The 144179-nt window shown below is 47.0% G+C and overlaps 5 protein-coding genes and 5 long non-coding RNA genes across 40 annotated transcripts in view; 5 read left to right on the top strand and 5 right to left on the bottom strand.

Annotated features, from left to right (window-relative positions):
* gtf2f2a (general transcription factor IIF, polypeptide 2a) overlaps positions 1-13320 on the top strand; it is a 23574-nt gene extending 10254 nt beyond the window's left edge. For 2 of the 4 annotated variants that reach the window (XM_052512583.1, XM_052512584.1), the window contains 5 exons: positions 3367-3426; positions 5660-5741; positions 6277-6376; positions 6523-6666; positions 12528-13320. In XM_052512583.1, coding sequence (XP_052368543.1) covers positions 3367-3426; positions 5660-5741; positions 6277-6376; positions 6523-6666; positions 12528-12662 — 521 coding nt within the window. In that variant the 3' untranslated portion in view covers positions 12663-13320. The remainder of the gene's footprint in view (positions 1-3366; positions 3427-5659; positions 5742-6276; positions 6377-6522; positions 6667-12527) is intronic. The other 2 variants (XM_052512585.1, XM_052512586.1) reach the window with 1 other exon arrangement.
* LOC127926954 (uncharacterized) lies at positions 6514-9464 on the bottom strand. 3 transcript variants are annotated; one of them, XR_008125664.1, is made up of 3 exons: positions 9404-9464; positions 8524-8761; positions 6514-6639 (listed from the first exon to the last, which is right to left on the bottom strand). It is a non-coding gene; the product is annotated as an uncharacterized LOC127926954 (long non-coding RNA). The 3 variants fall into 3 exon arrangements; XR_008125663.1 differs by lacking the exon at positions 9404-9464 and adding an exon at positions 9134-9194; XR_008125662.1 differs by lacking the exon at positions 9404-9464 and adding an exon at positions 8914-8974.
* A 3074-nt stretch (positions 13321-16394) lies between the features above and the next one.
* Positions 16395-24602, bottom strand: LOC127926956 (translationally-controlled tumor protein homolog). The gene is made up of 6 exons (XM_052512587.1): positions 24435-24602; positions 23926-23999; positions 23501-23688; positions 22075-22180; positions 20913-21029; positions 16395-16615 (listed from the first exon to the last, which is right to left on the bottom strand). Exons 1-6 carry the CDS (start codon positions 24460-24462, stop codon positions 16613-16615), a joined length of 516 nt encoding a protein of 171 aa, XP_052368547.1. The 5' UTR covers positions 24463-24602; the 3' UTR covers positions 16395-16612.
* Positions 17626-18720, bottom strand: LOC127926957 (uncharacterized). Its single transcript, XR_008125665.1, has 3 exons — positions 18365-18720; positions 17898-17955; positions 17626-17661 (listed from the first exon to the last, which is right to left on the bottom strand). It is a non-coding gene; the product is annotated as an uncharacterized LOC127926957 (long non-coding RNA).
* On the bottom strand, positions 21623-22061 carry LOC127926958 (uncharacterized). Of its 2 annotated transcripts, none has more exons than XR_008125667.1 (2): positions 21908-22061; positions 21623-21775 (listed from the first exon to the last, which is right to left on the bottom strand). It is a non-coding gene; the product is annotated as an uncharacterized LOC127926958 (long non-coding RNA). The 2 variants fall into 2 exon arrangements; XR_008125666.1 differs by having other exon boundaries at positions 21623-21818.
* Positions 24603-41989: 17387 nt separating the features above from the next.
* Positions 41990-95030, top strand: rbm26 (RNA binding motif protein 26). The gene is made up of 21 exons (XM_052512591.1): positions 41990-42146; positions 42496-42614; positions 43551-43693; positions 43957-44045; positions 45163-45380; positions 45604-45873; positions 52169-52420; positions 52681-52806; positions 54889-55032; positions 57275-57380; positions 59405-59588; positions 59889-60104; positions 63136-63330; positions 73474-73596; positions 74131-74205; positions 78582-78749; positions 86275-86379; positions 87444-87647; positions 88365-88451; positions 91553-91666; positions 94294-95030. Exons 1-21 carry the CDS (start codon positions 42088-42090, stop codon positions 94381-94383), a joined length of 3087 nt encoding a protein of 1028 aa, XP_052368551.1. The 5' UTR covers positions 41990-42087; the 3' UTR covers positions 94384-95030.
* LOC127926962 (uncharacterized) lies at positions 63339-64796 on the top strand. 2 transcript variants are annotated; one of them, XM_052512589.1, is made up of 2 exons: positions 63339-63925; positions 64710-64796. In XM_052512589.1, the coding sequence occupies exons 1-2, from the start codon at positions 63428-63430 to the stop codon at positions 64734-64736; spliced, it is 525 nt and encodes a 174-aa protein (XP_052368549.1). In that variant the 5' UTR covers positions 63339-63427; the 3' UTR covers positions 64737-64796. The 2 variants fall into 2 exon arrangements, with proteins under 2 accessions (XP_052368549.1, XP_052368550.1); XM_052512590.1 differs by lacking the exon at positions 64710-64796 and adding an exon at positions 64316-64464.
* On the top strand, positions 83216-85833 carry LOC127926964 (uncharacterized). The gene is made up of 5 exons (XR_008125695.1): positions 83216-83308; positions 83345-83482; positions 84173-84400; positions 84651-84716; positions 85767-85833. It is a non-coding gene; the product is annotated as an uncharacterized LOC127926964 (long non-coding RNA).
* Positions 95031-100146: 5116 nt separating the features above from the next.
* Positions 100147-102818, bottom strand: LOC127926960 (uncharacterized). 24 transcript variants are annotated; one of them, XR_008125685.1, is made up of 6 exons: positions 102620-102818; positions 101875-102549; positions 101708-101842; positions 101553-101626; positions 101199-101505; positions 100147-101120 (listed from the first exon to the last, which is right to left on the bottom strand). It is a non-coding gene; the product is annotated as an uncharacterized LOC127926960 (long non-coding RNA). The 24 variants fall into 24 exon arrangements; XR_008125692.1 differs by having other exon boundaries at positions 100147-100986; positions 101039-101120; positions 101407-101626; XR_008125689.1 differs by having other exon boundaries at positions 100147-101016; positions 101095-101146; positions 101355-101626.
* A 2662-nt stretch (positions 102819-105480) lies between these two features.
* Positions 105481-107623, top strand: LOC127926959 (uncharacterized). Its single transcript, XM_052512588.1, has 3 exons — positions 105481-105499; positions 106003-106959; positions 107274-107623. Exons 1-3 carry the CDS (start codon positions 105481-105483, stop codon positions 107279-107281), a joined length of 984 nt encoding a protein of 327 aa, XP_052368548.1. The 3' UTR covers positions 107282-107623.
* The last annotated feature ends 36556 nt before the right edge of the window (positions 107624-144179 follow it).

The raw sequence follows: 144179 nt of genomic DNA on the forward strand, positions 1-144179 counted from the left end.
TCTCTCTGCCCCTTCCCGTCTCTCTCCATCTCTCTCTGCCCCTTCCCGTCTCTCCGTCTCTCTCTGCCCCCCTTCCCGTCTCCCTCTCTCCGTCTCTCTCTGCCTCCGCCCCTTCCTGCCTCTCCCGTCTCTGCCCCTTCCTCTCTCTCCATCTCTCTCTCTGCCCCTTCCGTCTCATCTCTCTCTGCCCCTTCCGTCTCTCTCTGCCCCTTCCCGTCTCTCTCCGTCTCTCTCTGCCCCTTCCCGTCTCTCTCTCCATCTCTGCCCCTTCCGTCTCTCTCCATCTCTCTCTGCCCCTTCCCGTCTCTCTTCCTGTCTCTCCCTCCGTCTCTCTCTGCCCCTTCCCGTCTCTCTCCTCTGCCCCCTTCCTCTCTCTGCCCCTTCCCGTCTCTCTCCATCCTCTTCTGCCCCTTCCCGTCTCTCTCCATCTCTCTCTGCCTTCTGCCGTCTTCTCTCCATCTCTCTCTGCCCCTTCCCGTCTCTCTCCATCTCTCTCTGCCCCTTCCGTCTCTCTCCATCTCTCTCTCCTTCCGTCTCTCTCCATCTCTTCCTTCCGTCTCTCTCCATCTCTCTCTGCCCCTTCCGTCTCTCTCCGTCTCTCTCTGCCCCTTCCCGTCTCTCTCCATCTCTCTCTGCCCCTTCCTTCCTCGTCTCTCTCCTCTCCTCTCTCCTCTCTCTTCTCCATCTCTCTCTGCCCCTTCCCGTCTCTCTCTGCCCCTTCCGTCTCTCTCCGTCTCTCTCTGTCTCCTCTCTGCCCTTCCGTCTCTCTCCATCTCTCTCTGCCCCTTCCCGTCTCTCTCCATCTCTCTCTGCCCCTTCCGTCTCTCTCTCTTCCGTCTCTCTCTGCCCCTTCCCGTCTCTCTCTCTCTCTGCCCCTTCCCGTCTCTCTCCGTCTCTCTCTGTCTCTCTCTGCCCCTTCCCGTCTCTCTCCATCTCTCTCTGCCCCTTCCCGTCTCTCTCTCTCTGCCCCTTCCCGTCTCTCTCCGTCTCTCTCTGTCTCTCTCTGCCCCTTCCCGTCTCTCTCCGTCTCTCTCTGCCCCTTCCCGTCTCTCTCCGTCTCTCTCTGCCCCTTCCCGTCTCTCTCCGTCTCTCTCTGCCCCTTCCCGTCTCTCTCCATCTCTCTCTGCCCCTTCCCGTCTCTCTCCATCTCTCTCTGCCCCTTCCCGTCTCTCTCCGTCTCTCTCTGCCCCTTCCGTCTCTCTCCGTCTCTCTCTGCCCCTTCCCGTCTCTCTCCATCTCTCTGCCCCTTCCCGTCTCTCTCCGTCTCTCTCTGCCCCTTCCCGTCTCTCTCCATCTCTCTCTGCCCCTTCCCGTCTCTCTCTGCCCCCCTTCCCGTCTCTCTCCGTCTCTCTCTGCCCCTTCCCGTCTCTCTCCATCTCTCTGCCCCTTCCCGTCTCTCTCTGCCCCTTCCCGTCTCTCTCCGTCTCTCTGCCCCTTCCCGTCTCTCTCCGTCTCTCTCTGCCCCTTCCCGTCTCTCTCCATCTCTCTGCCCCTTCCCGTCTCTCTCTGCCCCTTCCCGTCTCTCTCCGTCTCTCTCTGCCCCTTCCCGTCTCTCTCTGCCCCTTCCCGTCTCTCTCCGTCTCTCTCCGCCCCTTCCCGTCTCTCTCCGTCTCTCTCTGCCCCCCGTCTCTCTCCATCTCTCTCTCTCCCCTTCCCGTCTCTCTCCGTCTCTCTCTGCCCCTTCCCGTCTCTCCCCGTCTCTCTCTGCCCCTTCCCGTCTCTCCCCGTCTCTCTCTGCCCCTTCCATCTCTCTCTCTCTCCATCTCTCTCTGCCCCTTCCGTCTCTCTCCGTCTCTCTCTGCCCCTTCCCGTCTCTCTCCGTCTCTCTCTGCCCCTTCCCGTCTCTCTCCGTCTCTCTCTGCCCCTTCCCGTCTCTCCCCGTCTCTCTCTGCCCCTTCCCGTCTCTCTCTGCCCCTTCCCGTCTCTCTCTGCCCCTTCCCGTCTCTCTCCATCTCTCTCTGCCCCTTCCCGTCTCTCTCCGTCTCTCTCTGCCCCTTCCCGTCTCTCTCTGCCCCTTCCGTCTCTCTCTGCCCCTTCCCGTCTCTCTCTCTGCCCCTTCCCGTCTCTCTCCGTCTCTCTCTGCCCCTTCCCGTCTCTCTCCGTCTCTCTCTGCCCCGTCCCGTCTCTCTCCATCTCTCTGTCTTTGTTGTGGGCTGCATGTTGCCACAGCAGAACAGATGGAGGCCCTCTGCGTGTCTCAGTAACTCCGCTGGCTGTCTCTGAGATCGGATCAGAACCGCTGTGAACCAATCAGCTCCGTAGTTCAGATGTGATCTGCTACTGGAATGATATCTGGAGCTTGTTAATAACATAAACAAACCAATCAATATGATGGTATTGATCTGGTGGTGGAGTGTTTTGGTTTGACGTCATGATTTGTGCAATGATCTTTATGCCTCTTCTAATGTGCACGTCCTCCTCTCCTCTCCCTCGGGGGTGTGTGTCAATGTGAAGATCATGGTTTATCCTTGTGTGTCAGTGTGAAGATCATGGTTTATCCTTGTGTGTCAGTGTGAAGATCATGGTTTATCCTTGTGTGTCAATGTGAAGATCATGGTTTATCCTTGTGTGTCAGTGTGAAGATCATGGTTTATCCTTGTGTGTCAGTGTGAAGATCATGGTTTTATCCTTGTGTGTCAGTGTGAAGCTCATGGTTTATCCTTGTGTGTCAGTGTGAAGATCATGGTTTATCCTTGTGTGTCAGTGTGAAGCTCATGGTTTATCCTTGTGTGTGAGTGTGAAGATCATGGTTTTATCCTTGTGTGTCAGTGTGAAGATCATGGTTTTATCCTTGTGTGTCAGTGTGAAGATCATGGTTTATCCTTGTGTGTCAGTGTGAAGATCATGGTTTATCCTTGTGTGTCAGTGTGAAGATCATGGTTTATCCTTGTGTGTCAGTGTGAAGCTCATGGTTTATCCTTGTGTGTCAGTGTGTCAGTGTGAAGCTCATGGTTTATCCTTGTGTGTGAGTTGAAGACAGTATATAAAGTTCTGTTTTGAGATACTTCCTGGTTTGAGTGTGAAGCTCATGGTTTATCCTTGTGTGTGAGTTGAAGACAGTATATAAAGTTCTGTTTTGAGATACTTCCTGGTTTGAGTGTGAAGCTCATGGTTTATCCTTGTGTGTGAGTTGAAGACAGTATATAAAGTTCTGTTTTGAGATACTTCCTGGTTTGAGTGTGAAGCCTGGCCACCGTCAGCTGTGTTGTTCTGCAAGGCGTTTGAAGACCAACCGTCGTTGCCGAGCAGTTCATCTCCGTGGTTACTGCCTCTTCGCCAGAAAGCAGCTATTCTAAACCCTGGTGTTATTTCTTATCGGACCACCCTCTCCTCCCTTTCCCCCTCCCTCCCTCCCCCTCCCTGTAGGCCAGTCAGAAGAGAGATCTGATGGCAGCACCTCGGTTTCGGGGGCGGGGTCAGGCCCAGGTGAGTCCCCTCAGTCTCTTCCCAACTGAGAGGTGTGGAGCCTGGGCATGAGGCTGGTGGAGGTTAGGCCTCTGTCTGGTGGAGGTTAGGCCTCTGTCTGGTGGAGGTTAGGCCTCTGTCTGGTGGAGGTTGGGCCTCTGTCTGGTGGAGGTTAGGCCTCTGTCTGGTGGAGGTTAGGCCTCTGTCTGGTGGAGGTTGGGCCTCTGTCTGGTGGAGGTTGGGCCTCTGTCTGGTGGAGGTTGGTGAGATGTAGAACCTGGGCAGGAAGCTGGAGGTTCGGACTGTCTGGTGGAGAATGTTGTTCTCCTGTTAGACGACCCTAGAGATCAGTTGGTCTCTCTTCTCCTTTTAGACGACCCTAGTGATCAGTTGGTCTCTCTTCTCCTGTTAGACGACCCTAGTGATCAGTTGGTCTCTCTTCTCCTGTTAGACGACCCTAGTGATCAGTTGGTCTCTTCTCCTGTTAGACGACCCTAGTGATCAGTTGGTCTCTCTTCTCCTGTTAGACGACCCTAGTGATCAGTTGGTCTCTTCTCCTGTTAGACGACCCTAGTGATCAGTTGGTCTCTCTTCTCCTGTTAGACGACCCTAGTGATCAGTTGGTCTCTCTTCTCCTGTTAGACGACCCTAGTGATCAGTTGGTCTCTCTTCTCCTGTTAGACGACCCTAGTGATCAGTTGGTCTCTCTTCTCCTGTTAGACGACCCTAGTGATCAGTTGGTCTCTCTTCTCCTGTTAGACGACCCTAGTGATCAGTTGGTCTCTCTTCTCCTGTTAGACGACCCTAGTGATCAGTTGGTCTCTTCTCCTGTTAGACGACCCTAGTGATCAGTTGGTCTCTTCTCCTGTTAGACGACCCTAGTGATCAGTTGGTCTCTCTTCTCCTGTTAGACGACCCTAGTGATCAGTTGGTCTCTCTTCTCCTGTTAGACGACCCTAGTGATCAGTTGGTCTCTCTTCTCCTGTTAGACGACCCTAGTGATCAGTTGGTCTCTCTTCTCCTGTTAGACGACCCTAGTGATCAGTTAGACGACCCTAGTGATCAGTTGGTCTCTCTTCTCCTGTTAGACAACCCTAGTGATCAGTTGGTCTCTCTTCTCCTGTTAGACGACCCTAGTGATCAGTTAGACGACCCTAGTGATCAGTTGGTCTCTCTTCTCCTGTTAGACGACCCTAGTGATCAGTTGGTCTCTCTTCTCCTGTTAGACGACCCTAGTGATCAGTTGGTCTCTCTTCTCCTGTTAGACGACCCTAGTGATCAGTTGGTCTCTCTTCTCCTGTTAGACGACCCTAGTGATCAGTTAGACGACCCTAGTGATCAGTTGGTCTCTCTTCTCCTGTTAGACGACCCTAGTGATCAGTTAGACGACCCTAGTGATCAGTTGGTCTCTCTTCTCCTGTTAGACGACCCTAGTGATCAGTTAGACGACCCTAGTGATCAGTTGGTCTCTCTTCTCCTGTTAGACAACCCTAGTGATCAGTTGGTCTCTCTTCTCCTGTTAGACGACCCTAGTGATCAGTTAGACGACCCTAGTGATCAGTTGGTCTCTTTTCTACAGTTAGACGACCTAGTGGTCAGTTGGTCTCTCTTCTCCTGTTAGACGACCCTAGTGATCAGTTGGTCTCTCTTCTCCTGTTAGACGACCCTAGTGAGCAGTTGGTCTCTCTTCTCCTGTTAGACGACCCTAGTGATCAGTTGGTCTCTCTTCTCCTGTTAGACGACCCTAGTGATCAGTTGGTCTCTCTTCTCCTGTTAGACGACCCTAGTGATCAGTTGGTCTCTCTTCTCCTGTTAGACGACCCTAGTGATCAGTTGGTCTCTCTTCTCCTGTTAGACGACCCTAGTGATCAGTTAGACGACCCTAGTGATCAGTTGGTCTCTCATCTCCTGTTAGACGACCCTAGTGATCAGTTAGACGACCCTAGTGATCAGTTGGTCTCTCATCTCCTGTTAGACGACCCTAGTGATCAGTTGGTCTCTTCTCCTGTTAGACAACCCTAGTGATCAGTTGGTCTCTCTCCTCCTGTTAGACGACTCTAGTGATCAGTTGGTCTCTCTTCTCCTGTTAGACGACCCTAGTGATCAGTTGGTCTCTCTTCTCCTGGCTGTGTGGCGTTGTACTGCCACTGTGGATGTCTCACTGAGGAATATCACATTAAAATAGATTAAATGTTGCCATGTGGGAGAGTGAGTCAACACACACAGAGACGTCACCGGTTCTCCTTTCTAACAGAGAGAATCTCCCTGGAGGGCCTGGTGGTGCAGAGAGCAGAGTGTCGACCTGCCGTCAGCGAGAACTACATGAAACTCAAGCGGTACGTACCTACACACTCTCTCTCTCTCTGTCTGTGTGTCTCTCTGTCTCTCTATGTCTCTCTGTCACTCACTGTCTATCTGTCTCGTCTCTCTCTCTGTCACTCTCTCTCTGTCGTGTGTCTCTCTGTCCTCTCTCTCTGTGTCTCTCTGTCTCTCTCTCTCTCTCCGTGTCTCTCTCTCCGCACTCTGTCTCTCTCTCTCCGCACTCTCTCTCTGTCTCTCTCTCTCTGTCTCTGTCTCTCTCTCTCTGTGTCTGTCTCTGTCTCTCTCTCTCTGTCTCTGTCTCTCTCTGTCTCTCTCTCTCTGTCTCTCTCTCTCTGTCTCTCTGTCACTCACTGTCTATCTGTCTCTCTGTCTGTTTCTCTCTCTCTGTCTCTCCGTCTCTCTCTCTCTCTCTCTGTCTCTGTCTCTCTCTGTCTCTGTGTCTCTCTCTCTCTCTCTCTCTCACTCTGTCTCTGTCACTCATTGTCTGTCTCTCTCTCTCCGTCTCTCTCTGTCTCTCTCTCTGTCTCTCTCTCTGTCCCGTGTCTCCAGACTGCAGATAGAAGAGTTATCCAAGCCAGTGAGATTGTCTCAGCAACTAGAGAAGGCTGTTACCACCAACTACAAACCAGTGGCCAACCATTCCTACAACGTAAGGAGCCTCGGCTGCCTGCACGACGATGTGCACTGTCTGTACACATTTTAGGCCCCCTCAACAACAACAACAACAACAGCCAGACATTTCCTCCCCTGAGCTGGACTAATACAGAGTGTGTGTGTGTGTGTGTGTCCGTCCAGCTGGAGTACGACAGGAAGAAGAAGGAGGAAGGTAAAAGAGCGAGGGTCGACAAACAGCAGGTGTTGGACATGCTGTTCTCAGCTTTTGAGAAGCATCAATATTACAACATCAAGGACCTGGTAGACATCACCAAACAGCCTGTGGTGAGATGCTACTATATACTACTGTATACTACTATATACTACTATATACTACTGTATACTACTGTATACTACTGTATACTACTGTATACTACTATATACTACTGTATACTACTATATACTACTATATACTACTATATACTACTGTATACTACTGTATACTACTGTATACTACTATATACTACTATATACTACTGTATACTACTATATACTACAATATACTACTATATACTACTGTATACTACTATATACACCTGGTATTACGACATCAAGGACCTGGTCGACATCACCAAACAACCAGTGGTGAGATGCTACTATATACTACTATATACTACTATATACTACTGTATACTACTATATACTACTATATACTACTGTATACTACTATATACTACTATATACTACTATATACTACTGTATACTACTATATACTACTATATACTACTATATACTACTGTATACTACTATATACTACTATATACTACTATATACTACTATATACTACTGTATACTACTGTATACTACTATATACTACTATATACTACTGTATACTACTATATACTACTGTATACTACTATATACTACTGTATACTACTATATACTACTATATACTACTATATACACCTGGTATTACAACATCACCAAACAGCCTGTGGTGAGATACTACTATATACTACTGTATACTACTATATACTACTATATACTACTATATACACCTGGTATTACAACATCAAGGACCTGGTCGACATCACCAAACAGCCTGTGGTGAGATACTACTATATACTACTGTATACTACTATATACTACTATATACTACTGTATACTACTATATACTACTGTATACTACTATATACTACTATATACTACTATATACTACTGTATACTACTATATACTACTATATACTACTATATACACCTGGTATTACAACATCAAGGACCTGGTCGACATCACCAAACAGCCTGTGGTGAGATGCTACTATATACTACTATATACTACTGTATACTACTGTATACTACTATATACTACTGTATACTACTATATACTACTATATACTACTATATACTACTGTATACTACTATATACTACTATATACTACTATATACTACTATATACTACTATATACTACTGTATACTACTGTATACTACTATAAACACCTGGTATTACAACATCAAGGACCTGGTCGACATCACCAAACAGCCTGTGGTGAGATGCTACTATATACTACTATATACTACTATATACTACTATATACTACTATATACTACTGTATACTACTATATACACCTGGTATTACAACATCAAGGACCTGGTCGACATCACCAAACAGCCTGTGGTGAGATGCTACTATATACTACTATATACTACTATATACTACTGTATACTACTATATACTACTATATACTACTATATACTACTGTATACTACTATATACTACTGTATACTACTATATACTACTATATACTACTATATACTACTGTATACTACTATATACTACTGTATACTACTATATACTACTATATACTACTGTATACTACTATATACTACTGTATACTACTATATTTGTAAGTCGCTCTGGATAAGAGCTCTGCTAAATGACTTATGTAATGTATATACTACTATATACTACTATATACTACTATATACTACTGTATACTACTATATACACCTGGTATTACAACATCAAGGACCTGGTCGACATCACCAAACAGCCTGTGGTGAGATGCTACTATATACTACTGTATACTACTGTATACTACTATATACTACTATATACTACTATATACTACTATATACTACTGTATACTACTATATACTACTATATACTACTATATACACCTGGTATTACAACATCAAGGACCTGGTCGACATCACCAAACAGCCTGTGGTGAGATGCTACTATATACTACTATATACTACTGTATACTACTATATACTACTGTATACTACTATATACTACTATATACTACTATATACTACTATATACTACTGTATACTACTATATACTACTATATACTACTGTATACTACTATATACTACTATATACTACTATATACTACTGTATACTACTGTATACTACTATATACTACTATATACACCTGGTATTACAACATCACCAAACAGCCTGTGGTGAGATACTACTATATACTACTATATACTACTATATACTACTATATACTACTGTATACTACTGTATACTACTATATACTACTATATACTACTATATACTACTATATACTACTATATACACCTGGTATTACAACATCAAGGACCTGGTCGACATCACCAAACAGCCTGTGGTGAGATGCTACTATATACTACTATATACTACTGTATACTACTATATACTACTGTATACTACTATATACTACTATATACTACTATATACTACTGTATACTACTATATACTACTGTATACTACTATATACTACTATATACTACTATATACTACTGTATACTACTATATACACCTGGTATTACAACATCAAGGACCTGGTCGACATCACCAAACAGCCTGTGGTGAGATGCTACTATATACTACTATATACTACTGTATACTACTATATACTACTGTATACTACTATATACTACTATATACTACTGTATACTACTATATACTACTGTATACTACTATATACTACTATATACTACTGTATACTACTATATACTACTATATACTACTGTATACTACTATATACTACTGTATACTACTATATACTACTGTATACTACTATATACACCTGGTATTACAACATCAAGGACCTGGTCGACATCACCAAACAGCCTGTGGTGAGATGCTACTATATACTACTGTATACTACTATATACTACTATATACTACTATATACTACTGTATACTACTATATACTACTATATACTACTGTATACTACTGTATACTACTATATACTACTGTATACTACTATATACACCTGGTATTACGACATCAAGGACCTGGTCGACATCACCAAACAACCAGTGGTGAGATGCTACTATATACTACTGTATACTACTGTATACTACTATATACTACTATATACTACTGTATACTACTATATACTACTGTATACTACTATATACACCTGGTATTACGACATCAAGGACCTGGTCGACATCACCAAACAACCAGTGGTGAGATGCTACTATATACTACTATATACTACTATATACTACTATATACTACTATATACTACTATATACTACTATATACTACTGTATACTACTGTATACTACTATATACTACTATATACTACTGTATACTACTATATACTATATACTACTATATACTACTATATACTACTATATACTACTGTATACTACTGTATGCTACTATATACTACTATATACTACTATATACTACTGTATACTACTATATACTACTATATACTACTATAAACACCTGGTATTACAACATCAAGGACCTGGTACATCACATCACCAAACAGCCTGTGGTGAGATGCTACTATATACTACTATATACTACTATATACTACTGTATACTACTATATACTACTATATACTACTGTATACTACTGTATGCTACTATAAACACCTGGTATTACAACATCAAGGACCTGGTCGACATCACCAAACAGCCTGTGGTGAGATACTACTATATACTACTATACTACTACTGTATACTACTATATACTACTATATACTACTATAAACACCTGGTATTACTACATCAAGGACCTGGTCGACATCACCAAACAGCCTGTGGTGAGATGCTACTATATACTACTATATACTACTGTATACTACTGTATACTACTATACTACTACTGTATACTACTATATACTACTGTATACTACTATATACTACTGTATACTACTATATACTACTGTATACTACTATAAACACCTGGTATTACTACATCACCAAACACCAGTGGTGAGATGCTACTATATACTACTATATACTACTGTATACTACTATATACTACTATATACTACTATATACACCTGGTATTACTACATCACCAAACAACCAGTGGTGAGATGCTACTATATACTACTATATACTACTATATACTACTATATACACCTGGTATTACTACATCACCAAACAACCAGTGGTGAGATGCTACTATATACTACTATATACTACTGTATACTATATACTACTATATACTACTATATACTACTGTATACTACTGTATACTACTGTATACTACTATATACACCTGGTATTACAACATCAAGGACCTGAGGTGTCGACATCACCAAACAGCCTGTGGTGAGATGCTACTATATACTACTATATACTACTGTATACTACTGTATACTACTATATACTACTGTATACTACTATATACTACTGTATACTACTATATACTACTATAAACACCTGGTATTACAACATCACCAAACAACCTGTGGTGAGATACTACTATATACTACTATATACTACTGTATACTACTATATACTACTATAAACACCTGGTATTACAACATCACCAAACAACCTGTGGTGAGATACTACTATATACTACTATATACACCTGGTATTACTACATCACCAAACAACCTGTGGTGAGATACTACTATATACTACTATATACTACTATAAACACCTGGTATTACTACATCACCAAACAACCTGTGGTGAGATACTACTATATACTACTATAAACACCTGGTATTACAACATCACCAAACAACCTGTGGTGAGATACTACTATATACTACTATAAACACCTGGTATTACAACATCACCACACAACCTGTGGTGAGATACTACTATATACTACTATATACTACTGTATACTACTATATACTACTATAAACACCTGGTATTATAACATCACCAAACAACCTGTGGTGAGATACTACTATATACTACTATATACTACTATATACTACTATATACACCTGGTATTACTACATCACCAAACAACCTGTGGTGAGATGCTACTATATACTACTATATACTACTATATACTACTGTATACTACTATATACTACTATATACTACTGTATACTACTATATACTACTATAAACACCTGGTATTATAACATCACCAAACAACCTGTGGTGAGATACTACTATATACTACTATATACTACTATATACTACTATATACACCTGGTATTACTACATCACCTGCTGCCATCTATGTTTCAGTCTGAGGTAGAGACGGATGCCTAATGAACGGGTCGTCTGAGGTGGTTTGTATTTCAATCTGAGGTGGATTTTTATCTGGTCAAGTTAGTGATGTAATACTTTACACAATATTTCCTTTTGTACATAAAGAGATGAAACAGGGAATTCAAGACCAGACTGGAAACTCAACACTCTTTCCTGCTCCCTATTCCTGTGTGATAGTAGTCTATTATAATACAACACCTTAACTCTCCCATGTCCCCCCGTCTCTCCTCCTCCCGTCTCTCTCTCCTCTCCCTCCCTCTCTCCTCTCCCTCCTCCTCTCTCTCCTCTCCCTCCCCCTCTCTCCTCTCCTCTCCTCTCCTCCTCTCCCTCCTCCTCTCTCCTCTCCCTCCTCTCCCTCCCTCTCTCTCCCTCCCTTCCCCTCCCTCCTCTCTCCCTCCCCTCTCTCTCTCCTCTCTCCCTCCCCTCTCTCTCTCCTCTCCCTCCCCTCTCTCCTCTCCCTCTCCCTCTCTCTCTCTCCTCTCCCTCTCTCCTCTCCCTCCCCTCTCTCTCTCCTCCTCTCCCTCTCCTCTCTCCTCCCCTCTCTCTCCTCTCCCTCCTGTCTCTCTCCTCTCCCTCCCGTCTCTCCTCTCCCTCCCGTCTCTCCTCTCCCTCCCCCGTCTCTCCTCTCCCTCCCGTCTCTCCTCTCCCTCCCGTCTCTCCTCTCCTCTCCCTTCCCCTCTCTTCTCCCTCCCGTCTCTCTCCCCCCTTCATTCAGAGTTACCTGAAAGAGATTCTGCGTGACATCGGCATCTACAACGTGAAGGGAACCCACAAGAACACGTGGGAGCTGAAGCCCGAGTACAGACACTACCAGGGAGGAGAGGAGGAGGAGAAGGAGACCGACGACTAGCCTGGTCTGGGACCTCCAGCCTCCTAGAGAGCTCACCACTAGGAGGACGACTAGCCTGGTCTGGGACCTCCAGCCTCCTAGAGAGCTCACCACTAGCCTGGTCTGGGACCTCCAGCCTCCTAGAGAGCTCACCACTAGGAGAAGGACGACTAGCCTGGTCTGGGCCCCACTAGCCTGGTCTGGAGCCCCACTAGCCCGGTCTGGAGCCCCACTAGCCTGGTCTGGGCCCTCCCTAGAGAGCATCGTTTTGGTTTTTATAGACGCAGAGCAATAAAGTTGTGAATCTGATGTGTTGAGTTGGCCAGTTAGGACCCCGGTCCTATACTTCATGTCGGTCAAGTCACACCCTATTCCCTATATAGTGCACTACTTTAAACCAGGACCCTGGTCAAATTTAGTGTACTATTTAGGGAATAGGGTGCCACTTTGGGGACACGTTTGAAGGATTCCTACTATTCTGAACAGTGAGATGCTTTAGGTTCATCTCGCCTGGGCCACTATGTATTCCTGTGTGTTTGTGGGATCTGACCGATCCTTCGGAAGTGTTCGGTTTACAGACACGGCTACCAAGGATCAATACGTACAAGTTGTTTATAAAAATATGATTTTAACGACTTTTGGAATTAAAATAAAAATGTTTTTGTAAAAAAAAAAAAAATCTACCAGTCTACTTTTCTCTAGAAATTAGGAGTTACTCTTGTTGAGATGTGATCTCACTAATCTGTGTGCAGTTGGATAACGGGAAGGTCCTGAGCAGAAATATGACTGAGGTCATCTGTATCAAGTGTCTGACTGGGAGTCCTGATCTAGGATCAGGTTCCTGATAAGCCACCAATAGAACCAGAGGTCAGCTGTATCGTGTCTGATCTAGGATCAGGTTCCTGATAAGCCACCAATAGAACCAGAGGTCAGCTGTATCGTGTATGATCTAAGATCAGGTTCCTGATAAGCCACCAATAAGAACCGGAGGTCAGCTGTATCCTGTCCTACCGACTCTAGGAGGTTCCTGATGGGCCACCTCTAAAATCAGAGGTCATCTGTATCTGTCTGGATCCAGCCCTAGGGGTTCCTGATAAGCCACCTAGAACCAGAGGTCATCTCATGTCTAAAACTAGGATTTAGGTTCCTGATAAGCCACCAATAGATTCCTCTAAAACCAGAGGTCATCTATATCTGTCTGGACTTGGGAGTGCTGACCTAAAACAGATTTATATCCATGGAAACCCCCCAAACTGATCCTAGACCATGGGATTCCTCTAAAACTAGAGGATTTATATCTGTCTGGATGAACCCAGCCCAGAGGGAACGACAGATGGTTCCTCTAAAACTAGAGGATTTATATCTGTCTGGATGAACCCAGCCCAGAGGAACGGCCGAATGGGATTCCCTCTAAAACTAGAGGATTTATATCTGTCTGGATGAACCCAGCCCAGAGGAACGGCCGAATGGGATTCCCTCTAAAACTAGAGGATTTATATCTGTCTGGATGAACCCAGCCCAGAGGGAACGGCCGAATGGGATTCCCTCTAAAACTAGAGGATTTATATCTGTCTGGATGAACCCAGCCCAGAGGGAACGGCCGAATGGGATTCCCTCTAAAACTAGAGGATTTATATCTGTCTGGATGAACCCAGCCCAGAGGGAACGGCCGAATGGGATTCCCTCTAAAACTAGAGGATTTATATCTGTCTGGATGAACCCAGCCCAGAGGGAACGGCCGAATGGGATTCCCTCTAAAACTAGAGGATTTATATCTGTCTGGATGAACCCAGAGGGAACGGCTGTGTTTGAGAGCACCAACACTGATGTATCATGGGTAAATTGTGACTGACTGCTGTACATAATGTCGAGCAGATAAATATACACGATGCAAGATGATCAGTCAGTTGACTCACCTTTAAAGGTCGGCCTCCATGCCGAACACAGTATGGACCCAACAGAACCAAATGTTAACCAACAGTATGGACCCATCAGAATAGGGACCAGAACCCAATGTTAACCAACACAGTATGGACCCAACAGAACAGAGACCAGAACCCAATGTTAACCAACACAGTATGGACCCATCAGAACCAAATGTTAACCAACAGTATGGACCCATCAGAACCAAATGTTAACCAACAGTATGGACCCATCAGAACAGAGACCAGAACCCAATGTTAACCAACACAGTATGGACCCAACAGAACCAAATGTTAACCAACAGTATGGACCCAACAGAACCCAATGTTAGCGACCAGAACCCAATGTTAACCAACAGTATGGACCCAACAGAACAGGGACCAGAACCCAATGTTAACCAACAGTATGGACCCAACAGAACAGAGACCAGAACCCAATGTTAACCAACAGTATGGACCCAACAGAATAGGGACCAGAACCCAATGTTAACCAACAGCATGGACCCAACAGAACAGGGACCAGAACCCAATGTTAACACAGTATGGACCCAACTGAACAGAGACCAGAACCCAATGTTAACCAACAGTATGGACCCAACAGAACAGGGACCAGAACCCAATGTTAACACAGTATGGACCCAACAGAACAGAGACCAGAACCCAATGTTAACACAGTATGGACCCAACAGAACCAAATGTTAACCAACAGTATGGACCCATCAGAACAGAGACCAGAACCCAATGTTAACCAACACAGTATGGACCCAACAGAACAGGGACCAGAACCCAATGTTAACACAGTATGGACCCAACAGAACCCAATGTTAACCAACAGTATGGACCCAACAGAATAGGGACCAGAACCTAATGTTAATCAACACAGTATGGACTCAACAGAACCCAATGTTAACCAACAGTATGGACCCAACAGAACAGAGACCAGAACCCAATGTTAACAGAGTATGGACCGAACAGAACAGAGACCAGAACCCAATGTTAACCAACAGCATGGACCCAACAGAACAGGGACCAGAACCCAAGGTTAACACAGTATGGACCCATCAGAACAGAGACCAGAACCCAATGTTAAATAACACAGTATGGACCCAACAGAACAGGGACCAGAACCCAATGTTAACACAGTATGGACCCAACAGAACAGGGACCAGAACCCAATGTTAACCAACAGTATGGACCCAACAGAACAGAGACCAGAACCCAATGTTAACACAGTATGGACCCAACAGAACCAAATGTTAACCAACAGTATGGACCCATCAGAACAGAGACCAGAACCCAATGTTAACCAACACAGTATGGACCCAACAGATCCCATCAGAACAGGGTTTCCTGACCCTCTGCCCAGGGACCAGCAGATATGTCACACATCTGTTGTTGCCCCACGGGCTTGATAAGTGGACCAATGGAATCATGTGTTCTGGTTCAGGGCAACAGCTATGAGACGTCTGGTGCCCCCCGAGCAGAGAGGTCTGGTGCCCCCCGAGCAGACGTGACCCCCGAGCAGAGACGGGGGGACGGGAGGTACTGTATCAGAGTGAACGAGACGGCACACAGAGGACGGTTGGACGGCCAACAGGCCCATTTATTTCACAACATAGTGTCAATGAGTCCTTTACAGTTGTGTGAGAGAGCAAGGTGGGAGCTTTAATGCAGCTGGACATCTGATGGGAGTCAGCGCACACAGCAGCCTAACCGGCCATCCACGGTGGTGGGGGGCGGTCCTGACCGACGACCGTCCGTTTAGAACAGGGCCTGGCACTCTACCCCGGGAGGTCAGATGGGGGACGAAGAGAAGGTGGGGCCCCCAAAAAAATAAAAACTTGGGATTAAAAGAAAGACAAGTCTGTTCCAGGTGTTGGGAGGGATACAGGCAGGGGGCAGTCTGTCCATGATCAGGGGCGGCGGAGACGGTAACAAGCAGGCAGGGCAGGGGTCAGTCTGTCCATGATCAGGGGCGGTGGTAGCTATGGTAACAAGCAGACACGCTCCCTCCGGTCCAGAGGCACTTCTGTTAGACGTCCGGATGGTTTACTGCAGAGAGGAGACAGAGGAGACACTATTACCCACGTGGAGATGGACAGAGGAGACACTATTACCCACGTGGAGATGGACAGAGGAGACACTATTACCCACGTGGAGATGGACAGAGGAGAGACACTATTACCCACGTGGAGATGGACAGAGGAGAGACTATTACCCACGTGGAGACGGACAGAGGAGAGACTATTACCCACGTGGAGATGGACAGAGGAGAGACTATTACCCACGTGGAGACGGACAGAGGAGACACTATTACCCACGTGGAGATGGACAGAGGAGAGACACTATTACCCACGTGGAGACGGACAGAGGAGAGACACTATTACCCACGTGGAGACGGACAGAGGAGAGACTATTACCCACGTGGAGACGGACAGAGGAGAGACACTATTACCCACGCGGAGACAGACAGAGGAGAGACACTATTACCCACGCGGAGACAGACAGAGGAGAGACACTATTACCCACGTGGAGACGGACAGAGGAGAGACACTATTACCCACGCGGAGACGGACAGAGGAGAGACACTATTACCCACGCGGAGACGGACAGAGGAGAGACTATTACCCACGTGGAGACGGACAGAGGAGAGACTATTACCCACGTGGAGACGGACAGAGGAGACACTATTACCCACGCGGAGACGGACAGAGGAGACACTATTACCCACGCGGAGACGGACAGAGGAGACACTATTACCCACGCGGAGACGGACAGAGGAGACACTATTACCCACGTGGAGACGGACAGAGGAGACACTATTACCCACGTGGAGACGGACAGAGGAGACACTATTACCCACGTGGAGACGGACAGAGGAGACACTATTACCCACGTGGAGACAGACAGAGGAGACACTATTACCCACGTGGAGACGGACAGAGGAGACACTGATTACCCACTATCCATACAGAAGTGAATCAGTGGTGCCAAGTAAACACCACGGTCAGAGGAGAGACGGCCCTCTGTCTGGGCAGTACCACCTCGGAGACCATGTCATCCTCTCCTCTATCCATACAGCCACTCAGTGGTACCACCTCTGGTAAACACCACTATCCATACAGTGTGGAGACCAGAGGAGAGACACTCTCCCATCTATCCATACAGCCACTCAGCCACTCAGTGTACCACCTCTGGTAAACACCATACCTCTATCCATACAGACAGAGGTACCAGTAAACACCATTGACCCTCTCTATCCATACAGCCACTCAGTACCACCTCTAAACACCATGTGTTCCTCTCCTCTATCCATACAGCCACTCAGTACCACCTCTGGTAAACACCATGTGTTCCTCTCCTCTATCCATACAGCCACTCAGTGGTACCACCTCTGGTAAACACCATGTGTTCCTCTTCTCTATCCGTACCCACGTACCACCTCTGGAAACACCATGTGTTCCTCTCCTCTATCCATACAGCCACTCAGTGGTACCACCTCTGGAAACGGACAGAAACACTATCCATACAGCCACGCGGAGTGTTGGTAGACACTCTCCTCTATCCATACAGCCACTCAGTGGTAGACACCTCTGTTAAACACCATGTACCACCTCTGGTAAACACCATGTGTTCCTCTTCTCTATCCATACAGCCACTATCCAGTGGTACCACCTCTGGTAAACACAGGTGTTCCTGTGTTCCTACAGCTATCCATACAGCCACCAGTGGTAGCCACTCAGTGGTACTGGTAAACACCATGTGTTCCTCTTCTCTATCCATACAGCCACTCAGTACCACCTCTGGTAAACACCATGTGTTCCTCTCCTCTATCCATACAGCCACTCAGTGGTACCACCTCTGGTAAACACCATGTGTTCCTCTCCTCTATCCATACAGCCACTCAGTACCACCTCTGGTAAACACCATGTGTTCCTCTCCTCTATCCATACAGCCACTCAGTACCACCTCTGGTAAACACCATGTGTTCCTCTCCTCTATCCATACAGCCACTCAGTACCACCTCTGGTAAACACCATGTGTTCCTCTCCTCTATCCATACAGCCACTCAGTACCACCTCTGGTAAACACCATGTGTTCCTCTCCTCTATCCATACAGCCACTCAGTGGTACCACCTCTGGTAAACACCATGTGATCCTCTATTCTATCCATACAGCCACCAGTACCACCTCAGTAAACACCATGTGATCCTCTCTCTATCCATACAGCCACTCATGGTATCACCTCTGGTAAACACCATGTGATCCTCTCCTCTATCCATACAGCCACTCAGTGGTACCACCTCTATGTAAACACCATGTGTTCCTCTCCTCTATCCATACAGCCACTCAGTACCACCTCAGGTAAACACCATGTGTTCCCTCCTGAATCCATACAGCCATCAGTACCACCTCTGGTAAGACCAGAGCCCTATAGAAGCCACTCTTCCCGGGGAAAGTCAAGGGAATATTTTCATGTAGCATCCTTTGCAAACCCAGAAGTCACGGTGAGGAACCCAGGTCTATCAGATGAATGCATGGGCTTAGTATTCAGACCAGGTGTGCCTAGAACCTTATATAAGTAGCACCCTATGTATAGTACCAGAGTCCTTTGAACCCTATTCCCTATATAGTACACTACTTTAGACCAGAGCCCTATAGAACCCTATTCCCTATGTAGTGCACTACTTTAGACCAGAACCCTATATAGTGCACTACTTTAGACCAGAACCCTATGGAACCCTATATAGTACACTACTTTAGACCAGAGCCCTATAGAACCCTATTCCCTATATATAGTGCACTACTTTAGACCAGAGCCCTATAGAACCCTATATAGTGCACTACTTTAGACCAGACCAGAACCCTATAGAGTACACTACTTTAGACCAGGGAACCCTATATAGTACACTACTTTGGACCAGAAACCCTATTCCTACTTTAGACCAGAACCCTATGGAACCCTTTATAGTACACTACTTTAGACCAGGGCCCTATAGAACCCTATTCCCTAATATAGTACACTACTTTAGACCAGGGCCCTATAGAACCCTATTCCCTATATATACACTACTTTAGACCAGTACACTACTTTAGACCAGGGCCCTTTAGAACCCTATTCCCTATATAGTACACTACTTTAGACCAGGGCCCTATAGAACCCTATTCCCTATATAGTACACTACTTTAGACCAGAGCCCTATAGAACCCTATTCCCTATGTAGTACACTACTTTAGACCAGAGCCCTATAGAACCCTATTCCCTATGTAGTACACTACTTTAGACCAGAGCCCTATAGAACCCTATTCCCTATGTAGTACACTACTTTAGACCAGAGCCCTATAGAACCCTATTCCCTATGTAGTGCACTACTTTAGACCAGAGCCCTATAGAACCCTATTCCCTATATAGTACACTACTTTAGACCAGAGCCCTATAGAACCCTATATATAGTGCACTACTTTAGACCAGAGCCCTATAGAACCCTATTCCCTATATAGTGCACTACTTTAGACCAGAACCCTATAGAACCCTATATAGTACACTACTTTAGACCAGAGCCCTATAGAACCCTATTCCCTATATAGTGCACTACTTTAGACCAGAGCCCTATAGAACCCTATTCCCTATATAGTTCACTACATTAGACCAGGGCCCTATAGAACCCTATGTAGTACACTACTTTAGACCAGAACCCTATAGAGTACACTACTTTAGACCAGGGCCCTATGAAACCCTATTCCCTATTTATAGTACACTACTTTAGACCAGGGCCCTATAGAACCCTATTCCCTAATATAGTACACTACTTTAGACCAGGGCCCTATAGAACCCTATTCCCTATATAGTGCACTACGTTTAGGACCAGGGCCCTATAGAACCCGATTCCCAGGGTTATAGTACACTACTTTAGACCAGAGCCCTATAGAACCCGGGTTCCCTAATATAGTACGCGCCAGACTACTTTGCCAGACCAGGGCCCTATAGAACCCTATTCCCTATATAGAGCACAGACTTTGGACCACGCTGCCATATGGGACAAAGTGATTCAAAATCACTGAGGGTTCTACGCGCAGACTAATAGGTTCTACGCGCCAGGAAAATCCTGGGTTCTACGCGCCAGACTAATCCCAGGGTTCTACGCGCCAGACAAAATACGCGCGCCCCCGGGTTCTACGCGCCAGACTAATCCCAGGGTTCTACGCGCCAGACTAATCCCAGGGTTCTACGCGCCAGACTAATCCCAGGGTTCTACGCGCCAGATAAATCCCAGGGTTCTACGCGCCAGATAAATCCCAGGGTTCCCACAGAAACAGCCACGTCAGTCAGAGGGGATGGTAAACTTACGTATTTCTCGATCTCGATGCCGTCCTTGAAGAAAACGAAGAAGGGCGTGACCCCGTCCTCGCGGTAGTCTAGCAGGCCGATGGCGCCGTCACAGTTCATGGACTCACCGGTGAAGAACTGAAGAAGAGGAGCAGGTCACGTGATCAACAGGACGTACAAGGAGACACTGTTCAGTCATCGATTCATACAACGAGGAAGAGATTCCTTCTTTTGGAACAAACCACACACACACACACCAAAGCGTAAGCAAGCGACTTGACAACGTACTCCAGTAAAATACAGATGTTAGTGTCATAGGTCACAGCCTCTAAAGGTGTCCTGAGATCGTCACTGTTTCATTGGTCACAGCCTCTAAAGGGCTGAGACCTAAACCAGCCCTGAGATCATCAGTTTGTCCAGTGGCTATTTTAACCAGACCTCATCCATCCAATATAAAACAGTGTCCATTTTAACCAGCCCTCATCCTCCAATCATCCATTTTTCCAATATAAAACAGTGTGTCCATTTTAACCAGCCCTCATCCATCCAATATAAAAAAACAGTGTGTCCATTTTAACCAGCCCTCATCCATCCAATATAAAACAGTGTGTCCATTTTAACCAGCCCTCATCCACCCAATATAAAACAGTGTGTCCATTTTAACCAGCCCTCATCCATCCAATATAAAACAGTGTGTCCATTTTAACCAGCCCTCATCCATCCAATATAAAACAGTGTGTCCATTTTAACCAGCCCTCATCCATCCAATATAAAACAGTGTGTCCATTTTAACCAGCCCTCATCCATCCAATATAAAACAGTGTGTCCATTTTAACCAGACCTCATCCATCCAATATAAAACAGTGTGTCCATTTTAACCAGCCCTCATCCATCCAATATAAAACAGTGTGTCCATTTTAACCAGCCCTCATCCATCCAATATAAAAAAACAGTGTGTCCATTTTAACCAGCCCTCATCCATCCAATATAAAACAGTGTGTCCATTTTAACCAGACCTCATCCATCCAATATAAAACAGTGTCCATTTCCACACAGCATCAGCCGTTGGGCACATCCCAAATGCCTCCCCATTTTCCCTATATAGTGCACTGTATATGGACATTGGAAAGGGGGGGGCATTTGGGACCCGGACATGTGGTGGTGGGGGGGGGGATTCTCTCACCTGGTATTTATCGAGGTTTCCCAGGATCATCTTAACAGCTGCTGGAGCGCCTGCCATGAAGGCCTGTACCCTCTTAGAACCCTGCTCCTCCAGCTTGGCCTTGACCCTGGTGGGGGGGACGGACGGACAACTGTGTTACATTCACTACATTCCCCATCAGGCTGCCTGATACTCCCAGAAAACAGAACCCTGCTTGCTCACTTGTTAGTTTCATTACCCATATTTTACCTGGGTAAGTTGACGGAAAACATTTTCTCATTGACAGCAACGACCGGGGAACGTTCACAGGGGAGATTCCCAGAAATGGACTGAACCATGTCGACCCGTGGGGGTCGGACAGGTATTTACACCCCTTTAGACTGGACTGAACCATCAGGCCCGTGGTCTAACAGAAAACAGAACCCTGACCCCTGTTAGTTTCAACAGGTATTTGGACTGAACCATGTCGACCCCTGTGGTTTAACAGGTATTTAGACAGAACCATGCCGAACCTGTGGTTTAACAGGTATTTAGACTGGACTGAACCATGTCGACTGTCCCTGTATTTAGACTGGTTTAACAGGTATTTAGACTTACCAGGTATTTAGACTGGACTGAACCATGTCGACTCCTGTGGTTTAACAGGTATTTAGACTGGACTGAACCATGTCGACTCCTGTGGTTTAACATGTATTTAGGTGAACCATTACTCCCTGTGGTTTCCGGGTTTAACAGGTATTTAGACTGGACTGAACCATGTCGACTCCGACTCCCTGTGGTTTAACAGGTATTTAGACTGGACTGAACCATGTCGACTCCCTGTGGTTTAACAGGTATTTAGACTGGACTGAACCATGTCGACTCCCTGTGGTTTAACAGGTATTTACACCCCTTTAGACTGGACTGAACCATGTCGACTCCCTGTGGTTTAACAGGTATTTAGACTGGACCATGTCGACCCCCTGTGGTCTAACAGGTATTTAGACTGGACTGAACCATGTCGACTCCCTGTGGTTTAACAGGTATTTAGACTGGACTGAACCATGTCGACTCCCCGTGGTTTAACAGGTATTTACACCCATTTGAGACCCATAATGGAACGATCCGATGAGTCATAGCAGGCCATGTGTGTATCAGTTACCAAAACCCCTGGGTGTCACCGGAGAGAAGTTGCCCAGGCTTGTCAACATGCATTTTAAAATAGACAGTTGAGTCGGATTTGCCGTTTAAATATCACTCTCGTCCTGTTACTGGCGTTGGGACAGTAAAAAGGTTGTTGGATCAAATCCCCAGAGTTGACAAGGTAAAAGAAATAAGAGTTTTTAAAATGTCATTCTGCCCCTGAACAAGGCAGTTAAACCCACAGTTCCCAGACAGGTCATAGGTGTAAGTAAGAAATGTTTAATTAAGAAAAACATGTGTTAGATGAGATGCCAGAGACACTTACGCCTTCATATAGCCCTTGATGTAGCTCTGGTAGGCCTTCTTGTTGTAGGCCGAGGTCTCCTGCAGTTTGCTGTTGAGCACAATGTCGACTCCACTGACTGTGGACGCTTCGCTACCCTCATCGCCCCCCTCTGCAGAGGCGTTGGCGCCGATTAACGCACCGTCGACGTCCTCCGATCTGGAAGTGAGCTGAAACGGGAGATCCTGGTTTTAGGCGAGCAGGCTAAACGGTACACCGGTATCAACACGTCACCGTAGTCAACTAGCCCAAAGCCGAAATGACGTTAACATAACCCTCCTGTATTTTGAAGTGAGTGAAATAAATGGAATAGCTTGACAAGTATGCTAACAGCTAAGTAAGATTACCGTTTTTTTTTCTTCAAATACAGTTAAGTAACTTAATAGTGGACGGGATTATTAACGTACCTTTCCCTGGACCTCGTACAGCATCCCGTCGCAGACCTCCGTGATTTTGTAGACCTCGGTGAACAGCTCATCTCCTGAAATACATCATTATTAAACCAACGCATACCCAAAACGTGGGAGTTGAAACGGTAGATAACTAAAAATCAGCTGTTTACGGTAGAAAAAAACAGGACATTTAGTACAACTTGTTACCTAGTAACGCCGGTAGGCCTCGCTAACTAACTAGCAGGGAAATGCTAACTCTCCGGTAAAGCCTAAACACAGTCTATCGGTTTACTCCGTTATACAGTACAGAGAAAATGTACAAATTGGATCTATAACGGTACAGAATACCATGGAGGAATTACGAAGTTTGTTATTTTTATAAAGTAATTTCCACATCGTTGGCACAAAGGGCGGTAGACACTTCCGGTAGGCCCCAAAAACTAAAAACACAAATTCAGACCAACACAAAATATATTTATAAAATAAATAATAACAGAATATTGATAATATAAACGTTAGATTACCGGTGATGATATCCTTGTAGATGATCATTTTTGTTGGGTTGTGAAAAGCGCCGTGACACGGGAAGATGTTTTTGGATCCCTTACCCGTCTCAGGACTCGTTAGGAGGGAAAAAGGACAGAAAACAGCCGTTCCTCAACTTAGATAGCGGCGGGCGCTGGTGACGTCACATCCGGTCCCCGGCGCCCCCTCGAGGACACGTTGCAGGGTGCCGCTTCTCCCCGGGTGCCTTCTCCAGCCTGCGCTTTTTATTTTTTTTGTTTAGTCTTATTATATATATATATATTGTTTAAAATATTTATTATTATCTTTATTATTTTATAGTTTTTTTTTTAAACGTTTGTTTATTTATTTATTTATATATGTATTCTTTTGTTCCCCTTTATTCTTAAATTATTTTTAAAAAATCATTTAAATTATTTTTTTAAAATCATTTGAATTATTTTTGTATCTTTGGTTTTTTTGTCTCAGGTTTTAAGCAGCGTGGTGTTGGCGGGTTTACGTTGTGTTGGCCACCCCTTTTAATTTATTTATTTATTTTTATTTCACCTTTATTTAACCAGGTAGGCCAGTTGAGAACAAGTTCTCATTTACAACTGCGACCTGGCCAAGATAAAGCAAAAGCAGTGTGACAAAAACAACAACACAGAGTTACACACAAACAAACATACAGTCAGAGAGCTTCTGGTCAGCGGGGTGGTGGCACCGGGATCCTCATCTCTCCCAAGTGGTCTTTCTCTCTTTCTCCCTTACCCATCTGTCTATTGCCTCCTTTGAATTCCATGCTGTCACAGTTACCAGCCCTTTCAAGCTTAACATCCTTATCATTTATCGCCCTCCAGGTTCCTCGGAGAGTTCATCAATGAGCTTGATGCCTTGATAAGCTCCTTTCCTGAGGACGGCTCACCTCTCACAGTTCTGGGCGACTTTAACCTCCCCACGTCTACCTTTGACTCATTCCTCTCTGCCTCCTTCTTTCCACTCCCCTCTCCTCTTTTGACCTCACCCTCTCACCTTCCCCCTACTCACAAGGCAGGCAATACGCTTGACCTCATCTTTACTAGATGCTGTTCTTCCACTAACCTCATTGCAACTCCCCTCCAAGTCTCCGACCACTACCTTGTATCCTTTTCCCTCTCGCTCTCATCCAACACTTCCCACACTGCCCCTACTCGGATGGTATCGCGCCGTCCCAACCTTCGCTCTCTCTCCCCGCTACTCTCTCCTCTTCCATCCTATCTTCTCTTCCCTCTGCTCAAACTTTCTCCAACCTATCTCCTGATTCTGCCTCCTCAACCCTCCTCTCCTCCCTTACTGCATCCTTTGACTCCCTATGTCCCCTATCCTCCAGGCCGGCTCGGTCCTCCCCTCCCGCTCCGTGGCTCGACGACTCATTGCGAGCTCACAGAACAGGGCTCCGGGCAGCCGAGCGGAAATGGAGGAAAACTCGCCTCCTGCGGACCTGGCATCCTTTCACTCCCTCCTCTCTACATTTTCCTCCTCTGTCTCTGCTGCTAAAGCCACTTTCTACCATTCTAAATTCCAAGCATCCGCCTCTAACCCTAGGAAGCTCTTTGCCACCTTCTCCTCCCTCCTGAATCCCCCCCCTCCCTCCTCCCTCTCTGCAGATGACTTCGTCAACCATTTTGAAAAGAAGGTCGATGACATCCGATCCTCGTTTGCTAAGTCAAACGACACCGCTGGTTCTGCTCACACTCCCCTACCCTATGCTCTGACCTCTTTCTCCAGATGAAATCTCGCGTCTTGTGACGGCCGGCCGCCCAACAACCTGCCCGCTTGACCCTATCCCCTCCTCTCTTCTCCAGACCATTTCCGGAGACCTTCTCCCTTACCTCACCTCGCTCATCAACTCATCCCTGACCGCTGGCCACGTCCCTCCCGTCTTCAAGAGAGCGAGAGTTGCACCCCTTCTGAAAAAACCTACACTCGATCCCTCCGATGTCAACAACTACAGACCAGTATCCCTTCTCTCTTTTCTCTCCAAAACTCTTGAGCGTGCCGTCCTTGGCCAGCTCTACCGCTATCTCTCTCAGAATGACCTTCTTGATCCAAATCAGTCAGGTTTCAAGACTAGTCATTCAACTGAGACTGCTCTTCTCTGTATCACGGAGGCGCTCCGCACTGCTAAAGCTAACTCTCTCTCCTCTGCTCTCATCCTTCTAGACCTATCGGCTGCCTTCGATACTGTGAACCATCAGATCCTCCTCTCCACCCTCTCCGAGTTGGGCATCTCCCGGCGCGGCCCACGCTTGGATTGCGTCCTACCTGACAGGTCGCTCCTACCAGGTGGCGTGGCGAGAATCTGTCTCCTCACCACGCGCTCTCACCACTGGTGTCCCCAGGGCTCTGTTCTAGGCCCTCTCTTATTCTCGCTATACACCAAGTCACTTGGCTCTGTCATAACCTCACATGGTCTCTCCTATCATTGCTATGCAGACGACACACAATTAATCTTCTCCTTTCCCCCTTCTGATGACCAGGTGGCGAATCGCATCTCTGCATGTCTGGCAGACATATCAGTGTGGATGACGGATCACCACCTCAAGCTGAACCTCAGCAAGACGGAGCTCCTCTTCCTCCCGGGAAGGACTGCCCGTTCCATGATCTCGCCATCACGGTTGACAACTCCATTGTGTCCTCCTCCCAGAGCGCTAAGAACCTTGGCGTGATCCTGGACAACACCCTGACGTTCTCAACTAACATCAAGGCGGTGTCCCGTTCCTGTAGGTTCATGCTCTACAACATCCGCAGAGTACGACCCTGCCTCACACAGGAAGCGGCGCAGGTCCTAATCCAGGCACTTGTCATCTCCCGTCTTGATTACTGCAACTCGCTGTTGGCTGGGCTCCCTGCCTGTGCCATTAAACCCCTACAACTCATCCAGAACGCCGCAGCCCGTCTGGTGTTCAACCTTCCCAAGTTCTCTCACGTCACCCCGCTCCTCCGCTCTCTCCACTGGCTTCCAGTTGAAGCTCGCATCCGCTACAAGACCATGGTGCTCGCCACGGAGCTGTGAGGGGAACGGCACCTCAGTACCTCCAGGCTCTGATCAGGCCCTACACCCAAACAAGGGCACTGCGTTCATCCACCTCTGGCCTGCTCGCCTCCCTACCACTGAGGAAGTACAGTTCCCGCTCAGCCCAGTCAAAACTGTTCGCTGCTCTGGCCCCCAATGGTGGAACAAACTCCCTCACGACGCCAGGACAGCGGAGTCAATCACCACCTTCCGGAGACACCTGAAACCCCACCTCTTCAAGGAATACCTAGGATAGGGTAAGTAAGGGTAAGTAATCCTTCTCACCCCCCTTCCCCCAACAAGATTTAGATGCAAGTGGCTGTTCCACTGGTTGTCATAAGGTGTATGCACCAATTTGTAAGTCGCTCTGGATAAGAGCGTCTGCTAAATGACTTAAATGTAAATGTAAATGTCAATAACACCATAGAAAAATCTCCCAGTCAGGTTTGTGGTTCTCCCGGGTAGCGTCAACACACCATTTCCCCCTCCAATATGAGAATACACGGAGATGGTAAAACAATGTCTGAAAAATGTATTCGGATACATTTTAAATGAATTATACTTAAGGCCAGGTACCACAGGATAATAGTTTTTTCTTTACTCTCATCAGATTGAAACTTTACAGTTAAATACTCTACTAACAAAAAGCTGTTAGAATTATAAGTGTATGTCCCTTAAGGTCCTTGTGTAATTGTAATGTGATATTCTTTCATTCGATTTCAGTAATATGTTTGTTCCAGAAGAAAGACCCTGATTCCCTGATGTCCCGGAGAGATCTTGCTGATTCCCTGATGTCCCGGAGAGATCATGCTGATTCCCTGATCTCCCTGAGAGATCATGCCGATTCCCTGATCTCCCGGAGAGATCTTGCTGTTCGAAAATAAAAAGTTCCCTTGTTTAAGAATGTGTTATTACATTTCTCTTCCAGCAGGGGGAAACCTGTGTTCATCTATCTTGAAAATGGTCTCCAAAGCACGAATGAGATTTCATTAATTGAGTAAAGCCTGAAGGTATTGCTTTGCATACGTAATTACGATCCTTTATAATCTATAGGGAAGTTATATGTTTATAGGAACTTTGTATTGGAGAGTATATTCCCTTCTATATCAAATTTAAACTTTTATTTTTTTTAACTCGGCAAATCAGATAAGAACAAAATCCTATTTACAATGATAGCCGAACCTGGACAATGCTGGCTGGGCCAGTTGTACGCCGTCCTATGGGACCCCCAATCACGGCCAGATGTGATGCAGCCGGGATTTGAACCAGGGACTGCAGTGACCCTTTTTGCACTGAAATGCAGTGTTTAAAAAAAAATCGCAAATATAATATTTCTATCAAACCACTTAGGGAAGGATAAAGACTAGTTTTTAACAACAACATCTTTGTTTTTTACACACAAGTGTTTTTTTTATGGGGGAGAAGTTATGGACACAACATCGTTTCCAGGCTTAAAGGTTTGTTAGGGGCAGCAGCGTAGCCTAGTGTTGGGCTAGCAACCGGAAGGTTGCGAGTTCAAACCCCGAGCTGACAAGGTACAAATCTGTCGTTCTGCCCCTGAACTGTTCCCAGGCTGCCATTGAAAATAAGAATGTGTTCTTAACTGACTTGCCTGGTAAAATAAAATAGTGAAATTTGGACAGTTTGATGGGTCATTTTGCTGGAGAATTAGTTGCACTTCCACAAAAAATGTCGTAAAAAAATATACGACAAGGAATGACGTCCCATAAAGATTCAGAGCCAAAAATCTTCTTTAAAATGTTTAAATCCACTTTACGTTAAAGATGTTGTTGACATCAATGAAATCTAGTACATCAAACCCACCAGCAGCTCTTTGATTTGCTATTACAGACTTCTTACGTTTATTTTTCCATATAAACTCGAGGAAAAGGTTGTTGATATGGATAGAGTAGGGCAGACAGACCCTCTGCTTTAAGGCAGACAGACCCTCTGCTTTAAGGGTTGTTGATATGGATAGAGTAGGGCAGACAGACCCTCTGCTTTAAGGGTTGTTGATAGGGATAGAGTAGGGCAGACAGACCCTCTGCTTTAAGGCAGACAGACCCTCTGCTTTAAGGGTTGTTGATAGGGATAGAGTAGGGCAGACAGACCCTCTGCTTTAAGGGTTGTTGATATGGATAGAGTAGGGCAGACAGACCCTCTGCTTTAAGGCAGACAGACCCTCTGCTTTAAGGGTTGTTGATAGGGATAGAGTAGGGCAGACAGACCCTCTGCTTTAAGGGTTGTTGATAGGGATAGAGTAGGGCAGACAGACCCTCTGCTTTAAGGGTTGTTGATAGGGATAGAGTAGGGCAGACAGACCCTCTGCTTTAAGGGTTGTTGATAGGGATAGAGTAGGGCAGACAGACCCTCTGCTTTAAGGCAGACAGACCCTCTGCTTTAAGGGTTGTTGATAGGGATAGAGTAGGGCAGACAGACCCTCTGCTTTAAGGCAGACAGACCCTCTGCTTTAAGGGTTGTTGATAGGGATAGAGTAGGGCAGACAGACCCTCTGCTTTAAGGCAGACAGACCCTCTGCTTTAAGGGTTGTTGATAGGGATAGAGTAGGGCAGACAGACCCTCTGCTTTAAGGGTTGTTGATAGGGATAGAGTAGGGCAGACAGACCCTCTGCTTTAAGGCAGACAGACCCTCTGCTTTAAGGGTTGTTGATAGGGATAGAGTAGGGCAGACAGACCCTCTGCTTTAAGGGTTGTTGATAGGGATAGAGTAGGGCAGACAGACCCTCTGCTTTAAGGCAGACAGACCCGCTGCTTTAAGGGTTGTTGATAGGGATAGAGTAGGGCAGACAGACCCTCTGCTTTAAGGGTTGTTGATAGGGATAGAGTAGGGCAGACAGACCCTCTGCTTTAAGGCAGACAGATCCGCTGCTTTAAGGGTTGTTGATAGGGATAGAGTAGGGCAGACAGACCCTCTGCTTTAAGGGTTGTTGATAGGGATAGAGTAGGGCAGACAGACCCTCTGCTTTAAGGGTTGTTGATAGGGATAGAGTAGGGCAGACAGACCCTCTGCTTTAAGGCAGACAGACCCTCTGCTTTAAGGGTTGTTGATAGGGATAGAGTAGGGCAGACAGACCCTCTGCTTTAAGGGTTGTTGATAGGGATAGAGTAGGGCAGACAGACCCTCTGCTTTAAGGGTTGTTGATAGGGATAGAGTAGGGCAGACAGACCCTCTGCTTTAAGGGTTGTTGATAGGGATAGAGTAGGGCAGACAGACCCTCTGCTTTAAGGGTTGTTGATAGGGATAGAGTAGGGCAGACAGACCCTCTGCTTTGGACAATAAAACCCGTAATAGAGAGTTCACGTTGGAGCCAGTTATTTCACATGATCTTTCACTGGAATATTCTCAACAGATTGGTCATTTGAGTTACACAGGGACAATATTTCACATTTATTCACGTTAATTATTATAAACCAGGCATTTTTATTCTTGTTTTGCAGCTCAGTAAGTTTATCAGCAAAATAAAAACACACAAAAAATCTCTTATTTTGAGGTGTGAGAATTGTGTCCCTTTACACATTGAATATAATAAAACATGATGTAGTTTGGAGATCAATATAACTAATCTCCCATCGTTGGGCGCAGAACACGCTGTCATATCATATCATATCATATCATAAGACCAGCTGAGTGGTTAAACCCGTATCATATCATATCATATCATAAGACCAGCTGAGTGGTTAAACCCGTATCATATCATATCATATCATATCATATCATATCATATCATATCATAATACCAGCTGAGTGGTTAAACCCGTATCATATCATATCATAAGACCAGCTGAGTGGTTAAACCCGTATCATATCATATCATAATACCAGCTGAGTGGTTAAACCCGTATCATATCATATCATAAGACCAGCTGAGTGGTTAAACCCGTATCATATCATATCATATCATAAGACCAGCTGAGTGGTTAAACCCGTATCATATCATATCATAAGACCAGCTGAGTGGTTAAACCCGTATCATATCATATCATAAGACCAGCTGAGTGGTTAAACCCGTATCATATCATATCATAATACCAGCTGAGTGGTTAAACCCATATCATATCATATCATATCATAAGACCAGCTGAGTGGTTAAACCCGTATCATATCATATCATAATACCAGCTGAGTGGTTAAACCCGTATCATATCATATCATATCATAAGACCAGCTGAGTGGTTAAACCCGTATCATATCATATCATATCATATCATAAGACCAGCTGAGTGGTTAAACCCGTGACCATAATAAACTGTATTTCCCCATTGTGATTTCCCAAAACTAGAATCTGAATCGCGAGTCTCCCGGAGTGGAAAGAATTCTGCATTAGTGTGTTAACAGAATAAAAAAAAGTGCTTTTAAAGATGCAACATTTAGTGTATTGAAGACATTTGGATTATAAACAATAAGAAACCAATTACAGCATAGTGAATAGCTGGTTGACTAGTTGAACTAGTAAGATAGGTGGTGAATAACTGGTTAACTAGTTGAACTAGTAAGCTAGGTAGTGAATAACTGGTTAACTAGTTGAACTAGTAAGATAGGTGGTGAATAACTGGTTAACTAGTTGAACTAGTAAGATAGGTAGTGAATAACTGGTTAACTAGTTAAACTAGTAAGCTAGGTAGTGAATAACTGGTTAACTAGTTGAACTAGTAAACTAGGTAGTGAATAACTAGTTAACTAGTTGAACTAGTAAGATAGGTAGTGAATAACTGGTTAACTCGTTGAACTAGTAAGATAGGTAGTGAATAACTGGTTAACTAGTTTAACTAGTAAACTAGGTAGTGGATAACTGGTTAACTAGTTGAACTAGTAAGATAGGTAGTGAATAACTGGTTAACTAGTTGAATTAGACTGGTTAACTCATTGAACTAGTAAGATAGGTGGTGAATAACTGGTTAACTAGTTGAACTAGTAAGATAGGTGGTGAATAACTGGTTAACTAGTTGAACTAGTAAGATAGGTAGTGAATAACTGGTTAACTAGTTAAACTAGTAAGCTAGGTAGTGAATAACTGGTTAACTAGTTGAACTAGTAAGATAGGTGGTGAATAACTGGTTAACTAGTTGAACTAGTAAGATAGGTAGTGAATAACTGGTTAACTAGTTAAACTAGTAAACTAGGTAGTGAATAACTAGTTAACTAGTTGAACTAGTAAGATAGGTAGTGAATAACTGGTTAACTCGTTGAACTAGTAAGATAGGTAGTGAATAACTGGTTAACTAGTTGAATTAGACTGGTTAACTCATTGAACTAGTAAGATAGGTGGTGAATAACTGGTTAACTAGTTGAACTAGTAAGATAGGTGGTGAATAACTGGTTAACTAGTTGAACTAGTAAGATAGGTAGTGAATAACTGGTTAACTAGTTGAACTAGTAAGCTAGGTAGTGAATAACTGGTTAACTAGTTGAACTAGTAAACTAGGTAGTGAATAACTAGTTAACTAGTTGAACTAGTAAGATAGGTAGTGAATAACTGGTTAACTCGTTGAACTAGTAAGATAGGTAGTGAATAACTGGTTAACTAGTTGAACTAGTAAACTAGGTAGTGGATAACTGGTTAACTAGTTGAACTAGTAAGATAGGTAGTGAATAACTGGTTAACTAGTTGAATTAGACTGGTTAACTCATTGAACTAGTAAGATAGGTGGTGAATAACTGGTTAACTAGTTGAACTAGTAAGATAGGTAGTGAATAACTGGTTAACTAGTTGAACTAGTAAGATAGGTAGTGAATAACTGGTTAACGAGTTTAACTAGTAAGATAGGTAGTGAATAACTGGTTAACGAGTTGAACTAGTAAACTAGGTAGTGAATAACTGGTTAACTAGTTGAACTAGTAAGATATGTAGTGAATAACTGGTTAACTAGTTGAACTAGTAAGATAGGTAGTGAATAACTGGTTAACTCGTTGAACTAGTAAGATAGGTAGTGAATAACTGGTTAACTAGTTGAACTAGTAAGCTAGGTAGTGAATAACTGGTTAACTAGCTGAACTAGTAAGCTCGGTAGTGAATAACTGGTTAACTAGTTGAACTAGTAAGCTAGGTAGCTGGTAAGAAAACCCTGAGCCAAGAGAAACACCTGGACAACCTGAAATAGAGGAAGTTGTGATCGATATGATAAACCAGTTTTCACATTTCACAAACCTGGTCGATATATAAACGGGGGTAAATGTAAAAATTACAATCAACTTTATGACTCGAGATTAATTCATCTAACTGTTTTCTGTCACGCCCTGATCTGGTTCACCTGTCCTTGTGATTGTCTCCACCCCCTCCAGGTGTCGCTGATCTTCCCCAGTGTATTTATCCCTGTGTTTCCTGTCTCTCTGTCCCAGTGTATTTATCCCTGTGTTTCCTGTCTCTCTGTACCAGTGTATTTATCCCTGTGTTTCCTGTCTCTCTGTACCAGTGTATTTATCCCTGTGTTTCCTGTCTCTCTGTCCCAGTGTATTTATCCCTGTGTTTCCTGTCTCTCTGTACCAGTGTATTTATCCCTGTGTTTCCTGTCTCTCTGTACCAGTGTATTTATCCCTGTGTTTCCTGTCTCTCTGTACCAGTGTATTTATCCCTGTGTTTCCTGTCTCTGTCCCAGTGTATTTATCCCTGTGTTTCCTGTCTCTCTGTACCAGTGTATTTATCCCTGTGTTTCCTGTCTCTGTCCCAGTGTATTTATCCCTGTGTTTCCTGTCTCTCTGTACCAGTGTATTTATCCCTGTGTTTCCTGTCTCTCTGTACCAGTGTATTTATCCCTGTGTTTCCTGTCTCTCTGTACCAGTGTATTTATCCCTGTGTTTCCTGTCTCTCTGTACCAGTGTATTTATCCCTGTGTTTCCTGTCTCTCTGTACCAGTGTATTTATCCCTGTGTTTCCTGTCTCTCTGTACCAGTGTATTTATCCCTGTGTTTCCTGTCTCTGTCCCAGTGTATTTATCCCTGTGTTTCCTGTCTCTGTCCCAGTGTATTTATCCCTGTGTTTCCTGTCTCTCTGTACCAGTGTATTTATCCCTGTGTTTCCTGTCTCTCTGTACCAGTGTATTTATCCCTGTGTTTCCTGTCTCTCTGTACCAGTGTATTTATCCCTGTGTTTCCTGTCTCTGTCCCAGTGTATTTATCCCTGTGTTTCCTGTCTCTCTGTACCAGTGCATTTATCCCTGTGTTTCCTGTCTCTCTGTACCAGTGTATTTATCCCTGTGTTTCCTGTCTCTCTGTACCAGTGTATTTATCCCTGTGTTTCCTGTCTCTCTGTACCAGTGTATTTATCCCTGTGTTTCCTGTCTCTCTGTACCAGTGTATTTATCCCTGTGTTTCCTGTCTCTCTGTACCAGTGTATTTATCCCTGTGTTTCCTGTCTCTCTGTACCAGTGTATTTATCCCTGTTTCCTGTCTCTCTGTACCAGTGTATTTATCCCTGTGTTTCCTGTCTCTCTGTACCAGTGTATTTATCCCTGTGTTTCCTGTCTCTCTGTACCAGTGTATTTATCCCTGTGTTTCCTGTCTCTCTGTACCAGTGTATTTATCACTGTGTTTCCTGTCACTCTGTGTATTTATCCCTGTGTTTCCTGTCTCTCTGTACCAGTGTATTTATCCCTGTGTTTCCTGTCTCTCTGTACCAGTGTATTTATCCCTGTGTTTCCTGTCTCTGTCCCAGTGTATTTATCCCTGTGTTTCCTGAATGTTTCCAGTGGTCAGGCAGGCAGAATGGTCAGGCAGGCAGAATGCTGCTTCTGTCTCGCTGCATCTGAAGTGATTAGTGATTAGTGATTAGTGATTAGCATCTGTTCAGTCTGGACTGTTTTGGGTGTTTCTTCTGCCCATGTAGCCGTGTGATCACCTGGTTTCCTGTCCATGTAGCCGTGTGATCACCTGGTTTCCTGTCCATGTAGCCGTGTGATCACTGGGTTTCCTGTCCATGTAGCCGTGTGATCACCTGGTTTCCCCCTTCTTTTACTTCATTTTAAAGAAAGGGTCAGTTTTAACCCCCCAACAAAAAGTAAGGCTAGTTCATTGAGGTAGATGGCTTGTTAATTGAGGTAGATGGCTTGTTCATTGAGGTAGATGGCTTGTTCATTGAGGTAGATGGCTTGTTCATTGATACAGATGGCTTGTTCATTGAGGTAGATGGCTTGTTCATTGAGGTAGATGGCTTGTTCATTGAGGCAGATGGCTTGTTCATTGAGGTAGATGGCTTGTTCATTGAGGTAGATGGCTTGTTCATTGAGGCAGATGGCTTGTTCATTGAGGTAGATGGCTTGTTCATTGAGGTAGATGGCTTGTTCATTGAGGTAGATGACTTGTTCATTGAGGTAGATGGCTTGTTCATTGAGGTAGATGGCTTGTTCATTGAGGCAGATGGCTTGTTCATTGAGGTAGATGGCTTGTTCATTGAGGTAGATGGCTTGTTCATTGAGGTAGATGGCTTGTTCATTGAGGTAGATGGCTTGTTCATTGGGGTAGATGGCTTGTTCATTGGGGTAGATGGCTTGTTCATTGGGGTAGATGGCTTGTTCATTGGGGTAGATGGCTTGTTCATTGAGGTAGATGGCTTGTTCATTGAGGTATATCGCTGACGACTCAAATAAATAACTGACAACCTTAACAGAGCTCCAGTCAGTTTTAGAACGGGTAACTAGCAATAGGCTGCTGCCAGATATAGATATATATATTTAAAGTATAAGCATAAATTTTGGGACAAATCCCTCGCTCAACATTAAACCTAATTTAGATCTATTATTGAATAATGTGGCTATTGAGCAAGTTGAGGTGACGAAACTGCTGGGTGTTACCGTAGATACCAAGCTGTCATGGCCAAAACACATAGATTCAATGGTTGGTAAAATGGGAAGAGGTCTGTCCATGTTAGGCCGTTGCTCCGTCTTCTTGACATCTCATTCCACCAGACTGGTCCTACAGGCCCTGGGTTTGTCACACCTGGACCAAGGTTAATTGCAGTTGGTACACTTAGATGTACATGGAAGGCAAGTGTCAGTAACAGGCATGTCAGTCTCTCCTGGCTAAAAGAAAGTTGTGGAGAGATTGACTGCATCACTATTGGTCTTTGTGTGAAGGTGTTGAGGTGTTGACTGCATCACTATTGGTCTTTGTGTGAAGGTGTTGATGTGTTGACCTCATCACTATTGGTCTTTGTGTGAAGATGTTGACCTCATCACTATTGGTCTTTGTGTGAAGGTATTGATGTGTTGACCTCATCACTATTGGTCTTTGTGTGAAGGTATTGATGTGTTGACCTCATCACTATTGGTCTTTGTGTGAAGGTGTTGATGTGTTGACCTCATCACTATTGGTCTTTGTGTGAAGATGTTGACCTCATCACTATTGGTCTTTGTGTGAAGGTGTTGATGTGTTGACCTCATCACTATTGGTCTTTGTGTGAAGGTGTTGAGGTGTTGACTGCATCACTATTGGTCTTTGTGTGAAGGTGTTGATGTGTTGACCTCATCACTATTGGTCTTTGTGTGAAGGTGTTGATGTGTTGACTGCATCACTATTGGTCTTTGTGTGAAGGTGTTGAGGTGTTCACTGCATCACTATTGGTCTTTGTGTGAAGGTATTGATGTGTTGACTGCATCACTATTGGTCTTTGTGTGAAGGTGTTGACCTCATCACTATTGGTCTTTGTGTGAAGGTGTTGAGGTGTTGACCTCATCACTATTGGTCTTTGTGTGAAGGTGTTGACCTCATCACTATTGGTCTTTGTGTGAAGGTGTTGATGTGTTGACTGCATCACTATTGGTCTTTGTGTGAAGGTGTTGATGTGTTGACCTCATCACTATTGGTCTTTGTGTGAAGGTGTTGATGTGTTGACCTCATCACTATTGGTCTTTGTGTGAAGGTGTTGATGTGTTGACCTCATCACTATTGGTCTTTGTGTGAAGGTGTTGATGTGTTGACCTCATCACTATTGGTCTTTGTGTGAAGGTGTTGAGGTGTTGACCTCATCACTATTGGTCTTTGTGTGAAGGTGTTGAGGTGTTGACCTCATCACTATTGGTCTTTGTGTGAAGGTGTTGATGTGTTGACCTCATCACTATTGGTCTTTGTGTGAAGGTGTTGAGGTGTTGACCTCATCACTATTGGTCTTTGTGTGAAGGTGTTGATGTGTTGACTTCATCACTATTGGTCTTTGTGTGAAGGTGTTGATGTGTTGACTGCATCACTATTGGTCTTTGTGTGAAGGTGTTGATGTGTTGACCTCATCACTATTGGTCTTTGTGTGAAGGTGTTGATGTGTTGACCTCATCACTATTGGTCTTTGTGTGAAGGTGTTGATGTGTTGACCTCATCACTATTGGTCTTTGTGTGAAGGTGTTGATGTGTTGACCTCATCACTATTGGTCTTTGTGTGAAGGTGTTGACCTCATCACTATTGGTCTTTGTGTGAAGGTGTTGATGTGTTGACCTCATCACTATTGGTCTTTGTGTGAAGGTGTTGACCTCATCACTATTGGTCTTTGTGTGAAGGTGTTGACCTCATCACTATTGGTCTTTGTGTGAAGGTGTTGATGTGTTGACCTCATCACTATTGGTCTTTGTGTGAAGGTGTTGACCTCATCACTATTGGTCTTTGTGTGAAGGTGTTGATGTGTTGACCTCATCACTATTGGTCTTTGTGTGAAGGTGTTGATGTGTTGACCTCATCACTATTGGTCTTTGTGTGAAGGTGTTGAGGTGTTGACCTCATCACTATTGGTCTTTGTGTGAAGGTTGAAGGTACCAAACTGTCTGTTCAAGCAGTTGGCAACACAGTTCAGAACTCTCATCAGTACAACACAAGAGAAACAACCAGAGGTTCTCTTCCCAGTCCCCAGGTCCAGAACAGAGGCTGGGAAACACACAGTATTAAATAGAGCCATGACTACATGGAACTCTCTGGTAACCCAAGTAACATGACTACATGGAACTCTCTGGTAACCCAGGTAACATGACTACATGGAACTCTCTGGTAGCCCAGGTAACATGACTACATGGAACTCTCTGGTAGCCCAGGTAACATGACTACATGGAACTCTCTGGTAGACCAGGTAACATGACTACATGGAACTCTCTGGTAGCCCAGGTAACATGACTACATGGAACTCTCTGGTAGCTCAGGTAACATGACTACATGGAACTCTCTGGTAGCCCAGGTAACATGACTACATGGAACTCTCTGGTAGCCCAGGTAACATGACTACATGGAACTCTCTGGTAGACCAGGTAACATGGAACTCTCTGGTAACCCAGGTAACATGACTACATGGAACTCTCTGGTAGCCCAGGTAACATGACTACATGGAACTCTCTGGTAGCTCAGGTAACATGACTACATGGAACTCTCTGGTAGCCCAGGTAACATGACTACATGGAACTCTCTGGTAGCCCAGGTAACATGACTACATGGAACTCTCTGGTAGACCAGGTAACATGGAACTCTCTGGTAACCCAGGTAACATGACTACATGGAACTCTCTGGTAACCCAGGTAACATGACTACATGGAACTCTCTGGTAACCCAGGTAACATGACTACATGGAACTCTCTGGTAACCCAGGTAACATGACTACATGGAACTCTCTGGTAGACCAGGTAACATGACTACATGGAACTCTCTGGTAACCCAGGTAACATGACTACATGGAACTCTCTGGTAACCCAGGTAACATGACTACATGGAACTCTCTGGTAACCCAGGTAACATGACCTGGGATAGGGTAAGTAATCCTTCTCACCCCCCTAAAAGATTTAGATGCACTATTGTAAGTGGCTGCTCCACTGGATGTCATAAGGTGTATGCACCAATTTGTAAGTCGCTCTGGATAAGAGCGTCTGCTAAATGACTTAAATGTAAATGTAAATGTAACCCAGGTAACATGACTACATGGAACTCTCTGGTAACCCAGGTAACATGACTACATGGAACTCTCTGGTAACCCAGGTAACATGACTACATGGAACTCTCTGGTAGCCCAGGTAACATGACTACATGGAACTCTCTGGTAGCCCAGGTAACATGACTACATGGAACTCTCTGGTAGCCCAGGTAACATGACTACATGGAACTCTCTGGTAGCCCAGGTAACATGACTACATGGAACTCTCTGGTAGCCCAGGTAACATGACTACATGGAACTCTCTGGTAGCCCAGGTAACATGACTACATGGAACTCTCTGGTAGACCAGGTAACATGGAACTCTCTGGTAACCCAGGTAACATGACTACATGGAACTCTCTGGTAACCCAGGTAACATGACTACATGGAACTCTCTGGTAGCCCAGGTAACATGACTACATGGAACTCTCTGGTAGCTCAGGTAACATGACTACATGGAACTCTCTGGTAGCCCAGGTAACATGACTACATGGAACTCTCTGGTAGCCCAGGTAACATGACTACATGGAACTCTCTGGTAGACCAGGTAACATGGAACTCTCTGGTAACCCAGGTAACATGACTACATGGAACTCTCTGGTAACCCAGGTAACATGACTACATGGAACTCTCTGGTAGCCCAGTTAACATGACTACATGGAACTCTCTGGTAACCCAGGTAACATGACCTGGGATAGGGTGTAATCCTTCTCACCCCCCTAAAAAGATTTAGATGCACTATTGTAAGTGGCTGCTCCACTGGATGTCATAAGGTGTATGCACCAATTTGTAAGTCGCTCTGGATAAGAGCGTCTGCTAAATGACTTAAATGTAAATGTAAATGTAACCCAGGTAACATGACTACATGGAACTCTCTGGTAGACCAGGTAACATGACTACATGGAACTCTCTGGTAGCCCAGGTAACATGACTACATGGAACTCTCTGGTAGCCCAGGTAACATGACTACATGGAACTCTCTGGTAGACCAGGTAACATGACTACATGGAACTCTCTGGTAACCCAGGTAACATGACTACATGGAACTCTCTGGTAACCCAGGTAACATGACTACATGGAACTCTCTGGTAGCCCAGGTAACATGACTACATGGAACTCTCTGGTAACCCAGGTAACATGACTACATGGAACTCTCTGGTAGCCCAGGTAACATGACTACATGGAACTCTCTGGTAACCCAGGTAACATGACTACATGGAACTCTCTGGTAGCCCAGGTAACATGACTACATGGAACTCTCTGGTAACCCAGGTAACATGACTACATGGAACTCTCTGGTAACCCAGGTAACATGACTACATGGAACTCTCTGGTAACCCAGGTAACATGACTACATGGAACTCTCTGGTAGCTCAGGTAACATGACTACATGGAACTCTCTGGTAGCCCAGGTAACATGACTACATGGAACTCTCTGGTAGCCCAGGTAACATGACTACATGGAACTCTCTGGTAACCCAGGTAACATGACTACATGGAACTCTCTGGTAGCCCAGGTAACATGACTACATGGAACTCTCTGGTAACCCAGGTAACATGACTACATGGAACTCTCTGGTAGCCCAGGTAACATGACTACATGGAACTCTCTGGTAACCCAGGTAACATGACTACATGGAACTCTCTGGTAACCCAGGTAACATGACTACATGGAACTCTCTGGTAACCCAGGTAACATGACTACATGGAACTCTCTGGTAACCCAGGTAACATGACTACATGGAACTCTCTGGTAACCCAGGTAACATGACTACATGGAACTCTCTGGTAACCCAGGTAACATGACTACATGGAACTCTCTGGTAGCTCAGGTAACATGACTACATGGAACTCTGGTAACCCAGGTAACATGACTACATGGAACTCTCTGGTAGCCCAGGTAACATGACTACATGGAACTCTCTGGTAACCCAGGTAACATGACTACATGGAACTCTCTGGTAACCCAGGTAACATGACTACATGGAACTCTCTGCCACTCCAAGTAATTCAACAAGCAATTACAACCAGTTATAAAATAACACCTTACTGCACAAAGGTGACTGTGAAGAGACACCGCCATTTTGTATATCTTGTATTGTAATGTGCACTGTACTATGTATAAGACCTAGATATTGTGTGTATGTACTGATATTGAGGCTGTGTGTGACATTTTAAATGTCTGTATTTCAGTCCTTGACTAATAATGTTATGTACTATATATTATGTCATGTTTCGTGTGGACCCCAGGAGGAGTAGTTCATTATTTTGCAGCGGCTATTTGGGGATCCAAATAAATAGCAAATACGCCAAGTTCCAACGTGACATATCAACTCTCGCGATAACTGCCAGCGAGAGTTCCCCGGAAGTAAATATTCTCCATTTATTTGCAATGAGGGAAGGCCTGCACTGCCTGAACATTCAAACTAGTTGAGGGAATAGTTTACAGTGAACAAATTGTCTTCCCCCCCTCCTCTTTGTATTTGCAAGAATTTAAAAAGCAACAAAAAAAAAAACACTCAAGACAATCTAGTTATCTTTTTAACCAAGTCGTTGGTCTTTTTCAGTGTTGAAAAGCCATGCAGGTTTAATAAGAGAGAGGAGGCGGTAACTAAAACAGCTAATGTTAGCTTGATTACTTCTTGTCTTTGGACATACAGTATTTTGTCATTAAGAAACATCACCGAGTGATTATTAACCCTGGCTACCGAGTGGAAGTGTCTGAAAAGATGATTATTGAAAACCTAGATTCATTGAAAACGTGGCTTTTTAAAACCCTCGAACCAATGTAAGTAGCTAACTGAGATGGCTAACGTTTAGCAACATTAGCTTGCCAGCATCAAGATGCAACAACATGACCGAAGACGAGGCTAGTAATCATTTGGATGCTAACTTGACTAGCTAGTTTCTATGTTTATATCATGTGGCAAGTTATTTCAAAACAAAATAGGCAAGTTTTTTTTTTATAGTTGAGAAATTGTCTGTTATCTTGTAATCTATTGGTCTTCTTGGTATGGTAAGGATATATATATATATTTTTTCTAGCTAATTTGTTGTTGTTGTTGTTGTTGTTGTTGTATAGCTGGAGTTAGCATGGCTAACGGTGTGTTTGTGTTGACACTTTCCCCCTGTTCCAGTTGTGATGCAGATCCATCCGCCCTCGCTAAATACGTCGTCGCCTTGGTGAAGAAAGACAAGAGCCAGACGGAACTCAAAGCCCTGTGTGTCGACCAGTTGGACGTATTTCTACAGAAAGGTAAACGATACTTATTACAACACCAACACGTGTTTAGAGTTGTGACAACAAGTGGTGGTGACGTTTTGTCGTCATCTGCCTCGATGAAAATCAGAGGTACTTTTTGACTGACTGTGACTGAATCCTATTCTCTTTTTATAGTGTGTTACTTTGGTCTAAAGTAGTGCACTATATATAGGGAATAGGGTTCTATAGGGCCCTGGTCTAAAGTAGTGCACTATATATAGGGAATAGGGTTCTATAGGGCCCTGGTCTAAAGTACTGCACTATATAGGGTTCTATAGGGCCCTGATCAAACCTAGAGCACTATATATAGGGAATAGGGTTCTATAGGGCCCTGATCAAACGTAGAGCACTATATATAGGGAATAGGGTTCTATAGGGCCCTGATCAAACGTAACAGCACTATATATAGGGAATAGGGTTCTATAGGGCCCTGGTCTAAAGTAGTTAACTATATATAGGTAATAGGGTTCTATAGGGCTCTGGTCTAAAGTAGTGTACTATATAGGGAATAGGGTTCTATAGGGCCCTGGTCTAAAGTAGTGTACTATATAGGGAATAGGGTTCTATAGGGTCCTGGTCTAAAGTAGTGCACTAAATTGGCAATAGTGTTCCATTTGGAACTATACACAGTGACTGATACTCATTAGTTACCTAATGTGCAATGTGTCGGCCCCACTATTCATGCCCTTGTCCTCCTCCCCTCATCAACCCCACTATTCATGCCCTTGTCCTCCTCCCCTCATCACCCCCACTATTCATGCCCTTGTCCTCCTCCCCTCATCAACCCCACTATTCACGCCCTTATCCTCCTCCCCTCATCAACCCCCACTATTCATGCCCTTGTCCTCCTCCCCTCATCAACCCCTACTATTCATTCCCTTGTCCTCCTCCCCTCATCTCCCCTCGTTCCCTATTCCCGTCTTCTCCCAGAGACGCAGACCTTTGTCGATAGACTCTTTGAAGCTGTCAACTCCAGAAGCTACCTACCTCAGCAGGACCATCAGCCAGGTGCCGCGGGCAAAGTGGAGGGACACCTGACCAGGACGGACAAAGACGACCAGAGGAAAGACGAGGTGACTGGTTGAGTCATGTTGAAAAGGCGCCAACACTTAAATGTTTACTTTAACAGTGATGCTTACAGGACACCGCTGTGGTAGAGTTTAGTGCCTCCACATAATTGGCATGGAAGGTTACACACCACAGTCTGACAGTAGAGATCTATTGTCCAATAGTATTCTTTGTAATCAGGAAGTGGGGTTATTTGTAAACAGGATGAGATCAATGTAGTTCATCTAGTGCTACTTTCAGGATCTTAGTTCTAACTCGTGTTTTCCAGCCAAGTCGTGAGGAGGACCGGGACAAGAAGTTCTCCAGGAGAGTGAACTACAGCCCCCCGTCCAGCTCCCGCTACAGTAGAGACAGCAGGTCAGTGAACTACAGCAGAGACAGCAGGTCGGTGTGAACTACAGTAGAGACAGCAGGTCAGTGTGAACTACAGTAGAGACAGCAGGTCAGTGAACTACAGTAGAGACAGCAGGTCAGTGTGAACTACAGCCCCCCGTCCAGCTCCCGCTACAGCAGAGACAGCAGGTCAGTGTGAACTACAGTAGAGACAGCAGGTCAGTGTGAACTACAGCCCCCCGTCCAGCTCCCGCTACAGCAGAGACAGCAGGTCAGTGTGAACTACAGTAGAGACAGCAGGTCAGTGTGAAGTACAGTAGAGACAGCAGGTCAGGTCAGTATGAACTACAGCCATTGACAACAGGTGAGGGACATAGTTCTCTATTACTCTACTGGACCTGGTCAATAGTAGTGCACTATATAGTGTATAGGGTGCTATTTGAGACTGATCCATAAATGCTCCTGTCTCTGTTCAATGGGATGTTTCCTAAATTACTTTATTCTGCCCTTCTTTCCCTCCTCTCTCTCTCTCTCTTCCTCCTCTCTATCCAACCTCCCTCCCTCCTCTCTCTCCAACCTCCCTCCCTCCTCTCTCTCCAACCTCCCTCCCTCCTCTCTCTCCAACCTCCCTCCCTCCTCTCTCTCCAACCTCCCTCCCTCCTCTCTCTCTCTCTCCCCCCCTCCTCTCTCTCTCTCCCCCCTCCTCTCTCTCTCTCCCCCTCCTCTCTCTCTCTCCCCCTCCTCTCTCTCTCTCCCCCTCCTCTCTCTCTTCCTTCTCTCTCTCTTTCTTCCTCTTTCCCCCCTCTCTCTCTTTCTCCCCCTCCTCTCTCTCTCCCCCTCCTCTCTCTCTTTCTCCCCCTCCTCTTTCTCTTCCTTCTCTCTCTCTCTCTCTCTTTCCCCCTCCTCTCTCTCTCTCTCCCTCCTCTTTCCCCCTCTCTCTCTCTCTCTCTCTCTCTCTCTTTCCCCCTCTCTCTACCTCCTCTTTCCCCCTCCTCTCTCTCTCTCTCCCTCCTCTTTCCCCCCTCTCCCCCCTCTCTCTTCCTCCTCCCCCCCCTCTCTTCCTCCTCTCCCCCCCCCTCTCTCCCTCCCTCCTCTCCCCCCTCTCTCTCTCTCCTCCCCCCTCTTCTCTGTCGTTTGTCAGACGAGGGGATGACCGTAAAAGGGACGACCGTACCAGGAAACGGAACGATTACGACCGCATCCCCCCGAGACGGGACTCGTACCGGGACCGTTACAACCGGAGGAGGGGCCGTAGCTACAGCCGCAGTAGGAGCAGGAGCAAGGACCGGGCCAGGGACCGGGAGAGAGACCGAGACCGCAGTAGCAGGAGTCACAGCAGGAGCCACTCCAAGAGCAGAGGTGAGAGGGGAGGCCGACCAGAACAACTCTGGTTGTGTGCAGGTTTATGTTCCTGGTTTAGACAGAAAGACTATGATTGGTTGATTTGTTTTGAAAGTCAGTATGTCTGGCTGTTAAGACTAGTGTTGGGTTGGAACAAAAGCATGCACATCCAACGGCTCTACGCCTGCTCTAGATATCATGACTGTTTCCTGCTTCCTGCCGCTTATCCTTCTGATCACAGAGCGGGATGCTGGGAGGTCAAAGTACGAGCCCGATCGAGGAGACCGGGGGACGGAGGTTGGAGCTGGTGAAGGCCTACTGCCGATCCCCACGGGCAAAACCGCCACGTTCCCCGTGCCCACCCTCAGCAGCACCATCACGGTGATCGCCCCTCAAGGTAACCACAGCAACAGCATCGCCTCGGTGACGGACAGCTGGTCGGACTTCCACCCGGATCAGTCACTGGACCGGCCCCTTCCGCCACAGAGGAAACGTTGCCGTGACTACGACGGTAAGCAGGAAGGAAGTTGACGTGCCTGATATGTTGTTTGTTTGTTTATTTTAACACCGAGATTGTCTTTTAGTGGCCCGGGATGACGTATGACCGAGAAGGAGAATGTTTGGAGTGATTTTGTTTTCTTTCTGTCTGTTGTTTCTGGAAAAGGCCTTCTGTATCTAACTGTCCTCTAGCTGTGTTACTATATACTGTCCTCTAGCTGTGTTACTATATACTGTCCTCTAGCTGTGTTACTATATACTGTCCTCTAGCTGTGTTACTATATACTGTCCTCTAGCTGTGTTACTATATACTGTCCTCTAGCTGTGTTACTATATACTGTCCTCTAGCTGTGTTACTATATACTGTCCTCTAGCTGTGTTACTATACCGTATTGTGTTGTCTTCCTGAGAAAGGCTTCTGTATCTAACTGTCCTCTAGCTGTGTTACTATATACTGTCCTCAAGCTGTGTTACTAAACCGTATTGTGTTGTCTTCCAGAGAAAGGCCTTCTCTAACTGTCCTCTAGCTGTGTTACTATACCGTATTGTGTTGTCTTCCTGAGAAAGGCTTCTGTATCTAACTGTCCTCTAGCTGTGTTACTATATAATGTCCTCTAGCTGTGTTACTATATACTGTCCTCTAGCTGTGTTACTATACCGTATTGTGTTGTCTTCCTGAGAAAGGCTTCTGTATCTAACTGTCCTCTAGCTGTGTTACTATATAATGTCCTCTAGCTGTGTTACTATATACTGTCCTCTAGCTGTGTTATTATATACTGTCCTCCTAGCTGTGTTACTATATACTGTCCTCCTAGCTGTGTTACTATATACTGTCCTCTAGCTGTGTTACTAAACCGTATTGTGTTGTCTTCCTGAGAAAGGCCTTCTGTATCTAACTGTCCTCTAGCTGTCTTACTATATACTGTCCTCTAGCTGTGTTACTGTATACTGTCCTTGAGCTGTGTTACTAAACCGTATTGTGTTGTCTTCCTGAGAAAGGCCTTCTGTATCTAACTGTCCTCCTAGCTGTGTTACTATATAATGTCCTCTAGCTGTGTTACTATATACTGTCCTCTAGCTGTGTTACTATACCGTATTGTGTTGTCTTCCTGAGAAAGGCTTCTGTATCTAACTGTCCTCTACCTGTGTTACTATATACTGTCCTCTAGCTGTGTTACTATATACTGTCCTCTAGCTGTGTTACTATACCGTATTGTGTTGTCTTCCTGAGAAAGGCTTCTGTATCTAACTGTCCTCTAGCTGTGTTACTATATACTGTCCTCTAGCTGTGTTACTATATACTGTCCTCTAGCTGTGTTACTATATACTGTCCTCTAGCTGTGTTACTAAACCGTATTGTGTTGTCTTCCTGAGAAAGGCCTTCTGTATCTAACTGTCCTCTAGCTGTGTTACTATATACTGTCCTCTAGCTGTGTTACTAAACCGTATTGTGTTGTCTTCCAGAGAAAGGCTTCTGTATCTACCTGTCCTCTAGCTGTGTTACTAAACCGTATTGTGTTGTCTTCCAGAGAAAGGCCTTCTCTAACTGTCCTCTAGCTGTGTTACTATATACTGTCCTCTAGCTGTGTTACTATATACTGTCCTCTAGCTGTGTTACTAAACCGTATTGTGTTGTCTTCCAGAGAAAGGCTTCTGTATCTACCTGTCCTCTAGCTGTGTTACTAAACCGTATTGTGTTGTCTTCCAGAGAAAGGCCTTCTCTAACTGTCCTCTAGCTGTGTTACTAAACCGTATTGTGTTGTCTTCCAGAGAAAGGCCTTCTCTAACTGTCCTCTAGCTGTGTTACTAAACCGTATTGTGTTGTCTTCCAGAGAAAGGCTTCTGTATCTAACTGTCCTCTAGCTGTGTTACTAAACCGTATTGTGTTGTCTTCCAGAGAAAGGCTTCTGTATCTAACTGTCCTCTAGCTGTGTTACTATATACTGTCCTCTAGCTGTGTTACTATATACTGTCCTCTAGCTGTGTTACTAAACCGTATTGTGTTGTCTTCCTGAGAAAGGCTTCTGTATCTAACTGTCCTCTAGCTGTGTTACTATATACTGTCCTCTAGCTGTGTTACTATATACTGTCCTCTAGCTGTGTTACTAAACCGTATTGTGTTGTCTTCCTGAGAAAGGCCTTCTGTATCTAACTGTCCTCTAGCTGTGTTACTATATACTGTCCTCTAGCTGTGTTACTATATACTGTCCTTGAGCTGTGTTACTAAACCGTATTGTGTTGTCTTCCTGAGAAAGGCCTTCTGTATCTAACTGTCCTCTAGCTGTGTTACTATATACTGTCCTCTAGCTGTGTTACTATATACTGTCTTCTAGCTGTGTTACTATATACTGTCCTCTAGCTGTGTTACTAAACCGTATTGTGTTGTCTTCCAGAGAAAGGCTTCTGTATCTACCTGTCCTCTAGCTGTGTTACTAAACCGTATTGTGTTGTCTTCCAGAGAAAGGCCTTCTCTAACTGTCCTCTAGCTGTGTTACTAAACCGTATTGTGTTGTCTTCCTGAGAAAGGCCTTCTGTATCTAACTGTCCTCTAGCTGTGTTACTATATACTGTCCTCTAGCTGTGTTACTAAACCGTATTGTGTTGTCTTCCTGAGAAAGGCCTTCTGTATCTAACTGTCCTCTAGCTGTGTTACTATATACTGTCCTCTAGCTGTGTTACTAAACCGTATTGTGTTGTCTTCCAGAGAAAGGCTTCTGTATCTACCTGTCCTCTAGCTGTGTTACTAAACCGTATTGTGTTGTCTTCCAGAGAAAGGCCTTCTCTAACTGTCCTCTAGCTGTGTTACTATATACTGTCCTCTAGCTGTGTTACTATATACTGTCCTCTAGCTGTGTTACTAAACCGTATTGTGTTGTCTTCCAGAGAAAGGCCTTCTCTAACTGTCCTCTAGCTGTGTTACTAAACCGTATTGTGTTGTCTTCCAGAGAAAGGCTTCTGTATCTAACTGTCCTCTAGCTGTGTTACTATATACTGTCCTCTAGCTGTGTTACTATATACTGTCCTCTAGCTGTGTTACTATATACTGTCCTCTAGCTGTGTTACTATACCGTATTGTGTTGTCTTCCAGAGAAAGGCCTTCTCTAACTGTCCTCTAGCTGTGTTACTAAACCGTATTGTGTTGTCTTCCAGAGAAAGGCCTTCTCTAACTGTCCTCTAGCTGTGTTACTAAACCGTATTGTGTTGTCTTCCAGAGAAAGGCTTCTGTATCTAACTGTCCTCTAGCTGTGTTACTATATACTGTCCTCTAGCTGTGTTACTATATACTGTCCTCTAGCTGTGTTACTAAACCGTATTGTGTTGTCTTCCTGAGAAAGGCTTCTGTATCTAACTGTCCTCTAGCTGTGTTACTAAACCGTATTGTGTTGTCTTCCAGAGAAAGGCTTCTGTATCTAACTGTCCTCTAGCTGTGTTACTATATACTGTCCTTTAGCTGTGTTACTAAACCGTATTGTGTTGTCTTCCAGAGAAAGGCTTCTGTATCTAACTGTCCTCTAGCTGTGTTACTATACCGTATTGTGTTGTCTTCCAGAGAAAGGCTTCTGTATCTAACTGTCCTCTAGCTGTGTTACTAAACCGTATTGTGTTGTCTTCCATAGAAAGGCCTTCTGTATCTAACTGTCCTCTAGCTGTGTTACTATATACTGTCCTCTAGCTGTGTTACTATATACTGTCCTCTAGCTGTGTTACTATATACTGTCCTCTAGCTGTGTTACTATACCGTATTGTGTTGTCTTCCTGAGAAAGGCTTCTGTATCTAACTGTCCTCTAGCTGTGTTACTATATACTGTCCTCTAGCTGTGTTACTATATACTGTCTTCTAGCTGTGTTACTATATACTGTCTTCTAGCTGTGTTACTATATACTGTCCTCTAGCTGTGTTACTATATACTGTCCTCTAGCTGTGTTACTATATACTGTCCTCTAGCTGTGTTACTAAACCGTATTGTGTTGTCTTCCTGAGAAAGGCCTTCTGTATCTAACTGTCCTCTAGCTGTGTTACTATATACTGTCCTCTAGCTGTGTTACTAAACCGTATTGTGTTGTCTTCCTGAGAAAGGCCTTCTGTATCTAACTGTCCTCTAGCTGTGTTACTATATACTGTCCTCTAGCTGTGTTACTAAACCGTATTGTGTTTTCTTCCTGAGAAAGGCCTTCTGTATCTAACTGTCCTCTAGCTGTGTTACTATATACTGTCCTCTAGCTGTGTTACTAAACCGTATTGTGTTGTCTTCCTGAGAAAGGCCTTCTGTATCTAACTGTCCTCTAGCTGTGTTACTATATACTGTCCTCTAGCTGTGTTACTAAACCGTATTGTGTTGTCTTCCAGAGAAAGGCTTCTGTATCTAACTGTCCTCTAGCTGTGTTACTATATACTGTCCTCTAGCTGTGTTACTATATACTGTCCTCTAGCTGTGTTACTAAACCGTATTGTGTTGTCTTCCAGAGAAAGGCTTCTGTATCTACCTGTCCTCTAGCTGTGTTACTAAACCGTATTGTGTTGTCTTCCAGAGAAAGGCCTTCTCTAACTGTCCTCTAGCTGTGTTACTAAACCGTATTGTGTTGTCTTCCAGAGAAAGGCTTCTGTATCTAACTGTCCTCTAGCTGTGTTACTAAACCGTATTGTGTTGTCTTCCAGAGAAAGGCTTCTGTATCTAACTGTCCTCTAGCTGTGTTACTATACCGTATTGTGTTGTCTTCCAGAGAAAGGCTTCTGTATCTAACTGTCCTCTAGCTGTGTTACTATATACTGTCCTCTAGCTGTGTTACTATATACTGTCCTCTAGCTGTGTTACTAAACCGTATTGTGTTGTCTTCCAGAGAAAGGCTTCTGTATCTAACTGTCCTCTAGCTGTGTTACTATATACTGTCCTCCTAGCTGTGTTACTATATAATGTCCTCTAGCTGTGTTACTAAACCGTATTGTGTTGTCTTCCAGAGAAAGGCTTCTGTATCTAACTGTCCTCTAGCTGTGTTACTAAACCGTATTGTGTTGTCTTCCAGAGAAAGGCTTCTGTATCTAACTGTCCTCTAGCTGTGTTACTATATACTGTCCTCTAGCTGTGTTACTATACCGTATTGTGTTGTCTTCCTGAGAAAGGCTTCTGTATCTAACTGTCCTCTAGCTGTGTTACTAAACCGTATTGTGTTGTCTTCCTGAGAAAGGCTTCTGTATCTAACTGTCCTCTAGCTGTGTTACTAAACCGTATTGTGTTGTCTTCCAGAGAAAGGCTTCTGTATCTAACTGTCCTCTAGCTGTGTTACTATATACTGTCCTCTAGCTGTGTTACTATATACTGTCCTCTAGCTGTGTTACTATATACTGTCCTCTAGCTGTGTTACTAAACCGTATTGTGTTGTCTTCCAGAGAAAGGCTTCTGTATCTAACTGTCCTCTAGCTGTGTTACTATATACTGTCCTCTAGCTGTGTTACTATATACTGTCCTCCTAGCTGTGTTACTATATACTGTCCTCTAGCTGTGTTACTAAACCGTATTGTGTTGTCTTCCAGAGAAAGGCTTCTGTATCTAACTGTCCTCTAGCTGTGTTACTAAATACTGTCCTCTAGCTGTGTTACTAAATCGTATTGTGTTGTCTTCCAGAGAAAGGCTTCTGTATCTAACTGTCCTCTAGCTGTGTTACTATATACTGTCCTCTAGCTGTGTTACTAAATCGTATTGTGTTGTCTTCCAGAGAAAGGCTTCTGTATCTAACTGTCCTCTAGCTGTGTTACTATATACTGTCCTCTAGCTGTGTTACTATACCGTATTGTGTTGTCTTCCAGAGAAAGGCTTCTGTATCTAACTGTCCTCTAGCTGTGTTACTATACCGTATTGTGTTGTCTTCCAGAGAAAGGCTTCTGTATCTAACTGTCCTCTAGCTGTGTTACTATACCGTATTGTGTTGTCTTCCAGAGAAAGGCTTCTGTATCTAACTGTCCTCTAGCTGTGTTACTATATACTGTCCTCTAGCTGTGTTACTATACCGTATTGTGTTGTCTTCCAGAGAAAGGCTTCTGTATCTAACTGTCCTCTAGCTGTGTTACTATACCGTATTGTGTTGTCTTCCTGAGAAAGGCCTTCTGTATCTAACTGTCCTCTAGCTGTGTTACTATATACTGTCCTCTAGCTGTGTTACTAAACCGTATTGTGTTGTCTTCCAGAGAAAGGCTTCTGTATCTAACTGTCCTCTAGCTGTGTTACTATACCGTATTGTGTTGTCTTCCAGAGAAAGGCCTTCTCTAACTGTCCTCTAGCTGTGTTACTAAACCGTATTGTGTTGTCTTCCAGAGAAAGGCTTCTGTATGCGCGGGGACATTTGCCCGTTCGACCACGGTATCGATCCAGTGGTGGTGGAGGACGTTAATCTACCCAACATGTTCCAAGCCCCTCCCCCTATCCCGGGGGTCGCCCAGCCCCCTCCCGGCCTACCGCCCCCGCCAGGACCTCCCCCTCTCATGACCCCACCTCCCGTCAACCTCCGCCCCCCAGTGCCCCTGACAGGCAGCCTGCCGCCCGGCCCTCCGCCCGGCCCGCCGCCAGGTAGGAATTCAGCAGATCCGTTTTGTCACAGCGAGTCCGTGGCTCGAGGCGCATGTGTTGTCTTTCCAAACGGAACCCTCTTCCCTATAGGGTGAGCTTCTTTCAACCATAGCCAATCGGGTGTTCGCCTTACCTTTATGAAGATCTCACACAGAGATGTCAGACTTGCATCGTTCTAGAATGTTGTGTTAACGGCGGCCATCTTGGTCAGGGACCATTCTAGTGTTTTATTTAAATCTGTGCCCCCCCCCCCCCCCCAGGTCCCCCTCACCAGGCAGCAGTGATGGATGCCCCAACTAACTCCATCGCCAACTCTGTTCCCACTATTGTAACCACAGGGACACGACCCTCCATCCCCCAGCCCCCGGCTCCTCTCTTCCCACCAGGTAGGGATGTGTGTGAGCTGTGTGTGTGTGAGCTGTGTGTGAGCTGTGTGTGTGTGAGCTGTGTGTGAGCTGTGTGTGTGTGTGAGCTGTGTGTGTGTGTGTGAGCTGTGTGTGTGAGCTGTGTGTGAGCTGTATGTGTGTGTGAGCTGTGTGTGTGTGAGTTGACAGCCAAGAGGGTTGTCTTAAGTGTCATCATACTAGGTGCATTCTCCTGCCGTTGTGCCCTTGAGCAAAGCATTTAGTCCTCTTAACAGCTGTACAATGTGGCCTTCAGTTATCTACTGCTCCAACCTGTGTGTCTTTCAGAGGGGAAGGAGACATGTGTTGTCTCTGTTATTGTCTTCATTAAGTCTGTGTTGTGGTCTCTACATTCAGTCTGTGTTGTGGTCTCTACATTAAGTCTGTGTTGTGGTCTCTTCATTCAGTCTGTGTTGTGGTCTCTTCATTCAGTCTGTGTTGTGGTCTCTTCATTCAGTCTGTGTTGTGGTCTCTTCATTCAGTCTGTGTTGTGGTCTCTACATTCAGTCTGTGTTGTGGTCTCTTCATTCAGTCTGTGTTGTGGTCTCTTCATTCAGTCTGTGTTGTGGTCTCTTCATTCAGTCTGTGTTGTGGTCTCTTCATTCAGTCTGTGTTGTGGTCTCTTCATTCAGTCTGTGTTGTGGTCTCTTCATTCAGTCTGTGTTGTGGTCTCTTCATTCAGTCTGTGTTGTGGTCTCTTCATTCAGTCTGTGTTGTGGTCTCTTCATTCAGTCTGTGTTGTGGTCTCTTCATTCAGTCTGTGTTGTGGTCTCTTCATTCAGTCTGTGTTGTGGTCTCTACATTCAGTCTGTGTTGTGGTCTCTTCATTCAGTCTGTGTTGTGGTCTCTACATTCAGTCTGTGTTGTGGTCTCTACATTAAGTCTGTGTTGTGGTCTCTTCATTCAGTCTGTGTTGTGGTCTCTTCATTCAGTCTGTGTTGTGGTCTCTTCATTAAGTCTGTGTTGTGGTCTCTACATTAAGTCTGTGTTGTGGTCTCTACATTAAGTCTGTGTTGTGGTCTCTACATTAAGTCTGTGTTGTGGTCTCTACATTAAGTCTGTGTTGTGGTCTCTTCATTCAGTCTGTGTTGTGGTCTCTTCATTCAGTCTGTGTTGTGGTCTCTTCATTCAGTCTGTGTTGTGGTCTCTACATTCAGTCTGTGTTGTGGTCTCTTCATTCAGTCTGTGGTCTCTATTGTCTTCATTCAGTCTGTGTTGTGGTCTCTTCATTCAGTCTGTGTTGTGGTCTCTTCATTCAGTCTGTGTTGTGGTCTCTTCATTCAGTCTGTGTTGTGGTCTCTACATTCAGTCTGTGTTGTGGTCTCTACATTCAGTCTGTGTTGTGGTCTCTTCATTCAGTCTGTGTTGTGGTCTCTTCATTCAGTCTGTGTTGTGGTCTCTACATTCAGTCTGTGTTGTGGTCTCTTCATTCAGTCTGTGTTGTGGTCTCTTCATTCAGTCTGTGTTGTGGTCTCTACATTAAGTCTGTGTTGTGGTCTCTTCATTAAGTCTGTGTTGTGGTCTCTTCATTCAGTCTGTGTTGTGGTCTCTACATTCAGTCTGTGTTGTGGTCTCTTCATTCAGTCTGTGTTGTGGTCTCTACATTCAGTCTGTGTTGTGGTCTCTTCATTCAGTCTGTGTTGTGGTCTCTTCATTCAGTCTGTGTTGTGGTCTCTTCATTCAGTCTGTGTTGTGGTCTCTACATTAAGTCTGTGTTGTGGTCTCTACATTCAGTCTGTGTTGTGGTCTCTTCATTCAGTCTGTGTTGTGGTCTCTTCATTCAGTCTGTGTTGTGGTCTCTTCATTCAGTCTGTGTTGTGGTCTCTCTTCATTCAGTCTGTGTTGTGGTCTCTTCATTCAGTCTGTGTTGTGGTCTCTTCATTCAGTCTGTGTTGTGGTCTCTTCATTCAGTCTGTGTTGTGGTCTCTTCATTCAGTCTGTGTTGTGGTCTCTACATTCAGTCTGTGTTGTGGTCTCTACATTCAGTCTGTGTTGTGGTCTCTACATTCAGTCTGTGTTGTGGTCTCTTCATTCAGTCTGTGTTGTGGTCTCTCTCTCTCCCAGGCCAGTATGACTCTGACATGTATAACCCTGAGGATCCCAGCCTCACCAACACCTCCAGACCAGTGTATCGCCACAGAGTCAACGCCCAAAGACCCAACCTCATAGGACTGACTATGGCGGAGGACCTGCCTCACAGAGACAGAGGTACCTCAACACAACCTGTCTAGATGTGTGTTATATTAGAGGGAGGGAGGGGTACCTCAACACAACCTGTCTAGATGTGTGTTATATTAGAGGGAGGGAGGGGTACCTCAACACAACCTGTCTAGATGTGTGTTATATTAGAGGGAGGGGGTACCTCAACACAACCTGTCTAGATGTGTGTTATATTAGAGGGAGGGTGGTCCTTCAACACAACCTGTCTAGATGGTACCTCAACACAACCTGTCTAGATGTGTGTTATATTAGAGGGAGGGAGGGGTACCTCAACACAACCTGTCTAGATGTGTGTTATATTAGAGGGAGGGGTACCTCAACACAACCTGTCTAGATGTGTGTTATATTAGAGGGAGGGAGGGGTACCTCAACACAACCTGTCTAGATGTGTGTTATATTAGAGGGAGGGAGAGGTACCTCAACACAACCTGTCTAGATGTGTGTTATATTAGAGGGAGGGGTACCTCAACACAACCTGTCTAGATGTGTGTTATATTAGAGGGAGGGAGAGGTACCTCAACACAACCTGTCTAGATGTGTGTTATATTAGAGGGAGGGAGAGGTACCTCAACACAACCTGTCTAGATGTGTGTTATATTAGAGGGAGAGGTACCTCAACACAACCTGTCTAGATGTGTGTTATATTAGAGGGAGGGAGGGGTACCTCAACACAACCTGTCTAGATGTGTGTTATATTAGAGGGAGGGAGGGGTACCTCAACACAACCTGTCTAGATGTGTGTTATATTAGAGGGAGGGAGAGGTACCTCAACACAACCTGTCTAGATGTGTGTTATATTAGAGGGAGAGGTACCTCAACACAACCTGTCTAGATGTGTGTTATATTAGAGGGAGGGAGAGGTACCTCAACACAACCTGTCTAGATGTGTGTTATATTAGAGGGAGGGAGGTACCTCAACACAACCTGTCTAGATGTGTGTTATATTAGAGGGAGAGGTACCTCAACACAACCTGTCTAGATGTGTGTTATATTAGAGGGAGGGAGGGGTACCTCAACACAACCTGTCTAGATGTGTGTTATATTAGAGGGAGGGAGAGGTACCTCAACACAACCTGTCTAGATGTGTGTTATATTAGAGGGAGGGAGGGGTACCTCAACACAACCTGTCTAGATGTGTGTTATATTAGAGGGAGGGAGGGGTACCTCAACACAACCTGTCTAGATGTGTGTTATATTAGAGGGAGGGAGAGGTACCTCAACACAACCTGTCTAGATGTGTGTTATATTAGAGGGAGGGAGGGGTACCTCAACACAACCTGTCTAGATGTGTGTTATATTAGAGGGAGGGAGAGGTACCTCAACACAACCTGTCTAGATGTGTGTTATATTAGAGGGAGAGGTACCTCAACACAACCTGTCTAGATGTGTGTTATATTAGAGGGAGGGAGAGGTACCTCAACACACCTGTCTAGACACAACCTGTCTAGATAGATGTGTGTTATATTAGAGGGGAGAGAGGGTACCTCAACACAACCTGTCTAGATGTGTGTTATATTAGAGGGAGGGAGAGGTACCTCAACACAACCTGTCTAGATGTGTGTTATATTAGAGGGAGAGGAGAGAGGTACCTCAACACAACCTGTCTAGATGTACCTCAACACAACCTGTGTTATATTAGAGGGAGGGAGGGGTACCTCAACACAACCTGTCTAGATGTGTGTTATATTAGAGGGAGGGGTACCTCAACACAACCTGTCTAGATGTGTGTTATATTAGAGGGAGGGAGGTACCTCAACACAACCTGTCTAGATGTGTGTTATAGAGGGAGAGGACAGAGAGGGAGGGAGAGACCTCAACACAACCTGTCTAGATGTGTGTTATAGACAGAGGGAGGGAGGAGGTAGAGAGGGACACAGACCTGTCTAGATGTGTGTTATAGGGGGAGAGGGAGGGAGAGGGAGGAGGAGGGACCTGTCTCGATGGGACACAACCTGACTAGATGTGTGTTATAGAGAGGGGGAGGAGGGAGAGAGGGAGAGAGACAGAGGGAGGGAGAGAGACAGAGGGTGAGTTATAGGGGAGAGAGGGAGGGAGAGGTACCTCAACACAACCTGTCTAGATGTGGATTCAGAGGGAAGGTGGGACTGTAATGTGTTGTTATATTGGAGGGAGGGAGGGAGGGAGGGAGAGATTGATTCTCTATCCTGACTGGTCAAGGCCTCGTCTGATCTCGTCAGTCCAGTCACATAGTTGTTTAATGAATTCCCAGATCAGATGCCCAACAGAATGAGGATCGTTCTGGACTCGGCCTCCAGGAAGAGATCTGCTGTCTCACACCACGGAGCAATGCTCCCCAAGAAACCCTGGGCCGACAAGTAAGAACACACACACACACACGTTGGTCCGACAAGCAAGAACACACACACACAAACACACACACCCACACACACGTTGGTCCGACAAGCAAGAACACACACCGTGAGACAGTTGATTTGGCATGAGACACAGACCACAACAGGTAATATACCTGGGGGTTCAGACAGAACATTAGAGAACCATCATAGACCACAACAGGTAATATACCTGAGGGTTCAGACAGAACATTAAACCATCATAGACCACAACAGGTAATATACCTGGGGGTTCAGACAGAACATTAGAGAACCATCATAGACCACAACAGGTAATATACCTGGGGGTTCAGACAGAACATTAGAGAACCATCATAGACCACAACAGGTAATATACCTGGGGGTTCAGACAGAACATTAGAGAACCATCATAGACCACAACAGGTAATATACCTGGGGTTCAGACAGAACATTAAACCATCATAGACCACAACAGGTAATATACCTGGGGGTTCAGACAGAACATTAGAGAACCATCATAGACCACAACAGGTAATATACCTGGGGGTTCAGACAGAACATTAAACCATCATAGACCACAACAGGTAATATACCTGGGGGTTCAGACAGAACATTAGAGAACCATCATAGACCACAACAGGTAATATACCTGGGGGTTCAGACAGAACATTAGAGAACCATCATAGACCACAACAGGTAATATACCTGGGGGTTCAGACAGAACATTAGAGAACCATCATAGACCACAACAGGTAATATACCTGGGGGTTCAGACAGAACATTAAACCATCATAGACCACAACAGGTAATATACCTGGGGGTTCAGACAGAACATTAGAGAACCATCATAGACCACAACAGGTAATATACCTGGGGGTTCAGACAGAACATTAGAGAACCATCATAGACCACAACAGGTAATATACCTGGGGGTTCAGACAGAACATTAGAGAACCATCATAGACCACAACAGGTAATATACCTGGGGGTTCAGACAGAACATTAAACCATCATAGACCACAACAGGTAATATACCTGGGGGTTCAGACAGAACATTAGAGAACCATCATAGACCACAACAGGTAATATACCTGGGGTTCAGACAGAACATTAAACCATCATAGACCACAACAGGTAATATACCTGGGGGTTCAGACAGAACATTAGAGAACCATCATAGACCACAACAGGTAATATACCTGGGGGTTCAGACAGAACATTAGAGAACCATCATAGACCACAACAGGTAATATACCTGGGGGTTCAGACAGAACATTAGAGAACCATCATAGACCACAACAGGTAATATACCTGGGGGTTCAGACAGAACATTAGAGAACCATCATAGACCACAACAGGTAATATACCTGGGGGTTCAGACAGAACATTAGAGAACCATCATAGACCACAACAGGTAATATACCTGGGGGTTCAGACAGAACATTAGAGAACCATCATAGACCACAACAGGTAATATACCTGGGGGTTCAGACAGAACATTAGAGAACCATCATAGACCACAACAGGTAATATACCTGGGGGTTCAGACAGAACATTAGAGAACCATCATAGACCACAACAGGTAATATACCTGGGGGTTCAGACAGAACATTAAACCATCATAGACCACAACAGGTAATATACCTGGGGGTTCAGACAGAACATTAAACCATCATAGACCACAACAGGTAATATACCTGGGGGTTCAGACAGAACATTAGAGAACCATCATAGACCACAACAGGTAATATACCTGGGGGTTCAGACAGAACATTAAACCATCATAGACCACAACAGGTAATATACCTGGGGGTTCAGACAGAACATTAGAGAACCATCATAGACCACAACAGGTAATATACCTGAGGGTTCAGACAGAACATTAGAGAACCGTCATAGACCACAACAGGTAATATACCTGGGGGTTCAGACAGAACACAAAGGACCTTGTAAACAACAAGTAGTACAGTAGCTGTTCCTGTAGCTGTTCCTGTAGCTGTTCCTGTAATCTCCATCTGTTCTGTCAGACCAAACTTCAACCAGCAGAACCTCCAGGGTGGGTTCCACAACAAGAACCCTCAGAACCAGAACCAGAAGGCTCCGTTTGGGTCAAACACCAAGCTGTCGGTCCTTCAGATCCCCCAGGGACTCAACAACATCTCCAAGCTTAACCAACACTTCAGCAAGTTCGGGACTATCGTCAACCTGCAGGTTTGACTGATTGGCTCACGATACCGTTCTGCTTTAAGCTGTGTTTTTTGTTGTTGTTGGCGTTATTGGCACCCTACTCCCTATTTAGTGCACTTCTTCTTAGTGAGTGAGGGTTAACATAACCCTATCTTCCTCACTCCCTTGCTCCTTCCTCTCTTCCCCTGCTCACCCTCCCTCCCGTCTCTCTCTCCTCTCTCTCTCTCTCTCTGTCTCTCTGTCTCTCTGTCTCTGTCTCGCTCTCTCTCTCTCTCTGTCTCTCTCTCTCTCTGTCTCTCTGTCTCTCCCCCTTCCCCCCCAAAGGTAACCTATGGTAATGACCCGGAGGGCGCCCTGATCCAGTTCGACAGTCACGAGGAGGCTAAGCGTGCCCTGCAGAGTCCTGAGGCAGTTCTCAACAACCGCTTCATTAGAGTCCTCTGGCACTGTGAGGACGAGATGGGACAGCAGGGAATGGGACAGCAGGGAATGGGACAGCAGGGAATGGGACAGCAACACCATCAACCACAGCCACTCATGGTAAGTCCACATCCCAAATATGGCAGCCTATTCCCTTAATAGTGCACTACTTTTCTACCAGAGCTCTATGGACCCCGGTCAAAAGTGGTGCACTTGGATTTAGGAAGCACCTTTCATTCATTGTTGTCGTTGCCCTAGCCTGTTGTCGTTGCCCTAGCCTGTTGTCGTTGCCCTAGCCTGTTGTCGTTGCCCTAGCCTGTTGTCGTTGCCCTAGCCTGTTGTCGTTGCCCTAGCCTGTTGTCGTTGCCCTAGCCTGTTGTCGTTGCCCTACTAGCCTGTTGTCGTTGCCCTACTAGCCTGTTGTCGTTGCCCTACTAGCCTGTTGTCGTTGCCCTAGCCTGTTGTCGTTGCCCTAGCCTGTTGTCGTTGCCCTAGCCTGTTGTCGTTGCCCTAGCCTGTTGTCGTTGCCCTAGCCTGTTGTCGTTGCCCTAGCCTGTTGTCGTTGCCCTAGCAGCCTGTTGTCGTTGCCCTACTAGCCTGTTGTCGTTGCCCTACTAGCCTGTTGTCGTTGACCTACTAGCCTGTTGTCGTTGACCTACTAGTCTGTTGTCGCTGCCCTACTAGCCTGTTGTCGTTGACCTACTAGTCTGTTGTCGCTGCCCTACTAGCCTGTTGTCTTTGACCTGCTAGCCTGTTGTCGTTGACCTGCTAGTCTGTTGTCGTTGACCTGCTAGTCTGTTGTCGTTGACCTACTAGCCTGTTGTCGTTGACCTACTAGCCTGTTGTCGTTGACCTACTAGCCTGTTGTCGTTGACCTACTAGCCTGTTGTCGTTGACCTACTAGTCTGTTGTCGTTGACCTACTAGCCTGTTGTCGTTGACCTACTAGCCTGTTGTCGTTGACCTACTAGCCTGTTGTCGTTGACCTACTAGCCTGTTGTCGTTGACCTACTAGCCTGTTGTCGTTGACCTACTAGCCTGTTGTCGTTGACCTACTAGCCTGTTGTCGTTGACCTACTAGCCTGTTGTCGTTGACCTACTAGCCTGTTGTCGTTGACCTACTAGCCTGTTGTCGTTGACCTACTAGCCTGTTGTCGTTGACCTACTAGCCTGTTGTCGTTGACCTACTAGTCTGTTGTCGTTGACCTACTAGTCTGTTGTCGTTGACCTACTAGCCTGTTGTCGTTGACCTACTAGCCTGTTGTCGTTGACCTACTAGCCTGTTGTCGTTGACCTACTAGCCTGTTGTCGTTGACCTACTAGCCTGTTGTCGTTGACCTACTAGCCTGTTGTCGTTGACCTACTAGCCTGTTGTCGTTGACCTACTAGCCTGTTGTCTTTGACCTACTAGCCTGTTGTCGTTGACCTACTAGCCTGTTGTCGTTGACCTACTAGCCTGTTGTCGTTGACCTACTAGCCTGTTGTCGTTGACCTACTAGCCTGTTGTCGTTGACCTACTAGCCTGTTGTCGTTGACCTACTAGCCTGTTGTCGTTGACCTACTAGCCTGTTGTCGTTGACCTACTAGCCTGTTGTCGTTGACCTACTAGCCTGTTGACCTACTAGCCTGTTGTCGTAGACCTACTAGTCTGTTGTCGTTGACCTACTAGCCTGTTGTCGTTGACCTACTAGCCTGTTGTCGTTGACCTACTAGCCTGTTGTCGTTGACCTACTAGCCTGTTGTCGTTGACCTACTAGCCTGTTGTCGTTGACCTACTAGCCTGTTGTCGTTGACCTAGCCTGTTGTCGTAGACCTAGCCTGTTGTCGTAGACCTACTAGCCTGTTGTCGTTGACCTACTAGCCTGTTGTCGTTGACCTACTAGCCTGTTGACGTTGACCTACTAGCCTGTTGTCGTTGACCTACTAGCCTGTTGTCGTTGACCTACTAGCCTGTTGTCGTTGACCTACTAGCCTGTTGTCGTTGACCTACTAGCCTGTTGTCGTTGACCTACTAGCCTGTTGTCGTTGACCTACTAGCCTGTTGTCGTTGACCTACTAGCCTGTTGTCGTTGACCTACTAGCCTGTTGTCGTTGACCTACTAGCCTGTTGACCTACTAGCCTGTTGTCGTTGACCTACTAGCCTGTTGTCGTTGACCTACTAGCCTGTTGTCGTTGACCTACTAGCCTGTTGTCGTTGACCTACTAGCCTAATAATATACCTACTATGCCTGTTGTCGTTGACCTACTAGTCTGTTGACATTCGTGGTGACCTACTAGCCTGTTGTCTACCAACTTGACCTACTAGCCTGTTGTCGTTGACCTACTAACCTGTTGTCGTTGACCTACTAGCCTGTTGTCGTTGACCTACTAGCCTGTTGTCGTTGACCTACTAGCCTGTTGTCGTTGACCTACTAGCCTGTTGTCGTTGACCTACTAGCCTGTTGTCGTTGACCTACTAGCCTGTTGTCGTTGACCTACTAGCCTGTTGTCGTTGACCTACTAGCCTGTTGTCGTTGACCTACTAGCCTGTTGTCGTTGCCCTACTAGCCTGTTGTCGTTGCCCTACTAGCCTGTTGTCGTTGACCTACTAGCCTGTTGTCGTTGACCTACTAGCCTGTTGTCGTTGACCTACTAGCCTGTTGTCGTTGCCCTACTAGCCTGTTGTCGTTGCCCTACTAGCCTGTTGTCGTTGCCCTACTAGCCTGTTGTCGTTGCCCTACTAGCCTGTTGTCGTTGCCCTACTAGCCTGTTGTCGTTGACCTACTAGCCTGTTGTCGTTGACCTACTAGCCTGTTGTCGTTGACCTACTAGCCTGTTGTCGTTGACCTATTAGCCTGTTGTCGTCTAGCCCTATGACCTACTAGCCTGTTGTGTTGACCTACTAGCCTGTTGTCGTTGACCTACTAGTTGACCTACTAGCCTGTTGTCGTTGACCTACTAGCCTGTTGTCGTAGACCTACTAGCCTGTTGTCGTTGCCCTACTAGCCTGTTGTCGTTGCCCTACTAGCCTGTTGTCGTTGCCCTACTAGCCTGTTGTCGTTGCCCTACTAGCCTGTTGTCGTTGACCTTTGTTTGTTTATTGTTGTTGTTTATTGTTGATGTTGTTGTTGTTGTTGTTTATTGTTGACGTTGTTGTTGTTGTGAACTCCAGCAGGTGCAGCAGCCAGCCACTAGTCTGAAACAGTCCGTCAAAGACCGTCTGGGCCCTCTGCCTGCCGACAGCTCAGAGCCCAACCAGGACTCTCGTGTTGCCTCACAGAATGACTTTAAATCCAACCTATCAATGAAGGAGAGGCTGGGCTTCGCCTCTAAACCAGGAAGTACCCCTAGTGGACCGGCAGGAAAGGTGAGAAAGCAAGTCCACTGTGTCAACAAATCTAAATATAGTTTTTGACTTTAGTTTTCCTTTAAATTGACCACCTCTCTACCAGGTGTTCTCCTATATGAGTCCTCTCTACCAGGTGTTCTCCTATATGAGTCCTCTCTACCAGGTGTTCTCCTATATGAGTCCTCTCCACCAGGTGTTCTCCTATATGAGTCCTCTCTACCAGGTGTTCTCCTATATGAGTCCTCTCCACCAGGTGTTCTCCTATATGAGTCCTCTCCACCAGGTGTTCTCCTATATGAGTCCTCTCCACCAGGTGTTCTCCTATATGAGTCCTCTCCACCAGGTGTTCTCCTATATGAGTCCTCTCCACCAGGTGTTCTCCTATATGAGTCCTCTCCACCAGGTGTTCTCCTATATGAGTCCTCTCCACCAGGTGTTCTCCTATATGAGTCCTCTCCACCAGGTGTTCTCCTATATGAGTCCTCTCCACCAGGTGTCCTCCTATATGAGTCCTCTCCACCAGGTGTTCTCCTATATGAGTCCTCTCCACCAGGTGTTCTCCTATATGAGTCCTCTCTACCAGGTGTTCTCCTATATAAGTCCTCTCCACCAGGTGTTCTCCTATATAAGTCCTCTCCACCAGGTGTTCTCCTATATGAGTCCTCAGTAATAATAACATGGTCCTCCTCTCCCCCAGGTGTTCTCCTATATAAGTCCTCAGTAATAATAACATGGTCCTCCTCTCCACCAGGTGTTCTCCTATATAAGTCCTCAGTAATAATAACATGGTCCTCCTCTCTACCAGGTGTTCTCCTATATAAGTCCTCTCCACCAGGTGTTCTCCTATATAAGTCCTCTCCTCCAGGTGTTCTCCTATATAAGTCCTCTCTACCAGGTGTTCTCCTATATGAGTCCTCAGTAATAATAAGATGGTCCTCCTCTCCACCAGGTGTTCTCCTATATGAGTCCTCAGTAATAATAACATGGTCCTGCTCTCCAACAGGTGTCCTCCTATATAAGTCCTCAGTAATAATAACATGGTCCTCCTCTCCACCAGGTGTTCTCCTATATAAGTCCTCTCCACCAGGTGTTCTCCTATATAAGTCCTCAGTAATAATAACATGGTCCTCCTCTCCACCAGGTGTCCTCCTATATGAGTCCTCAGTAATAATAACATGGTCCTCCTCTCCAACAGGTGTTCTCCTATATAAGTCCTCAGTAATAATAACATGGTCCTCCTCTCCACCAGGTGTCCTCCTATATAAGTCCTCAGTAATAATAACATGGTCCTCCTCTCCAACAGGTGTTCTCCTATATAAGTCCTCAGTAATAATAACATGGTCCTCCTCTCCACCAGGTGTCCTCAGTAATAATAACATGGTCCTCCTCTCCAACAGGTGTTCTCCTATATAAGTCCTCAGTAATAATAACATGGTCCTCCTCTCCACCAGGTGTTCTCCTATATAAGTCCTCTCCACCAGGTGTCCTCAGTAATAATAACATGGTCCTCCTCTCCAACAGGTGTCCTCAGTAATAATAACATGGTCCTCCTCTCCAACAGGTGTTCTCCTATATAAGTCCTCAGTAATAATAACATGGTCCTCCTCTCCAACAGGTGTTCTCCTATATAAGTCCTCAGTAATAATAACATGGTCCTCCTCTCCACCAGGTGTCCTCCTATAATAATAACATGGTCCTCCTCTCAGGTGTAATAATAACATGGTCCTCCTCTCCAACAGGTGTTCTCCTATATAAGTCCTCAGTAATAATAACATGGTCCTCCTCTCCAACAGGTGTCTCTATATAAGTCCTCCTAATAATAACATGGTCCTCCTCTCCACCAGGTGTGTCCTCAGTAATAATAACATGGTCCTCCTCTCCACCAGGTGTTCTCCTATATAAGTCCTCAGTAATAATAACATGGTCCTCTCTCCCAGGTGTCCTCAGTAATAATAACATGGTCCTCCTCTCCAACAGGTGTTCTCCTATATAAGTCCTCAGTAATAATAACATGGTCCTCCTCTCCACCAGGTGTTCTCCTATATAAGTCCTCAGTAATAATAACATGGTCCTCCTCTCCACCAGGTGTCTCCTATATAAGTCCTCAGTAATAATAACATGGTCCTCCTCTCCACCAGGTGTCCCAGTAATAATAACATGGTCCTCCTCTCCAACAGGTGTGTCCTCAGTAATAATAACATGGTCCTCTCCAGGTGTCCTCAGTAATAATAACATGGTCCTCCTCTCCAACAGGTGTTCTCCTATATAAGTCCTCAGTAATAATAACATGGTCCTCCTCTCCAACAGGTGTTCTCCTATATAAGTCCTCAGTAATAATAACATGGTCCTCCTCTCCAACAGGTGTCTCTCCTCAGTAATATACATGGTCCTCCTCTCCACCAGGTGTTCTCCTATATAAGTCCTCAGTAATAATAACATGGTCCTCCTCTCCAACCAGGTGTTCTCCTATATAAGTCCTCAGTAATAATAACATGGTCCTCCTCTCCAACAGGTGTCCTCAGTAATAATAACATGGTCCTCCTCTCCACCAGGTGTCCAACATGGTCCTCCTCTCCACCAGGTGTCCTCAGTAATAATAACATGGTCCTCCTCTCCACCAGGTGTCCTCAGTAATAATAACATGGTCCTCTCCACCAGGTGTCCTCAGTAATAATAACATGGTCCTCCTCTCCACCAGGTGTTCTCCTATATAAGTCCTCAGTAATAATAACATGGTCCTCCTCTCCACCAGGTGTCCTCAGTAATAATAACATGGTCCTCCTCTCCACCAGGTGTCCTCAGTAATAATAACATGGTCCTCCTCTCCACCAGGTGTCCTCAGTAATAATAACATGGTCCTCCTCTCCAACAGGTGTCCTCAGTAATAATAACATGGTCCTCCTCTCCAACAGGTGTTCTCCTATATAAGTCCTCAGTAATAATAACATGGTCCTCCTCTCCACCAGGTGTCCTCAGTAATAATAACATGGTCCTCCTCTCCACCAGGTGTCCTCAGTAATAATAACATGGTCCTCCTCTCCACCAGGTGTTCTCCTATATAAGTCCTCAGTAATAATAACATGGTCCTCCTCTCCAACAGGTGTTCTCCTATATAAGTCCTCAGTAATAATAACATGGTCCTCCTCTCCACCAGGTGTCCTCAGTAATAATAACATGGTCCTCCTCTCCACCAGGTGTCCTCAGTAATAATAACATGGTCCTCCTCTCCACCAGGTGTTCTCCTATATAAGTCCTCAGTAATAATAACATGGTCCTCCTCTCCACCAGGTGTCCTCAGTAATAATAACATGGTCCTCCTCTCCAACAGGTGTTCTCCTATATGAGTCCTCAGTAATAATAACATGGTCCTCCTCTCCAACAGGTGTTCTCCTATATAAGTCCTCAGTAATAATAACATGGTCCTCCTCTCCAACAGGTGTTCTCCTATATAACATGGTCCTCCTCTCCACCAGGTGTCTCCTATATGTCCTCCTCTCCACCAGGTGTCCTCAGTAATAATAACATGGTCCTCCTCTCCAACAGGTGTTCTCCTATATAAGTCCTCAGTAATAATAACATGGTCCTCCTCTCCACCAGGTGTTCTCCTATATAAGTCCTCAGTAATAATAACATGGTCCTCCTCTCCACCAGGTGTTCTCCTATATAAGTCCTCAGTAATAATAACATGGTCCTCCTCTCCACCAGGTGTTCTCCTATATAAGTCCTCAGTAATAATAACATGGTCCTCCTCTCCAACAGGTGTCCTCAGTAATAATAACATGGTCCTCAGGTGTCCTCAGTAATAATAACATGGTCCTCCTCTCCACCAGTGTTCAGGTGTCCTCAGTAATAATATGTCCTCAGTAATAATAACATGGTCCTCCTCTCCACCAGGTGTTCTCTATATAAGTCCTCAGTAATAATAACATGGTCCTCCTCTCCACCAGGTGTTCTCCTATATAAGTCCTCAGTAATAATAACATGGTCCTCCTCTCCACCAGGTGTTCTCCTATATAAGTCCTCAGTAATAATAACATGGTCCTCCTCTCCAACAGGTGTTCTCCTATATAAGTCCTCAGTAATAATAACATGGTCCTCCTCTCCAACAGGTGTTCTCCTATATAAGTCCTCAGTAATAATAACATGGTCCTCCTCTCCACCAGGTGTCCTCAGTAATAATAACATGGTCCTCCTCTCCAACAGGTGTTCTCCTATATAAGTCCTCAGTAATAATAACATGGTCCTCCTCTCCACCAGGTGTTCTCCTATATAAGTCCTCAGTAATAATAACATGGTCCTCCTCTCCAACAGGTGTCCTCAGTAATAATAACATGGTCCTCCTCTCCAACAGGTGTTCTCCTATATAAGTCCTCAGTAATAATAACAACATGGTCCTCCTCTCCACCAGGTGTCCTCAGTAATAATAACAGTGTCCTCCTCTCCAACAGGTGTTCTCCTATATAAGTCCTCAGTAATAATAACATGGTCCTCCTCTCCAACAGGTGTTCTCCTATATAAGTCCTCAGTAATAATAACATGGTCCTCCTCTCCACCAGGTGTCCTCAGTAATAATAACATGGTCCTCCTCTCCAACAGGTGTTCTCCTATATAAGTCCTCAGTAATAATAACATGGTCCTCCTCTCCACCAGGTGTTCTCCTATATAAGTCCTCAGTAATAATAACATGGTCCTCCTCTCCACCAGGTGTCCTCAGTAATAATAACATGGTCCTCCTCTCCAACAGGTGTTCTCCTATATAAGTCCTCAGTAATAATACAGTAATAATAACATGGTCCTCCTCTCCACCAGGTGTCCTCAGTAATAATAACATGGTCCTCCTCTCCACCAGGTGTCTCTATATAAGTCCTCAGTAATAATAATAACATGGTCCTCCTCTCCACCAGGTGTCCTCAGTAATAATAACATGGTCCTCCTCTCCAACAGGTGTTCTCTATATAAGTCCTCAGTAATAATAACATGGTCCTCCTCTCCACCAGGTGTCCTCAGTAATAATAACATGGTCCTCCTCTCCACCAGGTGTTCTCCTATATAAGTCCTCAGTAATAATAACCTGGTCCTCCTCTCCAACAGGTGTCCTCAGTAATAATAACATGGTCCTCCTCTCCAACAGGTGTCCTCAGTAATAATAACATGGTCCTCCTCTCCACCAGGTGTCCTCAGTAATAATAACATGGTCCTCCTCTCCAACAGGTGTTCTCCTATATGAGTCCTCAGTAATAATAACATGGTCCTCCTCTCCAACAGGTGTTCTCCTATATAAGTCCTCAGTAATAATAACATGGTCCTCCTCTCCAACAGGTGTTCTCCTATATAAGTCCTCTCTACCAGGTGTTCTCCTATATGAGTCCTCAGTAATAATAACATGGTCCTCCTCTCCAACAGGTGTTCTCCTATATAAGTCCTCAGTAATAATAACATGGTCCTCCTCTCCACCAGGTGTTCTCCTATATAAGTCCTCAGTAATAACATGGTCCTCCTCTCCACCAGGTGTTCTCCTATATAAGTCCTCAGTAATAATAACATGGTCCTCCTCTCCACCAGGTGTTCTCCTATATAAGTCCTCAGTAATAATAACATGGTCCTCCTCTCCAACAGGTGTTCTCCTATATAAGTCCTCAGTAATAATAACATGGTCCTCCTCTCCACCAGGTGTCCTCAGTAATAATAACATGGTCCTCCTCTCCAACAGGTGTTCTCCTATATAAGTCCTCAGTAATAATAACATGGTCCTCCTCTCCACCAGGTGTTCTCCTATATAAGTCCTCAGTAATAATAACATGGTCCTCCTCTCCACCAGGTGTTCTCCTATATAAGTCCTCAGTAATAATAACATGGTCCTCCTCTCCAACAGGTGTTCTCCTATATAAGTCCTCAGTAATAATAACATGGTCCTCCTCTCCAACAGGTGTTCTCCTATATAAGTCCTCAGTAATAATAACATGGTCCTCCTCTCCACCAGGTGTCCTCAGTAATAATAACATGGTCCTCCTCTCCACCAGGTGTCCTCAGTAATAATAACATGGTCCTCCTCTCCAACAGGTGTCCTCAGTAATAATAACATGGTCCTCCTCTCCAACAGGTGTTCTCCTATATAAGTCCTCAGTAATAATAACATGGTCCTCCTCTCCACCAGGTGTCCTCAGTAATAATAACAGTGTCCTCCTCTCCAACAGGTGTTCTCCTATATAAGTCCTCAGTAATAATAACATGGTCCTCCTCTCCAACAGGTGTTCTCCTATATAAGTCCTCAGTAATAATAACATGGTCCTCCTCTCCACCAGGTGTCCTCAGTAATAATAACATGGTCCTCCTCTCCAACAGGTGTTCTCCTATATAAGTCCTCAGTAATAATAACATGGTCCTCCTCTCCACCAGGTGTTCTCCTATATAAGTCCTCAGTAATAATAACATGGTCCTCCTCTCCAACAGGTGTCCTCAGTAATAATAACATGGTCCTCCTCTCCAACAGGTGTTCTCCTATATAAGTCCTCAGTAATAATAACAACATGGTCCTCCTCTCCACCAGGTGTCCTCAGTAATAATAACATGGTCCTCCTCTCCAACAGGTGTTCTCCTATATAAGTCCTCAGTAATAATAACAACATGGTCCTCCTCTCCACCAGGTGTCCTCAGTAATAATCCAACAGGTGTTCTCTATATAAGTCCTCAGTAATAATAACATGGTCCTCCTCTCCAACAGGTGTTCTCCTATATAAGTCCTCAGTAATAATAACATGGTCCTCCTCTCCACCAGGTGGTCCTCAGTAATAATAACATGGTCCTCCCTCCACCAGGTGTTCTCCTATAAGTCCTCAGTAATAATAACATGGTCCTCCTCTCCACCAGGTGTGTAATAATAACATGGTCCTCCTCTCCAACAGGTGTTCTCCTATATAAGTCCTCAGTAATAATAACATGGTCCTCCTCTCCACCAGGTGTCCTCAGTAATAATAACATGGTCCTCCTCTCCAACAGGTGTCCTCAGTAATAATAACATGGTCCTCCTCTCCAACAGGTGTCCTCAGTAATAATAACATGGTCCTCCTCTCCAACAGGTGTTCTCCTATATAAGTCCTCAGTAATAATAACATGGTCCTCCTCTCCAACAGGTGTTCTCCTATATAAGTCCTCAGTAATAATAACATGGTCCTCCTCTCCACCAGGTGTTCTCCTATATAAGTCCTCAGTAATAATAACATGGTCCTCCTCTCCACCAGGTGTTCTCCTATATAAAGTCCTCAGTCCAACAGGTGTTCTAATATGGTCCTCCTCTCCAACAGGTGTTCTCCTATATGTCCTCAGTAATAATAACATGGTCCTCCTCTCCACCAGGTGTTCTCCTATATAAGTCCTCAGTAATAATAACATGGTCCTCCTCTCCACCAGGTGTTCTCCTATATAAGTCCTCAGTAATAATAACATGGTCCTCCTCTCCAACAGGTGTTCTCCTATATAAGTCCTCAGTAATAATAACATGGTCCTCCTCTCCACCAGGTGTAAGTCCTCAGTAATAATAACATGGTCCTCCTCTCCAACAGGTGTAAGTCCTCAGTAATAATAACATGGTCCTCCTCTCCACCAGGTGTTCTCCTATATAAGTCCTCAGTAATAATAACATGGTCCTCCTCTCCACCAGGTGTAAGTCCTCAGTAATAATAACATGGTCCTCCTCTCCACCAGGTGTTCTCCTATATAAGTCCTCAGTAATAATAACATGGTCCTCCTCCTAAGTCCTCCTCTCCCAGGTGTCTCTATATAAGTCCTCAGTAATAATAACATGGTCCTCCTCTCCAACAGGTGTTCTCCTAGTCCTCAGTAATAATAACATGGTCCTCCTCTCCAACAGGTGTTCTCCTATATAAGTCCTCAGTAATAATAACATGGTCCTCCTCTCCACCAGGTGTTCTCCTATATAAGTCCTCAGTAATAATAACATGGTCCTCCTCTCCACCAGGTGTTCTCCTATATAAGTCCTCAGTAATAATAACATGGTCCTCCTCTCCAACAGGTGTTCTCCTATATAAGTCCTCAGTAATAATAACATGGTCCTCCTCTCCAACAGGTGTTCTCCTATATAAGTCCTCAGTAATAATAACATGGTCCTCCTCTCCACCAGGTGTCCTCAGTAATAATAACATGGTCCTCCTCTCCAACAGGTGTTCTCCTATATAAGTCCTCAGTAATAATAACATGGTCCTCCTCTCCACCAGGTGTTCTCCTATATAAGTCCTCAGTAATAATAACATGGTCCTCCTCTCCAACAGGTGTTCTCCTATATAAGTCCTCAGTAATAATAACATGGTCCTCCTCTCCAACAGGTGTTCTCCTATATAAGTCCTCAGTAATAATAACATGGTCCTCCTCCACCAGGTGTTCTCTCTCAGTAATAATAACATGGTGTCTCTCCACCAGGTGTTCTCCTATATAAGTCCTCAGTAATAATAACATGGTCCTCCTCTCCAACAGGTGTTCTCCTATATAAGTCCTCAGTAATAATAACATGGTCCTCCTCTCCACCAGGTGTTCTCCTATATAAGTCCTCAGTAATAATAACATGGTCCTCCTCTCCACCAGGTGTTCTCCTATATAAGTCCTCAGTAATAATAACATGGTCCTCCTCTCCACCAGGTGTCCTCAGTAATAATAACATGGTCCTCCTCTCCAACAGGTGTTCTCCTATATAAGTCCTCAGTAATAATAACATGGTCCTCCTCTCCACCAGGTGTCCTCAGTAATAATAACATGGTCCTCCTCTCCAACAGGTGTTCTCCTATATAAGTCCTCAGTAATAATAACATGGTCCTCCTCTCCAACAGGTGTTCTCCTATATAAGTCCTCAGTAATAATAACATGGTCCTCCTCTCCACCAGGTGTCCTCAGTAATAATAACATGGTCCTCCTCTCCAACAGGTGTTCTCCTATATAAGTCCTCAGTAATAATAACATGGTCCTCCTCTCCACCAGGTGTTCTCCTATATAAGTCCTCAGTAATAATAACATGGTCCTCCTCTCCACCAGGTGTCCTCAGTAATAATAACATGGTCCTCCTCTCCAACAGGTGTTCTCCTATATAAGTCCTCAGTAATAATAACATGGTCCTCCTCTCCACCAGGTGTCCTCAGTAATAATAACATGGTCCTCCTCTCCAACAGGTGTTCTCTCTCTATATAAGTCCTCAGTAATAATAACATGGTCCTCCTCTCCACCAGGTGTCCTCCTCTCCACAGGTGTTCTCCTATATAAGTCCTCAGTAATAATAACATGGTCCTCCTCTCCACCAGGTGTCCAACAGGTGTTCTCCTATATAAGTCCTCAGTAATAACATGGTCCTCCTCTCCACCAGTGGTCCTCCTCCACCTCCTATAAGTCCTCAGTAATAATAACATGGTCCTCCTCTCCCAACAGGTGTTCTCCTATATAAGTCCTCAGTAATAATAACATGGTCCTCCTCTCCAACAGGTGTTCTCCTATATAAGTCCTCAGTAATAATAACATGGTCCTCCTCCACCAGGTGTCCTCAGTAATAATAACATGGTCCTCCTCTCCAACAGGTGTTCTCCTATATAAGTCCTCAGTAATAATAACATGGTCCTCCTCTCCACCAGGTGTTCTCCTATATAAGTCCTCAGTAATAATAACATGGTCCTCCTCTCCACCAGGTGTGTCCTCAGTAATAATAACATGGTCCTCCTCTCCAACAGGTGTTCTCCTATATAAGTCCTCAGTAATAATAACATGGTCCTCCTCTCCACCAGGTGTTCTCCTATATAAGTCCTCAGTAATAATAACTATATAAGTCCTCAGTAATAATAACATGGTCCTCCTCTCCACCAGGTGTCCTCAATAATAACATGGTCCTCCTCTACACAGTAATAATAACATGGTCCTCCTCTCCACCAGGTGTCCTCAGTAATAATAACATGGTCCTCCTCTCCACCAGGTGTCCTCAGTAATAATAACATGGTCCTCCTCTCCACCAGGTGTCCTCAGTAATAATAACATGGTCCTCCTCTCCACCAGGTGTCCTCAGTAATAATAACATGGTCCTCCTCTCCAACAGGTGTCCTCAGTAATAATAACATGGTCCTCCTCTCCACCAGGTGTCCTCAGTAATAATAACAGTGTCCTCCTCTCCAACAGGTGTTCTCCACCTCTACGGGGCTGACTAAGACAGTGTACAACATGGCTGCTCTGAAAGCAGCTCAGAAGACTGCTCTGTTCGCTGGGGTCGCTGCTACAGAGGAGGCTATGAAGAATAAACAGGTGGGAGAGGAGAGGGATGGAGGGAGGGAGGGAGGAGAGAGAGAGAGGGAGGGAGGGATGGGGAGGGAGGAAGGGAGGGAGGGAGGGAAGGGGACGGAGGAGAGGGAGGAGAGGGACGGAGGAGAGGGATGGGGAGGGAGGGAGTAGAAGGATGGGAAAGGAGGGAGAGAGGGAGGGATGGATGGGAGGAGGAGTTGGGTGGGAGGAGGAGTTGGGTGGGAGGAGGAGGTGGGAGGGAAGAGGAGAGAGTGGGGGGGGGAGGAGGAGGTGGGAGAGGGTGGGAGGGGTGGATGGATGGATGGAGGAGAGCATGGGACTAAGGAGGAAGAGATGGATGGAGGAGAAGGTGGGGGGCTGGAAGGGGGAAATAAGGGTTAGGGAAGAGGGGTCATGTTCATCTCTCATCCTGTTAGGAGACTTCTGGGAAAAGAGTCCGAACGTAACAGTTGTCTTTATGTAGCTTTTCTAGACGCTCAGAGCACTTTACCGTGGTTGTGGAAGAGGTGGATTACCACTTTAATATTCCCCTGACAGGAAGCCCTGCGGCTCCAACAGGAAATGAGGAAGAAGAAGCAGGAAATCCTAGAGAAACACATCGAGACTCAGAAGGTGAGTCCCCCCCCCATAGAGAATGATAGAGGTCTCTAGTGGCCAACAGGCTGTTTAAACAGCTCCATTAAGGGCCTCCCTTCCTTCCACCCCCCCATAGAGAATGATAGAGGTCTCTAGTGGCCAACAGGCTATTTAAACATGGGCAGGGCCATTAAGGACCTCCACCATGCTTCTACCATTTTAAAGTAGTCAACGGCGTGGTGTTTTCCTATGGGTTGTAAAAATCCCTGCCCGTGATGTCACAGACGCTGGCAACGGCACAGATATAAAGACGAGTCCTCTATCTATCTCTATGGTTTTACCCTCACCGCGGCTCAATCCATCTGTCCTTGATTCCTCTCTCCTTTTCCTCTCTCCTTTTCCTTCTCCACCCATTGGAGAAGAAGGTCTGAGGTCGAGGAGACGAGGTGGCCATGTAAAATTAATCCTCTCTGGTCCCTAGAAGGTCGCTAGTATCATGTTTTTCCTAGGTCTGAGGTAGAGGAGATGTAAAATGAATCCTCTCTGGTCCCTAGAAGGTCGCTAGTATCATGTTTTTCCTAGGTCTGAGGTAGAGGAGATGTAAAATGAATCCTCTCTGGTCCCTAGAGGTCGCTAGGTTTTCCTAGGTCTGAGGTAAAATGAATCCCTCTGGTCCCTAGAAGGTCGCTAGTATCATGTTTTTCCTAGGTCTGAGGTAGATGGGGAGATGTAAAATGAATCCTCTCTGGTCCCTAGAAGGTCGCTAGTATCATGTTTTTCCTAGGTCTGAGGTAGAGGAGATGTAAAATGAATCCTCTCTGGTCCCTAGAAGGTCGCTAGTATCATGTTTTTCCTAGGTCTGAGGTCTGAGGTAGAGGAGATGTAAAATGAATCCTCTCTGGTCCCTAGAAGGTCGCTAGTATCATGTTTTCCTAGGTCTGAGGTAGAGGAGATGTAAAATGAATCCTCTCTGGTCCCTAGAAGGTCGCTAGTATCATGTTTTTCCTAGGTCTGAGGTAGAGGAGATGTAAAATGAATCCTCTCTGGTCCCTAGTATCAGTTTTTCCTAGGCTAGTATCATGTTTTTCCTAGGTCTGAGGTAGAGGAGATGTAAAATGAATCCTCTCTGGTCCCTAGAAGGTCGCTAGTATCATGTTTTTCCTAGGTCTGAGGTAGAGGAGATGTAAAATGAATCCTCTCTGGTCCCTAGAAGGTCATGTTTTCCTAGGTCTAGTATCATGTTTTTCCTAGGTCTGAGGTAGAGGAGATGTAAAATGAATCCTCTCTGGTCCCTAGAAGGTCGCTAGTATCATGTTTTCCTAGGTCTGAGGTAGAGGAGATGTAAAATGAATCCTCTCTGGTCCCTAGAAGGTCGCTAGTATCATGTTTTTCCTAGGTCTGAGGTAGAGGAGATGTAAAATGAATCCTCTCTGGTCCCTAGAAGGTCGCTAGTATCATGTTTTTCCTAGGTCTGAGGTAGAGGAGATGTAAAATGAATCCTCTCTGGTCCCTAGAAGGTCGCTAGTATCATGTTTTTCCTAGGTCTGAGGTAGAGGAGATGTAAAATGAATCCTCTCTGGTCCCTAGAAGGTCGCTAGTATCATGTTTTTCCTAGGTCTGAGGTAGAGGAGATGTAAAATGAATCCTCTCTGGTCCCTAGAAGGTCGCTAGTATCATGTTTTTCCTAGGTCTGAGGTAGAGGAGATGTAAAATGAATCCTCTCTGGTCCCTAGAAGGTCGCTAGTATCATGTTTTTCCTAGGTCTGAGGTAGAGGAGATGTAAAATGAATCCTCTCTGGTCCCTAGAAGGTCGCTAGTATCATGTTTTTCCTAGGTCTGAGGTAGAGGAGATGTAAAATGAATCCTCTCTGGTCCCTAGAAGGTCGCTAGTATCATGTTTTTCCTAGGTCTGAGGTAGAGGAGATGTAAAATGAATCCTCTCTGGTCCCTAGAAGGTCGCTAGTATCATGTTTTTCCTAGGTCTGAGGTAGAGGAGATGTAAAATGAATCCTCTCTGGTCCCTAGAAGGTCGCTAGTATCATGTTTTTCCTAGGTCTGAGGTAGAGGAGATGTAAAATGAATCCTCTCTGGTCCCTAGAAGGTCGCTAGTATCATGTTTTTCCTAGGTCTGAGGTAGAGGAGATGTAAAATGAATCCTCTCTGGTCCCTAGAAGGTCGCTAGTATCATGTTTTTCCTAGGTCTGAGGTAGAGGAGATGTAAAATGAATCCTCTCTGGTCCCTAGAAGGTCGCTAGTATCATGTTTTTCCTAGGTCTGAGGTAATCCTCTCTGGGAGATGTTTTTCCTAGGTCTGAGGTAGAAATGTAAAATCCTCTCTGGTCCCTAAAGGTAAATGTAAAGTATAGAGGAGAAATGTTTTTCCTAGGTCTGAGGTAGAGGAGATGTAAAATGAATCCTCTCTGGTCCCTAGAAGGTCGCTAGTATCATGTTTTTCCTAGGTCTGAGGTAGAGGAGATGTAAAATGAATCCTCTCTGGTCCCTAGAAGGTCGCTAGTATCATGTTTTTCCTAGGTCTGAGGTAGAGGAGATGTAAAATGAATCCTCTCTGGTCCCTAGAAGGTCGCTAGTATCATGTTTTTCCTAGGTCTGAGGTAGAGGAGATGTAAAATGAATCCTCTCTGGTCCCTAGAAGGTCGCTAGTATCATGTTTTTCCTAGGTCTGAGGTAGAGGAGATGTAAAATGAATCCTCTCTGGTCCCTAGAAGGTCGCTAGTATCATGTTTTTCCTAGGTCTGAGGTAGAGGAGATGTAAAATGAATCCTCTCTGGTCCCTAGAAGGTCGTCCCTAGAAGGTCGCTAGTATCATGTTTTTCCTAGGTCTGAGGTAGAGGAGATGTAAAATGAATCCTCTCTGGTCCCTAGAAGGTCGCTAGTATCATGTTTTTCCTAGGTCTGAGGTAGAGATGAGCTAGTATCATGTAAAATGAATCCTCTCTGGTCCCTAGAAGGTCGCTAGTATCATGTTTTTCCTAGGTCTGAGGTAGAGGAGATGTAAAATGAATCCTCTCTGGTCCCTAGAAGGTCGCTAGTATCATGTTTTTCCTAGGTCTGAGGTAGAGGAGATGTAAAATGAATCCTCTCTGGTCCCTAGAAGGTCGCTAGTATCATGTTTTTCCTAGGTCTGAGGTAGAGGAGATGTAAAATGAATCCTCTCTGGTCCCTAGAAGGTCGCTAGTATCATGTTTTTCCTAGGTCTGAGGTAGAGGAGATGTAAAATGAATCCTCTCTGGTCCCTAGAAGGTCGCTAGTATCATGTTTTTTTCCTAGGTCTGAGGTAAGGAGATGTAAAATGAATCCTCTCTGGTCCCTAGAAGGTCGCTAGTATCATGTTTTTCCTAGGTCTGAGGTAGAGGAGATGTAAAATGAATCCTCTCTGGTCCCATGTTTTTCCTAGGTCTGAGGAGGTCGCTAGTATCATGTATCATGTTTTTCCTAGGTCTGAGGTAGAGGAGATGTAAAATGAATCCTCTCTGGTCCCTAGAAGGTCGCTAGTATCATGTTTTTCCTAGGTCTGAGGTAGAGGAGAGGTAAAATGAATCCTCTCTCCCTAGAAGGTCGCTAGTATCATGTTTTTCCTAGGTCTGAGGTAGAGGAGATGTAAAATGAATCCTCTCTGGTCCCTAGAAGGTCGCTAGTATCATGTTTTTCTAGGTCTGAGGTAGAGGAGATGTAAAATGAATCTCTCTGGTCCCTAGAAGGTCACTAGTATCATGTTTTTCCTAGGTCTGAGGTAGAGGAGATGTAAAATGAATCCTCTCTGGTCCCTAGAAGGTCGCTAGTATCATGTTTTTCCTAGGTCTGAGGTAGAGGAGATGTAAAATGAATCTCTCTGGTCCTAGTATCAGTTTTTCCTAGGTCTGAGGGAGGAGATGTAAAATGAATCCTCTCTGGTCTAGAACAGCTAGTATCATGTTTTCCTAGGTCTGAGGTAGAGGAGATGTAAAATGAATCCTCTCTGGTCCCTAGAAGGTCGCTAGTATCATGTTTTTCCTAGGTCTGAGGTAGAGGAGAGCTGTAAAATGAATCCTGTCTGGTAGAGAAGGTCGCTAGTATCATGTTTTTCCTAGGTCTGAGGTAGAGGAGATGTAAAATGAATCCTCTCTGGTCCCTAGAAGGTCGCTAGTATCATGTTTTCTAGTATCATGTTTTTCCAGGTCTGAGGTAGAGGAGATGTAAAATGAATCCTCTCTGGTCCCTAGAAGGTCACTAGTATCATGTTTTTCCTAGGTCTGAGGTAGAGGAGATGTAAAATGAATCCTCTCTGGTCCCTAGAAGGTCGCTAGTATCATGTTTTTCCTAGGTCTGAGGTAAAGGAGATGTAAAATGAATCCTCTCTGGTCCCTAGAAGGTCGCTAGTATCACGTTTTCCCTCTCGTTCTCCCGCGGTCCAGCTGTTGATCTGTAAACTGGAGAAGAACAAGACGATGAAGGCAGGAGACAAGGCGGTGATCATGACAACGCTGGGAACGCTGACCAAGAGTATTACCAAACTACAGCAAGAGATCAAAGGGCTCTCTAACCCTTCGGGAGGACGGGGGGCGCCCAAGAGCAAGGCTCAGGTATATATATATGCACGCACGCACGCACGCACGCACGCACGCACGCACGCACACGATACCTCAATCATCATGACTCATGACTGTCAGGTAGAGAGAGCGGGGGGGGGCAGCTCTCAAACAGCCTATAGATAATCTGTCAGGTAGAGAGAGAGGGGGGGGGGCAGCTCTCAAACAGCCTATAGATAATCTGTCAGGTAGAGAGGGGGCAGCTCTCTAACAGCCTATAGATAATCTGTCAGGTAGAGAGAGGGGGGGCAGCTCTCAAACAGCCTATAGATAATCTGTCAGGTAGAGAGAGAGGGGGGCTATAGCTCTCTAACAGCCTATAGATAATCTGTCAGGTAGAGAGAGGGGGGGCAGCTCTCAAACAGCCTATAGATAATCTGTCAGGTAGAGAGGTGGGGGGCAGCTCTCATACAGCCTATAGATAATCTGTCAGGTAGAGAGGGGGGCAGCTCTCAAACAGCCTATAGATAATCTGGTTATAACAGGTGGACTACTCTGGATCCTGGTTATAACAGGTGGACATAGATACTCTGGATCCTGGTTATAACAGGTGGACATAGACTACTCTGGATCCTGGTTATAACAGGTGGACATAGACTACTACTCTGGATCCTGGTTATAACAGGTGGATATAGACTACTCTGTATCCTGGTTATAACAGGTGGACATAGACTACTCTGGATCCTGGTTATAACAGGTAGACATAGACTACTCTGGATCCTGGTTATAACAGGTGGACATAGACTACTCTGGATCCTGGTTATAACAGGTGGACATAGACTACTCTGGATCCTGGTTATAACAGGTGGACATAGACTACTCTGGATCCTGGTTATAACTGGTAGACTACTCTGGATCCTGGTTATAACAGGTAGACATAGACTACTCTGGATCCTGGTTATAATAGGTGGACATAGACTACTCTGGATCCTGGTTAAAACAGGTGGACATAGACTACTCTGGATCCTGGTTATAACAGGTGGACTACTCTGGATCCTGGTTATAACAGGTAGACATAGACTACTCTGGATCCTGGTTATAACAGGTGGATATAGACTACTCTGGATCCTGGTTAAAACAGGTGGACATGGACTACTCTGGATCCTAGTTATAACAGGTGGACATAGACTACTCTGGATCCTGGTTATAACAGGTGGACATAGACTACTCTGGATCCTGGTTATAACAGGTGGACATAGACTACTCTGGATCCTGGTTATAACAGGTGGACATAGACTACTCTGGATCCTGGTTATAACAGGTGGACATAGACTACTCTGGATCCTGGTTATAACAGGTGGACATAGACTACTCTGGATCCTGGTTATAACAGGTGGACATAGACTACTCTGGATCCTGGTTATAACAGGTGGACATAGACGACTCTGGATCCTGGTTATAACAGGTGGACATAGACTACTCTGGATCCTGGTTAAAACAGGTGGACATAGACTACTCTGGATCCTGGTTATAACAGGTGGACTACTCTGGATCCTGGTTATAACAGGTAGACATAGACTACTCTGGATCCTGGTTATAACAGGTGGATATAGACTACTCTGGATCCTGGTTAAAACAGGTGGACATAGACTACTCTGTATCCTGGTTATAACAGGTGGACAGACGACTCTGGATCCTGGTTATAACAGGTGGACATAGACGACTCTGGATCCTGGTTATAACAGGTGGACATAGACCACTCTGGATCCTGGTTATAACAGGTGGACATAGACTACTCTGGATCCTGGTTATAACAGGTGGACATAGACTACTCTGGATCCTGGTTATAACAGGTGGACATAGACTACTCTGGATCCTGGTTATAACAGGTGGACTACTCTGGATCCTAGTTATAACAGGTAGACATGGACTACTCTGGATCCTGGTTATAACAGGTGGACTACTCTGGATCCTAGTTATAACAGGTAGACATAGACTACTCTGGATCCTGGTTATAACAGGTGGACATAGACTACTCTGGATCCTGGTTATAACAGGTGGACATAGACTACTCTGGATCCTGGTTATAACAGGTGGACATAGACTACTCTGGATCCTGGTTATAACTGGTAGACTACTCTGGATCCTGGTTATAACAGGTAGACATAGACTACTCTGGATCCTGGTTATAATAGGTGGACATAGACTACTCTGGATCCTGGTTAAAACAGGTGGACATAGACTACTCTGGATCCTGGTTATAACAGGTGGACTACTCTGGATCCTGGTTATAACAGGTAGACATAGACTACTCTGGATCCTGGTTATAACAGGTGGACTACTCTGGATCCTGGTTATAACAGGTGGACATAGACAACTCTGGATCCTGGTTATAACAGGTGGACATAGACGACTCTGGATCCTGGTTATAACAGGTGGACATAGACTACTCTGGATCCTGGTTATAACAGGTGGACATAGACGACTCTGGATCCTGGTTATAACAGGTGGACATAGACTACTCTGGATCCTGGTTATAACAGGTGGACCACTCTGGATCCTGGTTATAACAGGTGGACATAGACTACTCTGGATCCTGGTTATAACAGGTGGACCACTCTGTATTCTGGTTATAACAGGTGGACATAGACTACTACTCTGGATCAAATCAAATCAAATTTTATTTGTCACATACACATGGTTAACAGATGTTAATGGTCACATGGTTAGCAGATGTTAGTGCGAGTGTAGCGAAATGCTTGTGCTTCTAGTTCCTTCAATGCAGTGATAACCAACAAGTAATCTAACTAACAATTCCAAAACTACTGTCTTATACACAGTGTAAGGGGATAAGGAATATGTACATACAGGATATATGAATGAGTGATGGTACAGAGCAGCATACAGTAGATGGTATCTCAAACAGCCTACAGTATATACATATGAGATGAGTGTGTAGACAAAGTAAACAAAGTGGCATAGTTAAAGTGGCTAGTGATACATGTATTACATAAGGATGCAGTCGATGATGTAGAGTACACTATATACGTATGCATATGAGATGAATAATGTAGGGTAAGTAACATTATATAAGGTAGCATTGTTTAAAATGGCTAGTGATATATTTACATCATTTCCCATCAATTCCCATTATTAAAGTGGCTGGAGTTGGGTCAGTGTCAATGACAGTGTGTTGGCAGCAGCCACTCAATGTTAGTGGTGGCTGTTTAACAGTCTGATGGCCTTGAGATCGAAGCTGTTTTTCAGTCTCTCGGTCCCAGCTTTGATGCACCTGTACTGACCTCGCCTTCTGGATGATAGAGGGGTGAACAGGCAGTGGTTCGGGTGGTTGATGTCCTTGATGATCTTTATGGCCTTCCTGTAACATCGGGTGGTGTAGGTGTCCTGGAGGGCAGGTAGTTTACCCCGGTGATGCGTTGTGCAGACCTCACTACCCTCTGGAGAGCCTCAGGTACGGTTGAGGGCGGAGCAGTTGCCGTACCAGGCGGTGATAATCAGCCAGCCAGGATGCTCTCGATTGTGCATCTGTAGAAGTTTGGAGTGCTTTTGGTGACAAGCCGAATTTCTTCAGCCTCCTGAGGTTGAAGAGGCGCTGCTGCACCTTCTTCACGACGCTGTCAGTGTGAGTGGACCAATTCAGTTTGTCTGTGATGTGTATGCCGAGGAACTTAAAACTTGCTACCCTCTCCAGATAACTGTTCCATCGATGTGGAGGGGGGTGTTCCCTCTGCTGTTTCCTATAGTCCACAATCATCTCCTTAGTTTTGTTGACGTTGAGTGTGAGGTTATTTTCCTGACACCACACAGGGCCCTCACCTCCACCCTGTAGGCCGTCTCGTCGTTGTTGGTAATCAAGCCTACCACTGTTGTGTCTGTCAGGCAAACTTGATGATTGAGTTGGGGCGTGCATGGCCACGCAACAGCCTATAGATGAACAGGAGTACAGGAGAGGGCTCAGAACGCAGCCTATAGATGGGGCCCCGTGTTGAGGATCAGCGGGGAGGAGATGTTGTTGCCTACCCTCACCACCTGGGATAATCGGCCCGTCAGGAAGTTCAGTACCCAGTTGCACAGGGGGGGTCGAGACCCAGGGTCTCGAGCCTATGATAATCTTGGAGGGTACTATTGTGTTGAATGCCGAGCTGTAGTAGATGAACAGCATTCTCACATAGGTATTCCTCTTGTCCAGATGGGTTAGGGCAGTGTGCAGTGTGGTTGAGATTGCATCGTCTGTGGACCTATTTGGGCGGTAAGCAAATTGGAGTGGGTCTAGGGTGTCAGGTAGGGTGGAGGTGATATGGTCCTTGTCTAGTCTCTCAAAGCACTTCATGATGACGGAAGTGAGTGCTACGGGGCGTTCGTTTAACAGTTACCTTAGCTTTCTTGGGAACAGGAACAATGGTGGCCCTCTTGAAGCATGTGGGAACAGCAGACTGGTATAGGGATTCTGATCCTGGTTATAACAGGTGGACATAGACGACTCTGGATCCTGGTTATAACAGGTGGACTACTCTGGATCCTGGTTATAACAGGTGGACTACTCTGGATCCTGGTTATAACAGGTGGACTACTCTGGATCCTGGTTATAACAGGTGGACATAGACGACTCTGGATCCTGGTTATAACAGGTGGACATAGACTACTCTGGATCCTGGTTATAACAGGTGGACTACTCTGGATCCTGGTTATAACAGGTGGACATAGACTACTCTGGATCCTGGTTATAACAGGTGGACATAGACGACTCTGGATCCTGGTTATAACAGGTGGACATAGACTACTCTGGATCCTGGTTATAACAGGTGGACATAGACTACTCTGGATCCTGGTTATAACAGGTGGACATAGACTACTCTGGATCCTGGTTATAACAGGTGGACTACTCTGGATCCTGGTTATAACAGGTGGACTACTCTGGATCCTGGTTATAACAGGTGGACTACTCTGGATCCTGGTTATAACAGGTGGACATAGACGACTCTGGATCCTGGTTATAACAGGTGGACATAGACGACTCTGGATCCTGGTTATAACAGGTGGACATAGACTACTCTGGATCCTGGTTATAACAGGTGGACATAGACTACTCTGGATCCTGGTTATAACAGGTGGACATAGACTACTCTGGATCCTGGTTATAACAGGTGGACATAGACTACTCTGGATCCTGGTTATAACAGGTGGACATAGACTACTCTGGATCCTGGTTATAACAGGTGGACATAGACTACTCTGGATCCTGGTTATAACAGGTGGACTACTCTGGATCCTGGTTATAACAGGTGGACTACTCTGGATCCTGGTTATAACAGGTGGACATAGACTACTCTGGATCCTGGTTATAACAGGTGGACATAGACTACTCTGGATCCTGGTTATAACAGGTGGACATAGACTACTCTGGATCCTGGTTATAACAGGTGGACATAGACTACTCTGGATCCTGGTTATAACAGGTGGACATAGACTACTCTGGATCCTGGTTATAACAGGTGGACATAGACTACTCTGGATCCTGGTTATAACAGGTGGACTACTCTGGATCCTGGTTATAACAGGTGGACTACTCTGGATCCTGGTTATAACAGGTGGACTACTCTGGATCCTGGTTATAACAGGTGGACTACTCTGGATCCTGGTTATAACAGGTGGACATAGACTACTCTGGATCCTGGTTATAACAGGTGGACATAGACTACTCTGGATCCTGGTTATAACAGGTGGACATAGACTACTCTGGATCCTGGTTATAACAGGTGGACATAGACTACTCTGGATCCTGGTTATAACAGGTGGACATAGACTACTCTGGATCCTGGTTATAACAGGTGGACATAGACTACTCTGGATCCTGGTTATAACAGGTGGACATAGACTACTCTGGATCCTGGTTATAACAGGTGGACAGACTACTCTGGATCCTGGTTATAACAGGTGGACTACTCTGGATCCTGGTTATAACAGGTGGACATAGACTACTCTGGATCCTGGTTATAACAGGTGGACATAGACTACTCTGGATCCTGGTTATACCAGGTGGACTACTCTGGGTCTTGGTTATAACAGGTGGACATAGACTATTCTGGATCCTGGTTATAACAGGTGGACATAGACGACTCTGGATCCTGGTTATAACAGGTGGACTACTCTGGATCCTGGCTATAACAGGTGGACATAGACGACTCTGGATCCTGGTTATAACAGGTGGACTACTCTGGATCCTGGTTATAACAGGTGGACATAGACTACTCTGGATCCTGGTTATAACAGGTGGACTACTCTGGATCCTGGTTATAACAGGTAGACTACTCTGGATCCTGGTTATAACAGGTGGACATAGACTACTCTGGATCCTGGTTATAACAGGTAGACTACTCTGGATCCTGGTTATAACAGGTGGACATAGACTACTCTGGATCCTGGTTATAACAGGTGGACATAGACTACTCTGGATCCTGGTTATAACAGGTGGACATAGACTACTCTGGATCCTGGTTATAACAGGTGGACATAGACTACTCTGGATCCTGGTTATAACAGGTGGACATAGACTACTCTGGATCCTGGTTATAACAGGTGGACATAGACGACTCTGGATCCTGGTTATAACAGGTGGACGACTCTGGATCCTGGTTATAACAGGTGGACATAGACGACTCTGGATCCTGGTTATAACAGGTGGACATAGACTACTCTGGATCCTGGTTATAACAGGTGGACATAGACTACTCTGGATCCTGGTTATAACAGGTGGACATAGACGACTCTGGATCCTGGTTATAACAGGTGGACATAGACTACTCTGGATCCTGGTTATAACAGGTGGACATAGACTACTCTGGATCCTGGTTATAACAGGTGGACATAGACTACTCTGGATCCTGGTTATAACAGGTGGACTACTCTGGATCCTGGTTATAACAGGTGGACTACTCTGGATCCTGGTTATAACAGGTGGACTACTCTGGATCCTGTTTATAACAGGTGGACATAGACTACTCTGGATCCTGGTTATAACAGGTGGACTACTCTGGATCCTGGTTATAACAGGTGGACATAGACTACTCTGGATCCTGGTTATAACAGGTGGACATAGACGACTCTGGATCCTGGTTATAACAGGTGGACATAGACTACTCTGGATCCTGGTTATAACGGACATGTAATAAGCACACAGAAAACATGCCATTTTAGAAGAGGAGTCTGAAATGTTTTCTCCCGTCTCTGTCTCTGTCTGTCTCCTGTCTCTCTCTGTCTCTGTCTGTCTCCTGTCTCTCTCTGTCTCCTGTCTGTCTCTCTCCTGTCTCTCTCTCTCTCCTGGCTCCTGTCTGTCTCCCTGTCTCCTGTCTCCTGTCTGTCTCTCTCCTGTCTCCTGTCTGTCTCCTGTCTGTCTCCTGTCTCCTGTCTCTCTCTCTCCTGTCTCCCTGTCTCCTGTCTGTCTCTCTGTTTCCTGTCTCTCTGTCTCTCTCCTGTCTCCCTGTCTCCTGTCTGTCTCCTGTCTCTCTGTTTCCTGTCTCTCTGTCTCTCTCCTGTCTCCCTGTCTCCTGTCTGTCTGTAGGCTCAGAAGGAGTTGCTGGACACAGAACTGGACCTGTATAAGAAGACCCAGTCTGGAGAAGATACCGTTCAGCTGAAGATCAGATACACACAACTACAGTTAGAGGTAGGGGTCACCTGGAGGTCAGACACAACTACAGTTAGAGGTAGGGGTCACCTGGAGGTCAGACACAACTACAGTTAGAGGTAGGGGTCACCTGGAGGTCAGATATACACAACTACAGTTAGAGGTAGGGGTCAACTATACACAACTACAGTTAGAGGTAGGGGTCAACGGGAGGTCAGACACAACTACAGTTAGAGGTCGGGGTTCAACTGAAGGTCAGATTTGAGCCCGACATCTGACAAGTTGTCTGATTGATACATTTATTTCTGTCTGTCTCTCTGTTCAACCACCAGGGGGTGCTGTGTTTCATCTTTATATATACTGTCTGTTGTCTCTCTGTTCAACCACCAGGGGGTGCTGTGTTTCATCTTTATATATACTGTCTGTTGTCTCTCTGTTCAACCACCAGGGGTGCTGTCACACTGTCAGATGTGTTTCATCTTTATATATACTGTCTGTTGTCTCTCTGTTCAACCACCAGGGGGTGCTGTCACACTGTCAGATGTGTTTTCTCTTTATATACTGTCTGTTGTCTCTCTGTTCAACCACCAGGGGGTGCTGTCACACTGTCAGATGTGTTTCATCTTTATATATACTGTCTGTTGTCTCTCTGTTCAACCACCAGGGGGTGCTGTCACACTGTCAGATGTGTTTCTGCTGTGTTTCATCTTTATATATACTGTCTGTATACTGTCTGTTGTCTTTCTGTTCAACCACCAGGGGGTGCTGTCACACTGTCAGATGAGTTTTCTCTTTATATATACTGTCTGTTGTCTCTCTGTTCAACCACCAGGGGGTGCTGTCACACTGTCAGATGTGTTTTCTCTTTATATATACTGTCTGTTGTCTCTCTGTTCAACCACCAGGGGGTGCTGTCACACTGTCAGATGTGTTTCATCTTTATATATACTGTCTGTTGTCTCTCTGTTCAACCACCAGGGGGTGCTGTCACACTGTCAGATGTGTTTTCTCTTCATATATACTGTCTGATCGTCTCTTCTAGATTGCATTGTGTGTGTTGAGGTAACGTTGATCATCCTGTCGTTGTCCCCCTTCCTCGCCAGGCAGCTAAGAGGGGGATCCTGGCTCCAGGGCGGGGCAGAGGGGCCCATGCTCGAGGCCGTGGGGGCCTGAGAGGCAGGGGGAGGGGAAGGGGTTGCCGGGGGAGGGGTCTCCCTGTCCACTCTACAGTAGATCACAGACCGAGAGCCCTGGAGATCTCTGGCTTTACTGAGACTGACCTCCAGGATCTACTGCCACACTTTGCTGTGAGTTGAGCTTCTTCAACTAGTTTTAATGAACCCAGTCTGGTTTAAACTAGTTTTAATGAACCCAGTCTGGTTTAAACTAGTTTTAATGAACAGTCTGGTTTAAACTAGTTTTAATGAACCCAGTCTGGTTTAAACTAGTTTTAATGAACCCAGTCTGGTTTAAACTAGTTTTAATGAGCCCAGTCTGGTTTTAAACTAGTTTTAATGAACCCAGTCTGGTTTTAAACTAGTTTTAATGAACCCAGTCTGGTTTAAACTAGTTTTAATGAACCCAGTCTGGTTTAAACTAGTTTTAATGAACCCAGTCTGGTTTTAAACTAGTTTTAATGAACCCAGTCTGGTTTTAAACTAGTTGTAATGAGCCCAGTCTGGTTTAAACTAGTTTTAATGAACCCAGTCTGGTTTAAACTAGTTTTAATGAACCTAGTCTGGGTTTAAACTAGTTTTAATGAACCCTGTCCTGGTTGATATGAATTACATTTGGAAAGTTTGTTGGAGGGCATTATGTGATGTTTTGGGGGGAAAAATAGAAAATAGCTGTTGAATTGTTGAAAACAAAATGGTCGCCAGCAGTGCTCTGATATCTGCTTGGGTGAATGAATGAGTTCAGACTCTGGGACGAAGAGCACAGCGTGTTTTCACCCTTTCTGGACCAATCAGACACTCCCATCTTTCATCTCATTCCAGTCTTGTTGTTTCACCCTTTTTCTCAAGCAATTTGGAGAGTTGGAGGACTGTCAGATAGACGAGCCGTCCTGTCTGGCCGTTATCACCTACAGGAGCAGACCAGAGGCTGAACAGGTGAGTTGGAGGACTGTCAGATAGACGAGCCGTCCTGTCTGGCCGTTATCACCTACAGGAGCAGACCAGAGGCTGAACAGGTGAGTTGGAGGACTGTCAGATAGACGAGCCGTCCTGTCTGGCCGTTATCACCTACAGGAGCAGACCAGAGGCTGAACAGGTGAGTTGGAGGACTGTCAGATAGACGAGCCGTCCTGTCTGGCCGTTATCACCTACAGGAGCAGACCAGAGGCTGAACAGGTGAGTTGGAGGACTGTCAGATAGACGAGCCGTCCTGTCTGGCCGTTATCACCTACAGGAGCAGACCAGAGGCTGAACAGGTGAGTTGGAGGACTGTCAGATAGACGAGCCGTCCTGTCTGGCCGTTATCACCTACAGGAGCAGACCAGAGGCTGAACAGGTGAGTTGGAGGACTGTCAGATAGACGAGCCGTCCTGTCTGGCTGTTATCACCTACAGGAGCAGACCAGAGGCTGAACAGGTGAGTTGGAGGACTGTCAGATAGACGAGCCGTCCTGTCTGGCTGTTATCACCTACAGGAGCAGACCAGAGGCTGAACAGGCGAAACACTTTTCAACCTCGTGACTCAAACTGGACGTTTTGAACCCAGTGCTGCCACGCTGGACAGTCAATTCTCCACCTCGTTCTCTCATATGTCTTCCTCTCTTTCTCTCCCTTCCTGTCCCCTCCTGTGTTCCCTCCTGTCTTCCTCTCTTCCTCTCCCTTCCTGTCCCCTCCTGTGTTCCCTTCCTGTCCCCTCCTGTGTTCCCTTCCTGTCCCCTCCTGTGTTCCCTCCTGTGTTCCCTCCTCTCCCTTCCTGTCCTCCTCTCTCCCTCCTGTGTTCCCTCCTCTCCCTTCCTGTCCTCCTCTCTCCCCTCCTGTGTTCCCTCCTGTGTTCCCTCCTCTCCCTTCCTGTCCTCCTCTCTCCCCTTCTGTGTTCCCTCCTGTGTTCCCTCCTCTCCCTTCCTGTCCTCCTCTCTCCCCTCCTGTGTCCCCTCCTGTGTTCCCTTTATCTCCCTTCCTGTCTTCTGTTCCCTCCTGTGTCCCCTCCTCTGTCCTCTCATGTCCCCTCCTCTCCCTTCCTGTCCTGAACTGTCCCCTCCTGTGTCCTCTCCTGTCCTCTCATGTCCTCTCCTGTCCCCTCCTGTGTCCTCTCCTCTCCCTTCCTGTCCTCCTCCCTGTCCTCCTGTGTTCCCTCCTCTCCCTTCCTGTCCTCCTCTCTCCCTTCCTCTCCCCTCCTGTGTCCCCTCCTCTCCCTTCCTGTCCTCCTCTCTCCCCTCCTCTCCCTTCCTGTCCCCTCCTGTGTCCTCTCATGTCCCCTCCTGTCCCCTCCTCTCTCCCCTCCTGTCCCCTCCTGTTCCCTCCTCTCTCCCCTCCTGTCCCCTCCTCTCTCCCTTCCTGTCCCCTCCTCTCTCCCCTCCTGTCCCCTCCTCTCTCCCCTCCTGTCCTCTCTCTCTCCCCTCCTGTGTCCCCTCCTCTCTCCCCTCCTGTCCCTCCTCTCTCCCCTCCTGTCCCCTCCTGTGTCTCCTCCTCTCTCCCCTCCTGTCCCCTCCTGTCCCCCTCCTGTGTCCCCTCCTCTCTCCCCTCCTGTCCTCCTCTCTCCCCTCCTGTCCCCTCCTCTCTCCCCTCCTGTCCCCTCCTGTGTCCCCTCCTCTCTCCCCTCCTGTTCCCTCCTGTCCCCTCCTGTCCCCCTCCTGTGTCCCCTCCTCTCTCCCCTCCTGTCCTCCTCTCTCCCCTCCTGTCCTCCTCTCTCCCCTCCTGTCCCCTCCTGTGTCCCCTCCTCTCCCTCCTGTCCCCTCCCTCTCCCCTCCTGTCCCCTCCTGTCCCCTCCTCTCTCCCCTCCTGTCCCCTCCTCCTCCTCCTCTCTCCCCTCCTGTCCCCTCCTCTCTCCTCCCCTCCCCTCCTGTCCCCTCCTCTCTCCCCTCCTCTCCCCTCCTCTCCCCTCCTCTCCCCTCCTCTCTCCCCTCCTGTCCTCCTCTCTCCCTTCCTCTCCCCTCCTGTGTCCCCTCCTCTCCCTTCCTGTCCTCCTCCTCCCCTCCTCCCCTTCCTGTCCCCTCCTGTGTCCTCTCATGTCCCCTCCTGTCCCCTCCTCTCTCCCCTCCTGTCCCCTCCTGTTCCCTCCTCTCTCCCCTCCTGTCCCCTCCTCTCTCCCTTCCTGTCCCCTCCTCTCTCCCCTCCTGTCCCCTCCCTCTCCCCTCCTGTCCTCCTCCTCCCCTCCTGTGTCCCCTCCTCTCTCCCCTCCTGTCCTCTCCTCTCTCCCCTCCTGTCCCCTCCTGTGTCTCCTCCTCTCTCCCCTCCTGTCCCCTCCTGTCCCCCTCCTGTCCCCTCCTCTCTCCCCTCCTGTCCTCCTCTCTCCCCTCCTGTCCCCTCCCTCTCCCCTCCTGTCCCCTCCTGTGTCCCCTCCCTCTCCCCTCCTGTTCCCTCCTGTCCCCTCCTGTCCCCCTCCTGTGTCCCCTCCTCTCTCCCCTCCTGTCCTCCTCTCTCCCCTCCTGTCCTCCCTCTCTCCCCTCCTGTCCCCTCCTGTGTCCCCTCCTCTCCCCTCCTGTCCCCTCCTCTCTCCCCTCCTGTCCCCTCCTGTCCCCTCCTCTCTCCCCTCCTGTCCCCTCCTCTCTCCTCCCTCTCCCCTCCTGTCCCCTCCTCTCTCCTCCTCTCTCCCCTCCTGTCCCCTCCTCTCTCCCCCTCCTCTCCCCTCCTCTCCCCTCCTCTCCCCTCCTCTCTCCCCTCCTGTCCCCTCCTCTCCCCTCCTGTCCCCTCCCTCTCCCCTCCTCTCTCCCCTCCTGTCCCCTCCTCTCCCCCCTCCTGTCCCTTCCTCTCCCCTCCTGTCCCCTCCTCCCCCTCCTGTCCCTTCCTCCTCCTCCTGTCCCCTCCTCTCTCCCCTCCTGTCCCCTCCCTCTCCCCTCCTGTCCCCTCCCTCTCCCCTCCTGTCCCCTCCTCTCTCCCCTCCTCTCCCTCCTGTCCCCTCCTCTCTCCCCTCCTCTCTCCCCTCCTGTGTCCTCTCCTGTCCTCTCCTCTCTCCCCTCCTCTCTCCCCTCCTGTGTCCCCTCCTGTGTCCCCTCCTCTCCCCTCCTGTGTCCCCGCTGTCTGTCCTCCTCCCTCCGGTAGGCGGCGCTACACAGTGTCCGTCTGAACGGCAGCGATCTGCGTCTGTCCTGGCACCAGCCTGCCGTCTCCCTGACCTCCCAGGAGCCTGATGAGCAGGAGACGGATCATGACGAGGTGAAGGTGGTTTTAGTTATGGACTACGGTGTGTTGCTAATGGTTGGGGGAAGTGTTTTCAGGATGTGTGTGTGTGTGTGTGTGTGTGTGTGTGTGTGTGTGTGTGTGTGTGTGGGCACAGCGCTTCACAGGTAAGGCTTTTCTCCACGAATCCAATGATAAATGAAAAACATCTTAAGGTGGTTTTGTCTCTTTATTAGCCTGAGGCCTCGGGATCTTCCTCTGCTCTGTTCGTTCGCTACGTTCTTCAGTCTGAGACTGCCGTCGTTCGCTACGTTCTTCAGTCTGAGACTGCCGTCGTTCCTTTACGTTCTTCAGTCTGAGACTGCCGTCGCTACGTTCTTCAGTCTGAGACTCGCTACGTTCTTCAGTCTGAGACTGCCGTCGTTCGCTTTACGTTCTTCAGTCTGAGACTGCCGTCGTTCCTTTACGTTCTTCAGTCTGAGACTGCCGTCGTTCGCTACGTTCTTCAGTCTGAGACTGCCGTCGTTCGCTACGTTCTTCAGTCTGAGACTGCCGTCGTTCCTTTACGTTCTTCAGTCTGAGACTGCCGTCGTTCCTTTACGTTCTTCAGTCTGAGACTGCCGTCGTTCGCTACGTTCTTCAGTCTGAGACTGCCGTCGTTCCTTTACGTTCTTCAGTCTGAGACTGCCGTCGTTCGCTACGTTCTTCAGTCTGAGACTGCCGTCGTTCGCTACGTTCTTCAGTCTGAGACTGCCGTCGTTCGCTACGTTCTTCAGTCTGAGACTGCCGTCGCTGAAGTCCTTTTGTGGTGACGAGGGACAGGAGAAGTCATCCGTCGATATGAAGTCATCCGTCGATATGAATCGTCTCCTAAACAGATCAGAGTATTAAAGCCAGATGTGCTTTACCCCAACGTCTTGTTCGGCTCTGTCCCAACCCATTAGTTTCTAGACCAATCAGACAGTCCCCAACCCATTAGTTTCTGGACCAATCAGACGGTCCCCAACCCATTAGTTTCTGGACCAATCAGACAGTCCCCAACCCATTAGTTTCTGGACCAATCAGACAGTCCCCAACCCATTAGTTTCTGGACCAATCAGACAGTCCCCAACCCATTAGTTTCTGGACCAATCAGACAGTCCCCAACGTGTTCTGGCTCTGTCCCAACCCATTAGTTTCTGGACCAATCAGACAGTCCCCAACGTGTTGTTCCGGCTCTGTCCCAACCCATTAGTTTCTGGACCAATCAGACAGTCCCCAACCCATTAGTATCTGGACCAATCAGACAGTCCCCAACCCATTAGTTTCTGGACCAATCAGACAGTCCCCAACCCATTAGTATCTGGACCAATCAGACAGTCCCCAACGTGTTGGCTTTCCAGGGAAGGCTTGAGGAGCTACTCCGTTTCAGACTCATTGAGGAGAAGAGGGCAACAGGGTAGCATAACGGTTGAGAGCGTTTGATCAGTAAACCCGAAAAGATTGCTGGTTCGAATCCCCCAGCCGACTAGGTGAAAAATCTCTGTACCCTTAAGAGCAAGGCATTTAACCCTAATTACTCCTGTTAGTCGCTCTGGATCAGAGAGTCAGCTAAATGACTCTACTGTAAACCGCTCTGGATAAGAGAGTCTGCTAAATGACTCTCTACTGTAAACCGCTCTGGATAAGAGAGTCAGCTAAATGACTCACTACTGTAAACCGCTCTGGATAAGAGAGTCAGCTAAAGGACTCCCTACTGTAAGTCTCTCTGGATAAGAGAGTCTGCTAAATGACTCCCTACTGTAAACCGCTCTGGATAAAGAGTCAGCTAAATGACTCACTACTGTAAACCGCTCTGGATAAGAGAGTCAGCTAAAGGACTCTCTACTGTAAACCGACTCTGGAAAACCGCTCTGGATAAGAGAGTCAGCTAAAGGACTCTCTACTGTAAACCGCTCTGGATAAGAGAGTCAGCTAAATGACTCACTACTGTAAACCGCTCTGGATAAGAGTCAGCTAAATTACTCTCTACTGTAAACCGCTCTGGATAAGAGAGTCAGCTAAATGGACTCACTACTGTAAACCGCTCTGGATAAGAGAGTCAGCTAAAGGACTCTCTACTGTAAACCGCTCTGGATAAGAGAGTCAGAGTCAGCTCTGGATAAGAGAGTCAGCTAAATGACTCCCTACTGTAAACCGCTCTGGATAAGAGAGTCAGCTAAATGACTCCCTACTGTAAACCGCTCTGGATAAGAGAGTCAGCTAAATGACTCCCTACTCTAAACCGCTCTGGATAAGAGAGTCTGCTAAATGACTCACTACTGTAAACCGCTCTGGATAAGAGAGTCAGCTAAATGACTCTCTACTGTAAACCGCTCTGGATAAGAGAGTCAGCTAAATGACTCTCTACTGTAAACCGCTCTGGATAAGAGAGTCAGCTAAATGACTCACTACTGTAAACCGCTCTGGATAAGAGAGTCAGCTAAAGGACTCCAATGTAAAGAAACTAATGTCCTGTGGATTAAAGAGTTTAGGAGTAGCCAGAGATTATCTCTACCTTGTTTTTCTTTCTTTATAAAAGTAACATGTGGCCAGATTAAGGAGTTTAGGAGTAGCCAGAGATGATCTACTCTTGTTTTTCTTTCTTTATAAAAGTGTCGTCTCGTCTTGTCCCTTTTTTGTAGTTCCAGGAAGAGTCGCTGATTGATGATGCGTTGCTCCAGGACGACGACGAGGAGGATGACGACAACGAACCCCGCCCCTGGCGCAGATGAAGACGGCCCCTGATTGGACGAAATGCTAAAGCAAATTTTTGTTTTTTTGCTTTGCAGTTTCTGGATTGGCTGTTTTTTTTTTTAACAACTAGACGCATTTCACAATAGGTCAGAACCTAAACAGTTAATTAATTCTGTTGTGGCTATTCAGAAGATTACTAGACAAAGTCATGTGGGAGTTTCATGTAAATATAGTGGTTTATTCTTCTTCCTGCTTTTAATTTGTAAAAGTAGTTTAACATGAAGATTGGTACAGTTTATTTTTTTTTTTGCTTATTGGATTCAAATGAAAATGATACTAGATTACTTTAGGGGGGAAAAAACATTTTGGCGTTCAGATCAAATGATGCCGTTGTGTTGAAACGCCTGATGTTTATTAACGGTGAGAATCGCAGAATGGCGAACTGAACGACGGAGAGGTTTGACTGTGTGTGATATTAGATTGCTTCTTGTGTAAATATTTTCTGTCTGGATTTTAATGATTTGTAATGACAGCTTTGCTTCGGGATTCTTTCTTTCTTGGATTTATTTTTGAAATGTCAAAATAAATAAAAATAAAGACTTTAAAATGGTCAAAAAATAAAAAAAAAATAAATCGGCTGCAAAAAAAAAAAAAAAACCTGAAAAAAACCCCTGCAGCTGTGATGGCATTGATGAAATGAAACCAGCTAATATAAAACATCCCACAAAAAGAGCTGACTAAATAAAGACCATTTAAAAAATAAAAAAAAACATGTTTCACAAAAAGAGCAAATTTCCATGTGGTTTTTCCATTTTACCATTAAACAAAAAAATGTGTTAAGGCAAGAACTATTTTCCATGTCCACACTTGGTGAGGCTCGGTCAGAAAGACGGTGTGGTATCTCCGTAACGGTAAGCTGTGTGGTATCTCCGTAAAGGTAAGTTCTGTTTCTCTTGGTGTGGTATCTCCGTAACGGTAAGCTGTGTGGTATCTCCGTAACGGTAAGCTGTGTGGTATCTCCGTAACGGTAAGCTGTGTGGTATCTCCATAATGGTAAGCTGTGTGGTATCTCCGTAACGGTAAGCTGTGTGGTATCTCCGTAACGGTAAGCTGTGTGGTATCTCCGTAAAGGTAAGTTCTGTTTCTCTTGGTGTGGTATCTCCGTAACGGTAAGCTGTGTGGTATCTCCGTAACGGTAAGCTGTGTGGTATCTCCGTAATGGTAAGCTGTGTGGTATCTCCGTAACGGTAAGTTCTGTTTCTCTTGGTGTGGTATCTCCGTAACGGTAAGCTGTGTGGTATCTCCGTAACGGTAAGCTGTGTGGTATCTCCGTAACGGTAAGCTGTGTGGTATCTCCGTAACGGTAAGCTGTGTGGTATCTCCGTAACGGTAAGCTGTGTGGTATCTCCGTAACGGTAAGCTGTGTGGTATCTCCGTAACGGTAAGCTGTGTGGTATCTCCGTAACGGTAAGCTGTGTGGTATCTCCGTAACGGTAAGCTGTGTGGTATCTCCGTAACGGTAAGCTGTGTGGTATCTCCGTAACGGTAAGCTGTGTGGTATCTCTCCGTAACGGTAAGCTGTGTGGTATCTCCGTAACGGTAAGCTGTGTGGTATCTCCGTAACGGTAAGCTGTGTGGTATCTCCGTAACGGTAAGCTGTGTGGTATCTCCGTAACGGTAAGCTGTGTGGTATCTCCGTAACGGTAAGCTGTGTGGTATCTCCGTAACGGTAAGTTCTGGTGTGGTATCTCCGTAACGGTAAGCTGTGTGGTATCTCCGTAACGGTAAGCTGTGTGGTATCTCCGTAACGGTAAGTTCTGTATCTCTTGGTGTGGTAACGGTAAGCTGTGTGGTATCGTAACGGTCCGTATCTCGGTAAGCTGTGTGGTATCTCCGTAACGGTAAGTTTCTCTTGGTGTGTGGTATCTCCGTAGCTGTGTGGTATCTGTGTGGTATCTCCGTAACGGTAAGCTGTGTGGTATCTCCGTAACGGTAAGCTGTGTGGTATCTCCGTAATGGTAAGCTGTGTGGTATCTCCGTAACGGTAAGTTCTGTGTGGTTATCTCTTGGTGTGGTATCTCCGTAATGGTAAGCTGTGTGGTATCTCCGTAATGGTAAGCTGTCTGGTTTCTGGTGTGGTTGGTGTGGTATCTCCGTAATGGTAAGCTGTGTGGTATCTCCGTAACGGTAAGCTGTGTGGTATCTCCGTAATGGTAAGCTGTGTGGTATCTCTTGGTGTGGTAATGGTAAACTGTGGTAAGCTGTGTGGTATCTCGTAATGGTAAGCTGTGTGGTTATCTCTGGTGGCTGTGTGGTATCTCCGTAATGGTAAGCTGTGTGGTATCTCCGTAATGGTAAACTGTGTGGTATCTCCGTAATGGTAAGCTGTGTGGTTCTCCTTGGTGTGGTAATGGTAAACTGTGTGGTATCTCGTAATGGTAAGCTGTGTGGTTCTCCTTGGTGTGGTAATGGTAAGCTGTGTGGTATGGTAATGTGTGGTATCTGTGTGGTATCTCCGTAACGGTCTGGTAATGGTAAGCTGTGTGGTAATGGTAAGCTGTGTGGTTCTCTGTAATGGTGAGCTGTGTGGTATCTCCTTAATGGTGAGCTGTGTGGTTCTCTCTTGGTGTGGTAATGGTAAACTGTGTGGTTATCTCTTGGTGTGGTAATGGTAAACTGTGTGGTTATCTCTTGGTGTGATATCTCCGTAATGGTAATCTGTGTGGTTATCTCTTGGTGTGGTAATGGTAAACTGTGTGGTTCTCTCTTGGTGTGGTAATGGTAAACTGTGTGGTTATCTCTTGGTGTGGTTTCTCTGTAATGGTAAACTGTGTGGTTCTCTCTTGGTGTGGTAATGGTAAACTGTGTGGTAATCTCTTGGTGTGGTAATGGTAAACTGTGTGGTTCTCTCTTGGTGTGGTAATGGTAAATCTCTTGGTGTGGTAATGGTAAACTGTGTCTCTCTTGGTGTGGTATCTCCTTGGTAAACTGTGGTATCTCTGGTGTGGTAATGGTAAACTGTGTGGTTCTCTCTTGGTGTGGTAATGGTAAACTGTGTGGTTTCTCTTGGTGTGGTAATGGTAAACTGTGTGGTTCTCTCTTGGTGTGGTAATGGTAAACTGTGTGGTTCTCTCTTGGTGTGGTAATGGTAAACTGTGTGGTTATCTCTTGGTGTGGTAATGGTAAACTGTGTGGTGGTCTCTCTTGGTGTGGTAATGGTAAACTGTGGTTCTCAGGTGTGGTAATGGTAAACTGTCTGGTTCATCTGTGGTAATGGTAAACTGTGTGGTGTGGTATCTCTCTTGGTGTGGTAATGGTAAACTGTGGTTCTAATGTCTCTTAGATCTGGTACATGGTAAACTGTGTGGTCTCTAAGCTTGGGTGTGGTAATGGTAAACTGTGTGATGTCTCTTGGTGTGGTAATGGTTAGATCTCTTGGTGTGGTAATGGTAAAACTGTGTGGGACAACAGGATGTGATTCTCTTGGTCTGGTAATGGTAAACTGTGTGGTCTCTTAGATGGTGTGGTAATGGTGAACTGTGATGTCTCTTGGTCTGGTAATGGTAAACTGTGTGGTTCTCTCTTGGTGTGGTAATGGTACAAACGTGATGGTTCTCTGGGACAACAGGATGTGATGGTAGATCTGGGACAACAGGGTGTGTATCTCTGTAATGGTAAACTGTGTGGTTGTCTCTGGTGTGGTATCTCTGTAATGGTAAACTGTGGTAATCTCTTGGTGTGGTATCTCTGTAATGGTAAACTGTGTGGTTCTCTCTTGGTGTGGTAATGGTAAACTGTGTGGTCTCTTGGTGTGGTAATGGTCTGTGGACAACAGGTGTGGATGGTAATCTCTCTGGTGTCTGGTAAACTGTGTGGTGTCTCTTAGATCTGGTGGTAATGGTAACTGTGTGGTCTCTGGTAATGGTAATCTGGTTATCTCTTGGTGTGGTAATGGTAAACTGTGTGGATCTGGTGATGGTCTCTGTACCCATCTGGGACAACCTGTGGTTCTCTCTTGGTGTGGTATCTCTGTCTGGTAAACTATGTCTCTTAGATCTCTGGGACAACTGTCCTGACCTGTGATGTCTCTGTAATGGTAAACTGTGTGGTTCTCTCTGGTGTGGTAATGGTAAACTGTGGGTTCTCTTGGTGTGGTATCTACACGTAATGTCTCTTGGTGTGGTAATGGTAAACTGTGTGTAATCTCTGGTGTGGTAATGGTAATCTGTGTGACAATCTCTGGTGTGGTAATGGTAAACTGTGATGTCTCTTAGGTCTGGTAAACAAACTGTGATGGTCTCTTGGTGTGGACAACTGTGTGGTGTTCTCTTGGTCTGGTAATGTAAACACCTACCTGTGGTAAACTGTGTCTTCACCTGCCTGTAATGGTAAACTGTGGTACACTTGGTGTGGTACCTCCTGTAATGTAAACTCTGGTTCTCACCTGGTGTCCTGTAATCTAAACACCTTCCTGTCCTGACCCATGGTATCACCTACCTGTCCTAATGGTAAACTGCCTGTTCTCTGGTGTGGTATCTCATGGTAAACTGTGTGGTTCTACACACCTACCTGGTCCTAATGGTAAACTGTGTACACACCTGGTGTGGTAATGGTAAACTGTGTGGTTATCCTGGTGTGGTAATGGTAAACTGTGTGTCTCTCCCATGGTAATGGTAAACTGTCCTGGACCCATCTCTTGGTGTGGTAATGGTAATCTGTGTACACATCTCTGTGTGACCCATGGTAAACTACCTGGTTCTCTGGTGGTCCTAATGGTAAACTGTGTGGTTAATCCCATCTAATGGTGCCTGTGTGGTTATCATCTGGTGTGGTAATGGTAAACTGTGTGGTTCTCTCTACACACCTGTGGTGAATGGTAAACTGTGTGGTTCCTGTGTGGAATGGTAAACTGTGTGGTAATCTCTTGGTGTGGTAATGGTAATCTGTGTGGTAACCTACCTGTGTGGTAATCTAAACTGTGTGACCCATCTCTGGTGTGGTAATCTAAACTGTGGTTCTCTGTCCTGGTTTCTCTGTAATGGTAACCTGTGTGGTTCTCTCTACCTGTCCTGTATCCTGTAATGGTAAACTGTGGTCCATCTCCTGACCCATCCACCTACCTGTCCTACCCATCTACACAGTGGTACCTGTCCTGGTAAAGTGTTTCTCCTGGTGTGGTAATGGTAAACTACCTGTGGTTCCATCTGGTGTGGTTTTAGGCTGTTCTCTGACCTGGACAATGGTAAACTGTGACCTGTCTCTGATCTGGGGTAATGGTAAACTGTGTGGTAATCTCCATCTGGCACACCTGGTAAACTGTGATGTCTCTCTACCTATCTGGGACAACTGGTGTTAACCTCTTGGTGTGGTAATGGTAAACTGTCTCTAGCCCATCTACAATGGTAACCTACCTGTGTTGATCTCTCTACAACAGGTAAACTGTGATGTTCTCTTACCTGTCCTGGACCAATCTACACACCTGTCTCTTGGTCTGGGTAAACTGTGACCTGTTATCTCACACCTACCTGGTAAATGTGTGGTCTCCTACCTGTCCTGGTATCTACACAATACCTGTAAACTGTGTGGTAATCTCTGGTGGGTCCAGGACCCATGTCTCCTACCTGTCCTGGGATCCCAACAGGTAACTGTGTGGTTATCTCTGTCCTGGTATCCCAGGACTATGTACCTGTAGATCTGACCCATTACACACCTACCTGTCCAGGGTTGCATCTACACACCTGGCACCTGTCTCTAGATCTACTACAGGGAGTTTGTCCTAGCCATCTGGGACACCTGCATTGCTTGCTGTTTGGGGTTTTAGGCTGTCTCTTAGATCTGGGACAACAGGACGTGATGTCTCTTAGATCTGGGACAACAGGACGTGATGTCTCTTAGATCTGGGACAACAGGACGTGATGTCTCTTAGATCTGGGACCAGAGGACAACAGGATGTGATGTCTCTTAGATCTGGGACAACAGGACGTGATGTCTCTTAGATCTGGGACAACAGGATGTGATGTCTCTTAGATCTGGGACAACAGGATGTGATGTCTCTTAGATCTGGGACAACAGGACGTGATGTCTCTTAGATCTGGGACAACAGGACGTGATGTCTCTTAGATCTGGGACAACAGGATGTGATGTCTCTTAGATCTGGGACAACAGGACGTGATGTCTCTTAGATCTGGGACAACAGGACGTGATGTCTCTTAGATCTGGGACAACAGGACGTGATGTCTCTTAGATCTGGGACAACAGGACGTGATGTCTCTTAGATCTGGGACAACAGGACGTGATGTCTCTTAGATCTGGGACAACAGGACGTGATGTCTCTTAGATCTGGGACAACAGGACGTGATGTCTCTTAGATCTGGGACAACAGGACGTGATGTCTCTTAGATCTGGGACAACAGGACGTGATGTCTCTTAGATCTGGGACAACAGGACGTGATGTCTCTTAGATCTGGGACAACAGGACGTGATGTCTCTTAGATCTGGGACAACAGGACGTGATGTCTCTTAGATCTGGGACCAGAGGGACCTGTCCTGACCCATCTTCACACCTGCCTGTCCTGACCCATCTACACACCTACCTGTCCTGACCCATCTACACACCTACCTGTCCTGACCCATCTACACACCTACCTGTCCTGACCCATCTACACACCTGCCTGTCCTGACCCATCTACACACCTACCTGTCCTGACCCATCTACACACCTACCTGTCCTGACCCATCTACACACCTACCTGTCCTGACCCATCTACACACCTGCCTGTCCTGACCCATCTACACACCTACCTGTCCTGACCCATCTACACACTTACCTGTCCTGACCCATCTACACACCTACCTGTCCTGACCCATCTACACACCTGCCTGTCCTGACCCATCTACACACCTACCTGTCCTGACCCATCTACACACCTACCTGTCCTGACCCATCTACACACCTACCTGTCCTGACCCATCTACACACCTACCTGTCCTGACCCATCTACACACTTACCTGTCCTGACCCATCTACACACCTACCTGTCCTGACCCATCTACACACCTACCTGTCCTGACCCATCTACACACCTACCTGTCCTGACCCATCTACACACCTACCTGTCCTGACCCATCTACACACCTACCTGTCCTGGCTGTTCTCTTACCTGTCCTGACTGTACACCTACCTGTCCTGACCCATCTACACACCTACCTGTCCTGACCCATCTACACACCTACCTGTCCTGACCCATCTACACACTTACCTGTCCTGACCCATCTACACACCTACCTGTCCTGACCCATCTACACACCTGCCTGTCCTGACCCATCTACAGTTATCTACCTGTCCTGGACCCATCTACACACTTACCTGTCCTGATCCATCTACACACTTACCTGTCCTGACCCATCTACACACTTACACTGTCCTGACCCATCTGTCCACTTACCTGTCCTGACCCATCTTCACACTTACCTGTCCTGACCCATCTACACACTTACCTGTCCTGACCCATCTACACACATGTCCTTACCTGTCCTGACCCATCTACACACCTACATGTCCTGCTACCTGTCCTGACCCATCTACACACCTACATGTCCTGCTACCTGTCCTGACCCATCTACACACTTACCTGTCCTGGCCCATCTACACACTTACCTGTCCTGACCCACCTGTCCACTTACCTTATCCATCCTCAGTTTTCTCCTATCAAAGCCATTAACCTCTACCTGTTGTAAAGTCATCATTGACCTCTACCTGTTGTAAAGTCACCATTGACCTCATGGTGAAATCACTGAGTTCTTTCCTTCCTCTCCGGCAACTGAGTTAGGAAGGACGCCTGTATCTCTGTAGTGACTGGGTGTATTGATACACCATCCAAAGTGTAATGAATAACTTCACCTCAAAGGGATATTCAATATCTGCTTTTTATTTATTTTTTACCCATCTACCAATAGGTGACCTTCTTTGTGAGGATTGGAAAAACTCCCTGGTCTTTGTGGTTGAATCCGTGTTTGAAATTCACTGCTGGACTGAAGGGCCTTACAGTTATCTGTATGTGTGGGGTACAGAGATGAGGGACCTTACAGTTATCTGTATGTGTGGGGTACAGAGATGAGGGACCTTACAGTTATCTGTATGTGTGGGGTACAGAGATGAGGGACCTTACAGTTATCTGTATGTGTGGGGTACAGAGATGAGGGACCTTACAGTTATCTGTATGGTACAGAGATGAGGGACCTTACAGTTATCTGTATGGTACAGAGATGAGGGACCTTACAGTTATCTGTATGTGTGGGGTACAGAGATGAGGGACCTTACAGTTATCTGTATGTGTGGGGTACAGAGATGAGGGACCTTACAGTTATCTGTATGTGTGGGGTACAGAGATGAGGGACCTTACAGTTATCTGTATGTGTGGGGTACAGAGATGAGGGACCTTACAGTTATCTGTATGTGTGGGGTACAGAGATGAGGGGGTACAGAGATGAGGGACCTTACAGTTATCTCTATGTGTGGGGTACGGAGATGAGGTGGTCGTTCAGAAATCATGTTAAACACTTTTATTGAACAGAGACTCCATTAAACGTATTATGTGACTTGTTAAGCACATTTTTACGCATGAACTTATTTAGGCTCCTTTCCGTAACAAAGGAGTTGAATACTCGAATCGACAATCGACATTTCAGTTTTTTTTTATTACATTTATAAAAAGAAACTGCTTCATATTTTATTTAACCTTTTTTTATTTATTAATTAATTAATTAATTAATTAATTAAGAACAAACTGTTATTTTACATTGATGCCCCAAACCCGGACGGCGCTGGGCCAATTGTACGCCGCCCTATGGGACTCCCGATCATGGCCGGTTGTCACACAGCCCGTGATCGAACCCTGGGTCTGTAGTGACGCCTCTAGCGCCCGCGCCACCATTAGCAAACACTTTGAAGGCGCTGTACCTACCGTCCTGTACCCCTACCTGTCCTGTACACCTACCTGTCCTTTACACCTACCTGTCCTGTACACCTACCTGTCCTTTACACCTACCTGTCCTGCTGTGAAGGACCTATAACGGGCTGCTTGTCCTGTACACCTACCTGTCCTGTACACCTACCTGTCCTGCCGTGAAGGACCTGTAACTGGCTGCTTGTCCTGTACACCTACCTGTCCTGTACACCTACCTGTCCTGCTGTGAAGGACCTGTAACTGGCTGCTTGTCCTGTACACCTACCTGTCCTTTACACCTACCTGTCCTGCTGTGAAGGACCTATAACGGGCTGCTTGTCCTGTACACCTACCTGTCCTGCTGTGAAGGAGCGTCCCACTCGACTGCTCCCAGCAGCCTCTGTCCCTTCTCATTTGCATAAGAGCGGACAAATAACCCAATCAGGGAGCAGAGGCCGTCTGATGATATTGCCTCTCCTCTCCGGTGCCTGTCATGGTCGCACGGATAATGATGAGAAATGACGTTTGCTCATGCACCTATTTTCTGTTAGCATTTATCAGTTAGCCCCCTCTCTCTGTAGATTGTATTGTAACAACCCGTCTGTCTCCCAGCGTGGCACCCTTAAACAGGCCCCCTCCCTCGCCACGGTCCACCTCCCTCTGAACCCTCATTTACCCCCTGAAGCTCTGCTCTCTCACACACAGGAGATAAACTGCCCCGCCCTCCACTCTCTGTACCCCCAGGCCTCAGCTCAGTTCCCTCAGTCTAACATTCCAGTCCTTTAGGGTTCCTAAATATCCAGTCCTGTAGGGTTCTTAAAGATCCAGTCCTTTAGGGTTCCAAAAAGATCCACTCCTGTGGGGTTCCTAAATATCCAGTCCTGTAGGGTTCTTAAAGATCCAGTCCTTTAGGGTTCCAAAAGATCCAGTCCTGCGGGGTTCTAAAAGATCCACTCCTGTGGGGTTCTAAAAGATCCACTCCTGTGGGGTTCTAAAAGATCCACTCCTGTGGGGTTCTAAAAGAACTCCTGTGGGGTTCTAAAAGATCCACTCCTGTGGGGTTCTAAAAGATCCACTCCTGTGGGGTTCTAAAAGATCCACTCCTGTGGGGTTCTAAAAGATCCAGTCCTGTGGGGTTCTAAAAGATCCACTCCTGTGGGGTTCTGAAAAGATCCACTCCTGTGGGGTTCCTAAAAGATCCAGTCCTGTGGGGTTCTAAAAGATCCACTCCTGTGGGGTTCCGAAAAGATCCAGTCCTGTGGGGTTCCGAAAACATCCAGTCCTGTGGGGTTCCGAAAAGATCCACTCCTGTGGGGTTCCGAAAAGATCCACTCCTGTGGGGTTCTAAAAGATCCACTCCTGTGGGGTTCGAAAAGATCCAGTCCTGTGGGGTTCCAAAACATCCAGTCCTGTGGGGTTCCGAAAAGATCCACTCCAGTGGGGTTCCGAAAAGATCCACTCCTGTGGGGTTCCGAAAACATCCAGTCCTGTGGGGTTCTGAAAGATCCAGTCCTGTGGGGTTCTGAAAGATCCAGTCCTGTGGGTTCCGAAAGATCCAGTCCTGTGGGGTTCTGAAAAGATCCAGTCCTGTGGGGTTCCAAAAGATCCACTCCTGTGGGGTTCCGAAAAGATCCAATCCTGTGGGGTTCCGAAAAGATCCAGTCCTGTGGGGTTCCGAAAGATCCAGTCCTGTGGGGTTCTGAAAGATCCAGTCCTGTGGGGTTCTAAAAGATCCAGTCCTGTGGGGTTCCTAAAAGATCCAGTCCTGTGGGGTTCTGAAAAGATCCAGTCCTGTGGGGTTCTAAAAGATCCAGTCCTGTGGGGTTCCTGTGGGGTTCTAAAAGATCCAGTCCTGTGGGGTTCCTAAAAGATCCAGTCCTGTGGGGTTCTAAAAGATCCAGTCCTGTGGGGTTCCTAAAAGATCCAGTCCTGTGGGGTTCCTAAAAGATCCAGTCCTGTGGGGTTCCTAAAAGATACAGTCCTGTGGGGTTCCTAAAAGATCCAGTCCTGTGGGGTTCCTAAAAGATCCAGTCCTGTGGGGTTCCTAAAAGATCCAGTCCTGTGGGGTTCCTAAAAGATCCAGTCCTGTGGGGTTCTACATGACCGCCATTGATCAGCCCTACAGCAGAGAATGGCTACTGTTACCATGGAGGAGCAGCCTCATTGCTCCTCCATGGTAACAGTAGACCAATGAGACTGCTCCTCCATGGTAACAGTAGACCAGTCTCATTGGTCTACTGTTACCATGGAGGAGCAGCCTTATTCACAGAGCTACAGACCAGGGTCCTTATTCACAGAGCTACAGACCAGGGTCCTTATCCACAGAGCTACAGTACAGACCAGGGTCCTTATTCACAGAGCTACAGACCAGGGTCCTTATTCACAGAGCTACAGACCAGGGTCCTTATCCACAGAGCTACAGACCAGGGTCCTTATCCACAGAGCTACAGACCAGGGTCCTTATCCACAGAGCTACAGACCAGGGTCCTTATTCACAGAGCTACAGACCAGGGTCCTTATCCACAGAGCTACAGACCAGGGTCCTTATTCACAGAGCTACAGACCAGGGTCCTTATTCACAGAGCTACAGACCAGGGTCCTTATCCACAGAGCTACAGACCAGGGTCCTTATTCACAGAGCTACAGTACAGACCAGGGTCCTTGTCCACAGAGCTACAGACCAGGGTCCTTATCCACAGAGCTACTGACCAGGGTCCTTATCCACAGAGCTACAGACCAGGGTCCTTATTCACAGAGCTACAGTACAGACCAGGGTCCTTATCCACAGAGCTACAGACCAGGGTCCTTATTCACAGAGCTACAGACCAGGGTCCTTATCCACAGAGCTACAGTACAGACCAGGGTCCTTATTCACAGAGCTACAGACCAGGGTCCTTATCCACAGAGCTACAGTACAGACCAGGGTCCTTATTCACAGAGCTACAGACCAGGGTCCTTATTCACAGAGCTACAGACCAGGGTCCTTATCCACAGAGCTACAGACCAGGGTCCTTATCCACAGAGCTACAGTACAGACCAGGGTCCTTATTCACAGAGCTACAGAACAGGGTCCTTATTCACAGAGCTACAGACCAGGGTCCTTATCCACAGAGCTACAGTACAGACCAGGGTCCTTATTCACAGAGCTACAGACCAGGGTCCTTATCCACAGAGCTACAGTACAGACCAGGGTCCTTATTCACAGAACTACAGACCAGGGTCCTTATCCACAGAGCTACAGACCAGGGTCCTTATCCACAGAGCTACAGACCAGGGTCCTTATCCACAGAGCTACAGACCAGGGTCCTTATTCACAGAGCTACAGTACAGACCAGGGTCCTTATTCACAGAGCTACAGTACAGACCAGGGTCCTTATTCACAGAGCTACAGACCAGGGTCCTTATTCACAGAGCTACAGACCAGGGTCCTTATTCACAGAGCTACAGACCAGGGTCCTTATCCACAGAGCTACAGACCAGGGTCCTTATTCACAGAGCTACAGACCAGGGTCCTTATTCACAGAGCTACAGACCAGGGTCCTTATTCACAGAGCTACAGACCAGGGTCCTTATCCACAGAGCTACAGTACAGACCAGGGTCCTTATTCACAGAGCTACAGACCAGGGTCCTTATCCACAGAGCTACAGACCAGGGTCCTTATTCACAGAGCTACAGACCAGGGTCCTTATCCACAGAGCTACAGACCAGGGTCCTTATCCACAGAGCTACAGTACAGACCAGGGTCCTTATTCACAGAGCTACAGACCAGGGTCCTTATTCACAGAGCTACAGACCAAGGTAGTATCCCAAACAGTGTGCACTACGAATCCCAGCCTCTATCCCTGCTGGAGGCCTTTTGCCTTCTTGTAGGCCGTCATTGAAAATAAGAATTTGTTCTTAACTGACTTGCCTGGTTCAATGAATAAATAATAAAATGACCCAACACACCTCCAGGCTGTTTAAGGGCTATTTGACCAATAAGGAGAGTGATGGAGTGCTGCATCAGATGACCTGGCCTTCACAATCACCGGGCTTCAACCCAATTGAGATGGTTTGGGATGAGTTGGACCGCAGAGTGAAGGAAAAGCAGCCAACAAGTGCTCAGCATATGTGGGAACTCCTTCAAGACTGTTGGAAAAGCATTCCAGGTGAAGCTGGTTGAGAGAATGTCAAGAGTGTTGCAAAGCTGTCATCAAGGCAAAGGGTGGCTACTTTGAAGAATCTCGAATACATTTTGATTTGTGTAACACTTTTTTTTTTGCTACGACTTGATTCCATATGTGTTATTTCATAATAATAAATAGTAAAAATAAAGAAAAACCCTTGAATGAGTAGGTGTGTCCAGACTTTTGACTTGTATCTAAACAAGCTTACAGACGGATCACTGTGCACAAGACTGATGGACCTGAATATTGTGATGAGTGTAAGGGTGTGTTTCAAACAGAACCCTATTCCCTATATATATTGTGCTTCCCTATGGGCATCTCACTTTACACTGGGCTATAGAGTCATATCAGGCATCTCACTTTACACTGGGCTATAGAGTCACATCAGGCATCTCCCTTTACACTGGGCTATAGAGTCATATCAGGCATCTCACTTTACACTGGGCTATAGAGTCACATCAGGCATCTCACTTTACACTGGGCTATAGAGTCATATCAGGCATCTCACTTTACACTGGGCTATAGAGTCACATCAGGCATCTCACTTTACACTGGGCTATAGAGTCATATCAGGCATCTCCCTTTACATTTTACACAGAGTCATATCAGGCATCTCACTTTACACTGGGATATAGAGTCATCAGGCATCTCCCTTTACACTGGGCTATAGAGTCACATCAGGCATCTCCCTTTACACTGGGCTATAGAGTCATATCAGGCATCTCACTTTACACTGGGCTATAGAGTCACATCAGGCATCTCCCTTTACACTGGGCTATAGAGTCACATCAGGCATCTCACTTTACACTGGGCTGTAGAGTCATATCAGGCATCTCCCTTTACACTGGGATCTAGAGTCATCAGGCACCTCCCTTTACACTGGGCTGTAGAGTCACATCAGGCATCTCACTTTACACTGGGATATAGAGTCACATCAGGCATCACACTTTACACTGGGCTATAGAGTCACATCAGGCATCTCACTTTACACAGAGTCACATCAGGCATCTCACTTTACACTGGGCTGTAGAGTCATATCAGGCATCTCACTTTACACAGAGTCACATCAGGCATCTCCCTTTACACTGGGCTATAGAGTCACATCAGGCATCTCACTTTACACTGGGCTGTAGAGTCATATCAGGCATCTCCCTTTACACTGGGCTATAGAGTCACATCAGGCATCTCCCTTTACACTGGGCTATAGAGTCACATCAGGCATCTCACTTTACACAGAGTCACATCAGGCATCTCACTTTACACAGAGTCACATCAGGCATCTCACTTTACACAGAGTCACATCAGGCATCTCACTTTACACAGAGTCACATCAGGCATCTCACTTTACACAGAGTCACATCAGGCATCTCACTTTACACAGAGTCACATCAGGCATCTCACTTTACACAGAGTCACATCAGGCATCTCACTTTACACAGAGTCACATCAGGCATCTCACTTTACACAGAGTCACATCAGGCATCTCACTTTACACAGAGTCACATCAGGCATCACACTTTACACAGAGTCACATCAGGCATCTCACTTTACACAGAGTCACATCAGGCATCTCACTTTACACTGGGCTATAGAGTCACATCAGGCATCTCACTTTACACTGGGCTATAGAGTCACATCAGGCATCTCACTTTACACTGGGCTATAGAGTCACATCAGGCATCTCACTTTACACTGGGCTATAGAGTCACATCAGGCATCTCACTTTACACTGGGCTATAGAGTCACATCAGGCATCTCACTTTACACTGGGCTATAGAGTCACATCAGGCATCTCCCTTTACACTGGGCTATAGAGTCACATCAGGCATCTCCCTTTACACTGGGCTGTAGAGTCACATCAGGCATCACACTTTCCAATGTATTTATTCAGTCACTTGAATAGCAGCATCACATTTCACAAGACTGGATTTTTGTTTAGTTTTTGCTCATCAATTAATGAATTGCATCTGTTTTGTAGAAAGAAGTCAAACCAACATATGGAATCTCCCTTCCTCTGATGTCACGAGGAAGGAGACCCCCTCCTCCTCATCCTCCACCCTCCTGCCAGTTGTTAGGGAAACATAGCTGTTAATATTTGATGTGATCACGGGCCTCCACAAGCACATTTCAGCAGAGGCCCCGCAAGTTGAGCCAAAACATGATTAATTTAGTATTTATACCCCAGCATCCTTTAACAAGCAGAGCCCCACACACACCACACACACACACACACACACACACACACACACACACACACACACAGCCTCGGCCACACACACACACACACACACACACACACACACCCACACACACACACACACACAGCCTTGGCCCCGCAGCAGAGCAGACACACACACACACACACACACACACACACACACACACACACACACACACACACACACACACACACAGCCTTGGCCACACAGCGAGCACACACACACACACACACACACACACACACACACACACACACACACACACACACACACACACACACACAGCCTTGGCCCTGCAGCAGAGCAGACACAGTTTGAGACAGGAGTAGTGGCCCTAAATCATCAACTTTCCGCTGCCAGGCGGGTCGGGGGGGGACGACGACATGTTTTCACGTAATACAACAGTGTTTATAAGGAATTAGTGTCTGTGTGTGAGGATTAGTTTCCTGTCAGCCCACCAGTCAACAGCAGGGTTATGAGAAACTGCTGTAATTGTTGAGCCGACGGAGCCAAAATGACCTCTTTTTGTTGCTGTTGTTGTGTGTCCTAATGGGGGTTCAAACCTCTCCATCAATCTCTGCATGGAGGCTGACAGCAGGGTGTTTTACAAGGACCTGCTACTGGGTCTATTGGGTCCTGTTACTGGGAACAGGGAAACAACGTGAATAATTCACATCCCGTGTCTCACTCTGACCCTGGTCACCAGACCATAATGTCCTTCCGTCTGTCGCCGTGGCCGTCATCAGCCCCGCCCACAGCCTCGTCATCAATTCCTCCATTATGAATCCTTGACACCAGAATCACTTGAAGGGGGGATCTGGGGGGTACAACCATGAAGGGGGGTCTGGGGTTGGTACATCCATGAAGGGGGGATCTGGGGTTGGTACATCCATGAAGGGGGGGATCTGGGGTTGGTACATCCATGAAGGGGGGTACATCTGGGGTTGGTACATCCATGAAGGGGGATCTGGGGTTGGTACATCCATGAAGGGGGGATCTGGGGTTGGTACATCCATGAAGGGGGATCTGGGGTTGGTACATCCATTAAAGGGGGATCTGGGGTTGGTACATCCATGAAGGGGGATCTGGGGTTGGTACATCCATGAAGGGGGATCTGGGGTTTTTACATCCATGAAGGGGGATCTGGGGTTGGTACATCCATGAAGGGGGGATCTGGGGTTGGTACATCCATGAAGGGGGGATCTGGGGTTGGTACATCCATGAAGGGGGGATCTGGGGGGATCCATGAAGGGGGGATCTGGGGTTGGTACATCCATGAAGGGGGATCTGGGGTTGGTACATCCATGAAGGGGGGTCTGGGGTTGGTACATCCATGAAGGGGGGATCTGGGGTTGGTACATCCATGAAGGGGAATCTGGGGTTGGTACATCCATGAAGGGGGATCTGGGGTTGGTACATCCATGAAGGGGGATCTGGGGTTGGTACATCCATGAAGGGGGATCTGGGGTTGGTACATCCTTAAAGGGGGATCTGGGGTTGGTACATCCTTAAGGGGGGGATCTGGGGTTGGTACATCCATGAAGGGGGATCTGGGGTTGGTACATCCATGAAGGGGGGATCTGGGGTTGGTACATCCTTAAAGGGGGGATCTGGGGTTGGTACATCCTGAAGGGGGGATCTGGGGTTGGTACATCCATGAAGGGGGGATCTGGGGTTGGTACATCCATGAAGGGGGATCTGGGGTTGGTACATCCATGAAGGGGGGATCTGGGGTTGGTACATCCATGAAGGGGGATCTGGGGTTGGTACATCCATGAAGGGGGGATCTGGGGTTGGTACATCCATGAAGGGGTCTGGGGTTGGTACATCCATGAAGGGGGGTCTGGGGTTGGTACATCCATGAAGGGGGTCTGGGGTTGGTACATCCATGAAGGGGGGTCTGGGGTTGGTACATCCATGAAGGGGGATCTGGGGTTGGTACATCCTTAAAGGGGGGATCTGGGGTTGGTACATCCATGAAGGGGGGGGGGGGGTCTGGGGTTGGTACATCCATGAAGGGGGGTCTGGGGTTGGTACATCCATGAAGGGGGATCTGGGGTTGGTACATCCATGAAGGGGGGTCTGGGGTTGGTACATCCATGAAGGGGGGTCTGGGGTTGGTACATCCTTAAAGGGGGGATCTGGGGTTGGTACATCCATGAAGGGGGGATCTGGGGTTGGTACATCCATGAAGGGGGGATCTGGGGTTGGTACATCCATGAAGGGGGATCTGGGGTTGGTACATCCTTAAAGGGGGGATCTGGGGTTGGTACATCCTTAAAGGGGGGATCTGGGGTTGGTACATCCATGAAGGGGGATCTGGGGTTGGTACATCCATGAAGGGGGGATCTGGGGTTGGTACATCCATGAAGGGGGGATCTGGGGTTGGTACATCCATGAAGGGGGATCTGGGGTTGGTACATCCATGAAGGGGGATCTGGGGTTGGTACATCCATGAAGGGGGGATCTGGGGTTGGTACATCCATGAAGGGGGGATCTGGGGTTGGTACATCCATGAAGGGGGGATCTGGGGTTGGTACATCCATGAAGGGGGGTCTGGGGTTGGTACATCCATGAAGGGGGGTGGATCTGGGGTTGGTACATCCATGAAGGGGGATCTGGGGTTGGTACATCCATGAAGGGGGATCTGGGGTTGGTACATCCATGAAGGGGGATCTGGGGTTGGTACATCCTTAAAGGGGGATCTGGGGTTGGTACATCCTTAAAGGGGGGATCTGGGGTTGGTACATCCATGAAGGGGGGATCTGGGGTTGGTACATCCATGAAGGGGGGGGGGGATCTGGGGTTGGTACATCCATGAAGGGGGGGGGGGTTTGGGGTTGGTACATCCTTAAAGGGGGGGATCTGGGGTTGGTACATCCATGAAGGGGGGGTCTGGAGTTGGTACATCCATGTTTGTTATTGTTAGTTTCAATCGTAGATTGTCCTTTTTGAATAATGACATCTACAATGATGTATTAATTAGAGCGTTGGACTAGTAACCGGAAGGTTGCAAGTTCAAATCCCCGAGCTGACAAGGTACAAAATCTGTCATTCTGCCCCTGAACAGGCAGTTAACCCACTGTTCCTAGGGCCGTCATTGAAAATATGAATTTGTTCTTAACTTAAAGATAAAATAAAATAAATTGACATAGGTGTTTTTTTAATTTTACCTTTATTTAATTAACCAGGTAAGGTGGTTGAGACCAAGTTCTCATTTACAACTGCGACCCTGGCCAAGATAAAGCAAAGCAGTTCGACACAAACAACAACACAGAGTTACACACGGAGTAAACAACAACACAGAGTTACACACGGAGTAAACAACAACACAGAGTTACACACGGAGTAAACAACAACACAGAGTTACACATGGAGTAAACAAACATACAAACAACAACACAGAGTTACACATGGAGTAAACAAACATACAAACAACAACACAGAGTTACACATGGAGTAAACAAACATACAAACAACAACACAGAGTTACACATGGAGTAAACAAACATACAAACAACAACACAGAGTTACACATGGAGTAAACAAACATACAAACAACAACACAGAGTTACACATGGAGTAAACAAACATACAAACAACAACACAGAGTTACACATGGAGTAAACAAACAACAACACAGAGTTACACATGGAGTAAACAAACATACAAACAACAACACAGAGTTACACATGGAGTAAACAAACATACAAACAACAACACAGAGTTACACATGGAGTAAACAAACATACAAACAACAACACAGAGTTACACATGGAGTAAACAAACAACACAGAGTTACACATGGAGTAAACAAACATACAAACAACAACACAGAGTTACACATGGAGTAAACAACAACACAGAGTTACACATGGAGTAAACAAACATACAAACAACAACACAGAGTTACACATGGAGTAAACAAACATACAAACAACAACACAGAGTTACACATGGAGTAAACAAACATACAAACAACAACACAGAGTTACACATGGAGTAAACAAACATACAAACAACAACACAGAGTTACACATGGAGTAAACAAACATACAAACAACAACACAGAGTTACACATGGAGTAAACAAACATACAAACAACAACACAGAGTTACACATGGAGTAAACAAACGTACAAACAACAACACAGAGTTACACATGGAGTAAACAAACATACAAACAACAACACAGAGTTACACATGGAGTAAACAAACATACAAACAACAACACAGAGTTACACATGGAGTAAACAAACATACAAACAACAACACAGAGTTACACACGGAGTAAACAAACATACAAACAACAACACAGAGTTACACACGGAGTAAACAAACATACAAACAACAACACAGAGTTACACACGGAGTAAACAAACAAATAACAACAACAGAGTTACACATGGAGTAAACAAACAACAACACAGAGTTACACATGGAGTAAACAAACAAACAAACAACAACACAGAGTTACACACGGAGTAAACAAACATACAAACAACAACACAGAGTTACACATGGAGTAAACAAACATACAAACAACAACACAGAGTTACACACGGAGTAAACAAACATACAAACAACAACACAGAGTTACACACGGAGTAAACAAACGTACAAATAACAACAACAGAGTTACACATGGAGTAAACAAACAACAACACAGAGTTACACATGGAGTAAACAAACAAACAAACAACAACACAGAGTTACACATGGAGTAAACAAACATACAAACAACAACACAGAGTTACACACGGAGTAAACAAACATACAAACAACAAACAGAGTTACACACGGAGTAAACAAAAATACAAACAACAACACAGAGTTACACATGGAGTAAACAAAAATACAAACAACAACAACAGAGTTACACATGGAGTAAACAAACATACAAACAACAACACAGAGTTACACACGGAGTAAACAAACGTACAAACAACAACAGAGTTACACACGGAGTAAACAAACATACAAACAACAACACAGAGTTACACATGGAGTAAACAAACAACAACACAGAGTTACACACGGAGTAAACAAACATACAAACAACAACACAGAGTTACACATGGAGTAAACAAAACATACAGTCAATAACACAGTAGAGGAAAAAGGACACAAAAAGTCTGTAATGACGTCTGCAGTGACGTTTTAGTTCTTGACGTCGGGTTGGTTTTGAATTCTTTTAAATGATTATGACAACATGTTCCGCATTATGGAGGACAAACTATGACGTAATAGTGTGTCTGACCACTGGAGGGCGCTGTGGTTCATTCTACCCAGTCCCCCTGTTACTGACGGAGAGACGAGACAGCCAACAGACCTTTACAGACCATCATGAATCTATAGGAGCCTAGTTACAAACAGGAAGTCACTGTTTCCCTTGTAGCGGACATCACTCCCCATTGTATGTTATCTGTTGTCCATCTCTGTCTCTTCTACTGTCAGTCCATCTGTCTGGAGGCCAACTGGACTCCAATACTGTTCCTGTTCCTAGTTACAAACAGGAAGTCACTGTTTCCCTTGTAGCAGACATCACTCCCCCATTGTCTGTTATCTGTTGTCCATCTCTGTCTCTTCTACTGTCAGTCCATCTGTCTGGTGGCCAACTGGACTCCAATACTGTTCCTGTTCCTAGTTACAATGTTACAATACTGTTGCTGTTCCTGGTTAAAATGTTACAATGCTGTTTCTGTTCCTGGTTACAATGTTACAATACTGTTCCTGTTCCTAGTTACAATGTTACAATACTGTTCCTGTTCCTGGTTAAAATGTTACAATGCTGTTTCTGTTCCTGGTTACAATGTTACAATACTGTTCCTAATCCTAGTTACAACGTTACAATACTGTTCCTGTTCCTAGTTACAACGTTACAATACTGTTCCTAATCCTAGTTACAACGTTACAATACTGTTCCTGTTCCTAGTTACAATGTTACAATACTGTTCCTGATCCTAGTTACAACGTTACAATACTGTTCCTGTTCCTAGTTACAATGTTACAATACTGTTCCTGATCCTAGTTACAATGTTACAATACTGTTTCTGATCCTAGTTACAATTTTACAATACTGTTCCTGTTCCTAGTTACAATGTTACAATACTGTTTCTGTTCCTAGTTACAATGTTACAATACTGTTCCTGATCCTAGTTACAATGTTACAATACTGTTCCTGATCCTAGTTACAATGTTACAATACTGTTTCTGTTCCTAGTTACAATGTTACAATACTGTTCCTGATCCTAGTTACAATGTTACAATTCTGTTGCTGATCCTAGTTACAATGTTACAATGTTATAATACTGTTCCTGTTCCTAGTTACAATACTGTTCCTGTTCCTAGTTACAATGTTACAATGTTACAATACTGTTCCTGATCCTAGTTACAATGTTACAATGTTACAATACTGTTCCTGTTCCTAGTTACAATGTTACAATACTGTTTCTGTTCCTAGATACAATGTTACAATACTGTTTCTGTTCCTAGATACAATGTTACAATACTGTTCCTGTTCCTAGTTACAATGTTACAATACTGTTCCTGTTCCTAGTTACAATGTTACAATACTGTTTCTGTTCCTAGTTACAATGTTACAATACTGTTCCTGTTCCTAGTTACAATGTTACAATACTGTTCCTAGTTACAATGTTACAATGTTACAATACTGTTCCTGTTCCTAGTTACAATGTTACAATACTGTTCCTGTTCCTAGATACAATGTTACAATACTGTTCCTAGTTACAATGTTACAATACTGTTCCTAGTTACAATGTTACAATACTGTTCCTGTTCCTAGTTACAATGTTCCGTCTCCGTCTCCGTCTCCCCGTTCCGTCTCCCCCCATCTGTTTCCTAGTTCTCCTGTTCCTAGTTACAATGTCCCCAATACTGTCTCCCCCATCTCCGTCTCCTCCCCATCTCCGTCTCCGTTCCTAGTTACAATGTTATAATACTGTTCCTAATCCTAGTTACAATGTTACAATACTGTTTCTGTTCCGTTACAATGTTATCTCCCCCCGTTCCAATGTTACAATACTGTTTCTGTTCCTAGTTACAATGTTCCGTCTCCGTCTCCGTCTCCCCCCATCTCCGTCTCCGTTTCCCCATCTCCGTTACAATGTTACAATACCGTTCCTAGTTACAACCGTTTCTGTTACGTTCCCGTTCTCCCCTGTCTCCTCCGTACTTGTTACAATACTGTTTCCTGTTCTCCTCCCTCCGTTACGTTCTCTCCGTCTCTCCGTCTACTTCCCGTCCTGTCTCCGTCTCTTCCCTGTTCCGTCTCCACCCGTCTCAATGTTCCCCAATCTCCGTTCCTAGTTCCCCCCCCAATCCGTCCCCCGTCAATACTGTTCCTCCCCCAGTTACTCCCTGCCCTCCCCAATACTGTTCCTCCTGCTTCTCGTCTCAATGCGTCTACAATGTCTCTCCCGTCTCCGTCTCCCCCCGTCTCCTCGTTCCCTGTCTCCGTCTCCCCCCGTCTCCGTCTCTTCCCGTCTCCGTCTCCCCCATCTCCGCCTCCTCTCTCCCCGTTTTTCTCCGTCTCCCCCGTCTCCGTCCCCCAGTTTCTCCGTCTCCGTCCTCTCGTCTCCGTCCATCTCCGTCTCCGTCTCCCCTTCCTCCCTATCTCCTCCGTCTCCGTCTCCCTCTCCCATCTCCGTCTCCCCCATCTCCGTCTCCGTCTCCCCCCGCCTCCGTCTCCCCCGCTCCCCCCGTCTCCCCGTCTCCCTCTCCTCCGTCTCCCCCCGTTTCCCGGTCTCTCTCCCCCCCGTCTCCCCCGTCTCTCCCCGTCTCCGTCTCCCCCCGTCCTCCCTCTCCCCGCTCCCCTCCCCTCCCCCGTCTGCCTCCCCCTGTCTCCGTCTCCGTCTCGTCTGCCCGTCTCCGTCTCCCGTCTCCGCTCTCCGTCCCCCGTCTCCGTCTCCCATCTCCGTCTCCGTCTCCCCCGTCTCGTCTCCCCTCGTCTCCCTCCATCTCCCCGTCTCCCTCCTCCCCCTCCTCTCTCCCCGCTCCGTCTCCCCCTCCGCTCTCCGTCTCCTCTCTCCCCCCGTCTCCGTCTCCCCGCTCCGTCTCTCCCGTCTCCGTCTCCGTCTCCCCGTCTCCGCCCCTTCCCCGTCTCCCCGTCCCTCCTCCGTCTCCGTCTCCCTCCCTCTCCGTCTCCCCGTCTCCGTCTCCCCCCCCGTCTCCGTCTCTCCCCCCCCGTCTCCCTCCGTCTCCCCATCTCGTCTCCCCGTCTCCGTCTCCCCCCTCCGTCTCCCCCCGTCTCCCCCGTCTCCGTCTCCCTCCGTCTCCCCCGTCTCCCCCCCGTCTCCGTCTCCCTCCCCCTCCGTCTCCCCCCGCTCTCCGTCTCCCCCGTCTCCGTCTCCGTCTCCCCTCCGCCTCCGTCTCCCCGTCTCCGTCTCCCCCGCCTCCGCTCTCCCCCGTCTCCGTCTCCGTCTCCCCCCCTCGTCTCCCCCTCTCCGTCTCCCCCGTCTCCGTCTCCCCCCTCCGCCCCCCGCTCTCCCCCCGTCTCTCCGTCTCCCCCCGTCTCCGTCTCCCCCGTCTCTGTCTCCCCCCGTCTCCCCCTCGCTCCGTCTCCCCCCGTCTCCGCCCCCCGTCTCTCTCCCCCCGTCTCCGTCTCCCCGTCTCCGCTCCCCGTCTCCCTCTCGTCTCCGTCTCCCCCCGTCTCCTTCCCCCCTCGTCTCCCCGCTCTCCCCCGCCTCCGTCTCCCCCCGCCTCCTGTCTCCCCGCTCCGTCTCCCCCCTCTTCCCCTCCCCCCGTCTCCGTCTCCCCGCCTCCGTCTCCCCCTCGTCTCCGTCTCCCCCGTCTCCGTCTCCCCGTCTCTTCCCCGTCTCCGTCTCCCCCGTCTCTCTCCCCATCTCCTCTCTCGTCTCCCGTCTCCGTCTCCCCGTCTCTGTCTCCCCCCCATCTCCCCGTCTCTGTCTCCCCCCGTCCGTCTCCCCATCTCGTCTCCCCGTCTCCGTCTCCCCTCCGTCTCCCCGCTCTCCCCCCGTCTCCGTCTCCCCGTCTCCGTCTCCCCCCTCCGTCTCCCGTCTCCGTCCCCCCGTCTCCCCGCCCCCCCGCTCCGTCTCCCCGTCTCTGTCTCCCGTCTCCGTCTCTCCCCGTCTCCTGCTCTCCCCGTCTCTCCCGTCCCCCCGTCTCCCCGTCTCGTCTCCCCGTCTCCGTCTCCCCGTCTCCGTCTCCCCCGTCTCCGTCTCCCCGTCCCGTCTCCTCCGTCTCCCCTCTCTCCCCGTCTCCGTCTCCCCCGTCCCGTCTCCCCGTCTCCGTCTCCCCGTCTCCGTCTCCCCCGTCTCCATCTCCCCGTCTCCCCCTCCGTCTCCCCCCCGTCTCCCCCCGTCTCCGTCTCCCCCATCTCCCTCCCCCGTCCCCGTCTCCCCCATCTCTCCGTCTCCCCCCGTCTCCCCGTCTCCCCGTCTCTCCCCCCGTCTCTGTCTCCCCCCGTCTCCGTCTCTCCCCCGTCTCCGTCTCCCCCCCGCTCTCCGTCTCCCCCCTCCCCCCGCCTCCGTCTCCCCCGCCTCCGTCTCCCCCCCTCCATCTCCCCCCGTCTCCGTCTCCCCGTCTCCGTCCCCCGTCTCCGCCTCCCCGTCTCCGTCTCCCCGTCTCCGTCTCCCCCTCTCCGTCTCCCCGTCTCCGTCTCCGCCCCCCGCTCCGTCTCCCCGTCTCTCCCGTCTCCCCGTCTCCGTCTCCCTCCGTCCCGTCTCCCCGTCTCCCCCCGTCTCTGTCTCCCCGTCTCCGTCCCCCCGCTCTCCGTCTCCCCTGCTCTCCCCCCGTCTCCCCCGTCTCCGTCTCCCCCGTCTCTGTCTCCCCCCCCTGTCTCCGTCTCTCCCCGCCTCCGTCTCCCCGTCTCTGTCTCCCCGTCTCCCCCCCCGTCTCCGTCTCCCCGTCTCCGTCTCCCCCCCCGTCTCCCCGTCTCTCCCCCGTCTCCCCCCGTCTCCGTCTCCCCCCTCCCCCCCGTCTCCGCCTCCCCGTCTCCCCTCTCCGTCTCCCCGTCTCCTCGTCTCCATCTCCCCCCCGTCTCCGTCTCCCCATCAGATAGAAGTTATTGATTAGCCTACTGATTTGCGGTCGCTCTGTAATACCATGGAGAATGTGCAGGCACTGTGACAATTCCTAACTGCGGTTGGAAACGGACGATTTAACGATGTGTTACGTTAAGGCTCGACACTTAACCTCTGACCCTAGCCTGAGGCTATAGCACTGATTAGTGTGAACTCAACATTCTTTATTAGTTGATAGATTTTTGTATTATTAGAGGAGATATGGACGGGAGAGAAGTAAACTATCTGGTGACCTCGTGACCTCTTAACTAATAATAGGTTTATATATATATGAGGTTTCTACTGACCTCGTGACCTCTTAACTAATAATAGGTTTATATATATATGAGGTTTCTACTGACCTCGTGACCTCTTAACTAATAATAGGTTTATATATATGAGGTTTCTACTGACCTCGTGACCTCTTAACTAATAATAGGTTTATATATGTGTGACAATACAGAGGCGGATGCAAGATGCAAGCAACGATGGTTTAATGAATACAGTTTACAGCAGCAACAGGACAGACAGACTGTACTCAGACGGAATCCGACCCAGGGACTAGGGCGCATCTTCCAATGATAGCGTGCTGAGAAATCCAGGGGAGTGTGTCCGGATGGGTAGGAAGGAGCACAGCAGATAATCCACACAAGGGCGGCGAGAGAAGAGCACAGACACACGACACAACCTCAGGGAAGTAACAACGATCTGACAACAAGAAACACTGGTTACAGAACATATAAAGGGAAGATAAGTGGTTCCAGCTGGCGCAGACAATCAGGCCGAGATTGGGAACCACGCCCACACAAACACGAGAGAGAGAGAGAGAGAAAGAGAAAGAGAGAGGGAGGTAGTGGATTCATGAACCGTGACAATATGAGGTTTCGACTGACCTCCTGACCCCTAACGGACCAGGAAAAACTCTGGACCTTAAAGGCAGGTAAGGACACCACTAAGGCAGGTAAGGACATCACTAAGGCAGGTAAGGACATCACTAAGGCAGGTAAGGACATCACTAAGGCAGGTAAGGACATCACTAAGGCAGGTAAGGACATCACTAAGGCAGGTAAGGACATCACTAAGGCAGGTAAGGACATCACTAAGGCAGGTAAGGACATCACTAAGGCAGGTAAGGACATCACTAAGGCAGGTAAGGACATCACTAAGGCAGGTAAGGACATCACTAAGGCAGGTAAGGACATCCCTAAGGCAGGTAAGGACATCACTAAGGCAGGTAAGGACATCACTAAGACAGGTAAGGACATCACTAAGGCAGGTAAGGACATCACTAAGGCAGGTAAGGACATCACTAAGGCAGGTAAGGACATCACTAAGGCAGGTAAGGACATCACTAAGGCAGGTAAGGACATCACTAAGGCAGGTAAGGACATCACTAAGGCAGGTAAGGACATCCCTAAGGCAGGTAAGGACACCCCCCCCGGCTGTTTTTCCAAACTGTCTCAATAAAGTTTTTTTTTACAAGAATAAAACAACTGTATCCATTGGCTGTAGGACAGAGTGTATTGTTTCGTAAAGTGTTCTGTTTTAAAGGGCCGGTGTCAGCACAGCGTGTGGGCCAATCACACACTGACATCACATACAAAATGATAGAACAATTGTAGATGTATAAATATGTGGCTACAGCCTCTCTGCTGCCTGATGGGGGCTCCTGCTGATTGGTCCTGGTCATTTACACAGGGCTCTTTATTACGGTGATCACTCACTACCTTGTATTCTCCTTGTTATTCTGCTGGAACTCCTCCCTCTCTCTCTCCTGTCTCTCACCTCTCTCTCTCTCTCTCTCTCCTGTCTCTATCTCTCTCTCTCCTGTCTCTCTCTCTCTCTCCTGTCTCTCTCCTCTCTCTCTCCTCTCTCTCTCCTGTCTCTCTCCTCTCTCTCTCTCTCTCTCTCTCTCTCTCTCTCTCTCTCTCTCTCTCTGTCTCTCTCTCTCTCCTGTCTCTCTCTCTCTCTATCTCTCTCTCCTGTCTCTCTCCTGTCTCTCTCTCTCTCTCTCTCTCTCTCTCTCTCTCTCTCTCTCTCTCTCTCTCTCTCTCTCTCTCTCAATTAAATTCAAGGGCTTTATTGGCATGGGAAACATGTGTTAACATTGCCAAAGCAAGTGAGGTAGACAACATACAAAGTGAATATATAAAGTGAAAAACAACAAAAATTAACAGTAAACATTACACATACAACAGTTTCAAAACAGTAAAGACATTACAAATGTCATATTATATATATATATATATATATATATATATATATATATACACAATGTACAAATAATTAAAGGACACAAGATAAAATAAATAAGCATAAATATGGGTTGTATTTACAATCGTGTGTGTTCTTCACTGGTTGCCCTTTTCTCGTGGCAACAGGTCACAAATCTTGCTGCTGTGATGTCACACTGTGGAATTTCACCCAGTAGATATGGGAGTTTTTCAAAATTGGATATGTTTTCGAATTCTTTGTGGATCTGTGTGATCTGGGGGAAATATGTCTCTCTAATATGGTCATACATTGGGCAGGAGGTTAGGAAGTGCAGCTCAATTTCCACCTCATTTTGTGGGCAGTGAGCACATAACCTGTCTTCTCTTGAGAGCCATGTCTGCTAACGCGGCCTTTCTCAATAGCAAGGCTATGCTCACTGAGTCTGTACATAGTCAAAGCTTTCCTTAATTTTGGGTCAGTCACAGTGGTCAGGTATTCTGCCGCTGTGTACTCTCTGTTTAGGGCCAAATAGCATTCTAGTTTGCTCTGTTTTTTTGTTAATTCTTTCCAATGTGTTAAGTAATTATCTTTTTGTTTTCTCATGATTTGGTTGGGTCTAATTGTGCTGTTGTCCTGGGGCTCTGTAGGGTGTGTTTGTGAACAGAGCCCCAGGACCAGTTTGCTTAGGGGACTCTTCTCCAGGTTCATCTCTCTGTTTGTGATGGCTTTGTTATGGAAGGTTTGTGAATCGCTTCCTTTTAGGTGGTTGTAGAATTTAATGGCTCTTTTCTGGATTTTGATAATTAGTGGGTATCGGCCTAATTCTGCTCTGCATGCATTATTTGGTGTTTTACGTTGTACACGGAGGATATTTTTGCAGAATTCTGCGTGCAGAGTCTCAATTTGGTGTTTGTCCCATTTTGTGAAGTCTTGGTTGGTGAGCGGACCCCAGACCTCACAACCATAAAGGGCAATGGGCTCTATGACTGATTCAAGTATTTTTAGCCAAATCCTAATTGGTATGTTGAAATTTATGTTCTTTTAATAGAATGCCCTTCTTGCCTTGAATCTCAGATCGTTCACAGCTTTGTGGAAGTTACCTGTGGCGCTGATGTTTAGGCCAAGGTATGTATAGTTTTTGTGTGCTCTAGGGCAACAGTGTCTAGATGGAATTTGTATTTGTGGTCCTGGTGACTGGACCTTTTTTGGAACACCATTATTTTGGTCTTACTGAGATTTACTGTCAGGGCCCAGGTCTGACAGAATCTGTGCATAAGATCTAGGTGCTGCTGTAGGTCCTCCTTGGTTGGTGACAGAAGCACCAGATCATCAGCAAACAGCAGACATTTGACTTGATTCTAGCAGGGGGAGGCCGGGTGCTGTGTGTCTGTGTATGTGTGTGTGTGTGTGTGTGTGTATGTGTGTGTGTGTGTGTGTGTCTGTGTATGTGTGTGCGTGTATGTGTATGTGTGTGTATGTGTGTGTGTCTGTGTGTGTGTGTGTGTGTCTGTGTGTGTGTGTGTGTCTGCGTGTATGTGTATGTGTGTGTATGTCTGTGTCTGTGTCTGTGTGTGTGTGTGCGCACCTATCTGACCTCTCAGATGTAATAAGGGTAGGATCTCGGCCCCCAAGGGCCCTTTCAGTTATCACCCCCCCCCCTCTCTGTTTGTGTGTTTTAATGGTCTGAGCCCTGAGCTGGTATCTCTAAATTAGCTGAGTGGGTTGATAGGTTGGTCACTCTGCCAGGTGCTAATTACATTAGTTTATCAATGTACAGGACAATTTATGGTCCTCCTCCTAATAACAGTAGCTAGGTGTTTGTGTCTGTGTGAGAGAGATACGTGGTTGACTCAACCTGCAGTCCCAGTGTTTATATCCAGGTGGGTTTAGGGTCACAGTCTCTATGATGGTTATAACACAGTCTCTATGATGGTTATAACACAGTCTCTATATAATATAGATGGTTATAACACAGTCTCTATGATGGTTATAACACAATCTCTATGATGGTTATAACACAGTCTCTATATAATATAGATGGATATAACACAGTCTCTATATAATATAGATGGTTATAACACAGTCTCTATATGGATATAACACAGTCTCTATATAGTATAGATGGTTATAACACAGTCTCTATGATGGTTATAACACAGTCTCTATATAATATAGATGGTTATAACACAGTCTCGATATAATATAGATGTTTATAACACAGTCTCTATATAATATAGATGGTTATAACACAGTCTCTATATAATATAGATGGATATAACACAGTCTCTATATAATATAGATGGTTATAACACAGTCTCTATATAATATAGATGGTTATAACACAGTCTCTATATAATATAGATGGATATAACACAGTCTCTATATAATATAGATGGTTATAACACAGTCTCTATATAATATAGATGGTTATAACACAGTCTCTATATAATATAGATGGATATAACACAGTCTCTATATAATATAGATGGTTATAACACAGTCTCTATATAATATAGATGGTTATAACACAGTCTCTATGATGGTTATAACACAATCTCTATGATGGTTATAACACAGTCTCTATATAATATAGATGGATATAACACAGTCTCTATATAATATAGATGGTTATAACACAGTCTCTATGATGGTTATAACACAGTCTCTATATAATATAGATGGATATAACACAGTCTCTATATAATATAGATGGTTATAACACAGTCTCTATATAATATAGATGGTTATAACACAGTCTCTATATAATATAGATGGTTATAACACAGTCTCTATGATGGTTATAACACAGTCTCTATATAATATAGATGGTTATAACACAGTCTCTATATAATATAGATGGTTATAACACAGTCTCTATGATGGTTATAACACAGTCTCTATATAATATAGATGGTTATAACACAGTCTCTATGATGGTTATAACACAGTCTCTATATAATATAGATGGATATAACACAGTCTCTATATAATATAGATGGTTATAACACAGTCTCTATATAATATAGATGGTTATAACACAGTCTCTATATAATATAGATGGTTATAACACAGTCTCTATGATGGTTATAACACAGTCTCTATATAATATAGATGGTTATAACACAGTCTCTATATAATATAGATGGTTATAACACAGTCTCTATGATGGTTATAACACAGTCTCTATATAATATAGGTGGTTATAACACAGTCTCTATATAATATAGATGGTTATAACACAGTCTCTATGATGGTTATAACACAGTCTCTATATAATATAGATGGATATAAAACAAATATAGTTAATATTTTAGAGTCCTTAAAGGAGCCAACCTTTGCCTTGATGACAACTTTGCATACTTTCTCTCAACCAGCTTCAAGAAGTTGGAATTTCATTTAAATTAGAGTTGGGTATGTCATTTCAGGTGAAAACCTGGTCATCCCTGTAGACCCTGGTCATCCCTATAGACCCTGGTCATCCCTATAGACCCTGGTCATCCTCTAGACCCTGGTCATACAATAGACCCTGGTCATCCCTGTAGACCCTGGTCATCCCTATAGACCCTGGTCATCCCTGTAGACCCTGGTCATCCCTATAGACCCTGGTCATCCCTGTAGACCCTGGTCATCCCTGTAGACCCTGGTCATCCCTATAGACCCTGGTCATCCCTATAGACCCTGGTCATCCCTATAGACCCTGGTCATCCCTAGACCCTGGTCATCCCTATAGACCCTGGTCATCCCTGTAGACCCTGGTCATCCCTATAGACCCTGGTCATCCCTATAGACCCTGGTCATCCCTATAGACCCTGGTCATCCCTGTAGACCTTGGTCATCCCTGTAGACCCTGGTCATCCCTATAGACCCTGGTCATCCCTATAGACCCTGGTCATCCCTATAGACCCTGGTCATCCCTGTAGACCCTGGTCATCCCTATAGACCCTGGTCATCCCTATAGACCCTGGTCATCCCTGTAGACCCTGGTCATCATGTAGACCCTGGTCATCCCTATAGACCCTGGTCATCATGTAGACCCTGGTCATCCCTATAGACCCTGGTCATCCCTATAGACCCTGGGTCAGACCCTGGTCATCTTGTAGACCCTGGTCATAGACCCTGGTCATCATGTAGACCTGGTCATCCCTGGTCATATAGACCCTGGTCATCCCTATAGACCCTGGTCATCCCTATAGACCCTGGTCATCTTGTAGACCCTGGTCATCATGTAGACCCTGGTCATCATGTAGACCCTGGTCATCATGTAGACCCTGGTCATCATGTAGACCCTGGTCATCATATAGACCCTGGTCATCCCTATAGACCCTGGTCATCCCTATAGACCCTGGTCATCCCTATAGACCCTGGTCATCATATAGACCCTGGTCATCCCTGTAGTCCCTGGTCATCATGTAGACCCTGGTCATCATTTAGACCCTGGTCATCCCTATAGACCCTGGTCATCATGTAGACCCTGGTCATCATGTAGACCCTGGTCATCATGTAGACCCTGGTCATCCCTATAGACCCTGGTCATCCCTATAGACCCTGGTCATCCCTGTAGACCCTGGTCATCCCTGTAGACCCTGGTCATCCCTATAGACCCTGGTCATCATGTAGACCCTGGTCATCCCTATAGACCCTGGTCATGCCTATAGACCCTGGTCATCCCTATAGACCCTGGTCATCCCTGTAGACCCTGGTCATCCATGTAGACCCTGGTCATCCCTATAGACCCTGGTCATCCCTATAGACCCTGGTCATCATGTAGACCCTGGTCATCATGTAGACCCTGGTCATAGACCCTGGTCATCATGTAGACCCTGGTCATCCCTGTAGACCCTGGTCATCATGTAGACCCTGGTCATCCCTATAGACCCTGGTCATCCCTATAGACCCTGGTCATCCCTGTAGACCCTGGTCATCCCTATAGACCCTGGTCATCCCTATAGACCCTGGTCATCATGTAGACCCTGGTCATCTTGTAGACCCTGGTCATCATGTAGACCCTGGTCATCCCTATAGACCCTGGTCATCATGTAGACCCTGGTCATCATGTAGACCCTGGTCATCATGTAGACCCTGGTCATCCCTATAGACCCTGGTCATCCCTATAGACCCTGGTCATCCCTGTAGACCCTGGTCATCCCTATAGACCCTGGTCATCCCTATAGACCCTGGTCATCATGTAGACCCTGTAGACCCTGGTCATCATGTAGACCCTGGTCATCCCTATAGACCCTGGTCATCCCTATAGACCCTGGTCATCATGTAGACCCTGGTCATCATGTAGACCCTGGTCATCCCAATAGACCCTGGTCATCCCTATAGACCCTGGTCATCATAGACCCTGGTCATCATGTAGACCCTGGTCATCATGTAGACCCTGGTCATCATGTAGACCCTGGTCATCATGTAGACCCTGGTCATCCCTATAGACCCTGGTCATCATGTAGACCCTGGTCATCCCTATAGACCCTGGTCATCCCTATAGACCCTGGTCATCCCTGTAGACCCTGGTCATCCCTATAGACCCTGGTCATCCCTATAGACCCTGGTCATCCCTATAGACCCTGGTCATCCCTGTAGACCCTGGTCATCATATAGACCCTGGTCATCCTATAGACCCTGGTCATCATGTAGACCCTGGTCATCATGTAGACCCTGGTCATCATGTAGACCCTGGTCATCATGTAGACCCTGGTCATCATGTAGACCCTGGTCATCCCTATAGACCCTGGTCATCCCTATAGACCCTGGTCATCCCTATAGACCCTGGTCATCTTGTAGACCCTGGTCATCCCTATAGACCCTGGTCATCCCTATAGACCCTGGTCATCATGTAGACCCTGGTCATCAGACCCTGGTCATCCCTATAGACCCTGGTCATCCCTATAGACCCTGGTCATCCCTATAGACCCTGGTCATCCCTATAGACACTGGTCATCTTGTAGTCCTGGTCATCTGGTCATCCCTATAGACCCTGGTCATCATGTAGACCCTGGTCATCCCTATAGACCCTGGTCATCCCATGTAGACCCTGGTCATCATGTAGACCCTGGTCATCCCTATAGACCCTGGTCATCCCTATAGACCCTGGTCATCCCTATAGACCCTGGTCATCCCTATAGACCCTGGTCATCATGTAGACCCTGGTCATCATGTAGACCCTGGTCATCCTGTAGACCCTGGTCATCCCTATAGACCCTGGTCATCCCTGTAGACCCTGGTCATCCTGTAGACCCTGGTCATCCCTGTAGACCCTGGTCATCATGTAGACCCTGGTCATCCCTATAGACCCTGGTCATCCCTATAGACCCTGGTCATCATGTAGACCCTGGTCATCATGTAGACCCTGGTCATCATGTAGACCCTGGTCATCCCTATAGACCCTGGTCATCCCTATAGACCCTGGTCATGTAGACCCTGGTCATCCCTGTAGACCCTGGTCATCATGTAGACCCTGGTCATCCATGTAGACCCTGGTCATCCCTATAGACCCTGGTCATCCCTATAGACCCTGGTCATCATGTAGACCCTGGTCATCATGTAGACCCTGGTCATCCCTATAGACCCTGGTCATCACTATAGACCCTGGTCATCCCTGTAGACCCTGGTCATCCCTGTAGACCCTGGTCATCCCTGTAGACCCTGGTCATCATGTAGACCCTGGTCATCCCTATAGACCCTGGTCATCCCTGTAGACCCTGGTCATCCCTATAGACCCTGGTCATCCCTATAGACCCTGGTCATCATGTAGACCCTGGTCATCCCTGTAGACCCTGGTCATGTAGACCCTGGTCATCCCTATAGACCCTGGTCATCCCTATAGACCCTGGTCATCCCTGTAGACCCTGGTCATCCCTGTAGACCCTGGTCATCATGTAGACCCTGGTCATCCCTGTAGACCCTGGTCATCCCTATAGACCCTGGTCATCCCTATAGACCCTGGTCATCATGTAGACCCTGGTCATCATGTAGACCCTGGTCATCATGTAGACCCTGGTCATCCCTATAGACCCTGGTCATCCCTATAGACCCTGGTCATCCCTAGATGGTCAGACCCTGGTCATCCCTATAGACCCTGGTCATCCATGTAGACCCTGGTCATCCCTATAGACCTGGTCTGGACCCTGGTCATCATGTAGACCCTGGTCATCTATAGACCCTGGTCATCCCTATAGACCCTGGTCATCCCTATAGACCCTGGTCATCCATGTAGACCCTGGTCATCCCTATAGACCCTGGTCATCCCTATAGACCCTGGTCATCCCTATAGACCCTGGTCATCATGTAGACCCTGGTCATCTTGTAGACCCTGGTCATCATGTAGACCCTGGTCATCATGTAGACCCTGGTCATCCCTATAGACCCTGGTCATCCCTATAGACCCTGGTCATCCCTGTAGACCCTGGTCATCCCTATAGACCCTGGTCATCATGTAGACCCTGGTCATCCCTGTAGACCCTGGTCATCCCTATAGACCCTGGTCATCCCTATAGACCCTGGTCATCCCTATAGACCCTGGTCATCATGTAGACCCTGGTCATCATGTAGACCCTGGTCATCATGTAGACCCTGGTCATCATGTAGACCCTGGTCATCATGTAGACCCTGGTCATCCCTATAGACCCTGGTCATCCCTATAGACCCTGGTCATCCCTATAGACCCTGGTCATCCTGTAGACCCTGGTCATCCCTATAGACCCTGGTCATCATGTAGACCCTGGTCATCCATCATGTAGACCCTGGTCATCATGTAGACCCTGGTCATCATGTAGACCCTGGTCATCATGTAGACCCTGGTCATCATGTAGACCCTGGTCATCATGTAGACCCTGGTCATCCCTATAGACCCTGGTCATCATATAGACCCTGGTCATCCCTGGGGTATAGACCCTGGTCATCCCTATAGACCCTGGTCATCATATAGACCCTGGTCATAGACCCTGGTATAGACCCCCTGGTCATCCTGTAGACCCTGGTCATCATGTAGACCCTGGTCATCATGTAGACCCTGGTCATCCCTATAGACCCTGGTCATCCCTATAGACCCTGGTCATCATGTAGACCCTGGTTATCATGTAGACCCTGGTTATCATGTAGACCCTGGTCATCCCTATAGACCCTGGTCATCCCTATAGACCCTGGTCATGCCTATAGACCCTGGTCATCCCTATAGACCCTGGTCATCATGTAGACCCTGGTCATCTTGTAGACCCTGGTCATCATGTAGACCCTGGTCATCATGTAGACCCTGGTCATCATGTAGACCCTGGTCATCATGTAGACCCTGGTCATCATGTAGACCCTGGTCATCCCATGTAGACCCTGGTCATCCCTATAGACCCTGGTCATCCCTATAGACCCTGGTCATCCCTATAGACCCTGGTCATCCCTGTAGACCCTGGTCATCATGTAGACCCTGGTCATCATGTAGACCCTGGTCATCCCTATAGACCCTGGTCATCCCTATAGACCCTGGTCATCCCTATAGACCCTGGTCATCCCTATAGACCCTGGTCTAGACCCTGGTCATCCCTATAGACCCTGGTCATCCCTATAGACCCTGGTCATCATGTAGACCCTGGTCACCCTGGTATAGACCCTGGTCATCATGTAGACCCTGGTCATCCCTGTAGACCCTGGTCATCATGTAGACCCTGGTCATCATGTAGACCCTGGTCATCATGTAGACCCTGGTCATCCCATAGACCCTGGTCATCCCATGTAGACCCTGGTCATCCTGTAGACCCTGGTCATAGACCCATGTAGACCCTGGTCATCCCTATAGACCCTGGTCATCCCTGTAGACCCTGGTCATCCTGTAGACCCTGGTCATCCCTGTAGACCCTGGTCATCATATAGACCCTGGTCATCCCTGTAGACCCTGGTCATCCCTATAGACCCTGGTCCACCCTGGTCCTATAGACCCTGGTCATCCCTATAGACCCTGGTCATCCCTATAGACCCTGGTCATCATGTAGACCCTGGTCATCATGTAGACCCTGGTCATCATGTAGACCCTGGTCATCATGTAGACCCTGGTCATCATGTAGACCCTGGTCATCATGTAGACCCTGGTCATCCCTATAGACCCTGGTCATCCCTATAGACCCTGGTCATCCTGTAGACCCTGGTCATCATGTAGACCCTGGTCATCATGTAGACCCTGGTCATCCCTGTAGACCCTGGTCATCCCTATAGACCCTGGTCATCCCTGTCATCCCTATAGACCCTGGTCATCCTGTAGACCCTGGTCATCATGTAGACCCTGGTCATCATGTAGACCCTGGTCATCATGTAGACCCTGGTCATCATGTAGACCCTGGTCATCATGTAGACCCTGGTCATCATGTAGACCCTGGTCATCCCTATAGACCCTGGCCATGCCTATAGACCCTGGTCATCCCTATAGACCCTGGTCATCCCTATAGACCCTGGTCATCCCTATAGACCCTGGTCATAGACCCTGGTCATCCCTGTAGACCCTGGTCATCCCTATAGACCCTGGTCATCCCTATAGACCCTGGTCATCCCTGTAGACCCTGGTCATCATAGACCCTGGTCATCATGTAGACCCTGGTCATCATGTAGACCCTGGTCATCATGTAGACCCTGGTCATCCCTATAGACCCTGGTCATCCCTATAGACCCTGGTCATCCCTATAGACCCTGGTCATCCCTATAGACCCTGGTCATCCCTATAGACCCTGGTCATCCCTATAGACCCTGGTCATCCCTATAGACCCTGGTCATCCTGTAGACCCTGGTCATCATGTAGACCCTGGTCATCATGTAGACCCTGGTCATCCCTATAGACCCTGGTCTATAGACCCTGGTCATCCCTATAGACCCTGGTCATCATGTAGACCCTGGTCATCATGTAGACCCTGGTCATCCCTGTAGACCCTGGTCATCCCTATAGACCCTGGTCATCCCTATAGACCCTGGTCATCATATAGACCCTGGTCATCCCTATAGACCCTGGTCATCATGTAGACCCTGGTCATCTTGTAGACCCTGGTCATCATGTAGACCCTGGTCATCCATGTAGACCCTGGTCATCCCTATAGACCCTGGTCATCCCTATAGACCCTGGTCATCCCTATAGACCCTGGTCATCATGTAGACCCTGGTCATCCCTATAGACCCTGGTCATCACATAGACCCTGGTCATCATGTAGACCCTGGTCATCCCTATAGACCCTGGTCATCCCTATAGACCCTGGTCATCCCTGGTCATCCCTATAGACCCTGGTCATCATATAGACCCTGGTCATCATGTAGACCCTGGTCATCCCTATAGACCCTGGTCATCATGTAGACCCTGGTCATCATGTAGACCCTGGTCATCATGTAGACCCTGGTCATCCCTATAGACCCTGGTCATCCCTATAGACCCTGGTCATCCCTATAGACCCTGGTCATCCCTATAGACCCTGGTCATCCCTATAGACCCTGGTCATCCCTATAGACCCTGGTCATCCCTATAGACCCTGGTCATCCCTATAGACCCTGGTCATCATGTAGACCCTGGTCATCATGTAGACCCTGGTCATCATGTAGACCCTGGTCATCCCTGTAGACCCTGGTCATCCCTGTAGACCCTGGTCATCCCTATAGACCCTGGTCATCCCTATAGACCCTGGTCATCCCTATAGACCCTGGTCATCCCTATAGACCCTGGTCACCCTGGTCATCATGTAGACCCTGGTCATCATGTAGACCCTGGTCATCCCTGTAGACCCTGGTCATCCCTATAGACCCTGGTCATCCCTATAGACCCTGGTCATCCCTATAGACCCTGGTCATCCCTGTAGACCCTGGTCATCCCTGTAGACCCTGGTCATCTGTAGACCCTGGGTCATCCCTCATGTAGACCCTGGTCATCATGTAGACCCTGGTCATCATGTAGACCCTGGTCATCATCATAGACCCTGGTCATCCCTGTAGACCCTGGTCATCCCTCATAGACCCTGGTCATCCCTATAGACCCTGGTCATCCCTATAGACCCTGGTCATCCCTATAGACCCTGGTCATCCCTGGTCATAGACCCTGGTCATCATATAGACCCTGGTCATCCTGTAGACCCTGGTCATCCCTATAGACCCTGGTCATCCCTATAGACCCTGGTCATCCCTGTAGACCCTGGTCATCTGTAGACCCTGGTCATCCCATATAGACCCTGGTCATCCCTGTAGACCCTGGTCATCCCTATAGACCCTGGTCATCCTATAGACCCTGGTCATAGACCCTGGTCATCATAGACCCTATAGACCCTGGTCATCCCTGTAGACCCTGGTCATAGACCCTGGTCATCCCTATAGACCCTGGTCATCATGTAGACCCTGGTCATCCCTATAGACCCTGGTCATCATGTAGACCCTGGTCATCATGTAGACCCTGGTCATCATGTAGACCCTGGTCATCATGTAGACCCTGGTCATCATATAGACCCTGGTCATCCCTATAGACCCTGGTCATCCCTACCCTGGTCATCCCTAAGACCCTGGTCATCCTATAGACCCTGGTCATCCATAGACCCTGGTCATCATAGACCCTGGTCATCCTCATAGACCCTGGTCATCCCTATAGACCCTGGTCATCCCTGTAGACCCTGGTCATCCATGTAGACCCTGGTCATGTAGACCCTGGTCATCCCTATAGACCCTGGTCATCATGTAGACCCTGGTCATCCCTGTAGACCCTGGTCATCATGTAGACCCTGGTCATCCCTATAGACCCTGGTCATCCCTGTAGACCCTGGTCATCCCTGTAGACCCTGGTCATCCCTGTAGACCCTGGTCATCCCTGTAGACCCTGGTCATCCCTATAGACCCTGGTCATCCATATAGACCCTGGTCATCATGTAGACCCTGGTCATCATGTAGACCCTGGTCATCCTGTAGACCCTGGTCATCCCTATAGACCCTGGTCATCATATAGACCCTGGTCATCCCTATAGACCCTGGTCATCCCTATAGACCCTGGTCATCCCTAGACCCTGGTCATCATAGACCCTGGTCATCATGTAGACCCTGGTCATCCTGTAGACCCTGGTCATCATGTAGACCCTGGTCATCCCTGGTCATAGACCCTGGTCATCCCTATAGACCCTGGTGGTAGACCCTGGTCATCCCTATAGACCCTGGTCATCCCTATAGACCCTGGTCATCCCTGTAGACCCTGGTCATCCCTATAGACCCTGGTCATCATGTAGACCCTGGTCATCATGTAGACCCTGGTCATCATGTAGACCCTGGTCATCATGTAGACCCTGGTCATCCCTATAGACCCTGGTCATCCCTATAGACCCTGGTCATCCCTGTAGACCCTGGTCATCCCTGTAGACCCTGGTCATCATGTAGACCCTGGTCATCCCTATAGACCCTGGTCATCCCTATAGACCCTGGTCATCCCTATAGACCCTGGTCATAGACCCTGGTCATGTAGACCCTGGTCATCTTGTAGACCCTGGTCATCATGTAGACCCTGGTCATCATGTAGACCCTGGTCATCATGTAGACCCTGGTCATCATGTAGACCCTGGTCATCATGTAGACCCTGGTCATCCCTATAGACCCTGGTCATCCCTATAGACCCTGGTCATCCCTATAGACCCTGGTCATCCCTATAGACCCTGGTCATCATGTAGACCCTGGTCATCCCTATAGACCCTGGTCATCATGTAGACCCTGGTCATCATGTAGACCCTGGTCATCATGTAGACCCTGGTCATCATATAGACCCTGGTCATCATGTAGACCCTGGTCATCCCTATAGACCCTGGTCATCCCTATAGACCCTGGTCATCCCTATAGACCCTGGTCATCCTGTAGACCCTGGTCATCATATAGACCCTGGTCATCCCTGTAGACCCTGGTCATCCCTGTAGACCCTGGTCATCATGTAGACCCTGGTCATCATGTAGACCCTGGTCATCCCTATAGACCCTGGTCATCATGTAGACCCTGGTCATCATGTAGACCCTGGTCATCATGTAGACCCTGGTCATCCCTATAGACCCTGGTCATCCCTGTAGACCCTGGTCATCCCTATAGACCCTGGTCATCATGTAGACCCTGGTCATCCCTATAGACCCTGGTCATCCCTATAGACCCTGGTCATCCCTATAGACCCTGGTCATCATGTAGACCCTGGTCATCATGTAGACCCTGGTCATCATGTAGACCCTGGTCATCCCTGTAGACCCTGGTCATCATGTAGACCCTGGTCATCCCTATAGACCCTGGTCATCCCTATAGACCCTGGTCATCCCTGTAGACCCTGGTCATCCATGTAGACCCTGGTCATCATAGACCCTGGTCATCATGTAGACCCTGGTCATCCCTATAGACCCTGGTCATCCCTATAGACCCTGGTCATCCCTATAGACCCTGGTCATCCCTATAGACCCTGGTCATCCCTATAGACCCTGGTCATCATGTAGACCCTGGTCATCCCTATAGACCCTGGTCATCATGTAGACCCTGGTCATCATGTAGACCCTGGTCATCATGTAGACCCTGGTCATCCCTATAGACCCTGGTCATCCCTATAGACCCTGGTCATCATGTAGACCCTGGTCATCATGTAGACCCTGGTCATCATGTAGACCCTGGTCATCCCTATAGACCCTGGTCATCCCTATAGACCCTGGTCATCCCTATAGACCCTGGTCATCCCTATAGACCCTGGTCATCCCTGTAGACCCTGGTCATCCCTATAGACCCTGGTCATCCTGTAGACCCTGGTCATCCTGTAGACCCTGGTCATCATGTAGACCCTGGTCATCATATAGACCCTGGTCATCCCTGTAGACCCTGGTCATCCCTATAGACCCTGGTCATCATAGACCCTGGTCATCATGTAGACCCTGGTCATCATGTAGACCCTGGTCATCATGTAGACCCTGGTCATCCCTGTAGACCCTGGTCATCCCTATAGACCCTGGTCATCCCTGTAGACCCTGGTCATCCTGTAGACCCTGGTCATCATGTAGACCCTGGTCATCCCTATAGACCCTGGTCATCCCTATAGACCCTGGTCATCCCTATAGACCCTGGTCATCCCTATAGACCCTGGTCATCCCTATAGACCCTGGTCATCATGTAGACCCTGGTCATCATGTAGACCCTGGTCATCATGTAGACCCTGGTCATCATGTAGACCCTGGTCATCATGTAGACCCTGGTCATCATGTAGACCCTGGTCATCCCTATAGACCCTGGTCAGACCCTGGTCATCATGTAGACCCTGGTCATCCCTATAGACCCTGGTCATCATGTAGACCCTGGTCATCCCTATAGACCCTGGTCATCCCATAGACCCTGGTCATCCCTGTAGACCCTGGTCATCCTGTAGACCCTGGTCATCATGTAGACCCTGGTCATCTGTAGACCCTGGTCATCATGTAGACCCTGGTCATCCCTATAGACCCTGGTCATCATGTAGACCCTGGTCATCATGTAGACCCTGGTCATCATAGACCCTGGTCATGTAGACCCTGGTCATCCCTATAGACCCTGGTCATCCATGTAGACCCTGGTCACTCCCTATAGACCCTGGTCATCCTGGTCATAGACCCTGGTCATCCCTGTAGACCTGGTCATCTATAGACCCTGGTCATCATGTAGACCCTGGTAGACCCTGGTCATCCCTGTAGACCCTGGTCATCCCTGTAGACCCTGGTCATAGACCCTGGTAGACCCTGGTCATCTGTAGACCCTGGTCATCTATAGACCCTGGTCATCCCTATAGACCCTGGTCATCCCTATAGACCCTGGTCATCCCTATAGACCCTGGTCATCATGTAGACCCTGGTCATAGACCCTGGTCATCATGTAGACCCTGGTCATCCCTATAGACCCTGGTCATCCCTATAGACCCTGGTCATCCCTATAGACCCTGGTCATCCCTATAGACCCTGGTCATCCCCCTGGTCATAGACCCTGGTCATCATGTAGACCCTGGTCACCCTGGTCATCCCATGTAGACCCTGGTCATCCCTATAGACCCTGGTCATCATGTAGACCCTGGTCATCATGTAGACAATGGTCATCATGTAGACCCTGGTCATCCCTGTAGACCCTGGTCTTCATGTAGACCCTGGTCATCCCTATAGACCCTGGTCATCCCTATAGACCCTGGTCATCCCTGTAGACCCTGGTCATCCCTGTAGACCCTGGTCATGTAGACCCTGGTCATCATGTAGACCCTGGTCATCCCTGTAGACCCTGGTCATCATGTAGACCCTGGTCATCCCTATAGACCCTGGTCATCCCTGTAGACCCTGGTCATCCATGTAGAGACCCTGGTCATCCCTCATAGACCCTGGTCATCCCTATAGACCCTGGTCATCATGTCATAGACCCTGGTCATCCTATAGACCCTGGTCATCCCTATAGACCCTGGTCATCCCTATAGACCCTGGTCATCCCTATAGACCCTGGTCATCCCTGTAGACCCTGGTCATAGACCCTGGTCATCATATAGACCCTGGTCATCATGTAGACCCTGGTCATCCCTATAGACCCTGGTCATCATGTAGACCCTGGTCATCATGTAGACCCTGGGTCATGTAGACCCTGGTCATCTGGTATAGACCCTGGTCATCCCTATAGGTCCCTAGGTCTGGTCCCTATAGACCCTGGTCATCATATAGACCCTGGTCATCATGTAGACCCTGGTCATCCCTGTAGACCCTGGTCATCATGTAGACCCTGGTCATCCCTATAGACCCTGGTCATCCTGTAGACCCTGGTCATCCCTATAGACCCTGGTCATCCCTGTAGACCCTGGTCATCATGTAGACCCTGGTCATCATGTAGACCCTGGTCATCCTGTAGACCCTGGTCATCATAGACCCTGGTCATCCATGTAGACCCTGGTCATCATGTATAGACCCTGGTCATCCCTATAGACCCTGGTCATCCCTATAGACCCTGGTCATAGACCCTGGTCATGTAGACCCTGGTCATCCCTATGTAGACCCTGGTCATCCCTATAGACCCTGGTCATCCCTATAGACCCTGGTCATCCCTATAGACCCTGGTCATCCTATAGACCCTGGTCATCATGTAGACCCTGGTCTGGTCATTGTAGACCTGGTGGTCATCATGTAGACCCTGGTCATCATGTAGACCCTGGTCATCATGTAGACCCTGGTCATCATATAGACCCTGGTCATCCCTGTAGACCCTGGTCATCCCTGTAGACCCTGGTCATCCCTATAGACCCTGGTCATCCCTATAGACCCTGGTCATCCCTATAGACCCTGGTCATCATGTAGACCCTAGACCCTGGTCATCCCATGTAGACCCTGGTCATCATGTAGACCCTGGTCATCCTATAGACCCTGGTCATCCATATAGACCCTGGTCATCCCTATAGACCCTGGTCATCCTATAGACCCTGGTCCCTGGTCATCATGTAGACCCTGGTCATCCCATATAGACCCTGGTCATCCCTATAGACCCTGGTCATATAGACCCTGGTCATCCCTATAGACCCTGGTCATCTGTAGACCCTGGTCATCCCTGGTCAGACCCTGGTCATCCCTATAGACCCTGGTCATCCCTATAGACCCTGGTCATCCCTATAGACCCTGGTCATCCCTATAGACCCTGGTCATCCCTATAGACCCTGGTCATCATGTAGACCCTGGTCATCCTTGTAGACCCTGGTCAACCCTATAGACCCTGGTCATCCCTATAGACCCTGGTCATCCCTGTAGACCTTGGTCATCCCTGTAGTCCCTGGTCATCATGTAGACCCTGGTCATCATGTAGACCCTGGTCATCCCTATAGACCCTGGTCATCATGTAGACCCTGGTCATCATGTAGACAATGGTTATCATGTAGACCCTGGTCATCCCTATAGACCCTGGTCATCCCTATAGACCCTGGTCATCCCTGTAGACCCTGGTCATCCCTATAGACCCTGGTCATCCATGTAGTCCCTGGTAATCCCTATAGACCCTGGTCATCCCTATAGACCCTGGTCATCCCTATAGACCCTGGTCATCCCTATAGACCCTGGTCATCATGTAGACCCTGGTCATCATGTAGACCCTGGTCATCATGTAGACCTGGTCATCATGGTCATCATGTAGACCCTGGTCATCATATAGACCCTGGTCATCCCTATAGACCCTGGTCATCATGTGACCCTGGTCATCCCTGGTCATCCCTGTAGACCCTGGTCATCCCCCTGGTCATCCCTATAGACCCTGGTCATCCCTATAGACCCTGGTCATCCCTATAGACCCTGGTCATCCCTGGTCATCAGACCCTGGTCATCATGTAGACCCTGGTCATCCTGGTGTAGACCCTGGTCATCCCTATAGACCCTGGTCATCCCTATAGACCCTGGTCATCATGTAGACCCTGGTCATCATGTAGTCCCTGGTCATCATGTAGACCCTGGTCATCATGTAGACCCTGGTCATCCCTATAGACCCTGGTCATCCCTATAGACCCTGGTCATCCCTATAGACCCTGGTCATCATGTAGACCCTGGTCATCCCTGTAGACCCTGGTCATCCCTATAGACCCTGGTCATCCCTATAGACCCTGGTCATCATGTAGACCCTGGTCATCATGTAGACCCTGGTCATCATGTAGACCCTGGTCATCATGTAGACCCTGGTCATCATGTAGACCCTGGTCATCCCTTATAGACCCTGGTCATCCCTATAGACCCTGGTCATCCCTATAGACCCTGGTCATCCCTATAGACCCTGGTCATCATGTAGACCCTGGTCATCCCTGTAGACCCTGGTCATCCTATAGACCCTGGTCATCCCTATAGACCCTGGTCATCCCTATAGACCCTGGTCATCCCTGTAGACCCTGGTCATCCCTATAGACCCTGGTCATCCCTATAGACCCTGGTCATCCCTATAGACCCTGGTCATCCTGTAGACCCTGGTCATCATGTAGACCCTGGTCATCATGTAGACCCTGGTCATCATGTAGACCCTGGTCATCATGTAGACCCTGGTCATCCCTATAGACCCTGGTCATCCCTATAGACCCTGGTCATCATGTAGACCCTGGTCATCATGTAGACCCTGGTCATCTTGTAGACCCTGGTCATCCCTATAGACCCTGGTCATCCCTATAGACCCTGGTCATCCCTATAGACCCTGGTCATCATGTAGACCCTGGTCATCATGTAGACCCTGGTCATCATGTAGACCCTGGTCATCCCTGTAGACCCTGGTCATAGACCCTGGTCATCCCTATAGACCCTGGTCATCCCTATAGACCCTGGTCATAGACCCTCATCCCTAGACCCTGGTCATGTAGACCCTGGTCATCATAGACCCTGGTCAGACCCCTATAGACCCTGGTCATCATGTAGACCCTGGTCATCATGTAGACCCTGGTCATCATGTAGACCCTGGTCATCCCTGTATAGACCCTGGTCATCCCTGTAGACCCTGGTCATCCCTGTAGACCCTGGTCATCCCTGTAGACCCTGGTCATCCCTATAGACCCTGGTCATCCCTATAGACCCTGGTCATCCTATAGACCCTGGTCATCCCTATACACCCTGGTCATCCCTATAGACCCTGGTCATCCCTATAGACCCTGGTCATCCCATAGACCCTGGTCATCCCTGTAGACCCTGGTCATCATGTAGACCCTGGTCATCATGTAGACCCTGGTCATCCCATCATAGACCCTGGTCATCCCTGTAGACCCTGGTCATCCCTATAGACCTGGTCATCCCTATAGACCCTGGTCATCCCTGTAGACCCTGGTCATCATATAGACCCTGGTCATCTGGTCATCCCTATAGACCCTGGTCATAGACCCATATAGACCCTGGTCATCATGTAGACCCTGGTCATCATAGACCCTGGTCATCATGTAGACCCTGGTCATCATGTAGACCCTGGTCATCCCTATAGACTGGTCTGGTCATCCCTATAGACTCTGGTCATCCCTATAGACCCTGGTCATCCCTATAGACCCTGGTCATCCCTATAGACCCTGGTCATCATGTAGACCCTGGTCATCCCTATAGACCCTGGTCATAGACCCTGGTCATATAGACCCTGGTCATCCATGTAGACCCTGGTCATCCCTGTAGACCCTGGTCATGTAGACCCTGGTCATCATGTAGACCCTGGTCATCCCTATAGACCCTGGTCATCATGTAGACCCTGGTCATCATGTAGACCCTGGTCATCATGTAGACCCTGGTCATCCCTATAGACCCTGGTCATCCCTATAGACCCTGGTCATCCCTGTAGACCCTGGTCATCCCTATAGACCCTGGTCATCATGTAGACCCTGGTCATCCCTATAGACCCTGGTCATCCCTATAGACCCTGGTCATCCCTGTAGACCCTGGTCATCATGTAGACCCTGGTCATCCCTATAGACCCTGGTCATCATATAGACCCTGGTCATCATGTAGACCCTGGTCATCATGTAGACCCTGGTCATCCCTATAGACCCTGGTCATCATGTAGACCCTGGTCATCATGTAGACCCTGGTCATCATGTAGACCCTGGTCATCCCTATAGACCCTGGTCATAGACCCTGGTCATCCCTATAGACCCTGGTCATCATGTAGACCCTGGTCATCCCTGTAGACCCTGGTCATCCCTATAGACCCTGGTCATCCCTGTAGACCCTGGTCATCCCTATAGACCCTGGTCATCCCTGTAGACCCTGGTCATCCCTATAGACCCTGGTCATCATGTAGACCCTGGTCATCATGTAGACCCTGGTCATCATGTAGACCCTGGTCATCCCTGTAGACCCTGGTCATCCCTGTAGACCCTGGTCATCCCTATAGACCCTGGTCATCCCTATAGACCCTGGTCATCATGTAGACCCTGGTCATCTGTAGACCCTGGTCATCCCTGTAGACCCTGGTCATCCCATAGACCCTGGTCATCCCTGGTCAGACCCTGGTCATCCCTGTAGACCCTGGTCATCATAGACCCTGGTCATCCCTATAGACCCTGGTCATCCCTAGACCCTGGTCATCATGTAGACCCTGGTCATCATGTAGACCCTGGTCATCATGTAGACCCTGGTCATCATGTAGACCCTGGTCATCATGTAGACCCTGGTCATCCCTATAGACCCTGGTCATCCCTATAGACCCTGGTCATCATGTAGACCCTGGTCATCCCTATAGACCCTGGTCATGCCTATTGACCCTGGTCATCATGTAGACCCTGGTCATCCCTATAGACCCTGGTCATCCCTATAGACCCTGGTCATCCCTGTAGACCCTGGTCATCATGTAGACCCTGGTCATCCCAATAGACCCTGGTCATCCCTAAAGACTCTGGTCATCCCTGTAGACCCTGGTCATCTTGTAGACCCTGGTCATCATGTAGACCCTGGTCATCATGTAGACCCTGGTCATCCCTATAGACCCTGGTCATCATATAGACCCTGGTCATCCCTATAGACCCTGGTCATCCCTATAGACCCTGGTCATCCCTGTAGACCCTGGTCATCCCTATAGACCCTGGTCATCCCTATAGACCCTGGTCATCCCTATAGACCCTGGTCATCATGTAGACCCTGGTCATCATGTAGACCCTGGTCATCATGTAGACCCTGGTCATCATGTAGACCCTGGTCATCATGTAGACCCTGGTCATCCCTATAGACCCTGGTCATCCCTATAGACCCTGGTCATCCCTATAGACCCTGGTCATCATGTAGTCCCTGGTCATCTTGTAGACCCTGGTCATCCTTATAGACCCTGGTCATCCCTATAGACCCTGGTCATCCCTATAGACCCTGGTCATCCCTATAGACCCTGGTCATCCCTATAGACCCTGGTCATCCCTGTAGACCCTGGTCATCCCTATAGACCCTGGTCATCATGTAGACCCTGGTCATCCCTATAGACCCTGGTCATCCCTATAGACCCTGGTCATCCCTGTAGACCCTGGTCATCCCTATAGACCCTGGTCATCCCTATAGACCCTGGTATAGACCCTGGTCATCATGTAGACCCTGGTCATCATGTAGACCCTGGTCATCATGTAGACCCTGGTCATCATGTAGACCCTGGTCATCATGTAGACCCTGGTCATCCCTATAGACCCTGGTCATCCCTATAGACCCTGGTCATCCCTATAGACCCTGGTCATCCCTATAGACCCTGGTCATCATGTAGACCCTGGTCATCATGTAGACCCTGGTCATCATGTAGACCCTGGTCATCCCTATAGACCCTGGTCATCCCTATAGACCCTGGGTAGACCCTGGTCATCCCTATGTAGACCCTGGTCATCATGCAGACCCTGGTCATCCTATAGACCCTGGTCATCCCTATAGACCCTGGTCATCATGTAGACCCTCATGTAGACCCTGGTCATCATGTAGACCCTGGTCATCATGTAGACCCTGGTCATCATCCCTATAGACCCTGGTCATGACCCTAGACCCTGGTCATCCCTGTAGACCCTGGTCATCATGTAGACCCTGGTCATCATGTAGACCCTGGTCATCCCTATAGACCCTGGTCATCCCTATAGACCCTGGTCATCCTGTAGACCCTGGTCATCCTGTAGACCCTGGTCATCCTGTAGACCCTGGTCATCCTATAGACCCTGGTCATCCCTATAGACCCTGGTCATCCCTGGTCATAGACCCTGGTCATCATGTAGACCCTGGTCATCATGTAGACCCTGGTCATCCATGTAGACCCTGGTCATCCCTATAGACCCTGGTCATATAGACCCTGGTCATAGACCCTGGTCATCCCTATAGACCCTGGTCATCCTGTAGACCCTGGTCATCCTGTAGACCCTGGTCATCCTATAGACCCTGGTCATCCCTATAGACCCTGGTCATCCCTGTAGACCCTGGTCATCCCTGTAGACCCTGGTCATCATGTAGACCCTGGTCATCATGTAGACCCTGGTCATCCCTATAGACCCTGGTCATCCTATAGACCCTGGTCATCCCTATAGACCCTGGTCATCCCTATAGACCCTGGTCATCCCTATAGACCCTGGTCATCCCTATAGACCCTGGTCATCCCTATAGACCCTGGTCATCCCTGTAGACCCTGGTCATCCCTGTAGACCCTGGTCATCCCTATAGACCCTGGTCATCCCTATAGACCCTGGTCATCCCTATAGACCCTGGTCATCCCTATAGACCCTGGTCCCTATAGACCCTGGTCATCCCTGTAGACCCTGGTCATCATGTAGACCCTGGTCATCATGTAGACCCTGGTCATCATGTAGACCC

Source organism: Oncorhynchus keta, unplaced genomic scaffold (assembly GCF_023373465.1).
Source record: "Oncorhynchus keta strain PuntledgeMale-10-30-2019 unplaced genomic scaffold, Oket_V2 Un_contig_871_pilon_pilon, whole genome shotgun sequence".
Lineage (NCBI taxonomy): Eukaryota > Metazoa > Chordata > Actinopteri > Salmoniformes > Salmonidae > Oncorhynchus > Oncorhynchus keta.

Bases quoted from the DNA above. Each gene is read 5' to 3' on its own strand.
- LOC127926956 (XM_052512587.1), bottom strand. From the start codon at position 24,462: ATGATCATCTACAAGGATATCATCACCG. The intron at 24,000-24,434 runs GTAATCTAACGT...GATGTATTTCAG, and splicing joins CTACAAGGATATCATCACCG to GAGATGAGCTGTTCACCGAG. The intron at 22,181-23,500 runs GTAAGTGTCTCT...CCCCCCCACCAG, and splicing joins ATCAAGGGCTATATGAAGGC to GGTCAAGGCCAAGCTGGAGG.
- rbm26 (XM_052512591.1), top strand. From the start codon at position 42,088: ATGATTATTGAAAACCTAGATTCATTGAAAACGTGGCTTTTTAAAACC. The intron at 43,694-43,956 runs GTGACTGGTTGA...CGTGTTTTCCAG, and splicing joins ACGACCAGAGGAAAGACGAG to CCAAGTCGTGAGGAGGACCG. The intron at 55,033-57,274 runs GTACCTCAACAC...ATGAATTCCCAG, and splicing joins CCTGCCTCACAGAGACAGAG to ATCAGATGCCCAACAGAATG.
- LOC127926962 (XM_052512589.1), top strand. From the start codon at position 63,428: ATGAGTCCTCTCTACCAGGTGTTCTCCTATATGAGTCCTCTCTACCAG. The intron at 63,926-64,709 runs GTGTTCTCCTAT...CCTCTCCAACAG, and splicing joins ATATAAGTCCTCTCCACCAG to GTGTTCTCCTATATAAGTCC.